Source organism: Phoenix dactylifera, chromosome 6 (genome assembly GCF_051530095.1).
Source record: "Phoenix dactylifera cultivar Ajwa chromosome 6, Ajwa_hap1_PhDact_Kaust_v1.1, whole genome shotgun sequence".
In the NCBI taxonomy this organism is placed as follows: Eukaryota; Viridiplantae; Streptophyta; class Magnoliopsida; order Arecales; family Arecaceae; genus Phoenix; species Phoenix dactylifera.
This window is the reverse complement of record NC_143195.1, coordinates 23,574,917-23,719,095: the sequence shown is the minus strand read 5'-3', so window position 1 is coordinate 23,719,095 and position 144,179 is coordinate 23,574,917. Positions and strand designations below refer to the sequence as shown.

Genomic DNA, 144,179 nt, shown 5'->3' with positions numbered 1-144,179 from the left:
TCCTCAATCAAGTCGAGAGTGAACCGACATGAGCAAGTCATATTAGATTAATTGATCTAATTGGTGTCTAGGAAAGCATGAAAGGTGGTTACTTAATTAGGACCTTACTCTCTGAGTAAGGGGAGCCTCCCACCTGCTTACCTGGCCAATTGTTCGATTACCTCTTATGAAGAGCTCAAGTTGCAAACACTAAGACCTGATTAACCAATATTAAGTTAATAGGTTTTCTACTGTAGTAGAGTTGCTAAGGTCTTTCTGATGTTGATTTGTCTCGGCTGGATACAGTGGGCAAGTTGCATCGGGGGGCTGGACCTCTCTATAGACATGAGATGTTGTAGGGTAAAGATGGGGTTGGGCACCAATAACTGTTAGGTGAGGACCCAATGACGACTTTATTTCTACAGTTATACGGTGGGTCTGACTTAACTAAGAAATGGGACCAATAACTGTTAGGTGAGGTCTTCATGGCTTAGAGACCAAGTAGCACTGCAACATGCTTGAGAAGCATTGTACAAGAGTTGTACATTCATCAATTTATATGTCACCAATAACTGTTAGGTGAGGTGGAATGTAAATCGGTGGGACCGCAGTACCCACTAGAAACCCTAGTCGTGTAGGATTTTCGTTTTCCTACCAGAAGAATGTGAGGAATTCGAGAAAATAGTGGGAGGTACATTTGTTCTAAAAGATCCTAGAACAAATTAGAATCAAGTACAAAATTCTAACTAGAATCTTTACTCTCTGAGGATTATAATGTCAGCTTCTAGACTTTTAACTCATATTCTATAGAACAACCATTTGACCAAACCCAATTATAAAGACTGGCTCAGCAAATTTCAAAATAGTTTTGAATTGTGAGAAATTAGGGTATGTGCTAGACCATGAAATCCTCGTGTTACCAATCCGTCCGATCACTGATCAGCGTAAGACGCATGCTAAGTGGACGAACAATGACAATAAAGTTAGGTGCTGCACAATGGCATCCATGTCCAATGAATTACAATGCCAGCATGAGAAACATGAAGACTGCCAGGGACATATTAAATTACTTGCAAGAGTTGTATGGTGATCAGAGTCGCGCAGCATGGTTTGAAGTGTCCAAAAGGCTCTTCAAGACCAAGATGCGTAATGGGCAGTCTGTCCACGATCATGGTTTGACCATGATAAAGGACTTGAAGAAACTTGAGAAGCTCGGCATGACCATGCACAAGGAATTGCAAACGGATTTGATCCCACAATCCCTTCTAGCTTCATATGAACAGTTTATAGTAAATTACCATATGAACAAGATTGTATGCACCAAATAAGAATTGTTAAATAAATTGGTAACTAACTTAGGGACCTTGAAGAGTTCAAAGGGGCATCGTTCTTGTTGTCGAGTTGGTTTCTACTTTCAAGAGAGAGTCTATTTGGAAGAAGAAGAAGCCTGCGAAGAAGCAGAAGACCAAAAAAATGCCAAGCAAGGAAGTTCCAAGAGAAAGGCCAAATGCAAGGAAAAGTGTTTCCATTGCATCATGGACGGCCATTGAAAGAGGAACTGTCCTACATACATTGGAAGCATAAAAAACATGAAGGGTGACAGACCTCCAGAAGGTATGTCAGATATGCTCAGGATACTTAGGGACTGTTATCTGTTGCTAGCAGAAATTTGATTTCTGTATCTTGTTTAGCACATAAAGATTTTTATAAGACTACTGTTCCATTTATTTGAGAAATAAATTGGTTCAACGTGGTTTTATGATTGACAGTCTCTATCACATACATATGGATGTATCTGTAAATGTATCTGAGCAAACAGTGAGTACCATAGGATCTAATAGATCCAGAGATGAGATAAATCTAAAGTATTTGTGGTACCTCAGGCTTGGCCATATAGGAGAAGACAGAATAAACAAATTAGAGAAACATAAGCTTTTGGGCTCATTGACTTTCGAGTCATATTCGATTTGTGAATTCTGCCTTCAAGAAAAGATGGCCAAAATTATCCTTTGTAGGACACAGGGAGGTCCACTAAAATACTTACCCTAGTATACACTGATGTATGTGGCCCATTCGATGTGCAGGCTGGGGGTTGTAATTTTTTACTTCATTTACCGATGATTACTCACGGTATGGATATGTGTATGATACACAAATCTGAAACTTTTTAAAGGTTCAAAGAGGTGAGATATGAAGTAGAAAAACAAACAGAAAAACTCATTAAGGTTATTCGATCATATCGAGGAAGTGAATACCTTAGTGGAGAGTTCCATGATTATCTCAAGAAGAATGGTATAGTTTCATAATGAACTCCTCCTGGTACACCTCAGCTCAACAGAGTGTCAGAGAGGAGGAATCGGACTCTATTGGATGTGGTCCGGTCCATGATGAGCTTCACTGATTTATCCTTGTTTCTTTAGATAGATGCCCTATTTTCAGCTATTTACTTATTGAATAGAGTTCCCTCTAAAGTCCATTCCTACCACACCATATGAGATATGACATGGTAAGAAACCAAGTCTTGGTCATCTCAAGATTTGGGGATGTCCGGCCCACGTCAAACGACTACAGGCAGACAAGCTAGAGGATAGGACAATTAATGCTCATTTTATAGGATATCCTAAAGAGTCATTAGGATACGACTTTTCGTCCCAAAGAATCACAAAGTGTTTGTGAACCTAGATGCTATCTTCATGGAAAATAGTTTATCCTTGACAGAGACAATGGGAGGAAAATTGAGCTTGAAGAGAAAGTCTCTAAACAGCAACGAGCCATTGTGCCTATAGAACCTATTTAAGCCAGTACACGTAGTACCTCCTCCACCTCGAAAATATAGTAGGATCTCCCATCCGCCTGCAAGGTACTTAGGTATGCTTACAGAGGATGTAAAGGAAGTGTTTCTCATGAGAGATAGGGATCAAGGTAAGGATCTTAATACCTACAACGAGGCGATGTTAGACATAAATTTCGAGAGATGGTTGGAAGTGATGAAGTCAGAGATGGACTCCATGCATTTCAACCAAGTCTGGACCTTAGTAGATCCACCAGAAGGTATAGTACCTATTGGGTGTAAATGGATATACAAAAGGAAAATAAATTTGGATGGCTAGGTAGAGACCTATAAGGCAAGGCTAGTGGCGAAAGGTTATAGTCAGTGCGAAAGTACTGATTATAAGGATACTTTTTATCCAGTAGCATTGCTGAAGTACATTCGAATATTGCTTGTTGTTGCAGCATATCATGATATTGTAATGGTGATCACAAAGTATGTAAGCTGCAAAGGTCCATCCATGGACAAAAGCAAGTATCTCGAAGTTGGAACACTCGTTTCAACGATATAATCAAATCGTTTGATTTCATCAAGAACGAAGAGGAACCATGTGTTTATAAGAAGGTTAGTGGGAGGACTATTGCATTCCTCATATTGTACGAGGATGATATCCTTCAAATTGGGAATGATATTCCCATACTGACTAAGGTCAAGGTTAGATTGTTTAAGGAATTCTCCATGATAGACCTTGGGAAAGCATCCTATATCTTGAATTAAGGTCTATAGAGATAGATCTAAAAGGATGCTTGTCCTGTCACAGAATATGTATATAGAGGGAGTGCTGAAGAGGTTCGGCATGGAAACCTCTAAAAGGGGATTATTATCCCTTAAGATGGGATAAATCTCTCCAACAAGATGTGCCCCAACACATCTGAAGAGATTCAGCAGATGAGCAAGATTCCTTATGCTTTGGCTATAAGGAGCCTCATGTATACCATGCAATGTACGTGACTTGATATAGTACATGCTGTGAGTGTCACGAGCATATATCAGTCAAATCCAGGCAAGAAGCGCAGGATAGCTGTGAAGAACAGTCATGAGTACTTAAGAAGACTAAGAACATGTTCTTGGTCTTTGGAAGAATATCAGAGTTGAAGGAAAAAGGATGCACACATATTGATGATAGAAAGCCTACATTAGAATATGTGCAATGATGGTTCAGTAAATTGGAAGAGTTCCAAATAACCGATCATTGTGGATTCTACCTTAGAAGCTGAATGCTAAGTCGTATCTAAGGGTGCAGAGAAAACCTTCTGGTTTAAGAAGTTCATTGCTGAGTTAGGTGTAATGTCATCAGATGCCATAACACTCAACTGCGATAATAAAGACACCATAGCACTAGCTAAAGAGTCAAGGTCTCACCAGAAGCCGAAGCACATAGAGCGGCGGTTTTAACCTAATATACGACTACCTCGAAAAGAAATAAGTAGAGGATCAGAGAATAGACTCCATAGAAAATGTGGTAGACCCATTGACTAAGCAGCTAAGTCGGCAGAAAACTAAAGCCCATCTTGAGAAGATGAGACATTAAGTTTTTTGGGTGATTGGCTTTAGTGCAAGTGGGAGATTGTTAGAAGAATGCCCTAGAAGCCAATTTGGCTGACGCATTTTTATTCTGGGACATAAATTTGTACTTGACCTTATTATTAATTTATTAACTTGGGCATTCTTTTTCATTCATATTGTTTATGTGTCTATGAATCGTCCAAGAAATTAATAAGATGATGATGCATATTCTTAAGAGTTAAGAATTTAAGCCATGCATCATTGGTGATTAATTTCTGAATGCTCCTGATCAATGGATCATCACGAGGACGGTGATTGATCCGATCAGTGCACACATATTGCTTTCCTTATGGATGGACGAGACTCGAGTCCACAGTGTGGCGACACTGAAGTAATAGTGCAGGTGCTTGTTAAGAACAAGGGTACTGAGCGTGACCAATACAAGAAGTCACTTGGATGTCTATCCACTCGTCAGTGACTTGCTTGATGTTGCAATAGTGTGACTGGTCCTTTGACCTGCGGTGCTTCGGCTACTCACAGTGAGGTTATTGTAGTTTGACTGCATACATACATGGTCTCTAGCCATATGGGTCCATGCAGTGTAGATTGGCTGCAGTAGCTTCACTGTAGGAGTAGGGTGTGCATCTATAAGGAATCTATTGACCTTGATAGATAAGGAGAGATCCTATGTGATTTATAAGACTGAGTTTGTAAGACCTCGGCCGGGGAAGATTGCATAGTGGAGAAAGAGTTTTCCGCTCTCGAACTTAAGTCTAATAAATCTTGATATATGACAGACGAAGGGGTTTGATGAGTTGTCCATGACCTCCGTACTGTAGGGATCCATGATAGTAGGACTGTATCACATGATAACTGCACCTAGAGGTTCATCATTCTATTCTACTAGGTAGCCACTACATGCTGCTAGGTGTCACTGGTGGATGGTGGGACTCACAGGGATTATCTCGATGATCGATAAACCCTAATGAGTAGAGTTGGAATCGTTCCAATCCATTGAAAGGAGTTTTCAATGATATTGTGATAGAGATCACAGTATATCTCACTACCAGTCAGAGTAGAACCTATGGGGTCACACACACTAGAGGCATTGACCGATCCGATGGTTGAATCGTGATTAGGAATCACAAGTAATCAATTCGATTGATAATAAGTTGAAGAAGGAACAAAGGGAATTAATTAATTGGACTTAAAACAAGAGTCCTACTTGGAGTAGGATTCTTAGAGCCCTAATTAGATTAGGACTAGGATTCCTACTTGGACTAGGATTCCTACTTGGACTGGGAATCCTATTTGGAGTAGGACTGGGATTCCTACTTGGAGTAGGATTCCTATAATCCTAATTAGATTAGGAGTTTTGAATTAAATTTGGATTCCTACTTAGAGTAGGATTTCTAGAGTCCTAATCGGATTAGGACTTCGAATTCAAATTAGAGTCCTAATTGGATTAGGACTAAAATTAAACAAGTCCTAATTGGATTTGAATTTCTTAAGTCCTAATTAATTATTAATCTAATGAATCAACATGACTTCTAACTAGATTAGGATTGAAGGGTTCAATTGAGTCATGGCTCATCAAGTTCTAATTGGATTAGGACTTACTTAGATTAAAACCCAAATTGGTTCACCCTTGGTCCAAACCTAATTAGATTAGGACCTAACCAAGAGTGACCTTCCTAATCCTCCTTAGAGGAGGATTAGGTTAACTATGAAGGAGGGGCACACGCCCCTCCTCCTTTTTCTTGCTTGGTGCGGCAAAGAAGAGGGGCCGGCGCCCCTCCTACTTTGTAGGAGCTCCACATGCTATTTAAGAGGAGGCGTGGGGGCTGACCTAGGGTATCATTGAAGCCCTCTCCCTCTCCAATTCGTGGCCCCCCTCTCCTCCTCTTTCCTTGGTTCAGCCGCAAGCAAAGGAAGAAAAAGAAAGGTGGCCTCTTCATCCTCCCTTGCTCCTTCCAACGCAAGGAAAAGAAAGAAGGCTGCAGGGTTTTTGTTCCTTTACTATTCTTCATCCTTCTTCTTCCTCCTCTCAAGCATATTCAAGAGTTGAAAGAAAGAGAGGAGATCAGCCATTAAAATTTATCTCTGCAAGGGAGCTAGCACCCCGGGGAGATAGAAAGTTTGGATCGATTCCTGCTTTGTGTGAATACCCGTAGAGGCCGGGCACTTGAACGGCTTCAAGCGAACCTTCATCCAAAAAACCACGATCATCAGTTTGCGGTGATCATCTACCCGCACAAGGTGAAGATCTGATCTTCCTAAAGTTTTTAAAAGTTTTTAATCCTTATCTATCTACGAACGGTTTTAAACAACGTTCATGCGATGAACGGTTGATCCCGCATATGCCCCTTCCGCTGCATTTTTGTTAAAATTTATTAGACTTAAGTTCGAGAGTGGAAAACTCTTTCTCCACTATGCAATCTGCCCCGGCCGAGGTCTTACGAACTCAGTCTTATAAATCACATAGGATCTCTCCTTATCTATCAAGGTCGATAGATTCCTTATAGGTGCACACCCTACTCCTACAGTGAACCTACTGCAGCCAATCTACACTGCATGGACCCATATGACTAGAGACCATGTATGTATGCAGTCAAACTACAATAACCTCACTGTGAGTAGCCGAAGCACTGTCAAAGGACCAGTCACACTACTGCAACATCAAGCAAGTCACTGACGAGTGGATAGACATCCAAGTGACTTCTTGTATTGGTCACGCTCAGTACCCTTGTTCTTAACAAGCACCTGCACTATTACTTCAGTGTCGCCACACTGTAGACTCGAGTCTCTCCATCCATAAGGAAAGCAATATGTGTGCACTGATCGGATCAATCACCGTCCTCGTGATGATCCATTGATCAGGAGCATTCAGAAATTAATCACCAATGATGCATGGCTCAAATTCTTAACTCTTAAGAATATGCATCATCATCTTATTAATTTCTTGGACGATTCATAGACACATAAACAATATGAATGAAAAAGAATGCCCAAGTTAATAAATTAATAATAAGGTCAAGTACAAATTTATGTCCCAGAATAAAAATGCGTCAGCCAAATTGGCTTCTAGGGCATACTTCTAACAATAGGTTCGAACCTAAGCCGGTAGTATAGGAACATCTTCCTATACTAATCGATGTGACCATCTAGCAATAGTACCCGACGTCCGAATAGGCCGAATATATGCGAAGCAAATATTCTGGAACCCTGGACTATGGTTACTGTATAATTCAATCCCTTTGACTCCTAATGCCAGGATGACTTAGAGCTCACTGTCAACCCTATAATTAGTACATCCATTATGTGATTAACTTTAGATATCCCGTGACTCCTCACTGGGATTACCCTGGCCAAGGTTTTGTTAAATTAATCACAAGACATTATCTCCTGTTTTCAGGAGGGGTCAATTCCATCTCGACTCACAACTGACTACGCAAGTACTTGACTGCACCCAGTGACCTTCCATTACTGAATTAGAAATTTAGGTAGTCCGGTACCAAAGTACAGTGAGTTGCTTGCTAGTCACAGGTTGCGATCTTAGGTCAGAGGGCCAAACTTATACCCATATCCACTCGGAACATTTCTTGACAGTAGAGCATTTCGGAATTGGTCACGTTCAGTGAAATGTACTCCTACACTTCACCTGTATGGCATACCAGTGTCTCCACACTCCTTGGTTAAGAGGACAACCAACGTTTATGTCACGCAACGACCTAATCTCGATAATGTTGTCGTCCTAGTAACAACATATCATTTGGTCGCGAACAAGTTTAAGGACTCAAAGATAAATCCTCCTTTATCATACCATAAGTCCTAAGAACTTCATCATATAAGAGTTCATTTGAAGATGAAATGATGAATAATGCCAAATAATACTTTATTAATTTGTCAATTCATTTACAAAATTCAATCATCAATATGCTGACGATTGACATTTAGGATACAATTCCCAACAACTTCCACTTAGCCTAAAGCCAATCGGCACAGTATCTAATACCCATCTTCGACTTGTGTTCGTTGAACTCTTTGATGCCGAGGACTTTGGTAAATGGGTCAGCCAGATTTTCTTTTGTGTCAATCTTCTGAAGATCAATATCACCTCGTTCTATAATCTCTCGAACCAGGTGATAGCGTCGCAGAATATGCTTGGTCCGCTGATGTGCTTTAGGTTCCTTTGCCTGAGCTATGGCTCCAGTGTTACCACAAAATATAGAAACTGGACCATTAATGGAAGGTGCCACTCCCAGCTCGGTGATGAACTTGCGCAACCATACGGCTTCCTTGGTTGCATTAGATGCTGCGATGTATTCTGCTTCACATGTAGAATCTGCCACTGTATGCTGTTTGGAACTTTTCCAGCAGATGGCCCCATCCTTAAGAGTGAAGATATATCCTGACACGCTCTTGCTATCATCTTGATCTGACTGAAAACTTGAATCGGTATATCCCTCAAGTTTTAAGTCAGAATCACCATAGACAAGCCACTGATCTTTAGTATTTCTCAAATACTTAAGGATGGTTTTTACAACCTTCCAGTGGTTGCTACCTGGATCAGACTGGTATCTGCTCACTACTCCTAGTGAGTATGCCACGTCTGGTCTAGTACATGTCATGGCATACATTATAGATCCCATTGCCGAAGCATATGGAATTCTATCCATACTCTCTCTTTCTTAAGAGGTTGTCGGACAATCCCTTTTAGAGTGATTAATTCCATAGCCTATTGGAAGATAACCTTTCTTGGAATTAATCATACTGAACCTTTTCAGTATAGTATCAATGTATGTGGATTGGAATAATCCAAGCAATCTTTTAGATCTATCTCTATAGATCTTCATCCCTAGGATGTAAGATGCTTCTCCCAAATCCTTCATGGCAAATTGAGATGATAGCCAAACCTTTATTCCTTGTAATGCAGGAATGTCATTTCCGATTAAAAGAATGTCATCCACATATAAAACAAAAAATATGATAACTAAACCATTTGCCCATTTATAAATGCAAGGTTCCCCTTCATTCTTAATAAAGCCATACGATTTGATCAACTTATCAAATTGTATGTTCCAACTCCGTGAAGCTTGCTTTAATTCATAAATGGATTTTTGAAGCTTGCACACCTTAGACTCATCTGCAGATATAAAACCTTCAGGTTGCATCATATACACCTTCTCTTCTAAATCTCCATTTAGAAAAGCGGTCTTTACATCCATTTGCCAGATTTCATAATCTAAGTGTGCTGTTATCGCAAGTATAATCCGAATGGATTTGAGCATTGCCACAGGAGAAAACGTCTCGTCATAGTCAATACCATAACGTTGATGATATCCTTTGGCAACTAGACGGGCTTTATAGGTCTCTACCTTTCCGTCTGCGCCCCGTTTCTTTTTGAAAATCCACTTACACCCTATGGGTTTAATCCCTTCGGGTGGGTCAACTAATATCCATACATCATTGACCTTCATGGATTCCATTTCGGATTGCATGGCTCCAAGCCATGCATTAGAGTTATACCTCTGCATCGCATCCATGTAGGTGTTCGGATCCTCATCGTTTTCATCAAGTTCGACAGGATCCCCGTCCCGAACTAAGAAACCGTAGTATCTGTCCGGCTGACGTGGTACTCTACCTGATCGCCTTAATGGTGCATCTAAGATGGGTTCTAGATCTGATCTAATCAAATTTGACTCAATTGGTTCAATGGATGGTGTCGGGTTTTCTACATGTTGAACTTCCCTAAGCTCAACATTGGAGCTTTTAGTTCCTTCACTAAGGAATTCTTTCTCTAAGAAAACAGTTCTATTGCTTACGAACAACTTTTGTTCTTCAGCAAAGTAGAAGTAATATCCTTTAGTTTCTTTAGGATAACCAACAAAGAAACATCTGTCAGACTTGGGTTCAAGTTTGTCTGTTTTCAAACGTTTGACATATGCCGGACACCCCCAAACCCTAAGATGAGAGAGCATTGGCTTACGTCCAGTCCACATCTCATGTGGTGTTTTATTTACAGACTTACTTGAAACCTTATTTAGAATGTAGCAGGCTGACTCAAGTGCATATCCCCAAAAGGATATAGGCAGACTCGCAAACCCCATCATGGATCGAACCATGTCTAATAGAGTTCGATTTCTCCTTTCTGATACACCGTTATACTGTGGTGTACCAGGAGAAGTCCATTGGGAGAGAATCCCATTCTTTCCTAGATATGTCAAAAACTCACTGGAGAGATATTCACCTCCTCGATCTGATCAAAGAGTTTTAATACTCTTTCCAGTTTGTTTTTCTACTTCATTACGATATAATTTGAACATTTCAAATGATTCAGACTTATGTCTCATTAAATAGACATAACTATACCTAGAAAGGTCGCCTGTAAACGTAACGAAATATGAATACCCACCTCTAGCATCTATGCTCATTGGCCCACATACATCAGAATGTACAAGGGTCAATAAATCACTGGCTCGTTCATCTTTTCCGGTAAAAGATGATTTGGTCATTTTACCAAGAAGACATGATTCACAGGTTGTCAATGATTCACAATCATTAACATTGAGGATTCCCTCTTTACTTAACATGTTCATCCAGTTCTTGTTAATATGACCTAGCCTATGATGCCAAAGGTAGACATCCGTGACATTATCTATTCTAGGATGCTTACTTGACATGTACATTACATTAACAGGTTGTGATAACAAGTAGATGCCATTGCTCAATCGTCCATTCATTACAGTAACACCATTCATAATGATATCACAAGAACATTTCTTTATTGAAATTTCATAACCGTTCATGGCCAAAAGGCCTACGGAAATTACATTTAATAAGAACGTAGGACAATAGTGACAATAACTCAAGACAACTACATGAGAATTGAAAACAAGTTTGAGATTTTCTAAAGCTAGAACTGGAACAGATCTTTCATCTCCAACATTCAGAAATCTCTCGCTGTTTTCAAATCTCTCATTGACCTGAAGTCCTTGCAATGAATTGCATATATTAAACGGACTTCCAGTATCTCATACCCAGGTCGAATTATCACATATAGAGAAATTACAAGGTGTTATCATATAAATACCTTGATCAGCAACTGATTGCCATTTTCTCTTGCTTAGCCTATTCGGGTCAAGTGAGGTAAGGTACTGAGGACAATTCCTCTTCCAATGCCCCTGCTTCTTACAATAGAAGCATTCTGCCTGACTTTGGTCATCCTTAATCCTTTTGGTCTGACTATGCTGAGTTTTCAGCTTTCTATACCAATTATTGAAGTTGGGACCAGTCAACTTGTCATTATCTAATAATGAGCGAAGTGACAAACTTGTGGCCATTTTTATATAAAAAAAAATTGGCTATTAGTATATGAATTGACTAAACACAGTAGACTTGGACTTTAGTCTAAAGATACTCCCACTATTTTATACAAATTGGTAGCCTCTACCTCCAATTCAAAAAATTACTCCTAATTCTTTAGTGGGCACTAGAACCCAATAGATCGCATATAGGCCCGAGTGTGGCTCGGCTAACCCATATGCACCTATTGGTAGGTTCTTAACCAATTGCTTCACCAAGCAACTTCTAGTGATGATTTTGCCCTAGGTTCTTCGGCAGGCGTGTGGCGCCTCCACCGAATATCCTAGTCAGGTCCAACCATTAAATGATAGGGTTAAGTCTAATCAACTAATAGACGACTAAGCCCGAGTGTGGCTCGGCTCATCTGACCGCCTATTGAAGGTACACTTAACTCATCATATATTGATTGACAATTTCAATGCTTGATAAGTACCAGGCATGTCGCGCCTCCAATAATTATCAAAATATTGGACCCATTATCACCCAACTTAATGGGAGGCTATGACCTAGTTATCCCCATAACCATTTCATTTTAAGGACCTAATAATTTTAGAGGATTTCATAATTAGGATAGATGAGAAGATCCGGTTAGTCTAATTTCTCCCACTGACTTCACCAAATCAGATTAGACTCAAACCGGTTAAGGAGGCACCTAAATCAGTCAAACTGATTTTTCTTATAGGCATGGGCTAACTTGAATCATTAAGTGATCCAATCAAAATGTGATTGACCATGTCGGCCGGTAAGTGAGATCGGTGAAAGGGATATGCCATTAACTCGACAAAAATGAATCAGTGCGAGTAGCTCCCAATTAAAAATCACCGGTCAAAAATGCCAAACTTACCTTAGACACCGACTGGTTAATCAATTTCGATTTGATTACTCAAATGACTTGGGCTACACCTCTGAGCCTAAATCAAGTTCCATCTTGGTCTAATCAAAGACATGGACTTGATCCATCTACAACTATGGTAAATTGACCTAGAATTTTCTTGACCTAATCTAGTTACTACTTAATTAGATTTGATCAATTAATTCTATTTGTCCATGTATGATTCTAACCTTAGGTCTAACCCAATCCTAGGAACTTGATTCAAGCTAACCCATATGCCCAAAGAATTATGCAATGTCAATTAATTGAGTTACAATTCTATTTCATAACACTTAATTCTCATTTAAGTTTAGACTTATGAAAGTTTTGATCATTGCATATTTCTTTTTAATTACATATTAATTACAATCTTTCAGTTCTTAAAATATATTTTCAGATCTGAGTTTTTGTAATTAATCACATGTAATCAGATTTAATTCATGTTTAAGTCATTATATTTTATGTTCATGCATCACATATACATAACAACATGAATTAATACAAACAACATACATCTTATGTATTTGTTTTTTCACATTTATTTTCAGACCTGATTTGCTCATTAGAATCAGAGATCATATGAATCATAAATTTTATTTAGATCTAATCTAAACAATATTATGATTTCAAATGTATTTATGTTACAAATCTTAACACAAACATGCATCATATGCATCCAAAATTTTAGATCTAGTTAATCATGCATAATCAGCAATTAAATCAATCATAAAAATACATTAGATCTAATCTAAGCATGCTCATGATTTCAGATTTAATTACAAAAATTAAAACATAAAAGTTTAAACATGAACCTGGCTCTGATACCACTGAAAGTGGGGGAGTCTCCACTCCTACATGGGTTCAGTCCTATTAAAAATAGGGTGACACCCATGTATACCTATCAGAGCATGCATCTCTATACGCCCTCAGGCGGAGAGCCACGCTTCGTCACACGATCACGCGTGAGAGTTTCCGGAGATCAGTCACAACTCTTGGACTTTTGCTTTGATACCACTGAAAGTGATTCCTAGGTTCTTCGGTATTAAGCAAGCTGATTTTTTTTTTTTAAAACCATGGTTGAACCTGATCGGATTGCCTACGTACCCCTTCATAAGGGGGATCAAGCCATACGTAGTTCTTTTTAAGTTTTAAAACGCAGCGGAAAAATCAAATCAAATAATTTAATTCATGCATGCTTACAAGATCAAATCTAGAAATCAGCACCTTAAGAACACATAGGATTATGCCGGAATCGTTTAAACAATTATGCTAAAACTTTCATGCATGATTAACTATCAGATCTGAAAGGTAAACACTCTATTCTGATTAATCTCCGAATATCCATCGAATGGATTCTGGAGATAACTCCGTGATGAGCCCCAAAGGAGGGTAAAACCTCGGAGAATCAGACCTAGACCCTGACTCCAAAATAAAATATTGATGTGGGATTAATACCTTTTATGATAGAAGAAACTTGTGGATCTGATCCTTGAATTCGCAGCCACGCACACGAATGGCCTCTATGAGAAGTACACGCGAAGCCCTAGGTAGATCATTTTCCGCGGGAGTGCTAGCTCGCGCAGGAACGTTGCAATGGCTGAAGCTTTCTCCTTCTAAATACTCAACATTTGATTGTTCTTCAAGGAGATGGAGGATGGACATGAGGAAGAAGGAGAAGAAGGGATGGAGGCCCTCAGAGAATTTTTTCAGAATTTTTTGAAACCTCTAAATATGGTATATCTTGAACCCAAGGCATGGGGGTCTTTTATAGCCAAAAGACCACCCCACTTCTCTCACCTAATTTGACCAACTAATTTGGCTGATAAAATTCCCAAAAAATTCTAGTGGTTTGGCAGCTAAGAGCAGATAAACATATCCAAATTTTGTCCATTTTGGATCCATAAAAGATAAGAATTCATGCGTCCAAAGTTCAGCTGCAGACCACCCTATTTCATGCGCCATCCAATCCTTATAAATTAGGAAATTCATCTAAATCTTTCTAGAAAGATTTAAGGCACCATTTTTATAGAAAATATATCCTCACGCCTCCTCTCTTCTCACGCTAATTTTTGGCTAAAAATAAAGAGGATAGGCATAGAAAATATTGGGGATAAATTAAGGTGTCATTCTTCTCCAAGAAGATAAGGATGGGTTCCTAAAATTTAGGGATTCTTCTCCTTATCCAATTCTGATTATTTGGACTTATAATCCTCATCAAATAAGGTCTTCTAATTGATTTGGATCAAGCCCAATCTAATTGGGTCAAGTCTCATCAATTGGGTCAAGCTCAATCTACTTGGGTTGAACCCAATCCAATTAGGTCAAACCCTGATGCAGCCCAAATTGAGTCCTATTCAATTTGGCTCAACCTAAGCCCAATTACTCAATCAAATTGAGTTCATTAGCAATCTAATTGCTAATTAATCCTCCAATAATTCAATAATTATTTTAATGCAACTTTTGCTTAGGATAATTTATCAATCAAATTGACCAAATTAGCCCTTAATGATTCTTAATCATCAATCAGCCATTTGATCAACCTAGAAACTTCTATGCGTGTGACCTCATAGGTTCGAACCTAAGCCGGTAGTATAGGAACATCTTCCTATACTAATCGATGTGACCATCTAGCAATGGTACCCGACGTCCGGATAGGCCGAATATATGCGAAGCAAATATTCTGGAACCCTGGACTATGGTTACTGCATAATTCAATCCCTTTGACTCCTAATGCCAGGATGACTTAGAGCTCACTGTCAACCCTATAATTAGTATATCCATTATGTGATTAACTTTAGATATCCTGTGACTCTTCACTGGGATTACCCTGGCCAAGGTTTTGCTAAATTAATCACAAGACATTATCTCCTGTTTTCAGGAGGAGTCAATTCCATCTCGACTCATAACTGACTACGCAAGTACTTGACTGCACCCAGTGACCTTCCGTCACTGAATTAGAAATTCAGGTAGTCTGGTACCAAAGTACAGTGAGTTGCTTGCTAGTCACAGGTTGCGATCTCAGGTCAGAGGGCCAAACTTATACCCATATCCACTCGGAACATCTCTTGACAGTAGAGCGTTCCGGAATTGGTCACGTTCAGTGAAATGTACTCCTACACTTCACCTGTATGTCATACCAGTGTCTCCACACTCCTTGGTTAAGAGGACAACCAACATTTATGTCACACAACGACCTAATCTTGATAATGTTGTCATCCTAGTAACAATATATCATTTGGTCGCGAACAAGTTTAAGGACTCAAAGATAAATCCTCCTTTATCATAACATAAGTCCTAAGGACTTCATCGTATAAGAGTTCATTTGAAGATGAAATGATGAATAATGCCAAATAATACTTTATTAATTTGTCAATTCATTTACAAAATTCAATCATCAATATGCTGACGATTGACATTTAGGATACAATTCTCAACAACTAGATGCAACAAGTATAGCAAGTAATAATCACAAATATACAACTAAGTATGGAAAAGTAAAGAGTGAAGGAAAAAAAAAGTGTTACGTGACGATTTATAATAGTTCGATCTTCTTGTGAGCCTACATCCACTCTTTGAAACTTCTTTCTGAGATTTAATCCACATGCTTATTTAAAACTTTACAAAATGCTTGTCTTTCGGATGCAAACAACCTTTACACTTGGTGATATTCGAGCTAACTCTTGGTTGATCTATTCTCTCAAATACTTTCTTGTTTATCTAGAGTACGATCCTTCCAAGCAATTCTCTCTATCATTCAAGCTAACAAGAGGTCAATAACTCTCTTCCAATACTTAATCAAAATAATAAGAATAAAAGCACTACACTCAATTTCTCAACAAGGAAGGCTTTTTACTTGTAAGCACAATACTCTCTTGATTCTTTTCAATCCTTTCAAACTTAAACTTTCTTTCTGAAATATGAGGTATCAACCTCCTTTTATAGACTTGAGAAGCTATTTTCTCAGTTGAAACAATTTGAAGCTTTAGAAACCCTTTTTCAATATATTTAATGTAGGCAGATTCGAGTCAGATTTGATTTCCTAAATTGCAGCACCTTTCTGACAAACTAAAGGGCTGAATTTGACTTAGTGTCTAGAGACAAAATTGTAACCTTTACGTTATCTTTCCAACCTGATAAGAATCATTGCAAAAGGATATTTGGTTGAAATGCTATAGCTAAAAGAGTAAACATATATTAGCCTAAATTACAGCTATGGATAGATAAATTGCAGACCCTATTACTCATAACTAACGTTCGATTTTGAAAATATATAGAATATAAAAGTTTTAGATAAATAAGTCTTCTTTCCAGATCATCAAGAATTGTATTAATATTATATTCCAATAAAATGTTATGAAAAATAACATACATTCAAAATTCCATCATCTGCCTTCAAAAGATATCTCAAGTTTTAATTTTCATTCGTTTGCTATAATCATAATAATGAACTAAATTCATTTATTTGTTATCATCAAAATCAAATAGTAAACCATTGAAACTATGGGGTTAACATATGCACATCCTTCCTAACCCACTGGATTCTGAATTTTTGTCTCCAGAAGATCTCATGCTGGCATAATATCGAGTGATGATCGGCAAGTAGCCCCCGTAGGTGCATCATATTAGCCTTCGGAAGCTCACCCCTCTGATCTTCTCTGCTTTGAATGTCAACAATTGCAGCCTCCACCTCTTCCAACTTTCTAAAGATGTCTCCCACAACCTTGCGGTTCCATCGACAGAGCCGTCTCTTGGTTAGCTCCAACTTATGTGAAACTCTCTGCATAGCGTTGCCTCGCATCGGCAAGCTCCATGCCCCCAGGACAATGTCTCAGAATTGAGGGTAAGACAACCACATCTTCTCAAAGCGGAAGGGGCAGTGATGGTTGGAATCCGAGGCTGTTGATATCAACAGTTGGCAGTGGTCAGAAGCAATACGGGATAAGTAACTGATCTGATAGGTAAAAAATCGGATGATCCAATCAGGGGTCGCAATGGCCCTGTCTATTCGCTCCCAGACCCTAGCTCTGCTAGACTAGTTATTACACTAAGTAAATCGCGGCCCGGAGAAACCCAGATCCACTAAACCGTTTTGCGACAAGAAGTCACGGAACTCCCTCTTGTCTACTGTGTCAGTAAAGGCTCTTTCTCCTCTCTTTTCACTTGCGTTCTGGATACAGTTGAAATCACCCACCATAGCTGTCGAAAAATCCTGAGCAACTAGATTAGTGATCTTGTCCCAAAGGATTCTTCTGTTTCTATGATTTGTGCTCGCATACACCCTGCATAATACCCACGGAGCAACATTGGGTGCTGTGACAATCATAATAACCTGTTGGGAACAGTTGTGAAAGACATCAACTGTTGCTACCCCTCATTTCCACAACACCAAAATACCCCCAGATAGTCCTTGGGAGTCTAGACATAGGACTCCTAGTCAGCCTCTAGGCGTCATTGTACTCGGCGTAGCCCGTTATTTGACAAACGCATTTCACAGAGGAAGCAAATCTTGGGGCCGTTGACCTGCACCAACCTCCTGAAGGACGTCATGAAAGACGGCTTGGCCGCCTCTCTACAATTTCATGCTAGAATCTTCATAGAGAAAAATTCAAGAGATCGGCCACAGGCTCATGCACCCCTTGGGCCACAGGGTCCATCACTACCTTGTGGTACATACCGCCATGCTGTTCGTCACCCTTGTTCGCTCTAGAGACGACCCGCATAACTGCTGCTCGGACCCGTTGTACCACTGTCGGATGATCCACTGCCAGCCTACTAGTGGTCCCTGTGACTGCAACCTGGCCATCACCGCGCCCCTACAGTCCCCCGAAGACACCACCTCTCGGGGAGCTTGTGCCGGCTGATCCGCCCTCATGCCTACACTAGGTGTCAGCGGTTTATCCCTATCCGAACCCAACATCAAGCCATCCTCGGGGTGGCCAACCATTGCCTGGTCCCTGCCCCTCGAGCCCCTCCATCCAAATCAGTCCCACCTGGGAATGCCTGTCACCACTATGGGACCTGTCAGGGGCAGTTTTGGCATGGTGCCTGACAAGTGCTAAATAATGCATAAATTAATATCTTATTCATATTTTGTAAATTTAACTAAAAAAATGTGTTACCTTCACCATTGCATTTTAATTAATTATCAAAAATAATTCAAGTTTGATTTGATTATTTATTGATTGAGCCTTATGTATGCAGGTCAAGTCAAATCCAATTGAGTGATGCTTAAACCCACACTGCACTTCATCAAATTCTTTTCACCTTCACCCATCAAGTTCTTTTCTCAGCATACAGCCTTCCCATGTCCACGTCCTCACCTTGCAATAAGATAACCTGTTCTCCCATGTTCAAAGAACAAATCCAAACTCCCCTCATCCAAATAAGTTCCGGCTTCTTCCGTGTGGAGAAATAGCACCCCAGCTTCTTCCAAATCCCTTGCGTTCCAGGACATTCACCCAGCACAAAGTAGAGATCAACTTCTAAACAAAATCCTCTGTTCCACGTCCTCCCCTTCCATGTCCGAAGGATAGAAGCTTCCACCCGCAAAGACATCCGTTCCCAGCTGAGATACTCTCGACTTCACGACTCCATTCCGCGTTCCTTCCAACGTCTTCCCAATGTCTTCCCAGATTTCTTCTCAAACGCCATCCTCCCGAGCTTCACGGACAAGCATTTTGCATCTTCCCTTCATTTCGATCACACCCAGCCAGCTTCCGATCTTTTCTCCCTTCGGATCAGAGTATCAGCTTATCCACTACATCCGGATTCATCCCAGCATCAGCTCCACATTCATCCTTATCCTTCCCAGCCGAATCAAGCAACTCAGCCGGATTCCCATGCTTCCTCTTAGCCGTTCCAACTCCCCTGTTCCAGCTGCAACCTTAATCAAAGAACAGAGCTGTATGTCATCCTCCTCTTCATCCACAGGATAAACTCAAGTCCCAAGCTTCCTTCCGTTCGGATTGACTCGATCATCCACGTGAAGATTCCCCTGCATCCACAACGGTCCAGTTTTCCCGTGATGCATGCAAAAGGTCCCACGTTCATAAGCATCCTCCCGATGGCTTCCTTCCATTATTCACGGGATGAATACCAGCAGCCTTGCATCCGCTTCCTCCCATCGTGTCTTCACAATAGTCTCCACTCCCCAGCCTATCCACGGATAAGTTCCAACCTCAAATCATAGCTTCCGAGATCTCCCCTCAGCGAAACAAATCTTAGGAGCTCGTCTTCATCACCTACCGAACTCAGGATCATTCTCCCAACGTCCAAATGCATCCTCCCCTACTTCAAAACTATCATCCTTATCTTCTAGCTCCCGTATCCCATGCTCATTCCGAATCCAACCTTCCTCCTCTTCCAAATCCTTCCCAGCATTTGGATTAACTTCATCGTCCTTCTCTTCCGGCTTGATCCGCGATCATCTCCCAGCGTTTGTTCCCAGCAACCCGAGCTTCACATGCTCTTCCCCTGTTTCGGAACCAATCCCAGCCGAATCCAAACTCCTAGCTCTCATCTTGTTCCGAGTTCATCCTTATCCCAGCATCTTCTTCTCTCCTACTGCATCCACGTAAACAGGCATCCTTCACTTCATTCATTCCATCCCCCCCCCCCCCCCACCCCGCGACATAGCTTCCGATTCTTCTTCCTAGATTTCATGGAAACAGAACACACCAGCTCACGTTCATCAAGATTCACCCGTACGCCCGTCTTCATCTCAGCCAACGGCAGCATCTCCGAATCCCCTGCATCCTCATCCCACGACTGCAACAAATCCGCAGCTCCACCATTCGCATGCATCCCGTGTTCTCGCCAGCAGGAAAATCAAGCTTCAGCAGTCACGGATAGACTCAAATCCTCATCCACCGCGTCCAAGGATCAAGGGATAGAAGTCATCTACCTTATCCTGCTTTTGTTCTTCTTAATCCTTCATTCGGAACAGAGGAGAGAGGGGGAGATTGCATCCTATAAAAGGATGGAGCTTCACACGGAGGAAGGGCAAGTTTGGGGGTTCTCAAGCTGAGTTCCCACCAAAGTAAAAAGGGAGAGATAATAGTTTGGGTATTATGGGAATAACTCCCCACAGAAAGAAAGAAAAAATATATGAGGAAGGGAGTTTGATTCTTATTCAGTCCGTGTTGGGATTAGTTTGAGAGGAAAGACGAAGAAGGGAGGAACCCAGTCATGATGAAGGCCTTCTGTGTCATTGCTGCTACCCCCATACCATGGAAGGCTGATCTCTTCACTAGAGCTGGATGCAGCCCTAACAAAGGGCCAAGGGTTTTATATTTTTAATTTTATATTCTTGGAGTTGTATGAATTTATTGTTTTTAATGAATATCTTCTTTTATTTCATGTTTAATTTCTGTGATTTTAAATATAAAGTTTATACAACTGCTCTTCATGATCATTGAAGTAAAAATAAGATAGTTCATACTTAAGGAAGATGCGATGTGCTGCCACCTTAGATTAGGGTAGACATTTCATGCTAACTAAAGATAGATTATGCCTAAATTACTTTTGTGAAATTTTATTCGAATGCTTATTAGGCTTGTAGCCAATTTGCATAATAATCCAAGAATGAAATACATAACAAATAACCCTTGTTCCGATGTTAGTGGTGAATTCCTTGTCCTAGGTTCCCCCAAACTGATATCATTTTAATTGCATTTTTTTATTAAATTTCTTAGTTTAATTTTGTTCACAAACTTTTTCTTTTAAATATTTTTTTAAGAAAACAATTGTACCCCAATCTCTGTGGATCGATACCCGTAATTACTATCCTACCAGATACGTGCTATTGCGTGGTCTTTAAAGTTGACTATCAATTTTTGACGTCGTTGCCGGGGATTGCTATCATAGTTATTTTTCTTTTCATAAATTAAACTTTCAATATATATATATATATCTAAAATAAAATAAAAATATTTTCTATTTTTGTTACTTTACTTTTCTTCTTTTTCTCTCTTACTAATTTTTGGTTTTTCTTTTGGTATTATTTGATCAGGAATCGAAGAAGAAGTCTGGGACGATCAAAAAGGGAACTGCTGGAAAAGGAATGCTGTAGAGGTTTGCCTAAAAAAAAAAAAATTGCTGGAAAAATTTCCTTTGGTAACCTCTAAACCTTTCTTATTTAAATTGATTCTCAATTAGCTTGAAATTTTGTGGTGATTGTTTGATTTCAGCAAAAGTGTGAATGCATGCTTGATACACATACACCAATTAATCCGCACATAGTAAGGGCAATCACCCCAACAAGATAAGAACTGGATTTTATCACCAGATTCTTGCCCAAATTAGGTGAATCAATTCTCACTTAGCTATCACTTTAATTAAAATCAATTAGATGTTGGCCCTTAGGGACATTCGAACTCAATAGGAGAAGATCACCAAAAGTTGCACCAATTTCGCTCTGTAGCTCAGTTGATGTCTAGGAAAGCTTTGTCCCTATAGGGGGACAGTTCATCTATTCAAGGAAAGTGGTTTTTAAGTGGAACCTTTGCAACGCATCATGACCCCCCCACTTACCTGCGAGCTTACCTGGTCAACTCAGTTCATTAGACCGGATTGGAGGCTTAGGTGCCCTCTTCAAACCAGTTAGGAGCTGTCTATTGATTTTAGGGCAAATACAAGAATTTGATGTGTTTTTCTTTTATTGCATGTTTGACTAATCAAGTATTAGTTTATGCAAGGAAGTTGTTCTAGAGTGCGTGACCTATTACCTTTTGACCCTGAAATAGAACAAACCCTTAGGAATATTCGAGCTGAGATCAGAATATTAGAATCATCCCCACCTCCTGAGATGGCTGAAGAACAACCCAAACCCCTGAGGGAGTACTTTACTCCCACCATTTACACTTCTCCATCTTGCATTCGATTACCTGAGGTAGCAGCTGTACAATATGAAATAAAGTCTAGTATGATCCAAATGCTCCCATCTTTTTATGGGCTCACCAACGAAGACCCATATAAACACCTAGATGAATTTCTTGAGATTTGCACCACTATCAAGATTCAGAACTTCACTAATGATACTCTGAAACTTAGATTATTCCCCTTCTCCCTTAAGGATAAAGCCAAGCAATGGCTAAATTCTTTAGAAGCCAATTCAATTCATTCCTGGGATCAAATGGAATAAGAATTTCTTAAAAAATACTTTTCCATAGGAAGAACGAACCAGTTTAGACGAGCCATCACAAGCTTCTCCCAATCTGAGGGAGAAGAATTTCATGAAACTTGGGAGAGATTTTGGGATCTAATCCGTAAATGCCTACATCATCAAATACCTAAATGGCAGCTAGTGCAATGTTTCTATAACGGATTGACTGAACGAAACCGTCAGATGATCGATGCTGCATGCGGGGGAACTTTCATGCTTAAAAGTGACCATGAGGCATGGCAATTATTTGAAAACCTTAATGAAAATTTCCTCTACCATGCCTCCTCCGCTCGTCAAGCACCCCCGAGTTCTCAAAGAAAAGGGACCATAAATGAAGTTAATCAGTCCATAGGTCTATCTGACAAAGTAGATGCACTATCCTGCAAGTTGGACCAGCTAATGTCTAGAGAACAGCTTCCAAACTTTCCCCAAGCACAAGTTTGCGCTCTCTGTTCTAGCTCGTCTCACCCTATTTTTGAGTGCCCTTTGGCAGCTCAATTCCCTGAATTTGTGCAAGAACAAGTAAATGCTGCTCAAACATAATCCCGACCGGATAATGATCCATATTCTACCACTTATAACCTGGGATGGCGCAACTATCCGAATTTCTCTTGGAAATAGCGGACTCCCAATACTTCCCAACCTTATTTCCAAAACTTTCAACCATTCCAGAATGTTCATCCGAACCGCCCTCCTATTCACTATTCACAATTTTAACATGTCCCTCCTCCAGCATCCCAAAGAGATATGGCTTTTGAGCAAAAAGTTTTGACTGCCCTTCAAGGACTCGAAGCTAATACACAATTGTTGCACTTCCATACCCAGTCTATTGCCAAATTAGAAACCTAGCTAGGGCAGCTAGCGAATGCACTAAATAAAAGAGAGGAAGGCAAGCTTCCAAGCCAACCAGTGAGTAACCCGAGAGGGCAGTACATGGCTCAAGAGACTCACCCGAATGATGTTCACCATGAACAAGCTAATGCCATGACTACCTTAAGAAGCGGACGCGTAGTGGACAATAAGGTTGGAGAAAAAGAACATAAAGAAAATGAAGACAAGAGTATGACTGTGCCTAACGAGAATCCAAACATTTCTTTGTCACCATCTAGTCCAGTATCGACCACACCTTTTACACCGAAGGCTCTTTTCCCTCAGTGTCTGAATGCACCTTCTTCCTTTGGCAAGAAAGGAACTTCGTTGGAAGAAATAATGGAGATATTCAAACAAGTCAAAATCAACCTCCCTCTCCTTGATGCCATAAAACAAGTTCCATCTTATGCCAAATTTCTCAAAGACCTTTGTACCCAGAAATGAAAATCTAGGACACATGTGCCTAAAAAGGTCTTCCTAACTGAACAAGTGAGCTCCATCCTCCAGCACAAAACCCCTCCCAAGTTCAAAGATCTTGGTGCCCCTACCATCTCTTGTGTGGTAGGAGACAATTCTATTGATCGAGCACTATTAGATTTAGGAGCAAGTGTTAATCTTCTGCCTTATTTAGTCTATGAGAAATTCGGATTAGGTGAATTGAAGCCTACTTCGGTGTCCCTGCAATTGGCTGATCGATCTGTTAAAATACCGCGAGGAACAATAGAAGATGTCCTAGTCAAGGTAGATAAATTTTATTTTTCAGTTGATTTCATCGTCCTTGATATGGAACCTGTGCCTAATCTCAAGAAACAGATCCCTATGATTCTTGGTCGTCCCTTCTTAGCTACAGCCAATGCATGTATCAACTGTAGAACTGGGGTGATGGATGTATCCTTTGGGAACATGAAAGTCAAACTGAATGTATTCCATGCCTCTGATCAACCTGCAAGGAAAGATAAGTGCTTCCTAGTAGACAAAATGGACGATCTTGTAGAAGAAGCCCTTCCCTATATTCTGGCAGATGACCCTTTGGAAGCATATTTAGCCCATTTTGACATTGATAATTTTGATTTAAACAAGGCCATAGAAGAAGTCAATGTCCTACTTGACAATCCGTCTCTCACAAATTCTCATCCTTGGCGTATCTGATATGAACCTCTTCCTACCCTTTCTAGTATACCACAGTGCCCCTCCATCGAGTCCCCTCCCAAACTTGAGTTAAAGCCACTTCCGGTAACCCTTAAGTATGTTTTTCTAGGATCCGAAGATATCCTACCTGTAATCATCGCGGCTAACCTGTCTGACAAACAGGAGAGTCAACTTTTGAGTGTACTCGGAGAGCACAAACATGCAATTGGATGGTCCGTAACTGATCTAAAGGGGATTGACCCATCTATTTGCATGCATCGCATTCACCTAGAAGGAGATGCAAAACCGACCTATGAAATGCAAACGAGACTCAACCCTAATATGAAAGAGGTGGTCAAAAAAGAAGTAGAAAAGTTGCTAGATGCCGGAATCATTTATCCTATCTTTGATAGCAACTGGGTGAGTCCGACTCAAGTAGTACCAAAGAAGTCGGGCATTACTGTGGTTGAAAATGCAGAAGGAGAGTTGATGCCCACACGCACGACCACTAGCTGGCGTGTTTGCATTGACTATAGAAAGCTTAACTCCATGACTAGGAAGGACCATTTTTCATTGCCTTTTATTGACCAAATATTGGAAAGGCTAGCAGGTCAGAGTTTCTACTATTTCTTAGATGGTTATTCTGGGTATAACCAAATGGTCGTGTATCCTGATGATCAAGAGAAAACCACTTTCACATGTCCATTTGGGACATTTGCGTATAGGAGAATGCCATTTGGACTATGCAATGCACCCGCGACATTTCAACAATGCATGATGGCAATTTTTTTGACATGGTAGAAAAATTTCTGGAGGTATTCATGGACGATTTTTCAGTTTTTGGCCCCTCATTTGATGATTGTCTCAGTAATTTAGCCCTGGTTCTGAAAAGATGTAAGGAGACCAATCTAGTGCTAAGTTGGAAAAAGAGCGATTTCATGGTTCAAGGGGGTATAGTCTTGGGACACATTGTGTCCAAAAGAGGTATTGAGGTAGATAAAGCAAAAGTTGATCTTATTTCTAATCTTCCTCCACCCAAATCTGTGAAACAAATCCGTTCTTTTCTTGGCCATGCTGGTTTTTACCGTCGCTTCATTAAAGATTTCAGCAAAATCTCTAGGCCCTTATGCAATCTTCTTGCCAAGGATACACCCTTTGTCTTTGATGAAGCTGTAAAGAAACCTTTGAAAAATTTCGATCTAAGTTGTCTACAACACCTGTCATACAACCTCCCAATTGGACCCTTCCATTCGAACTTATGTGTGATGCTTCTGACTATGCCATTGGGGCAGTTTTAGGGCAACGACTAGAAAAGTTACCTCACGTCATCTACTACACTAGTAAAACACTCTCAGATGCACAGTTGAATTACACCACTACTGAGAAAGAATTACTAGCTATAGTATTTGCTCTGGACAAGTTTCGGTCCTATCTCTTAGGGTCTAAGGTTATTGTGTTCATTGATCATTCTGCTCTCCGGTACCTCCTTTCAAAGAAGGACACCAAGCCTCGCCTAATTCGATGGATCCTGTTGTTACAGGAATTTAATCTAAAAATTCGTGATAAGAAAGGCACCACAAATGTTGTAGCGGACCATTTGTCTAAAATCCTTCTCGAACCTCCTCATAACATTTCACCACTTCATAACTCCTTTCCAGATGAACAATTGTTTGAGGTGCAACAAGTAAAAACACCATGGTTTGCCAACATAGTGAACTATCTTGCCATAGGACAAATTTCCAATCATTGGTCCAAGCAGGACAAGGATCGATTCTTTTCGCAAGTTAAGTTCTACTTTTGGGATGACCCCGATCTGTTTAAGTACTATCTTGACCAAGTAATCCGTCGATGTGTGCTGAAATGTGAATTTCAGAGTATTCTTGATTTTTGTCATACCCAAGCCTGCGGAGGACATTTTGGGGGTAGAAAAACTGCAGCTAAAGTCTTACAAAGTGGATTTTATTGGCCCTCCTTGTTCAAAGATACTCACAATTTTTGCCAGACTTGTGAGCGATGCCAACGAATAGATACAATCACCCGTAGAGATATGATGCCACTTAACCCCATTTTAATTGTAGAAATTTTTGATGTCTGGAGTATTGACTTCATGGGCCCTTTCCCGCGTTCTTTTGGTTTTGAGTACATCCTTGTTGGGTAGATTATGTCTCGAAGTGGGTAGAAGCTGTTGCCACTAGGACTAATGATCACAAGGTTGTAGTTAAGTTCTTACAAACAAATATATTTAGTCGCTTTGGCACACCCCGAGCTATCATTAGTGATGGGGGATCATATTTCTGTAACCGATCTTTTAAAGCTTTGGTTCGCAAATATTCAATCACCCACAAAGTTGCCATCCCGTACCATCCCTAAACAAGCGGGCAAGTTGAAGTTTCCAATAGGGAGATAAAACATATCTTAGAGAAAACAATACGCCCCGATAGGAAAGATTGGTCTCAAAGGTTAAACGATTCTCTCTGGGCCTACCGTACTGCCTATAAGACTTCTGTTGGCATGTCTCCCTACCGACTGATTTTTGGTAAAGCTTGCCACTTACCGGTAGAACTTGAGCATAGAGTTTTTTTGGGCCATTAAAAAGTTTAACTTTGATATGGCAGCAGCTGGTTCTAACCGGAAACTTCAACTGAACGAGCTTGAAGACTTACGCAATGAGGCGTATGAAAATGCCAAAATATACAAGGCAAGGACTAAGGCTTTTCATGACAAATACATTAACCGTAAGTCTTTCGAGTCTAATCAAAAGGTTTGGCTATTCAATTCTAAATTGCGTCTCTTTTCTAGTAAACTTCGCTCTAGGTGGGATGGTCCCTTTTTAGTTAGGAAGGTTTTTCCTCATGGTGCGGTAGAAATTCAAAACATCAGTGATGGTTGTATCCTGAACGTCAATGGTCAAAGATTGAAACCTTACATAGAGTGTGTTGCAGATGGACAGTTGATTGAATCCCTTGATTTGATGGATCCTATTTATCGAGATAATTAAGGATGTACTGCGTTTGGCTGAAGACGTTAAACTTAGCGCTTGTTGGGAGGTAACCCAATTTTCGTAGGTCATTTTTGCATTTGCATTTTTCAATGTCTTAACAGGATCCCTCATATTACTGATGCAACTACGGTAAAATGCTTCTATCCTCCATATGCATCATATTTTCATCCAAAATAAAATAACGTAAAATAAAAAATTATAATAATATAATATTAAAAAAAAAACATTGAGGACAATGTCTGATCTAGGTTGGGGGTATAGGATTCGAATTTTTGATTTGTGAATAAGTTTTTCGAATTTTTGATCTTAAAAAAAAAAAATTTCTATGCATTAGTGCTGAAATGATAAATGCACAAAGTATATAAAATCTAACAAGCCCAATGATTAGTCAGAAGTAAGACAATTTGAGTTCTTTTTATTAAAAGTTCTTTTAGCGAGTTGTAAGATAATTTTTACTTTGGAATTTCACAAAACACATGGCCTACACTTCTAAGGGTTAGGTTCAACATTATGTTGTTAAGTCTGGTAGCAACCTTGAATCCTAATGAATCATACCTATCTAATTCACTATTATCCTATATTTATTTATAAAGAAAAGAGTGAATTTAGTCAGGTACATCGAAAAGGGCTACCTATTGTCAACGGTCAGCGGGCTTGTATGAGAAACTCGAGCATAGATACGTAGAGAAGTTTTGATGCCCAACACCTTATGCCATCTGGCGTGGGAGTTGTTGACTAAATGCTCGCTACACAGAGGAATCATTACAAGAGTAAAAGTGCATAATTTATTAATCTCAAATAATAATAATAATAATAATAATAATAATATTGACCTTGAAAAAGACGATAGTGTGAAAGCCGTCGTTGTAAAAATTCGAGTAAACTGGAATATTACAGATAAAGCCCATGAGGTATTAAAGTAAACATCTACAACTCTCGAAATCCTGCAAGATAGGATGATTTTGAATCAGTGAATAGGTCTTATCTGACCAATTCTTGGAAACTACTAGCTTTAGCAGTATTTTGAAGAATCTAAAGCCTTAGCTTGTGTATGGTCCAGATATTACCGAGCACCCAAGTATAAATTAGCCTTACAACTCTTTAACAGAAACTTAATGACTTCAACTTAAATTGAATACTGACCTAAGATTTGGGCTGACTTAGTAATTAAAACTTTGTGTGCTTTTGAAATTCTTGGCACTTATGCATTTGAAATTAGATTTTATGAAACGATAAAATAAATTCTTTTGGGTAGATACAGCAGTTTGTGGGTATCTGAGCCGGAAACCCTCACGAGACAAAACTAGTCCACTAGGGCCACCTAGGGATTTAAAGCCTTATTGCATACGGTAAATGCAATCGCGATTCCTTCGAAAGTGAGTTATTTTTTTTTATTTTGCTCGAGGACTAGCAAAATGTAGGTTGGGGGGTGTGACAAGTGCTAAATAATGCATAAATTAATATCTTATTCACAGCACTTATCATTATTTTAATTCACATATTTTGTAAATTTAACTAAAAAAATACGTTACCTTCACCAGTGCATTTTAATAAATTATCAAAGATAATTCAAATTTGATTTGATTATTTATTGATTGAGCCTTATGTATGCAAGAAGTCAAATCCAATTGAGTGATGCTTAAACCCACACTGCACTTCATCAAATTCTTTTCACGTTCACCCATCAAGTTCTTTTCTCAGCATACGGCCTTTCCATGTCCACATCCTCACCTTGCAACAAGATAACCTGTTCTCCCATGTTCAAAGAACAAATCCAAACTCCCCTCATCCAAATAAGTTCCAGCTTCTTCCGTGTGGAGAAATAGCACCCCAGCTTCTTCCAAATCCCTTGCGTTCCACGACATTCACCCAGCACAAAGTCGAGATCAACTTCTAAACAAAATCCTCTGTTCCACGTCCTCCCCTTCCATGTCCGAAGGATAGAAGCTTCCACCCGCAAAGACATCCGTTCCCAGCCGAGATACTCTCGACTTCACGACTCCATTCCGCATTCCTTCCAATGTCTTCTCAACCTCTTCCCAGATTTCTTCTCAAACGCCATCCTCCCGAGCTTCACGGACCAACATTTCGCATCTTCCCTTCATTTCGATCACACCCAGCCAGCTTCCGATCTTTTCTCCCTTCGGAACAGAGTATCAGCTTATCCACTACATCCGGATTCATCCCAGCATCAGCTCCACATTCATCCTTATCCTTCCCAGCCGAATCAAGCAACTCAGCCGGATTCCCACGCTTCCTCCCAGCCGTACCAACTCCCCTGTTCCAGCTGCAACCTTATCCCAAAGAACAGAGCCGTATGTCATCCTCCTCTTCATCCACGGGATAAACTCAAGTCCCAAGCTTCCTTTCGTTCAGATTGACTCGATCATCCACGTGAAGAAGCATCGGTAATTCCCCTACATCCACAACGGTCCAGTCTTCCCGTGATGCATGCAAAAGGTCCCACGTTTATAAGCATCCTCCCGATGGCTTCCTTCCATTATTCATGGGATGAATACCAGCAGCCTTGCATCCGCTTCCTCCCATCGTGTCTTCACAATAGTCTCCACTCCCCAGCCTATCCACGGATAAGTTCCAACCTCAAATCATAGCTTCCGAGATCTCCCCTCAACGAAACAAATCATAGGAGCTCGTCTTCATCACCTACCAAACTCAGGATCATTCTCCCAACGTCCAAATGCATCCTCCCCTGCTTCGAAACTATCATCCTTATCTTCTAGCTCCCGTATCCCATGCTCATTCCGAATCCAACCTTCCTCCTCTTCCGAATCCTTCCCAGCATTTGGATTAACTTCATCGTCCTTCTCTTCTGGCTTGATCCGCGATCATCTCCCAGCGTTTGTTCCTAGCAACCCGAGCTTCACGTGCTCTTCCCCTATTTTGGAACCAATCCCAGCCGAATCCAAACTCCTAGCTCTCATCTTGTTCCGAGTTCATCCTTATCCCAGCATCTTCTTCTCTCCCACTGCATCCACGTCAACAGGCATCCTTCACTTCATTCATTCCATTCCCTGCCCCCCGTGACATAGCTTCCGATTCTTCTTCCCAGATTTCATGGAAACAAAACACACCAGCTCACGTTCATCAAGATTCTCCCGTACGCCCGTCTTCATCTCAGCCAACGACAGCATCTCTGAATCCCCTGCATCCTCTGAAAGTGAATCCTAGGTTCTTCGGTGTTAAGCATGCTGATTTTTTTTTTTTTAAAAAAAATCATGGCTGAACCTGATCGGGTTGCCTACGTACCCTTTCATAAGGAGGATCAAGCCATACGTAGTTCTTTTTAAGTTTTAAAATGCAGCGGAAAAACCGAATCAAACAATTTAATTCATGCATGCTTACAAGATCAAATCTAGAAATCAGCACCTTAAGAACACATAGGATTATGCCGGAATCGTTTAAACAATTATGCTAAAACTTTCATGCATAATTAACTATCAGATCTGAAACTTAAGAACTCTATTCCGATTAATCTCCGAATATCCATCGAATGGATTCTGGAGATAACTCCGTGAGGAGCCCCAAAGGAGGGTAAAACCTCGGGAAATCAGACCTAGACCTTGACACCATAATAAAAGATTAATGTAGGATTAATAACTTTTATGATGGATGAAACTTGTGGATCTGATCCTCGACTTCGCAGCCACGCACACGAATGGCCTCTACGAGAAGTCCACGCGAAGAGATCCAATCCTGCGGAAGTGCTAGCTTGCGGAGAATTTCTTGAGGCTGAAATTTGATCTTCCCAACGCTATCAACTTTTGATCCGCCTTCTTGAAAGAACTTGGAGGAAAGGTTTAAAGGGATTGAAGAGGACTTAGATCTGATCTAAAGACTCTTATCAGGGACTCCTAAAACTAATGGCGCGATGGACTTAGAGGAGGAAGAAGTCAGCTAGATTGAATGCAGAATTTTTCATGCATAAACTAGGGTTCCTCTCTTTTCTTTTTCCTTTTTTCTTCTTCTTTTTCTCTCTTTTTTCCTTGAATTCGACCACCAGCTGATGGAGGTCCTTTTAATTTTGCTCTCCTACCTAACTTCATGCCAACCATCCCATATTTGTGGAGGATTTTGTGGGATTTTGAATTTTGAATTCAAAATTCAAGTTCATGTGCCATTACATGATGAAGCTTGATCTAATCTAAACCATTCGTCATGTTGCCACTTTCCCCTTTCAATTTCGAAATTCCCATGCCCCCAATCAGATTAGAGGGTCACGTGGTGATTTTGTGGTGATTAAATTCGAAATTCAACCTTAATTAGAAGTGAGATAAAGATAAGGATGACATATGTCATGAAGAGAGAGAATTTGATCTTATCCAATTCTTTTCATGAATTTATCTCTCCATTTCGACCCATCTAATGATGAAAGAGGTCCCTCATGTTGCCAAGTGTCCCATGGCACCATTAAATAAATTAAATTAATTTTTAATCATATTAAAAATTAATTTATGGCGCCATGCATGGATATGTGACAAGTGGATTTCAAGATCCGAACAGTTTCAGATCAAACCCATTTAATTTAATTAAATCCTAACAATTAGAATGATCCAATTACCATGGGTTGAACCTAATCCAATTAGGTCAATCCCTAATTAAGCACAAATTTAATCTAATTTAATTTGGTCAACCTAAGTCCTCTTGATTCAGACCTAATCCAATCAGGTTAAAAATCCTGATTGAGCCCAGAATTGAATCTAATTCAATTTGGCTCATCCTTAGTCTAATTACTCAATCCAATTGAGTTCATTAGCAATCTAATTACAAATTAATCCTTCGATAATTATTTTAATTATTTTATAAGATAATTTGCCAATCGAATTGACCAAATTATTTCTGAATGATTCTTAATCATTCATCAACCTTCTTGATCAATCAGGAATCTTCTATGCGTGTGACCTCATAGGTTCGAACCTAAGCCAGTAGTATAGGAACGACTTCCTACACTAATCGATGTGACCATCTAGCAATGGTACCCGACGTTCAGATAGGCCGAATATATGCGAAGCAAATATTCTGGAATCCTGAACTATGGTTACTGTATAATTCAATCCCTTTGACTCCTAATGCTAGGATGACTTAGAGCTCACTGTCAACCCTATAATTAGTACATCCATTATGTGATTAACTTTAGATATCCCGTGACTCCTCACTGGGATTATCCTGGCCAAGGTTTTGCTAAATTAATCACAAGACATTATCTCCTATTTTTAGGAGGGGTCAATTCCATCTCGACTCACAACTGACTACGCAAGTACTTGACTGCACCCAGTGACCTTCCGTCACTGAATTAGAAATCCAGGTAGTCCGGTACCAAAGTACAATGAGTTTCTTGCTAGTCACAGGTTGCGGTCTCAGGTCAGAGGGCCAAACTTATACCCATATCCACTCGGAATATCTCTTGACAGTAGAGCGTTCCTGAATTGGTCACGTTCAGTGAAATGTACTCCTACACTTCACGTGTGTGGCATACCAGTGTCTCCACACTCCTTGGTTAAGAGGACAACCAACGTATATGTCACACAATGACCTAATCTTGATAATGCTGTCGTCCTTGTAACAACATATCATTTGGTTGCGAACTAGTTTAAGGACTCGAAGATAAATCCTCCTTTATCATTAATAAGTCCTAAAGACTTCATCATATAAGAGTCCATTTGAAGATGTAAAATGATGAATAATGGCAAAAAATACTTTATTGATTTGTCAATTCATTTACAAAATTCAATCATCAACATGCTGACGATTGACATTTAGGATACAATTCCCAACAACTCCCACTTAGCCTAAAGCCAATCGGCATAGTATCTAATACCCATCTTCGACTTGTGTTCGTTGAACTCTTTGATACCGAGGACTTTGGTAAATGGGTCAGCCAGATTTTTTTTTGTGTCGATCTTCTGAAGATCAATATCACGTCGTTCGACGATTTCTCGAACCAAGTGGTAGCGACGTAGAATATGCTTGGTCCGCTGATGTGCTTTGGGTTCTCTTGCTTGAGCTATGGTTCCAGTATTGTTACAAAATATAGGTACTGGACCATCAATGGAGGGTGTCACTCCAAGCTCGGTGATGAACTTTTGCAACCATACAGCTTCCTTGGCGGCATCAGATGCTGCGATGTATTCTGCTTCACATGTAGAATCTGCCACTGTATGCTGCTTGGGACTCTTTTAGCAGATGGCCCCACCCTTAAGAGTAAAGATATATCCCGACACACTCTTGCTATCATCTTGATCTGACTAAAAAATTGAATCGGTATATCCCTCAAGTTTTAAGTCAGAATCACCATAGACAAGCCACTGGTTTTTAGTATTTCTCAAATACTTAAGAATGGTTTTTACAACCTTCCAGTGGTTGCTACCTGGATCAGACTGGTATCTGCTCACTACTCCTAGTGAGTATGCCACGTCTGGTCTAGTACATGTCATGGCATACATTATAGATCCCACTGCCGAAGCATACGGAATTCTATCCATACTCTCTCTTTCTTGAGGGGTTGTCGGACAATCCCTTTTAGAGAGATTAATTCCATGGCCCATCGAAAGATAGCCTTTCTTAGAATTAATCATACTGAACCTCTTCAGTATAGTATCAATGTATGTGGATTGGGATAATCCAAGCAATCTTCTAGATCTATATCTATAGATCTTCATCCCTAGGATGTAAGATGCTTCTTCCAAATCCTTCATGGCAAATTGAGATGATAGCCAAACCTTTATTCCTTGTAATGCAGGAATCTCATTTCCGATTAAAAGAATGTCATCCACATACAAAACAAGAAATATGATAACAGAACCATTTGCCCATTTATAAATGCAAGGTTCCTCTTCATTCTTAATGAAGCCATATGATTTGATCACCTTATCAAATCGTATGTTCCAACTCCGTGAAGCTTGCTTTAATCCATAAATGGATTTTTGAAGCTTGCACACCTTAGACTCATCTGCAGATATAAAACCTTCAGGTTGCATCATATACACCTCCTCTTCTAAATCTCCATTTAGAAAAGCGGTTTTAACATCTATCTGCCAGATCTCATAATCTAAGTGTGCTGCTATCGCAAGCATAATCCGAATGGATTTGAGCATTGCCATAGGAGAAAACATCTCGTCATAGTCAATACCATAACGTTGACGATATCCCTTGGCAACTAGATGGGCTTTATAGGTCTCTACCTTTCCGTCTGCGCCCCGTTTCCTTTTGAAAATCCACTTACACCCTATGGGTTTAATCCCTTCGGGTAGGTCAACTAATGTCCATACATCATTGACCTTCATGGATTCCATTTCGGATTGCATGGCTCCAAGCCATGCATCAGAGTCATGCCTCTACATAGCATCCATATAGGTGATCGGATCCTCATCATTTTCATCAAGTTCGATAGGATCCCCGTTCCGGACCAAGAAACCGTAGTATCTGTCCGGCTGACGTGGTACTCTACCTGATCGCCTTAATGGTGCATCTAAGATGGGTTCTGGATCTGATCTAATCAAATCCGACTTAATTGGTTTAGTGGATGGTGTCCGGTCTTCTACATGTTGAACTTCCCTAAGCTCAACATTAGAGCTTTTAGTTCCTTCACTAAGGAATTCTTTCTCTAAGAAAACAACTCTATTGCTTACGAACAACTTTTGTTCTTCAGCAAAGTAGAAGTAATATCCTTTAGTTTCTTTAGGATAACCAATAAAGAAACATCTGTCAGACTTGGGTTCAAGTTTGTCTGTTTTCAAACGTTTGACATATGCCGGACACCCCCAAACCCTAAGGTGAGAGAGCATTGGCTTACGTCCAGTCCACATCTCATGTGGTGTTTTATTTACAGACTTACTTGGAACCTTATTTAGAATGTAGCAGGCTGACTCAAGTGTATATCCCCAAAAGGATATGGGCAGACTCGCAAACCCCATCATGGATCGAACCATGTCTAACAGAGTTCGATTTCTCCTTTCTGATACACCGTTATACTGTGGTGTACCAGGAGGAGTCCATTGGGAGAGAATCCCATTCTCTCCTAGATATGTCAAAAACTCACTGGAGATGTATTCACCTCCTCGATCTGATCGAAGAGTTTTAATACTCTTTGCAGTTTGTTTTTTACTTTATTACGATATAATTTGAACATTTCAAATGATTCAGATTTATGTCACATTAAATAGACATAACCATACCTAGAAAGGTCGTCTGTAAACGTAATGAAATATAAATACCCACCTCTAGCATCTGTGCTCATTAGCCCACAAACATCAGAATGTACAAGGGTCAATAAATCACTGGCTCGTTCACCTTTTCCGGTAAAAGGTGATTTGGTCATCTTACCAAGAAAACATGACTCACAGGTTGTCAATGATTCACAATCATTAACATTGAGGATTCCCTCTTTACTTAACCTGTTCATTCTGTTTTTGTTAATATGACCTAGCCTATGTGCCAAAGATAGACATCCGTGACATTATCTATTCTAGGACGCTTACTTGACGTGTACATTACATTAACAGGTTGTGATAACAAGTAGATGCCATTGCTTAATTATCCATTCATTACAGTAACACCATTCATAATGATATCACAAGAACATTTCTTTATTGAAATTTCATAACAGTTCATGGCCAAAAGGCCTACGGAAATTACATTCAATAAGAATGTAGGACAATAGTGACAATCACTCAAGACAACTACATGAGAATTGAAAACAAGTTTGAGATTTCCTAAAGCTAGAACTGGAACAGATCTTCCATCTCCAACGTTCAGGAATCTCTCGCTGTTTTCAAAACTCTCATTGACCTGAAATCCTTGCAACGAATTGCATATATTAAACGGACTTCCAGTATCTAATACCCAGGTCGAATTATCAAATATAGAGAAATTACAAGGTGTTATCATATAAATTTTTTGATCAGCAACTGATTGCCCTTATCTCTTGCTTAGCCTGTTCGGGTCAAGTGAGGTAAGGTACTGAGGACAATTCCTCTTCCAATGCCCCTGCTTCTTAAAATAGAAGCATTCTGCCTGACTTTGGTCATCCTTAATCCTTTTGGTCTGACTATGCTGAGTTTTCAGCTTTCTATACCAATTATTGAAGTTGGGACCAGTCAACTTGTCATTATCCAATAATGAGCGAAGTGACAAACTTGTGGCCATTTCTACATAAAAGAAAATTTGGCTATTAGTATATTAATTGACTAAATACAGTAGACTTGGACTTTAGTCTAAAGATACTCCCACTATTTTATACAAATTGGTAGCCTCTACCTCCAATTCGAAAAATTACTCCTAATTCTTTAGTGGGCACTAGAACCCAATAGATCGCATATAGGCCCGAGTGTGGCTCGGCTAACCCATATGCACCTATTGGTAGGTTCTAAACCAGTTGCTTCACCAAGCAACATCTAGTGATAATTTTGTCCTAGGTTCTTCGGCAGGCGTGTGGCGCCTCCACCGAATATCCTAATCAGGTCCAACCATTAAATGATAGGGTTAAGTCTAATCAACTAATAGACGACCAAGCCCGAGTGTGGCTCGGCTCACCTGACCGCCTATTGAAGGTACACTTAACTCATCATACATTGAATGACAATTGCAATGCTTGATAAGTACTAGGCGTGTCGCGCCTCCAATAATTATCAAAATATTGGACCCATTATCATCCAACTTAATGGGAGGCTATGACCTAGTTATCCCCATAACCATTTCATTTTAAGGACCTAATAATTTTAGAGGATTTCTTAATTAGGATAGATAAGAAGATCTGGTTAGTCTAATTTCTCCCACTGACTTCACCAAATCAGATTAGACTCAAACCGGTTAAGGAGGCATCTAAATCAGTCAAACTGATTTTTCTTATAGTCATGGGCTAACTCGAATCATTAAGTGATCCAATCAAAATGTGATTGACCATGCCGGCCAGGTAAGTGAGATCGGTGGAAGGGATATGCCATTAACTCGACAAAGACGAATCAGTGCGAGTAGCTCCCAATTAAAAACCACCGGTCAAAACTGCCAAACTTACCTTAGACACCGACTGGTTAATCAATTTCGATTTGATTATTCAAATGACTCGGGCTACACCTCTGAGCCTAAATCAAGTTCCATCTTGGTCTAATCAAAGACATGGACTTGATCCATCTACAACTATTGTAAATTGACCTAGAATTTTCTTGACCTAATCTAATTACTACTTAATTAGATTTGATCAATTAATTCTATTTGTCCATGTATGATTCTAACCTTAGCTCTAACCCAATCCTAGAAACTTGATTCAAGCTAACCCATATGCCCAAATAATTATGCAATGTCAATTAATTGAGTTACAATTCTATTTCATAACACTTAATTCTCAATTAAGTTTAGACTTATGAAAGTTTTGATCATTGCATATTTCTTTTTAATTACATATTAATTACAATCTTTCAGTTCTTAAAATATATTTTCAGATCTGAGTTTTTGTAATTAATCACATGTAATCAGATTTAATTTATGTTTAAGTCATTATATTTAATGTTCATGCATCACATATACATAACAACATGAATTAATACAAACAACATACATCTTATGTATTTATTTTTTTCACTTTTATTTTCAGATCTGATTTGTTCATTAAAATCAGAGATCATATGAATCATAAATTTTATTTAGATCTAATCTAAACAATATTATGATTTCAGATTTATTTATGTTACAAATCTTAATACAAACATGCATCATATGCATTCAAAATTTCAGATCTAGTTAATCATGCATAATCAGCAATTAAATCAATCATAAAAAAAATACTTTAGATCTAATCTAAGCATGCTCATGATTTCAGATTTAATTGCAAAAATTAAAACATAAAAGTTTAAACTTGAACCTGGCTCTGATACCACTGAAAGTGAATCCTAGGTTCTTCGATGTTAAGCATGCTGATTTTTTTTTTAAAAAAAAAACCATGGCTGAACCTGATCGGGTTGCCTACATACCCCTTCATAAGGGGGATCAAGCCATACGCAGTTCTTTTTAAGTTTTAAAACGCAGCGAAAAAACCGAATCAAATAATTTAATTCATGCATGCTTACAAGATCAAATCTAGAAATCAGCACCTTAAGAACACATAGGATTATGCCGGAATCGTTTAAACAATTATGCTAAAACTTTCATGCATGATTAACTATCAGATCTGAAACTTAAGAACTCTATTCCGATTAATCTCCGAATATCCATCGAATGGATTCTGGAGATAACTCCGTGAGGAGCCCCAAAGGAGGGTAAAACCCCGGAGAATCAGACCTAGACCTTGACACCATAATAAAAGATTAATGTAGGATTAATACCTTTTATGATGGATGAAACTTGTGGATCTGATCCTCGACTTCGCAGCCACGCACACGAATGGCCTCTACGAGAAGTCCACACGAAGTTCCTGAAGAGATCCAATCCTGCGGAAGTGCTAGCTTGCGCAGAATTTCTTGATGCTGAAATTTGATCTTCCCAACACTATCAACTTTTGATCCGCCTTCTTGGAAGAACTTGGAGGAAAGGTTTAAAGGGATTGAAGAGGACTTAGATCTGATCTAAAGACTTTTATCAGGGACTCCTAAAACTAATGGTGCGATGGACTTAGAGGAGGAAGAAGTCAGCTAGATTGAATGCAGAATTTTTCATGCATGAACTAGGGTTCCTCTCTTTTCTTTTTCCTTTTTTCTTCTTCTTTTTCTCTCCTTTTTCCTTGAATTCGACCACCAGCTGATGGAGGTCCTTTTAATGTTGCTCTCCTACCTAACTTCATGCCAACCATCCCATATTTGTGGAGGATTTTGTGGGATTTTGAATTTTGAATTCAAAATTCAAGTTCATGTGCCATTACATGATGAAGCTTGATCTAATCTAAACCATTCATCATGTTGCCACTTTCCTCTTTCAATTTCGAAATTCCCATGCCCCCAATCAGATTAGAGGGTCACGTGGTGATTTTGTGGTGATTAAATTCGAAATTCAACCTTAATTAGAAGTGAGATAAAGATAAGAATGACATATATCATGAAGAGAGAGAATTTGATCTTATCCAATTCTTTTCATGAATTTATCTCTCCATTTCGACCCATCTAATGATGAAAGAGGTCCCTGATGTTGCCAAGTGTCCCATGGCACCATTAAATAAATTAAATTAATTTTTAATCATATTAAAAATCAATTTATGGTGCCATGCATGGATATGTGACAAGTGGATTTCAAGATCCGAACAGTTTTAGATCAAACCCATTTAATTTAATTAAATCCTAATAATTAGAATGATCCAATTACCATGGGTTGAAGCTAATCCAATTAGGTCAATCCCTAATTAAGCACAAATTTAATCTAATTTAATTTGGTCAACCTAAGTCCTCTTGATTCAGACCTAATCCCATCACGTTAAAAACCCTGATTGAGCCCAGAATTGAATCTAATTCAATTTGGCTCATCCTTAGTCTAATTACTCAATCCAATTGAGTTCATTAGCAATCTAATTACTAATTAATCCTCCGATAATTACTTTAATTATTTTATAAGATAATTTGCTAATCGAATTGACCAAATTATCCCTAAATTATTCTTAATCATTCATCAGCCTTCTTGATCAATCAGGAATCTTCTATGCGTGTGACCTCATAGGTTCGAACCTAAGCCGGTAGTATAGGAACGACTTCCTACACTAATCGATGTGACCATCTAGCAATGGTACCCGACGTCCAGATAGGCCGAATATATGCGAAGCAAATATTCTGGAACCCTGAACTATGGTTACTGTATAATTCAATCCCTTTGACTCCTAATGCCAGGATGACTTAGAGCTCACTGTCAACCCTATAATTAGTACATCCATTATGTGATTAACTTTAGATATCCCGTGACTCCTCACTGGGATTATCCTGGCCAAGGTTTTGCTAAATTAATCACAAGATATTATCTCCTGTTTCCAAGAGGGGTCAATTCCATCTCGACTCACAACTGACTACGCAAGTACTTGACTGCACCCAGTGACCTTCCGTCACTGAATTAGAAATCCAGGTAGTCCGGTACCAAAGTACAATGAGTTGCTTGCTAGTCACAGGTTGCGGTCTCAGGTCAAAGGGCCAAACTTATACCCGTATCTACTCGGAACATCTCTTGACAGTAGAGCGTTCCTGAATTGGTCACGTTCAGTGAAATGTACTCCTACACTTCACGTGTGTGGCATACCAGTGTATCCACACTCCTTAGTTAAGAGGACAACCAACGTATATGTCACACAACGACCTAATCTCGATAATGCTGTCGTCCTTGTAACAACATATCATTTGGTCGCGAACTAGTTTAAGGACTCGAAGATAAATCCTCATTTATCATTAATAAGTCCTAAGGACTTCATCATATAAGAGTCCATTTGAAGATGTAAAATGATGAATAATGCCAAAAAATACTTTATTGATTTGTCAATTCATTTACAAAATTCAATCATCAACATGCTGACGATTGACATTTAGGATACAATTCCCAACATCCTCATCCCACGACTGCAACAAATCCACAGCTCCACCGTTCGCATGCATCCCGTGTTGTCGCCAGCAGGAAAATCAAGCTTCAGCAGTCACGGATAGACTCAAATCCTCATCCACCGCATCCAAGGATCAAGGGATAGAAGTCATCTGCCTTATCCCGCTTTTGTTCATCTTAATCCTTCATTCGGAGCAGAGGAGAGAGGGGGAGATTGCAGCCTATAAAAGGATGGAGCTTCACACGGAGGAAGGGCAAGTTTGGGGGTTCTCAGGCTGAGTTCCCACCAAAATAAAAAGGGAGAGATAATAGTTTGGGTATTGTAGGAATAACTCCCCACGGAAAGAAAAAAAATATGTGGAAGGGAGTTTGATTCTTATTCAGTCCGTGTTGGGATTAGTCTGAGAGGGAAGACGAAGAAGGGAGGAACCCAGTCATGATGAAGGCCTTCTGCGTCATTGCTGCTACCCCCCATACCATGGAAGGCTGATCTCTTCACTAGGGCTGGATGCAGCCCTAACAAAAGGCCAATGATTTTATATTTTTAATTTTTTATTCTTGGAGTTTTATGAACTTATTGTTTTTAATGAATATCTTCTTTTATTTCATGTTTAATTTCTGTGATTTTAAATATGAAGTTCATACAACTGCTCTTCATGATCATTGAAGTAAAAATAAGATAGTTCATGCTTAAGGAAGATGCGATGTGCCACCTTAGATTAGGGTAGACATTTCATGCTAACTAAAGATGGATTATGCCTAAATTACTTTTATGAAATTTTATTCGAATGCTTATTAGGCTTGTAGCCAATTTGCATAATAATCCAAGAATGAAATACATAACAAATAACCCTTGTTCCGATGTTAGTGGTGAATTCCTTGCCCTAGGTTCCCTCAAACTGATATCATTTTAATTGCATTTTTTTATTAAATTTTTTAGTTTAATTTTCTTCACAAACTTTTTCTTTTAAATATTTTTTTTAAGAAAACAACTGTACCCCAATCCTTATGGATCGATACCCGTAATCACTATGCTACCAGATACGTGCTATTGCGTGGTCTTTAAAGTTGACTATCAGTGCCCTCCCTCACCTAGGTTGAAGAGCCAAACCAAAACACTATAGATGATCCCCGTGCTGGGCCCTCGATAGGGTCCGTTAGATCAGGCGTGCTCAACACGCCAGGTGGCCCGAACAAGTCCAGTCCTAGGGTTACTGGGGCCCTCGCATCATGCCTGCTCCTCGAGCCTAACCCTCCACTAGTGGGCCCAAACCCGAAGGGCCCACTCCCCAAGGCCTCAGGCCAGGGATCCACCAGCCCACAAGCATGCCCTACCGGGCCCGACTGATATACCCGCTGCCCCGAGTCCATCCCACAAGATCCGAGCGCATGCGGCCTGTTGAAGGTGTGGGCCTGTCGATCCGCAGGCCCATTGTGGGCCTGCTGGCCTGCCTCGCGCGTCGCAAGGCGCACGTGCTGCGCACGTCACGCGGGGCAGGCCCACTTCTACCAGGCCACGGCCCACTTCGCCGACCCAGCCCGGGCCCACGGGGTCCGTGCTTAGATCCACTCGCCTGTTGGACTAGCCCAAGAGCCTGCCCACCTTGATGGCAGCTGGGCCGGGCTGCACTGCCGGTTGAGCCCGCAACTCCGCCGGCCCAGCCACCCACTCGGCCAGCACTCGGTGGCCGAGGCTGCAAGCCACCACCGAGAGCCCTTCCCACTCCCGGCGAGCGGCCTCAATGGGCTCCTCTGACAGCTTCAAGATATTGTCGGGAAGCGGTGGCTCAACCGAGCTACATCCGCTTTTGAGGGCCAGTGAGTCACCCAAGGCCCCAACCTCGTCGGAGCCCTGGAGGTCTCCCCCCATCCCGTAGGAAGCTTACCCTTATCTTTGACTGCCACTGCTACTACCTCCATCGATCTCCCCATCGGCTTCGTCCCCGATGGTCGCACTTGCCGATCCATTGGCCCGTCAATGCTGCACACGGAAAGGTTAGAAGAAGCAAACAAAGGCAAAGTGCATATCTATGAGAAGCTGGGCTGCTCCCAAGCTTCCGCCACACACCGCCGGCGAGGCCGGCCTCTAGGCTCTCCCCTGCTCCCTGAAGGGTTCGCGTGACTGACGACCGAAACACCGGAGCCAATCTTCCCCTCCTCGGATCGCAGTAGAACCTCCTTACCACCACGGAGCCCTCCGTCGTGGACAGAGATGAATCTCGCCAAGAACCGCCGGCGGGGAGCTAGCTGTTGAGGGCCCAATCCAAACTTTCTCTCTCCTTAGAGCTTCTCCCTCTAAAGAGCCGTTGGTTAATCAAAGCATGTTTTAACTGTTTCCTTAAGTTTTAGCTATGAGGATTTTGTTCTTGAAAGCTAGGCAGTTAAATATTTTGACCTTCTCGGGACTTGCTGAAGAGCAAGGATAAGCCATCATAGCTAAGGAAATTGTAGCAGTTTTTGATCGAGAAAGTTTTGGAATCCTCTTCCGTTGTGAGTGTCACTGTGTTCAGAAGGTTTCATAGCCGGTTGAGAACCATGATCGCGCTATCGGCGCTTTCATTATGCTCCTCCATGATGGTGATGCATTCCTTATTATGCTATTCGCCGGCTGGCTTGGTGGTTTGTTGATGAAGTGAATGTTGTGCAAGAGCTTTCTCCACGGTCTATTGTGCTCGTGATATATCTCCACCACCACTGGATGAGTAGGCTGTGGTTAAAAAGGTATTTGTTTATTATTCCTAGCCCATCCGGGAATTTAGGCCGGTAAGCTTGGTCCCATCTAACCAGACAATGACCCTTATAGCATGGACTGGTACATCTCCACAAGAAGTTTGGCCTTCTGTTATCTATCCGCTTGACAACGCCAAAAGGGCAACTACATGGATGCCATCTAGTAGATTGGTATCGCCCTTAAGATGGCATTCGCTAATGCTAGCCTGCCTACTAGGGTTAGTACCATTCCTTTCCATGATGCTAATTTCCTCTTGATTTTTACTTCTAGGAAGAGCCAGTCTGATGCCCAAGGCTTCTTGTGATGGAAGGGTAGTCCCCGATGCTTGATTGGTAACTTCGAATTGGCACAATCAAGGAGTTTTGCAAAGTTGAAGCTCGTACTAGTGGAGTATTAATAACTCAAAGGTTTTGTCATGGATGTCAATCTAAATTGATGTGGCGAAGGATGCATATATAGGAACATCTTGGGAATAGCAATCTAATGCAGCAAAGAAGTATTGGCTTCTGGAAGGAAAAAATTTCACTACAGTAAAAATAAGTTTCTCTGACCCTTAGCTGCCGACGCAAGAAAGAAGCGTCGGTCATTTGGTCATGGGGCCAAAATTTATCGACGCCTTTTGGTAGCATCGGGAGAAATCCATATTAGATGATGCTTATGAGCGTCGTCGGAATTCTATAGAAAACGAGACTTATAAGCATCATCATAGACCAAGCTTTGGCCTCTCACGACTCTTGTAAGCATTATCCGAGGCTAAAGCTAGCCTAACCAATATGATGCTTTCTAAAAATATCGTCAGAAGCCCTCCCAGCATCCCTAAGCTAAGATGACTTTTTAGAAAGTATCGTCGAAAGCCTTAGTGCGCTAACGCGATGCTTTAGAAAGTGTCGTCGGAGGCCTAATCATCTCCGGCCTAATCTCCCCCCAAGATGATGCTTTACAAAGCATCATCGGAGGCCTAATAGCAAACTAAGACGACACTTTAGAAAACATCGTCGATCCCAACGTCTTCTCTCTCTGTCTCTCTCTATCTCTATCTCTCTTGTGGAGAAGAATCCCTAACCCCTTCACCTAGCCGCCATCATCCCAATCCTTCCTTTCCTCCCCGATCCCAACCAGCTTTCTATCATGCCAACCCCTTCTTCTCTCTGTCTCCCTATCTTTCTCTCTCTCGTGCAGAGAAGAAGATGATCTCTGGTCGCTAATGGCAGAGATTTGAAAGACAATAAGAAGAAGACGGGAAAGGTGGGAAGAAAGATCAAGGATAAGATCAAGAAGTCGGAAAGAAGAAGCTCAAGGTTGAAATCTGCGCTGCTGAAAAGGTATGCAACCAAATTCTTAAATCATTCTTCGCTCTCAGCTTTTGAAAACGAGCTGAGTTTTTCTTCTCACCTTTTTACAACTCTATATCTTCTCATTCTCAAGTTGTCCTCTTTTTGAGTTTTAATTTGCTTTTGATCTCGCTAGCAGTTGGGTTTTCAAGGAGCTAGCATTTGATGGATTCGAAAAGGAAGAAGATGAAGACCAAGAAGAGGACTGCGACATCGAAGATTGCAAAGAAGCTACTGCGGCCGAGAGATGCTTCCTATGTTATTTCTACTATAATTTTTAATTTATAACTTATAAATATGCTTTCTGTGTTATTTCTATTGTAATACATTTTCTATTATAATTTATAAAAAAATCAATAAATTGGACATTTATTGTTGTTCTTGTGTTATTTCTTTTCTAATTATACTCTTCTTTTTATATCTATCTTGTTCTATTAGAAGAAGCAGGAACTAGTAACGAAGAACGAAAATTAGGCTCTTTTTTCTTTAAATTAAATTTGTTAATCTCTCTCTACAACTGAAAAAAAGATTTTTTCGCCCCAAAAAAATTAATTAGGCTTTTTTATTTTTTTTAAAAAATAGCTCTAACGACGCTTTAAAGCATTGCTAAAATAAATATTGTCAACACTTTAATGCATCGGCAAAGCTTTCCTTTATAGTAAGGCATTTAATTTAGTAAGGCATTTAATTGGATGACATAAAAAGTTTTTGAGGCTAATATAGTAGAGGCATTCCTTTATCTTTCTTATGTGATTGTTTTTTGAAAATCAAGTCAGATAGTAATCACTCCTTGAGTGAAGAAATAGACACTACAAAAAAACTTGTCTTTTTTACCGCTTTTCAAAATCTATACAAATGCTTATAAGCGTTAGTAATTTTTCCACCGATGCTTTCTAAAGTGTTGCAAAAGCATCGGCTTTAGATTCATTGAAGGGGAGCTCCAAGTCAAATAGATCAACAGTTCTGCATAGAAATTAAGAGAAAATATAAGAAAATCTTAAGTTAGAAATTACATATCTTAAGTTGTGTGGGGGCTCCCGAGTCATTGAAGCAACCACCTCATCCTCCCAAGATCAGCACCAGAGAGGTTTACAAATCATATCAAGATCTAAAATTTCTAATACAACTTAAATAATAGAAACAAATAATAGAAATATTCTTCAAATTTCATAACAGCAAAAAAGAGATGTTCACGAAAGATACTAGAAGCATATATCAAAATGATTTAGATATTAAAAGAACGGTATGAGGGGCATTAGAAAAACCACAAGAAAGGCCTAGAAATAGAAAAATCAAAACCTTTTTAGAAAAAATGGAAGGAAAAAAATCATCTTTATAATCATAGAAACAAGGTATACAAACGAAGATTTGGGGACATTTGGCTCACCATCGCTGGTCGGCGTCGGGGTCTAAGCCTGAGCCTGGGCTTGGATGGCCAGCAAGATGATGCCGAAGATAAGGGCCGTGAAGGCCATCAAACCAAAGGGAACTCTAGGGATCGCCTCCATACCACGCCATCGGATCAAGAAATCAAGGTTCAAACCCTAGAAACCCTCGATCCCTCTCCCTCTCTATAACCTTAGATAGAGAGAGGAGAAGATACGTGCTTCTTCTTTTGCTCTCCGCCCTACTCCATTTTTACTATTTGTTTCTTTGTAGCACTTTCTAGGGTTCCAAGGCATTCTTATATTTATAGAAAGATGGCGGGGCGAAGCGACAAAACCGCTATAAACCTCCAGGCTCGACAACCTCACCATCAGCGCCCTCCTCCATCGCTTGGCAGTCCTTCCACAACCCCCAAAGACGAAGGAGGAAGAGGAGGAGGGAGGGGGGCATTAGGATTTATGTTGGGGGTAACGCCTCATTGGGCCAATCGGCCTCCGACGACGCTTTCTAAAGCGTTGTTGGGGAATTGGTCTCCGACGACGCTTTTTAAAGCATTGTCATAGGAGCAATTAGGCCTCTGACGACACTTTTTAGATCGTTGTCTTAGGGGCGAGATTTGGCCTTCGACAATGCTTTCTAAAGCATTGTCCTATGGGGATGATTAGGCCTCTGACGACACTTTATAAAGCGTCACCATAGTGCACTAAGGCTTTCGACGACACTTTTAAAAAGCGTCGTATTAACTTAGGCTTCCGACAATAGTTATAAGTGTTGTCGTAACTCTTTTCCTACTTTCGACACTTTGGATGAATTACTTATGACAAAATAGAAATGTGAAATTTTCGGAATATATCGACGCTACCTCCTCGCGTCGCCAAAATTTGGTGCGGTGACTAAATTAGCGATGCTTCTTTATAGCGTCGGCGTATTACTGTCAGAAAAGCCACTTTTCCTTGTAGTGTGTGAGAGAGAGAGTTTCCACTAACCAAAATTATTGCATCAAAAAAGAGAAGGGTTTTCTCCTTCCACTTCTATAACTTTTTTGGAATTAGATAATTCATTAATGGCTAGGAACCAAATATTTTAAAAAGGGAGTTGGGATCCGACATTTATCCTCTCATACCTACTAATTGGTGTATCTGAGATGCATTTTCTCTGGCTCCCAAAAGGTACATCAGATGGATTGGATTAGAAGGATCAGTCATCCAAAAAATAGGATTTATTTCTTGTTTTAAATGTTCACTTATTGCATATCATGTCTCAATGGAAGGATGTAATTTTTTTACCGCATATATATTTTCATAGTGATGGTGTTTTTCAAAAATAAAACCTTTTTGTTTATCCACAGGTTATTTTTGTAATGCCACCACCTTTCTAAAATTGATCCATTCCATATTTTGTGAATCATAAATTACATTCCTTTTTAGGAGTACGTTACAAAAATCTCCGTGCGCCACTATATATATTTACCTATTAGAAGCAAGCATCGACACAAAAAATCCAAAGTTTTGGAGGACCAATAGAAGTATCTACAAACCACACTATGTCTCGTGCTAGAATGGCGGTCTTTCTCATATTGTGCTTGCTTTCGGTTGCAGCAGGTATGATGCTTGCCTTCTTCGAATCATAATCTTCACAACCTAAAATCATTCTTGTTCTATTTGTTTTGAGTACACCAAGTAAGATGCTTATGTTCTCTTTTTTAACTTTTTTTTTTCTTCTCCATATTATCTTTTCATGCCTACTTGCATATTGACATTCTCCATTTCTTTCTTGAATGGACGAGCAGTGGCTGGGCACGAGTTTAAATGCTGCACAGATAATCATAAGCCCCGTTGCCACGATAACGCATGCAATAGCAAGTGTTTAAAGGGATGCTCAAACCAAAAGGGAGGCTTTTGCAAGGTCATCAACCACTTAACTTATTGTCATTGTTATTGTTGATGTGGCGGCTTAAGCCAACTGTCAATAATGAATGGTTCTGAATAAAATGGGATAATAAATGAATCTACCGAGACCTTCATTTAAACACCCAGGGATTTACTGGTGGATCGGGAATATTTTCAGTGTGGAAGACATTTACAGCATGGAGTGTTCACAAGTTGTCAGAATGTTTGTGGCCATCAAAGGAAGGAAACGTTTTAACAAAAAACAAGGGGAATCTAGTCAGGGAACCAAATATTTTAAAATATTTTATTGAAGGAAAGAACGGAGGCATAACGGAATGCTTTTTTTTTGTTATTTTTTTTTTCCGTAAAACGGTAGTCCACGTTAAACACCAGCATGAATACAACCAGCTGTATCAAGAGAAATAAAATAACCCAAAGATGTAGGGACAGGGTTAGACTCTATTCACAAGACCTCTCTTAAATAATGAGCTGCAAAGGAGGCAATCCAGTTAGCCACCCTGCTCGCCTCCCGATATACATGACAACTTGGATAAAAATGCAACCAGATAACAATCTCCGGATGTCCTGGAGGCATGAAGGAATGTTTGCGGGAAAGAAAGGAGGCTATTATTATTTGCTTACCATTCGCTTTTAGGAATACACTAGATTAATTTGGGATACTATAAAGAATTATATGGAGGGTATTTTAGTCAATTGCATAGGTGTGAGAAAATTTGGGTACGGCCAAACCCTTCTACTATTTCTTTTTAGCAGTATTTTATGCGCATATATATATATATATATATATATATATATATATATATATATATATATATATATATATATATATAAGTGGAAATGAGCCGAACATGAATCGAGCCAAACATAGCGTTAGCTCAATTCACTTCATGGTCAAGCCGAGCTCGACTTAATTTCAATCTGGGCTTGGGTTGCTTAAGAGCATCTTATGTAGGAGATCCCAAGAAATGTTCAAGATTATCCAAGACTTTCATTTACATAATTTGGAACAATCATTTCTATTATATTATAATTTATATCTTTAAAATATTTTATACTATATAATCTATATTAAATTATAATAAATAATTATAAAAATAATTGTTGACACAGATAGTAACAATTCAAACTAATTTATATTTATAATATATAAATTATTTATATATTAGTATTTATAGTAAATTCGAGCTTGAGTTATCTGAGCTAGCCAAATTCGAACCAAAAGTTCGAGCCAAACTTAAGCTAGCTCACGAACAGCTTGCTCATTTGCAAGCTTATGCTAAAACAAAAAAGTATCTTATTAAACAACTCTGATTTTGTGTTGGCGGATTGGTTAGAATCGGAGAAAACTATAAATGAGAATAAGGTTATATTTGCCCTTTTAACCCTGAAACAGGTCCGCATTCCTTATTGCCCCGCTTGATACCGCGCGTGGTTCTCCTCCATCCCGTCATAGGTAGATGCCCAAGCAAAGAAATTGGAACTCTCCCTGGCATCCGTATTCTTCCGTGTACTTTTGCTATTCCGTTTCCACTTCTATGTTCCTCTAACACAACCGAAAATAAATCATGGTCTATTGCTAGGATTCCCTGTATCAACTCTTGAAACTATTAGTGTTTGACATCTCTTGAAATCATCCTCGTTCCTCAACCATCGGGTCACCTTTTAATAGTGATAGATACATCACTTTGGAAGAATTAAACCATCGGGTCATGGGTCGCTAGTTCAACCATCGGGTGAATAAGAATTAAACCATGACGTAGTCTTCATATAAAAAATATAGTATAATTAGTTTAGTATATAGAAATATAAAAATATAGAACTTCACATTAAAAATAAAACTACCTGGTTATTTATTTGAATCTAGGATGGTCCAGATTGGTCACCAATTTTACCGGCAGTTCAAAGAATCTTAACAAAGTAAATCAGTTTTTCAGTGTGGTTAGTTTAAAAGATTAATACAAAGATCTCTAGCCCTAGCAATTAACAGTTTTGAGGAAGATGATATCCATGAGTCAAGATAGTTCATGTGAGGACTTGTACGAGTGTGTATTTAGTCCTCACACCAGTTATTCACTGAAGAGGTCTTGGGTACTTATGTACAGGACTAGGGAATCAAAAAAATATTTTCCGGCTAGTCTTTTTAGATTACGCCCTAGGTTGTTACAGTCCATGTATAAAAGGAGACCAACAATATAGCAACTTGGGTAACTTTATATGGAGCGAATCATGCTGTTCAGTGATTTAGGACTCATCGTTATCAGTGTTTTTTCTGTTGCACAGTATTGTATTTTTTGATACTAGTAGCTATATCTACGTAAAGGCACTGTAATTTTGCTGCATTACCAAAATAAAAGAAAAAGAGCATCAAGATGGAAGTGGCAAGAAAAAAGATGTTCGGATTAGGTCCGATGCTCACGCTCAAGGTCATGACCAACAACCAAAACATTCTAATGTATGATATTTTGTTAGCGTTCCCCAATCACAACTGACTTCATAGGGCCGTTATTCCGTCCAGTAGTTTGAAAACATTTTGTGGTGGCCGATAATAATGCTGAGTTTCTTAGTGTCTTCTTCTCTGCATTTTTTATTGGCTTCTTTATCATATACGATGAAACGGGTAGCACGCATAACAACTTCCTATTAAAACTCTAGAAAATGATTAGAAGAATAAAACCAGTCAGGGATCGCAAAAGGCTCGGCATTGTTACTTGTGATGGAAATGGTAGAAGGAATATAAAGAAAATAAAGAGAAATATTGAAGGGAAAGAAAGGTTTGTCCGGCTTAGGTTTGGGCGGACTTTTCTTTTCTATTCTTTTATTTATCGTTTATATGTTTTTCCTATTTTGCATACTTGCAATGGAAAAGATTTAGAATTACAAAATCATTTGAAATTTACTATGACAACTTTTCTTATTTTAGTTGTATTACCAAAAGTCCCAAGCAGCCAAAACAACTTTTTCATTTGCAATTTGTTATTGTAGAGTTAATTTTGACAACAAGAGAAAAAGATCCTAAACATTATTATCATTGCCCCCTCTTGTATAAATCTTGGCTCTGCCATTGCTTATTACCAAACCTAAATCGTGATAAGTTTGATTAGAGCTAGCTTTTAATAGATCATCCAAACAACTTGCAATTATCTTAATCTCATCTCAGAAACTCAAATAACTTGGCTCAAATATAATTGAATTGAGCTGGTAGTCAAACATAGATTTAAATTAATTCCAACCCAAGCATGAAAACTTCCACCTCAATCAAGCTCAACTTCAATCAGAAACAAATAATTTTTGGTTTTTAATTAATTTAGATGGGTATATCGTATCATCAATGTGGATTTTCATTCAAGGTGGCTATAACCGATTTTCATTAGGAAATATTGGTGGCAAATGCTCTTAAAACATTGAATCAAATCCAATGGTTCATCTTTCCATCAATTTGCATGGTATCAGTCGTTAATTCAAGTTTCAGCTATGCTAGCTAGACATGAGCTTGATTTAAGCTTGACCCAACCTTGAAGTCACCTTAGTTCAAGCTTGTTGATTATTTTGGACTTTGCTCCAAATAGTGGTTTTGAGAGAGACCTATTTGCAAAATGACATCCCATTATATATAAGGTACACATTACTTGTTCCTGTGGGATGAAGGGTTTTGTTTTGTTTTGTTTTAGGGTGAAAGGGGTTTCAGCCGCCGCACTCTTTCCTCTTCATCCTCCCGTGCGCTCTCGGTCTCCCGGCAACATCAGACTTGGGTTCCCTTTGTCTTTCACTCGCTGGAGGCTTTCTTCCTTCTTCCCTTCTTCAACCGTGGCTTCTTCCTGTGAATTTTCTGTTTTCGTGAGCCTCTTTCTTCTTTGCTGTTCACAGTACATGCAACAAGGGAAGGTATTTTTTTTATATTCATTTGATCTACCATTGGAGCCGTAGAAAGGTTGATTTGCATACTACACTTTTGATCTATCATTGTGGCTGCAGAAGGGTGATCCGATCAGGTTGTTTTGCTTTATATTTGGTTTATTTTGCCTCCTATTGTGATCATTTGGCAGTCCATATTTTGGGCTCTTATGTATCTATGTTTGTACCCTATTGGGAAGATTGACATAGTGGATTGCTCCTCCTCCCCGTGGATGTATGCACTTGCTGCCGAACCACGTAAATTTGGTGTCTTTGTGCTTATCTTTTCATGCCTGTGATGTGTTTGATGGAATGCCTGAATGAGATCAATTGTTAATTAGTAAGCCGGATACTGTGAGTTTTGTGCCCAGTAATCTTAACAATTGGTATCAGAGCTATAGCTACTATTGGGCAACAAAATTCATCTAGGGCTAACGATTCGGCTTCTGTTTCTCATTCCACTACCATAAGGCATGAAGTGGCTGTATTTGATGGCACAGGGGACTTCTCACTATGGAAGGTAAGAATGAAATACTTGTTGGTTAAGGAGGGTGTAGCAAAAGCCCTCAAGTGTATGGATGCAATCCCAGGAGATAATGAGGCTGTCAAAGAAGAGATTAATGAGAGAGCACTAGGAACTTTGTTTTCGGGTTTGAATGATAAAGTCCTGCGCAATGTTGTGGATCTTGATACAGCTAAGGGAGTATGGGAAAAATTGGAGAGTCTATATATGGCAAAATCCTTTACTAATAGATTGTATTTGAGGGGAAAGTTGCACACATTTCGTATGGCAGAAGGGACTTTACTCAAAGATCACTTGGATGAGTATAATAAGCTCCTACTTGATTTATCAAATATTGGTGTTGAAGTAGATGAAGAAGACAAGGCTTTGATCCTCATCTACTCATTGCCTAGGTCCTTTGAGCATATTACTACTACTATGCTCTATGGAAAAGAGATAATAAGTCTTGAAGAGGTAGAAGCTACTTTGTTATCCAATGAGCTTAGATTGAAAGTACAGCTACAACATCAAGTTCAGACTCCAGCTCAAGGACTTATAGTTAGAGGTAGAGATGAGCAGAAGAAAGGTGGACAAGGTAGAAGCAAATCCAAAACCAGATCAAAGTCTAGGTCTAGAAGACCAGGTGTTTGTCACTATTGTAAGAAGCCAGGCCACTGGAAATCAGAATGTAGACTACTACAATCTAAGAAAGAGAGGGAACAAAAGGATAAAGGAACCGTCTCAGACTCGGCAACGGTTGCAGTTTCATCAGCAGGTCACAACAGTAATGATAATGATGCAGTATTTACAGCTGCTTGCAGTGTCAGTCATCTTGATACTTGGATTGTGGACTCTGGAGCATCTTTCCACATGACACCCCATAAGGAATGGTTCTCTTCTTTTAGATCATGTGAGGGGGGCACCGTTCTTCTTGGAGATGATGGTATTTGCAAAGTGGAAGGTGTTGGTACAGTTCAAATTAAATCTAATGCAAACACTGTGGTGACTTTGGACGATGTCAGATATGTTCCTCAACTAAAGAGAAACCTTCTCTCAGTACATGCTTTCGCTAGTGCAGGTTTCGAGGGCAGATGGGGTAGAGGATCAATAACTATCAATAAAGGAGTATTGACTTTATTGAAAGGGAAATTGTGTGGGACCCTTTACTATTTGGATGGTAGTACAATAGTTGGACAGGCTTCAGCAGTACAGTCTTCTACTGAGCAGTTGACACACCTGTGGCATCAGAGATTGGGCCACATCTCAGACAAAGGTTTACAGGAGCTTAGCAGACGTGGTTTGCTAAGTGGTCAGAAGGTTGGTGCACTTGGATTCTGTGAGCATTGTGTGTTCGGAAAACAACACAGGGTCAGCTTTTCTACAGGCGTGCACAGGACAGCTGGTATATTAGATTATATTCATTCTGACCTATGGGGGCCTGCCCCAATTACATCCAAGGGTGGATCTAGGTATTTACTCACTTTTATTGATGACTACTCCGGCAAAGTCTGAATATACACTATCAGAAATAAGAGTGATGTGTTTGACACATTCAAGAAGTGGAAGGCTATGGTCGAGAGGCATACTGATAGAAAGTTGAAAACCTTTCGAACTGACAATGGATTAGAATTTTGTTTTACTAAGTTTAATGACTTTTGCAAGTTAGAGGGCATTGTCAGACACAGAACCACAGTGGGTACACCTCAACAGAATGGTGTGGCAGAACGCATGAATCGCACACTAATTGAGAGAGTCAGATCTATGCTATCTAGTTCTGGATTAACTAGAGATTTTTGGGCAGAGGCCGCTCACACAGCCTGCTACATTATAAACCGATCTCCAGCATCAGCATTGGGCATGAAAACTTCGGAAGAAATGTGGACAGGAAGACCTGCAGACTATTCAGTACTCAGAGTCTTTGGGTGTCCAGCTTATGCACATGTAAGAGATGGAAAGTTGGACCCTAGGGCTAAGAAGTGCGTATTTCTTGGATACGCATCTGGGGTAAAAGGCTACAGATTATGGTGCACAGAGCCTGGATCCCAAGGTTTTTAGTCAGTAGGGATATGACATTTCATGAGATAGCTACTCCTTTAAGGCAGCTACAGCCAAGTTCTTCTGAGAGAGATCAGGGTCAGGATCAGATGGATAGGACTGTTATGAATATTGATCAGACTATCAGATCACAGCAGCAGCAGGCAAATGAAGATACTTTTATTCTGAATGAGCAGCAACAGCAGACAGATGCAGAGATACAGACTCAGGAGGAGGTTACCATGCAAGATCAGGATCAGATTGATAGCATTGCCACTCGTAGACCCAGGCGTCAGATCAGAACACCACAAAGGTATGGCTTTGAGGATTCAGCTTGTGCTGGGTTAGTTTATTATGCTCTGAGCATTGCAGACACTATTGGTGATGAGCCGATCACATATCAGGAGGCTATTAGTAGTCCACAGGCTGAACAATGGACCATGGCTATGGTTGAAGAATTACAATCTTTAGAGAAGAATCAGACTTGGAAATTAGTCAGATTACCAGAGGGCAAGAAGGCAATAGGCTGCAAATGGATCTTCAAGAATAAAGAGGGAGCCAGTCATCAGGATTTTAGATATAAGGCCAGGTTAGTAGCTAAGGGCTATTGTCAACGGGAGGGAATTGACTACAAGGAAATATTTTCTCCTGTAGTTAAACACTCTTCTATTCGTGTGTTGCTTGCCTTAGTTGTTTCTCAGAATTTAGAGCTGGAACAGCTAGATGTTAAAACAGCTTTTCTTCACGGTGATTTAGAGGAACAGATTTATATGCAACAGCCACCTGGTTTTGAGGTTCCAGACAAGGAAGATCATGTATGTTTGCTCAAGAGATCATTATATGGTCTCAAGCAGTCTCCAAGACAGTGGTATCGCAAATTTGATAAGTTTATGGTCGACCATGGATACAACAGATCTTCATATGACAGTTGCGTATATCACCAGCGGTTTTCAGATGGATCCTTTTGTTACTTATTACTGTATGTGGATGATATGATGATAGCAGCCAAGGATATATCAATCATCCAAAATCTGAAAGCTGAGCTCAGTACTGCATTTGAGATGAAGGATCTTGGACCGGCAAAGAAGATACTTGGGATGGAGATCAGTCATGACAGGCAGTTGGGTAGACTTTTTCTTACTCAGCATAGATATATTAAGAAAGTCTTGGATAGATTTGGTATGTCTACGGTCAAGCCAGTCACTACTCCTTTTGCCAGTCATTTCAAATTATCTGCCACACTCTATCCCCAGACTGAGGATGAGAAGAGATATATGTCCAGAGTGCCATATGCAAGTGCAGTAGGTAGCATCATGTATGCAATGGTCTGCACTCGACCTGATATTTCACAGGCAGTAAGCGTAGTAAGCAGATACATGGATAAGCCTGGAAAGGCTCACTGGTCAGCTGTGAAATGGATACTTAGATATCTAAAAGGCACTTCCAATTTGGGATTGGTATTCTCCGCACAGGGTAATTGCACTGTTACAGGATTTTCTGATTCAGATTATGCTAGTGATTTGGACAGGAGGAGGTCATTAACCGGATATGTATTTACTCTCTCTGGTTGTGCAGTCAGTTTGAAGGCTACTTTGCAGCCTACAGTTGCTTTGTCTACTACAGAAGCAGAGTATATGGCGTTGACAGAGGCAACAAAGGAAGCTATTTGGTTAAGAGGATTAGTACAGGATTTGGGTCTCGAGCAGGACCGTTTGGATATTAATTGTGATAGTCAAAGTGCTTTGCATCTTGCCAGAGTTCAGATGTATCACGAACGCACTAAGCATGTAGATGTCAGGTATCACTTCATCAGAGATTTGGTGGAGAATGGTGATGTCCGGCTTCAGAAAATTTACACTGCTCATAATCCGGCTGATATGTTCACTAAACCAATCACAGCAGTCAAGTTCAGGACTTTCCTGAACTTGATTGGTGTGAGCACTTGTTAATGCCCTTCCGGGCTTGTGGTGAGGAGGAGGTTATTTTATCAATCCATATTTGATGATAGGTACATAATTTGTCGCAAGGAGGAGGATTGTTGATTATTTTGGACTTTGCTCCAAATAGTGGTTTTGAGAGGGACCTATTTGCAAAATGACATCCCATTATATATAAGGTACACATTACTTGTTCCTGTGGGATGAAGGGTTTTGTTTTGTTTTGTTTTAGGGTGAAAGGGGTTTCAGCCGCCGCACTCTTTCCTCTTCATCCTCCCGTGCGCTCTCGGTCTCCCGGCAACATCAGACTTGGGTTCCCTTTGTCTTCCACTCGCTGGAGGCTTTCTTCCTTCTTCCCTTCTTCAACCGTGGCTTCTTCCTATGACTTCTCTGTTTCCGTGAGCCTCTTTCTTCTTTGCTGTTCACAGTACATGCAACAAGGGAAGGTATTTTTTTGATATTCATTTGATCTACCATTGGAGCCGTAGAAAGGTTGATTTGCATACTACACTTTTGATCTATCATTGTGGCTGCAGAAGGGTGATCCGATCAGGTTGTTTTGCTTTATATTTGGTTTATTTTGCCTCCTATTGTGATCATTTGGCAGTCCATATTTTGGGCTCTTATGTATCTATGTTTGTACCCTATTGGGAAGATTGACATAGTAGATTGCTCCTCCTCCCCGTGGATGTAGGCACTTGCTGCCGAACCACGTAAATTTGGTGTCTTTGTGCTTATCTTTTCATGCCTGTGATGTGTTTGATGGAATGCCTGAATGAGATCAATTGTTAATTGGTAAGCCGGATACTGTGAGTTTTGTGCCCAGTAATCTTAACAAAGCTCAATACAAGCTTGATACAAGTTGAGCTGATGCCATCTCAATTAAGGTTATCAACCTGACCAAAATAAGCTCAACTTCACGTCGATTTGAAATTTCGCTTGACGAATAAGCAAGTCAAGCTCAAGTTCGATTTTTAATCCAAAAATTTTAAGACAAGATTGATCGCATCCAAGCTTGGTTGCATGACACCCCCCAGACTCAATCAACAATTTTAGCAAGTTAAAATTGGGGGTCCATTGGACTAGGTTTTAAGGCTAATGTCATTAGAGACTTCTGGCCCTTTGGGCTGTCTGGTTCCATTGCCATCCTAGTGGGCTTGCTCTGTCCATTGAGGTTATCCTTCTCTGCTCATGGAAGCCATAAAAAGGAATCACATTCTATGCGCGCATGAGAGGCAGGGAGGGAGAGAGAATAGAGAGGTCTCATGCGGACCGGTAGGTGGCATGCAGCTGATTGTTTGGTCCCCGTCAATCGTGACTTCGATTACGAAACCCAGGAAAGATTTGTGCAGCCGACTGAGGCCGTTGAGTCTGGCGACTCTGGCCTTAAACAAGGGTGGCAATTCAATCGGACATGAGTTGAATTAGATGCAAGTCATGGCAAAAAAATTATCAATTTAAATCTGATCTATTAATTAGATAGGTCAAAATTTCAAATCTAAATCTAATATAATTATTAAGTAGATAATCCGATCTGATCCATATAATTTATTTATTAAATTAGTTAATTAGGTTAGATAAATTTTTAACGGGTTAAATATATTTAATTGGGTCGGGTTAAATATATGAGAAATGATTTAAATGGATTTTAAATAGATTAAATAGATCGAATTATAATCTGATCTAATTATTAAATGAATCAAAATAAATCAAATAAGTTAAAAATTTCAATTCAAATTTAACTTATTCAATAAATAGATTTAAATTAATTGATATATTTATGACTCAACTATATCAAACTCAAATATGTTCGAAGTAGATCTGTTTATCTGTTTATGGATCAAATTAACAGATTAGAACGTAAACGGCGCCTAACTCAAACCTAATCAATGTACTTACAAATAAAGTAAAGGCCAAAGTCTCACGTGCTCGCTTTTATTTTTTTATTGTAGCCGACAGACATGGTGTCACCCATTCCGACGTTGTAAGCTTTCATTCTTTTACTCCATGAGAAAGAGAGAAAAAGACATTATGTTTTTCTCAAAAGGCAATGCCAGGGGCCTTCCAGTACAAAAATAATTTTTTTTATTGCGAAAGTTACACGTTGGGAGGTTGAGGGGTGACGGCACAAATCACTTCAGCTGATTGGATGACTGTCCATATGGTTCACTCAGAATACATTTTTTTGATCAGAGAGAGAAGCTACCCTTAGTACTTCACGAATTATTATATTTTATTATATATATATATATATATATATATGCACTGTATAAAGCACAAAAAAAAAACACGTTGAATGTAATGCACTACGGCGGTGGTTGGTATTGCAACGTTAGCATCAGATGAATGGGAGTAGTTTTTGGTTGGTATTGCGTGGCCGACCACATTTCCACAGCACTTGTCATCAACAGTGCAGCCATTGTGATCTTTACATCCAAGCACAGTTTTATGGGGCAAGGGAATGGGAATGTGGATTTGTCGTGAATACGTCGCAACTGAAAACCGGCCGACCTCCGTACCGAGCTAGGTGCATGGCTATGAGAGATCTGTTGATTACCCATTCGGCCTAAGCTTGCTGCTGATTCCTGAACTGAGGTAGCGAAGCATGCTTGCATTCGGACGGAGATTTTTTTTATCGAATCCGATCTCAAAAAAATTCATTCAATGCCTAAACTGGATACTGGCATCAGAAAACAGCGGAGATTTGGAAAGAATAGAGTGGCAGCATTGCAATGGAGATGGAGCTTACCTGAGGATCCCCGGGGTGGGCTTTATATAGGCAATGATCAGCCCCCATCACCAAGCAAATCTAGGCATGTGCATTGGGTGTTTGGTAATAGTCCATGTATCTCATCCAAGCATCATGCTCGCACATTTTGACCGTACAAATTGCTTGCACATTGCATATGTAAGGAAACCACACTCGATCGTGAGCCGAGCTATCGTCAGCCGGAAAAAAAGTTTGAAATTTGAATGGCTTTGTGTGCGCTTTTTTGGATAATTACATGATGAGATTGGTCGCCATATTGGTTGTGGTCGATTTCGAGACATATCAAACAATATTAAAAATAGCAAGCTAGATAATTTGATAATTTTTGATAGGAGAAATATTGGATACCTCGACCTCGGACCAGACCGATCTAGACAACCTTGATACAGACCGAGGTAGACCACTTCGGTCCTAGCTGAGGTGCCAATCAACCGAGATGGATAACTTAGCCTTTGACTAAGAAGCCTATCGACATGTGCCGATAGAGACTAACAGTCCTGACAATCAACCGTCGTGACAGCGACTGGCCGTTGCAATAACTTTGTATTGGTATATAGTTAGTGCCATACACCGCCCATGTCGAGGACGTACTATTGGCCTCCACCTAATCACTGGTGCACACCATGCCAACCCAGGTAATGACAAAATCAACTCTTCTATGTAAAGGGGCGATGCGGGGGACCTCAAGTACGTAATGCGATATCTTGTAATATTATTAACAGAAAATCATACTATGTTGAAATCTCTCTCTTTTATTCTGTTGCCTCTCTATTCTAAGTTAGACATTGAAAAGTTTTCCATCGAAAACTCTTTGGCAAGCAGACTTATATCACGCCCCGAACCCAACATCCGGGTCCGGTACGTGACCGGTCGCACGAGCCCTAGAGTAGTGCCCTAAAAATCATGCAAGGTCTAAGATGAACAAATATCCGATAATTCCATAATTAATTAATGAATTTAAATAGACAAATTCAACATGTCCAGATAATCAAATTGGTTCAATTACAATATTTTCAATGTTTACTAGTGTCAAAATAAACTAACTAACTAATGATTCTGATACTCGCACTCTGCGCCCATTCCATCCATGTCTATGCATCTTGCAACTCTGAAAAGAAAAAGGAGGGGGGTGAGCTTTACAGCCCAGCAGGAATCCCTACACATCCATACCAACACAATAATAATATAAATTTGAAAACCACAAGATATCAATGCACATATCATGATATCATATACCAGCTATTTAAAGCTTGAATAATCAGTATAAATATGCAAATCAAATATCAACAAAAATCCAGCCACTCAAGTGTGATATGTCATACAATATCTCCAATATCTTCATTAATATTTTTAATACTTTTAATTCCATTTCTTTTAAACTTGATCCGGATCAATTATCTTTCCGACTTTGGGCCCAATCTTGGTCACATTTCCAACCTGTGACGGGCAAACCAATAGCATCACACTTAGAGCCTGTGACAGACAAACCAATATTGTCATACTTAGAGCCTGTGATGGGCAAACCAATATTGTCATACTTAGAGTCTGCGATGGGCAAACCAATATTGTCACACTTAGAGTCTGCGATGGACAAACAAATAGTGTCACACTTAGAGACTGTGACGGGTAAACCAATAGTGTCGCACTTAGAGCCTGTGACGGGCAAACCAATATTGTCACACTTAGAGTCTGCGATGGGCAAACAAATAGTGTCACACTTAGAGCCTGTGACGGGTAAACCAATAGTGTCGCACTTAGAGCCTGTGACCGGCAAACCAATATTGTTACACTTAGAGCCTGTGACAGATAAACCAATATTGTCACACTTAGAGCTTGTGACAAATAAACTAATATTGTTACACTTAGAGCCTGTGATGGACAAACCAATAGTAAAAGGATGGCCCAAAGTCCATGTTTGTTTAATCAATTTCACATTCACACATCAATCCCTTTTTATTTACAGTTATAGACTAACCACAGTCATGTTTCCAGCCCATGATGGGGCAACTAATAATAACAAGGTTAGTTTACAACACCACATCCATAAATCCAATTATGCAAGTATAGGTTATGCGCATACATGCATCCATCATAATACAAATCACAAGCCAATACGATCAAAATACAATTTAATATAAAACTATTTTTGCTTTGTATAGATCATAGCATATCATACATATATGGTACAAAAGTATTTATATCATGCAGGTTGGCGTACAAGGATTCTTACACTTTATTGAAAACCTCAGATAGACTAATCACTCGGCCTTACGATGATCTATAAACTGGGATGCGCAGAACCCCGCTCAGCGTCCTCTCGTCTAACAGATTGTTCTCCTACAGAATCAAGTCATCATTAAATATTATCCAAAATATATGACAACCCAGAACCCTCAAAATAATGATTTCTTCGGATCCAAGTTTAGAGAGAGAACCCCAACTAGAGAGGGAAGAAAAATATAATAAGAGAAAGGAAAAGGGAAGACCCAAATAAAACACCCTTTCTCTTTCTCTCTTCTTCCTTCTTTCCGATGGAAAGGGGGAGGGTGCTCGGCAGCAGGCGTCCCACGGCCGGCGATAAACTAGTTCGCGACCAAACGATAAGCTATCACTAAGACAATAGCATTATCAAGAATAGGTCGATTGTGTGCCATATACGTGGGTTGTCCTCTTAACCAAGAAGTGTAGAGACACTGATATGTCACACAGGTGAAGTATAGGAGTATACTTTACTGAACGTGACCAGTTTCGGAATGCTCTGCTGTCAAGAGATGTTTCGAGTAGATATGTGTATAAGTATCCCTCAAACCTGAGATTACTACGGTGACTTGTAAGCAACTCACTGTACTTTGGTACCAGACTATCTGAGTTTCTAAGTCAGTGACGAAAAGTTACTGGGTGCAGTCAAGTACTTGCGAAATCGGTGTGTGAGTCAATATGGAATTGACCCCTCCTGATGACAAAAAATAATGCCCTTGTGTTCAATTTAGCAAAACCTTGGCCAGGGTAATCTTTGTGAGGAGTCACAAGATTTGTAAAGTTGAAACACATTTTGGATGCACTGATTAAAGAGTTGATAGAACTCTGAAGTCATTGTAGGTATTTGGAGTCATAGGGATGAATTATACGGTAACCATAGTCCAAGGGTTCCAGAATATTGCTTTGCAATCATTCGGCCTATCCGAACATCGGGTACCATTGCTAGATGGTCACTTCGATTAGTACAGAAAGTCGTTCTTATGCTACCGACTTAGGTTCGATCCTATGGGATCACATGCAAAGAAGTTTTTAGGTTGATCAAATAGCTGATCGACGATTAAAGATCGTCCAGGGATACATCGGTCAATTCGATTGACAAATTATCCTAAGCAAAAGTTGCAGTAAAATAATTATTAAATTATTGAAGGATTAATTAGCAATTAGATTACTAATGAACTCAATTGATTGAATGATTGAGCTTAGGTTAAGCCAAATTGAATAAGATTCAATTTAGGCTACATCGGGTTTTGACCAAATTAGATTGGGTTTGACTAGAGTAGATTGGGCTCGACCCAATTAATCGGACTTGATCCAATTGGATTGGGCTTGACCCGAGTCTTTTAAAAGTCCTTATTTGATAAGGATTATAAGTTCAAAAATTCAGAAATTGATAAGAAGAAGAATCCCTAAAATTTAGGACTTCAGCTTTCTTTCTTGGAGAAGAAAGACACCTCATCCTTATCCCTAAAATTGGAGGCACCTCTCCTCTTTATTTTTGGCATGAGGAAAGAGGAGGCGTGGGGCTATTTTTCAGATAAATATGGGGCCTCAAATCTTCCTAAAAAGATTGGAATCAAATTCCTAATTTGCAGGGAATTCATGGCGCATGAAGAAGGGTGGTGCAGCACTCAAATTGGTGGCACATGAATCCCTAAAATGTAGGTATTCATGGCGCACAATTCAGTGGGATTAATCTCCTCTTTGCTGCCATATTTTTCAAAATTTTTGGGGATTTTAATCAGTCAAATTCGTTGGCACAAAGTGGGGGTGGCGTGGGGGATCAAACTAGGCAAGGAGTTGGACTCCTTGGCCTATATAATGAACTCCACGCCTAGGGATTCAAATAGTTCTGAAAAATTCTGAGAAGCAGCTGCCTCCTCTCTTCTCCTTTCTCTCCTTCATCTCCATCCTTCATTCCTTCGAAGAAAAATCAAAGGTTGAGTGCTTCGAAGAAGAAAGGTTCAGCCATTGCAGCACCTTTGCACGAGCTAGCACTCCCATGGAGGAAGATCATTCTAGAGCTTCGCGTGGACTATCTGTAGAGGCCGGACGCGTGTGCGGCTACAGAAGATGATCAAGGCATCATCAAAGTCCTCAAAGCAAAAAGGTATGAGATTTGATCTCATTTAAAATTAAGATTAGAAATCAACTAGGTTGCTGAAATTCTGCATGACTACATGTTAGACATAGAATCATGCAAACTTGTTTAGGATAAATATTTAAAATTTTGGATTTATTTTTGTTATAGAGATATGATCTCTAGCATGCATAGAAATTAAATAGTTTAATTTATGCTTCCACTGTAAAAATTTTAAAAATATATGCATGGGACCACTAGGGTTCCCAATAGTGGTATTAGAGCCAGATTCAAAGTAGTTTAAATATTTATGCCTAAAATAAGTTTTCTAATTCTAGTAGCTAAGTAATCTGATTGGAACGATCACCAGACCATCCGATCATAGGAGAAAGAAGGGTTCATAACCCTCTTTTTTCATTCAATGGGATCTCTTATGGCGTATAGGGGTGCCACTATAATCCAATCCTTGAAGATGAACCATGAAAAGAAAATTAAAATAGTTTTAATCTTTGTAATTAAATCTGAAATCATAGATATGTTTAGATCATATCTAAAAGAGATTTATGATTGATTTAATTGTTGTTTTTATATATGAAATCAGATCTGAAAAATTGGATGCATATGATGTATGTTGTTTAGATTAAATTTCTGTTAGTTTGTATATATGGTATATAAACATAAACCAAATAAGATTTAAACATGAATTAAATCTGAAATCAGCATGTTTAATTAACAAACTCAGATCTGAAAATAAGTTTTAAGAACTAAAAGTTTATAATTAACATGTGATTCAAGACCTATGCAATGATCTAAAAATTTTCATAAACCTACACTTAATTGATAATTAAGTGATTTAGAATTGTGAATTGAAATCTAATTGATATTGCATAAATCATGGAGGTTTTTGGGTTAGCTCAAATCAAGTTTTAGTAAACTGGTTTAGATCTAGGGTTAAAATCAAAGATGGACTAATTGGAGTAATTGATCAAATCTAACTAAGTAGTAATTAGATTAGGTCAAGGATACTCAATCAAATACATTAGTTGTACTTGATCAAGTTCATGTCTTTGATTAGACCAAATAAACTTGATTGAGGCTTAGTGATTGAGCCCGAGTCATTAGGATGTTCAAAATCAAAATTGATTAACTAGTCGGTGTCTAAGGTAAGTTTGGCAGTTTCGACCGGTGGTTTTTAATTGAGAGCTACTTGCACTGATTCGTCTTTATCAAGTTAATAGCATATCCCTGCCACCGATCTCACTTACTTGGCCGACTTGGTCAATTATTTTTGATTAGATCACTTAATGATTCGAGTTGACCTATGCCTGTAAGAAAAATCAGTGTGACTGATCTAGGTGCCTAAGAACCGAGTTGAATCTAGTTTCTTTTTAATCTGTCTTGGTGAAGTCAGTGAAAGGATCAAGATTAACTAGTTCTTCTCTTCTCTTCTCTCTATTAAATCAAATTCTCTAAAATTATTAGATCCCTAAAAAAAATAGTTATAGAGATAACTAGCTCAAAGCCTTCCATTAAGATAATGATAATGGGTACAATGGTTCGATAATCATTGGAGGCGCCACACGCCTGGTGCTTATCTGCCATTAGAATTATCATCCATAATATGATGATCCACACCTAAACCCATATCAAGTTTTGAACTTTCAAGTCATTTAAACAATATATGAACATTGTACGGTATAACCGGTATACCAAGGTTAATCTTTCTACACCTATCTCAGGTCAAACCTCTCTTATTATGATGAGAGACAAATCATCTAGTCCTTTCGTACTCATCATATACCAAACCTAATATATATATTTTATCACAATGCATAGGGATCTTATCCTAAGCACTGAATTTATTTCTGCTACTTTTATCATGTCCAAAGTTATCATAACTTTAAGCTATGACACATTTCTGTTACAATCTCTAGTGATCTTAAATTTATGCTCTGATATCATTTCTGTCATGATCCTTAATGATCTTAAGCCTAAGCTCTGCTACCATATCTGACACGATCCCTAGCGAACCAAAATTTTATTGTCACTTATGCCACAATTCCTAAGGATCTTAAACCTTAAGCTTTGATACTATTCTGTCACGCTCTAAACCCAACACCCAGGCCTGAGACACGACATGGCTGCAAACTCCTTAGGGCAGAACTATGGAGAATATGCTAGGCTAGAAAATTTAATACAACCTCAATATCCGTAATCATTAATGTTCTCAATTCATAGCAAATAACAAAGTTGGTCAATTACAAAATTTGATCATCCAACCATTATCAATGATGCTAGAGATCTATTCATCTCCACCAGTTATGATCTAAACTATAGCCAAGTACTATGTAACTTACAACTCTAAAAAAAAGTAAAAGAGGATTTTGAGCTTTACAGCTCCCAAACTGCTATACCATAAGTAATAAAAAAATAATCAATTAGCAATACCAGATATAATGAATATTGTATCAATGCTCGACAAGCTCATACAAATAACATATACATTATCATTTTATCATTATATATATATATATATATATATATATATATATATCAATATATCCAATTGTTCAACAATAATTTTTTATGTTATTTCATTTGTTTCTCATTAAACTTGATTTTCAATTTTTCTTTTTAATTATCTTTTAGCTTTGGATTAACCAAGATCATGACTTAGTCTAAGACTGATACAGTCCCACATGTTAGTCCGTGGTAACTATCCCACGTATAAGCTTATGGAGGCCCCATGTATCAGCCCATGGTCCCTATAGCATGCTTAAGCCTGTAAAAGCTATCCCATGTATAAGCTCGTAGAGGCCCCATGTGTCTACCCATAGTTTTTATACAATGCTTAAGCCTGTGGATGCTGTCCCACGCATAAGCTCGTGGAGGCTGTCCCCATGCAATAGCCCATGGGCGCTATGACGTGGTTAGTCCACAACATATCTTATCTGTTTGATTTACAAGTTAGTCTTGTCAAATTAGTTACCACTTATATAACAAATTTTTCTCATATTCTAGGTATCTTTGTCCACATAATCTTGTTCTCAATATCTGATACATATAATAACCATACGAATATATTTATATTAAAAATTTTATAAAGGCATAATATCACATGCCAAACCGATACAAATCTCACGATGTAAATCCAGCGATACAAACCAATATAATATATATATATATATATTTATATCCGATGACTAAGTATAGGGATTTTTACATCTATCGAAGACTGATTAAACACAATGATCATTGACTCGCTTCACAATTTATGAGCTAGGGTGTAGAGTACCCCGATCAAAGTATTCTAGTGCCGATGACTCTTCCTCTATGGAATCAAATTCGATTATCAACAAAAAAATCAAATATTGGACTAATAACCTAGACTGCCTACCAGGGTCCACCATGGGTCCATCACTAAGCCCCTCGAGTTTCTTTTACCACCTACCCAGGTCAACTAGAGACAGACACCAAGAGAGAGAAAATCTAAAGAGAGGAGAGAGAAAAAAAGGGAAGAAGAAGAAGAGAGTTATGAGGCCCTCTCTCCTTCCCTCCCTCTCTTTTTAAAAATAGCAGAAGGTCCTCGATGGCGCTCACGGTCGGTGACCCTCAACGGTCGACGACCCATGGCGGTGTCGGTACCATGCTATGTCCGGTGATGACCAACAAAACAAAAAAAAAAAGAGTATCAAAATAGGGGAGACCTTGTTACAAGCGATTTGGCGACTTACCAACAGAATTCAAAGCTAAAATGGTGATGTGGTGGTGCTTGGGATCAAGGGGCTTATGGCTGGCCAAGGGGCAGCCGACGACCGACGGTGATTGGTGGCCGGCAGCACCAATCTCATCAAAGAAATGGGGGCCCCGACACCTTGACCCGAGAAAATCAAGCATCCCCATGGCCGGAGTTTTCAGCCTCTGTGATGGTTCGAAGGAAGACCCCGGTGAGCACTGGTGGCGAAAATAGCCGAAACATGGGTTCAGCCAGTAAAAATAGGAAAAATAGAGGTTTTTCCTTCTCAGCCAATATTCAGTGATCACCGACCAGTTATCAAGGCTCCAAAGAATCCGAAAAAGGGAGAGAGAGTAGCTTGATGGAGAAATTCGGGTCCTTACCTATTTTTCTAACAAGAACTGGCCGTAGCGGCGATGCGGACGACCATCAGCCTCGAGGGAGAAACCGAAGTAAACATTGGCTGCGTGCTCCAATTACAATCGAAACTCCACTGGGAGGAAGAGAGGATGGGGAGGAGCCTGTTTTTCCGACGAGGACTGGTCGCAGCGGTGGTGCGGAAGACCATCAACTTCTAGGGAGAAAACCGAAGAAAACGTTGGTTGTGAGCTCCAATTACGGCCGGAACTCCGGCGGGAGGGAGAGGAGCCTCTAAATATGCTCGGCCGCAACTGGAATTTGACTTCGAGGGTCAGATTCCATTCGGCAAGATGGCGGGAGTCTAGGGAGTCCTCTTCCTCTCCTGGCATGTGCGCGACACGTGCCGATTTATTTTTTTATTTTGTTTTTGGGCCAAACTAGCTAGGCGGTCAAGTGGACTAGGCCCAGTTTGCTTAAAGGGCTGGGTATCATATTAACAGCTTATCTCTAGTGCCTAAACCATATAATCATATATCAAATAAATATTTTCAAACTTAGATTTTAATATATTTAAACTATTAGTATTGTTATCATTGTCGTGATAAAAAAATTATGTCATGACAATTCTTATTATATGGATTCCATGAATTGGTTACACCAGCAAGTATTAGGGACACACAAATTTAATAATAAACAAAAGAAGGAATTTAGAACAGAGGGAAAAAAAGAACTTGAAGATATGGGGATCCCAATCCTGAGAAAGCAACATGGAATTTTAGTTTGACTTGATCCCATCCAACTATGTACAGTATGACCAGACCCAAGTAGACTAAACCCATGAAACCCTAACTACATTTGATACCAACAAAATTCTTAAAGCTTTAAAAATATAAACATTTTCAGCTGCTGATGTTGTTTAATTCGAACAATTTTCTATTGAAACAAATGCCACCTAGTGAACCCCAAACCCAAAGCTACAGTTCCACCATTTTTGATGACTATATATATGCATCAAATGGTGGCAGGTCTGAACTTTGGATACTCCCATCGATACCTCACTTTTAATTGCAGCGAGATTAGATTAGTAATGAACAACTGACACGCAGCACATGCTAAACTTATCCAAACTACAGAAAGATACTACGTTTTGACGTGACCCAAACTATTATTGTACCTCTCTTGACCAGAACAGCTGCGTAAAACCCGACTCTACTCGCCTGCAGAACTAGAGATGCAGACGATATATAGTTTCTGCCAAACCAAACATATTGAGGATGGAATAATTTGATGGAAGAAATGAAGGCAAAAGCCGCAAAACGCAGCCACATACATATCAAATCCGACAAGAAAATATTTCAAGATCCCTCACAGTTCTCAAATGATGGAGAGTTTCCCTGTTTCAATGCAATGCAAGAGCTCACGTCACCTTAGCCTTCAGTCCATGGTTTGGCCATTAGCTTTTCAGACTTCTCCACCAAACGCTGAAAGAGAGGGACGTTTTTTTTCCAACACTGAAGATTGAACTCCGCGTAACGGCTCTTTAGAGTGAGAAACTCTGAGGAGAGAGAAAGGTCTGGTACTCCCTCTCTTCGCCGGTGTTCGGTGAGCTGCTGCTGGCCGGGGTTCTGCGGCGAGGAGGGTTTTCTGGCGCTGGTTTGCTTTGTGGTTCTTGTGTTGCAGGTCACCTATGGCCAGGAGGAAGGGGAAGGAGCCGATGGATGGGTCGTCGGGTCCGGCAGGGGAGCAGGCATCGGGGCCGGCAGGGGAGCAGGCATCGGGGCCGTCGACTGCAGATGGTAAGGACCCGACGAAGTTGGCCGCGGCGTCGACGACGAGGACGTGGGCGGAGGTTGTAGCGCAAGGCAAAGGTATGAATCTGGGGCGGAAAGGGGAGAGACCCGCTGGCCGGGCGCGGCCGGCTCCATGGGTTACTCACCGGCTGACGGAGACGGAGGTGGCTCGCTTGAGCCATCACTTTTCGTCGGTCTTTGAGCTCCCGGTGGAGCCCATTGAGGCGGCCCATCGGGAGTGGGAAGGATTAGCGCTTGTCGGCCAGAGCCTCGGTCGGCGGGTGCCGGTCGAGTGGGTGGCCAAGGATGTGGCCGCCCGACTGAAGAAACCAGGGGAGGTGGTGGCGGTGTCTTTAGCCGATGACCACTTTGCGCTGCGTTTCCGGTCGCCGGAGGTCCGGGACCGCGCCCTGTCGGAAGGGCCCTGGGTGGTGGCGGGGCAGCTCTTAGCCCTGGAGCCGTGGACGCCGGATTTTCTACCTAGGGAAAATCCGCTGAAGACGGTGGTGGTCTGGCTTCGGCTGCCTGGGCTCCCTCCAGATTATTGGTCGACGGCGACCATTCTGGAGATCGCGGGCAAGGCAGGGCGACCACTGGCGGTGGATGGAGTCACAGAGGGGCGCCGAGCTATGGGATTTGCGCGGGTCAAGGTGTCGATCGACGCTTCTGAGCCCCTACTCCCTGGCATCCGGATACTCGAGAAGACGAAGGCCCTCTGGCAGCCGTTCGTCTTCGAGAGTATTCCGGACTTATGCGTGCGGTGCGGTCGGATCGGACACCTTGAGCCAGGGTGCCGATTCGGGGCTCCGGCGCCGACGGAAGGGTGCCCTCCGGGGGAGGAGATCCCCGGGCCGATCTACGGCCCGTTGTTGGTGACGACCCGTGCTCGGCAGATGCGGGAGAAAGGTCCGCCGCAGTCGCAGCCGGGGAAGACGACGGAGCCTTCAGTCGTAGCGTCTCCATCTCGGCCGCCCTCGCCGGTTGCCTCGCCCAGTCCCCCGGTGTCCCCGCCGGACCTAGAGGGCTGGCAAAAGCCTCCTAAAGCGGCCCGTCGCCATTCCCCGCCGGCGGTGGGGGTTCCGGTTCCCATTAGGCACGAAGAGGGCTTCCGAGTTGATACGTCCGGCGACTCATTCGCGGGACGTGTGGACTCGGAAACCGGGCCGAGGCAGGTCTTTGGACCCAAGAAACGGCCCAGGAACGCTGGGCCGCTACTGGATGCGGGCCGCTCGCAGGGCGTGGGACGGGCGGGCCGCGGGGGAGGTCGCGGGGCACGCGAGCCCCGCCGGGTGCACGGTCGCTATCGCGCGACGGGTTCCCAGGCCCGTCGCGCGACGGTTAGCGCGTGGCCCAGCTTGGCTGGGTCACGCGCGGAGGACCCTGGGAAGGCCCCCGTGGGCGGGGGCCTGCCGCTGTTCACGGCCCAAACGAGCCTTATTGGGCCTGACATAGGGTCTGCGGCCCTGGCTGCGGGGCCCAGGGATGGTGGGTTCCACTTTGGGGCCCAGGCCTCCGGGGTGGATCCGTCGTCTGTAAGCCCCACTACTCTAGGCTCTCTAGAGGTGGATATGGGGCAGGGAGATGGTGCCTCTGGTGGGCCAGATCCGGGTGATATGACTAGGACGAGTGTGGTTCCCGTCTGCGTTGACTGCCCTATGAGTGACCCTTTGATGGGGCGGGATACGATTGCACTGGTGGAGCCGGTGGTAGGTGATTTGAGTGGTCATGAGGGGGCTACTCGCACGACCGTGGATCACTCGACTGTCGTTCAACGGGTGAAGGCGGCTGTGCTGCGAGTCGTGTCCGGGACTAGTATGGATGAGGGTCAGCAGGCTGACCCTGATCACGAGGTGGTGATGGACCCTATGGCCCAGAGGGTTGATGTGCCTGTGGCCAACCTCTCGGACTTTTCCCCATGAGGATTCTTGCGTGGAACTGTAGGGGGGCGGCAAAGCCGGCCTTCATGTCATCCTTTAGGCGGTTGGTCCAGATCCATAGTCCGGAGATCTGCCTACTCTATGAAACACGACTATCCGGTAGAGGACTCAGTCGTATTTTACGGCGGTTAGAGGTTGACTGGGAGTCGTATGCTGTAGATTCCCAGGGGTTGTCCGGGGGCATTGTGGCTCTGTGGAAGCGGGGTGTGGCTACGGTTGACATATTCAACAACTGCTCCCAACAGGTCATCATGATCATCTCGGAACCTAATGCTGCACCGTGGGTCTTGTGCGGAGTGTATGCTAGTACAAACCATCGGACTAGGAGGGTTCTGTGGGACGAGCTCACCCACTTAATCGCACAGGGACTTCCATCTGCGATGGTGGGTGACTTCAACTGCATCTTGGAGGAGTGTGAGAAACGAGGAGGCAGGGCCTTCACTGACTCTGTGGATAGGAGGGAGTTCCGCGACTTCCTCTCGCGGAATGGCCTAGTAGATCTGGGTTTCTCCGGTCCGCGTTTCACTTGGTGTAACAACCAATCCGGACGAGCTAGGGTGTGGGAGCGGCTGGATAGGGTTGTTGCTTCCACTGATTGGCTCATCAGATTCCCATCCTATAGGGTTAGTCATCTTTCTCAGATTGCTTCGGACCATTGTCCTTTGCTATTTTCGACGGTTTCTGGTTCGTGGCACCAGAGCCCATTCCGTTTCGAGAAAGTCTGGCTATCCTTCCCTCAATCCTGGGACATTGTCCGGGGAGCTTGGGGCCTGCCGGTTCGCGGCGACGCCATGCAGAGGGCTTCACGAAAACTGGAGTTGACCAAGCGACGGCTACGTCGATGGAACCGGGAGGTCGTAGGTGATATTTTTAGGAAGCTGGAAGATGTGGAGGCTGCGATTGCTGACCTCCAAAGTAGGGAAGATCAGGTGGGCGTGCTCCCCGAGGCTGATATGGCAAGCCTCCGGGGACTTCTCGCCACCCATCACTCGATCCTACGTCAACATGAGATCTTCTGGAGACAAAAATCCAGAATTCAGTGGGTCAGAGAGGGTGACCGGAACACTAGTTTCTTTCACCGATCGACGGTTATTAGGAGACAGAGGAACACTATTTGTTCCTTGCGGGATGAGCGGGGTCGCTGGGTGGAGGATGACTCGGCGATCAGCCACATCCTACTCGAGTTCTTTCGCTCCCGTTGGACGGAGGATACTGGGTCGGATGTCGCCGGCCTGCTCCCGAGAGCTGAATCCCAAATCGGGGTGGCTGAGAATGCACTGTTGGTTCGACCAGTGATGGAGGGGGAGGTGCGAGAGGCTGTCTGGGCTCTGGGTGAGGACAAGGCCCCGGGCCCAGATGGCTTCCCCACTTTCTTTTTCCGTAGGTACTGGAGCATCGTCCGGATCGTAGTGGTAGAAGCGGTCTTGTGTTTCTTTAGTCGGTCGGGTATGCCTGATGACTGGAAGGCCACATTTGTCACGCTAATACCTAAGCGAGCGGACGCGTCCGAGCCGAGCCATTTTAGACCGATCAGTTTGTGCACTACTTTATACAAAGTTGTGGCAAGAATACTGATGGATCGTATGAAGCCCTTTCTCTCCGGCATTATCTGTCAAGAGCAAGGTGCTTTTGTTGTCCGGAGTCCGTGGTTTTCCATCTTGATCAACGGCTCTCAGTCCCCACTCTTTAGTTCTACGATGGGGCTTCGGCAGGGATGCCCTTTATCCCCGTACATGTTCATCATCTGTTCTGATGTCTTGTCTCGATCATTGCGGGCTGCGTGTGCTGCCGGAGAGTTGGAGGCTTACGTCCCAGCTCTAGGGGCCCAGCCGATATCACATTTACTTTTTGCTGATGACTGCCTCCTCCTGACGCGTGCTCGCGTAGAAGACGCCCAGGCTATTAGGCGGGCTTTGGCCGCCTATTGCTATGCATCCGGTCAGAGAGTGAATGCCCAGAAATCCTCCATCTCCTTCAGCCCGAGTTCGCCACCCGGGGTTCGACGTGAGATTCGGAGGATTCTGGAGATGCCTGAGCAGGATGGGACCTGAACATACCTGGGTGTTCCAATTACAGGTAGGAGACTGCGTGCATCTGAGTGCTCCGGGATGGTGCAACGGGTCCAGAGTAGGCTAGAGGGCTGGCGAGCAGCGTCTCTATCTATGATGGGTAGAGTTCTGCTGATTAGATCTGTTTTGGGCTCTATGCCTATCTATCTCATGACCAACACGGTGGTACCAAGATCAGCCCTTCTGAAGATCGAGCGACTGATTCGGGGCTTCTTATGGGGCTCGCTTGGTGGGGGCCGCGGGGTGCACCTGGTGGCATGGGAGAGTATTTGCCTCCCTCTCAGGGAGGGTGGCCTTGGGGTGTTGTCTCTCCTGGAGAGACGAGAGCTGCTCCTCGCCCGTCATGCTTCCCGCCTCATCCTGGAAACGCAGGGCTTCTGGAGCCGGATCATGACTGCCCGCTATGAGGGGGGTAGGCCGGGAGGGCGGGGTTCGAGGAGGGCGGAGATGCTCCTTTTTATGGCGTGAGATAGCGAGATATGTGCCCATGGTGTCGGATCATACCCGATGGCTGATAGGCGATGGCCGCAGCATCGATGTGACCAGGGACCCATGGGTTGATGGCCTCCCCTTGTGCCGTTGGCCGACTACTGTCAGTGTCGAGGCTGGGGAGGGTTTACAGGTCTGTGATCTTATGACCCCCGAGGAGGCCGGTTGGGACGAGATTCGATTAGCCCGTTTCTTCGGGGAGCATCTGGCGGAGCGGGTTCGCTCCCTCCCTCTGCCACAGAGTGGTGGACCAGATGTACGAGTGTGGAGTTCCTCGACCAGTCCTAGAGTCAGGATGGGCGTCCTTTCCCGCATCCTTAGGCGGGAGTACGAGCCTGGTCCTGATTGTGTCTGGATCTGGCGATTGGGCCTCCTCCCAAGGGTTGCGTTGTTCCTTTGGAAGGTGGTCTGGGACCGTCTTCCTACGAGAGCAGTACTTGGCGGACGAGGATTAAGGATCCCCCTGGAGTGTGGGGTTTGCGGTGTGGCCGAGACGGTCGACCATGCCTTGTTTCGGTGCTCATGGGCGAGGGACACTTGGCGTCTGGCAGGGGTTCCGCAGCCGGTGTGGAGCTGTAGGGACCAGTTCTTACAGGCCATGCGCCAGGGCTCGGAGTCCCCGGCGCTTCGTCAGGAGGTGACTCGAGTGAGCTGTACTGCCTACCAGATCTGGTTGGCTAGGAACGCCCGTATATTCGGTGAACGATGTATGTCGCCGAGATTTGTGGTCGAGAGTGCATGTAGTCAGGTGGCAGAGATGTGTCACACCTCTACCACCGAAGGGACCTTGACAGCTCAGGACATCTGGGGCTCCCACCCTGCTTCGGCAGTATCCCACACGGTGTTTTTCACCTGGGAGCCCCCACCCCCGAGTTTCCTCAAGGTCAACTTTGATGGGTCAGTCCTGGATGGTGGTACGAGGGGAGGTGCGAGTTTCGTCATTCGGGACCCTTTCGCTAGGGTTGTGGCCGTTGGTGGCAGTCATTTATTTGACACCTCGGTTCCGAGCGCGGAGCTGAGAGTTGCCTGGGCGGGCCTTCGACATGCCCGGTGCGTGTTACAGGCTAGGTCTATCATCCTAGAGGGTGATTCAGCCACCGTTATCAGTTGGATCCGAGAGGGTCCTAGGGGTGACGTCAGTGACCACCCATTGCTTCGTGACATATGGACTATGGCGAGGGATGGATGGGCCTTTCAGGCTAAGCATATCTACCGTGAAGCCAATGGTGCTGCAGATTGGGTGGCTGCGTATGTAGCTCGCCATTCCGGAGATACCTTGTGGACTGGAGATGGGGAGCTGCTTTTGGCACTCCGAGGTATCCTATTTTTTGACTTTATTGGGTGTATTCGTACCCGTCAGGTATGATCCACCCATATTAGCAACAAAAAAAAAGAAAAAAGAAAAAGAGAGGGACATGTGGTGATGACGACTTCCATGCTGCGCTACGCGTTGTTCCCATCAGGCGGCGGCCAGCTCGACCCGACCCTCTACTTTTTTTATCTTTTTATAGCTTCTTTTCCTTTTTAGAGTTTGTTTAGTTGGCCCAATTTATTTATTGAAATATTAAAAAAACAATATTTTAATATACAATTATAAAAAATATATATTTCAGAGTAGTTTGTATTTAGTTGAATCGTCTATTTTTTAAAAAAATATATAAAATACCTATTATATCATTAATACAGAAAAAAAATTATTTTGTTCTGTCAAAAAATTTAATGGTACTTTTGGAAAGAAAAACTACCTTAATATTTAGTCGGTAGAAATTAAACTTTTCCATATCTTACATAAATTTTTTTTCATAAATTTTTTATAAAATATAAAAATTTTATTTTTATACAAAACCAACTTTTTTATTTTTTTTTTGAAAACTTCAATTAAATATGAGGTAGTTTTTTTTATTTTTTGTTAATAATTTTTTTCTACAAATCAAATGAATCCTTAATGCCAAGCTTTCTCACCTTGTATACCGCACTCATCTTCAATTCTTCTCTCTCGTCCAAATTCTTATCTTCTATTCATATTGGAGTAGAAAGTATGATATTTTTATTTTATTTTTTTTTTTCAAAAGGCTAGAGTATGATATTAGCATGATACAGAGCCCACACTCTCTCTATAGACGTAGCTGTTTAAAAAAATGAGGATTATACAAATTATTTATGAATAGTTGTGCCACCTGTTGCTTTACTTTTTATTTGATATAAAATTTTCAAATATATTTTAAATAACCTTTTGTTTTAAAAAAATAAAAAATAAAATATAGTGCTTACTAGAAATAGCTTTTGGCAAATCCTTAAAATATAATTATGCCTAGTCATTGACTGGTGTAAATTTCTATTTATGCCCGTTTTCTGAAAATTGTTTGATAGGACTTCTTCTGGGACCTGTGCTTCGTACTGTTGCTAGATATATATAGTTTCTTTTGTCCTTGTAAAACAAGGCTACTTTCTTTTTTTTCAAAAAAGGCAAGATTACATAATGCTCGCTTTATTCCAGGCTCTTTGCCGTTGATAAAATGGACGAAAGTCAAAGATGGCGGACACCAGAAAAAGAAAGATGATATAGACTTTATATTTTACCATATTTCAGGAAAACCTATCTTAAAAGAAGAAATCTGAAAATTAATTTCTTTTTTTTACTAATAGAATCATCAATCTCATTATTACAAAAAGAACACCTTTTTTTTTTAATTTTATTTTCAGACCATACTTTTCACCGGTATATATTACATAATCAAGTAATACGTACTAAGCAAATTAATCATCTAACAAGTTAATACATACATCTAAATAAATTACTATATAGTTTTTGGAACATTATATTCACCAGTACGTACTATATGGCCAAGTGATACATACTCATCGACTTTCTAATACATACTGCAAGTCTCTTTGATATATATCTAGCATTCATCAAATACACACATTTGGATAAATTGATCCATAATTTCTAAAACATATTTTTTATTAGTTATATAGTTAGGTGAAATATATCAAGCAAATTAATCATATAGAAGGTGAATACAAACCTATAAAAAAAATCAATACACAATTTTCAGAATATAGTATTCATCAGTATCAGTACATAGTATAAATTTTCTAGTTTTGTCTCATTTGATAAGTTTGTATCATCTAACTATGTACTGCGAACACCATTTTTTAAAAATATATATCAATTTACTTAAAGATCTATATTGAATTGCTAAATGATTAATTTATTTAGTGTGTATCGCTTACTCATATAGTATATATTGGTAAAAAGCACATTCTGAAAATGAGAAAGAAAAAGAATGCCATACTTTTTTTTCGAATCTTGAGACTAATGACTCTATTGGTAAGAGAAGTCTTTAACTTTTAGATTTCTTCTTTAAAATGAGTACTAAATTAAACATGACAAAATAAGAAGTCTGTCCTATATACCTTTTGTCACGCCCCGAACCGAACACCCGGGTCCGAGCATATAACACGGCCACACATTCTCTATGACAGAGCTCTAGAGAATATGCAAGGCCTGAAAATTTATCACGACCTCAATATCCATAATCTCAATTATAATAAATAATAAAACTAATCCAATTACAGAATTTAATTATCCAACCAGTATCAGTGATACTCTATCTAATCATTTCCTCCACTTGTGATCTCAACTATAGCCATATACTATGCAACCTACAACTCTAAAAAAAGAGAAAGAGGAAGAGGGTTGTAAGCTTTACAACCTAGTAAGAATCCCAAACTATTATACTATAAGTAATAAAAAAAGAATCAATTAATAATGCTAGATAAATGAATATTGTATCAACAGTCAAAAAACTCATAAACAACATGCACATAAATTTTCATTATTATTATTTCAAAAAAGCATATATATACATACATATATATATATAGATATCTTATATATAACCAATTGTTCAACAATAATTTCTTATGTCTTATTATCCGTTTCTTATTAACTTGATTTTTATTTTTTTATCTTTTTTCGGCTTTGGACTAATCAAGATCATGACTCAGTTAAAGACTAATACTGTACCATGTTATAGCCCATGATGGTTATTCGACCCACATTATAGCCCGTGGTGGCTATCTGACCCACATTATAGCCCATGGTGGCTATTCGACCAATGTTATAGCCTGTGGTGGCTATCTGACCCATGTTATAGCCCGTGATGGCTATCCGAACCATGTTATAGCCCATGGTGGCTCTCTGACCTACGTTATAGCCCATGGTCACTTTTTATGTATAAGCTCGTAGAGGCTTCCTATATGTTAGCTCATAGATGCTACGATGAAATTAGTCCAATCTATATCTTATTCGTCTGATTTATCATTACTCTTGTCAAATTAATTATCATATATATAGTGAATTTTTCTCACATTCAAGGTATCTTTTTTTTTATAATCTAGTTTTCAATAAATTATATGTACAATAACCACATATTTTTTTTTGTACTAGAAATCATATAAAAGCATATCGTCACATGCCAAATCGATTCAAATCTCATGATGCAAATTTAGCTACAAACCAATAAACATATATATATATATGGTGATTCAAATATAATGATTCTTATCTTTATCGCATTCCAATGCAGCTACAATGCTACCAATCTACAGCTAACATGTCTAGTCAATTTAATATCAATATAGCACCGACTTATTTCGTATCAATCACTCGCTATATTAATGAATCATTATTGTGTACTTACCTAATTTTAGAGTTCTAATATTTGAATTACCTATATTTTTTATTCTTCTTTAATTAAAAATTAAAATATAGATAAAAGGCTAGGGCCTTATCTCGATTTAGAAACTAGAGTATAAAATTTCGTTGGACTTCTTCTTGCTCGGATGATTATAGCCCCATATAAATCCGGGCTGATTATAGATTCATATAGGAAGATATACGATGCAAGCAAAATGGCATGGCAATGCTCAAATAATCGAATCAATCAATATATTGTAACTCAAGCCATCTAATTAAGAAATATATATCAAATCAGAAAAAGACAATAGATTAGGGGTTATCAATTATGGGTCTAATGGTAGCTGATAATATTCGGGTGCAGAATGGATAGGGTCGACTAGGTAGCAGCGTTCGACGATCTGGATCGATCCGCTCTGAAAAAATCAAACCAATCAACTGATAAAACAAGAATCAGACTATGGTACATATAACAAAATAGAAATTTATGATAATAGAGTCTACCAGTGCTTAACAATAGTTGGGGTAAGGCTAGCGTGATGGATGGTCGTAACGACACTGGTCTAGGACCCTCTACTGGGTCAGCCTAGGTTTACCAAAGGAATATTTAGGACCCTCCTGTTGGGCCCATCAAACCATATGCAGAGAGAGAAATAGAGAAAAAGAAAACTAAGAGAGAGAGAGGAGAGAGAAAGAGAGAGGAGAGAGGAGAGAGAAAGAGAGAGAAGACTCTCTTCTTTTCTGTAATAGGAAAGAGTCGTTCTCTACCTCTCTTCATCGCTGATCGGGGTGGCGATGGCTAAGGCGGACTGCTCCGGTGGCGGCGGTTCAGGGTGGTCCTTCATCTATAGCCTCACTGGCGATGGTGTTTGACCGACACAAGAAAGAAGGGAGGAAGAACTAAAAAATTTATGGGAGAACTCAGCCTATATCACGACCGAACTCCCTAACTGAAAGCTACACAACCACAGATGTCCTGCAAGGCAGTAAAGTCCTGCCCAAACTAGCGGTTGGTGGCGACGAAACCCAGAAGAAAAAAGATGCCGTAATAGGGCAAAATAGGAGATCTTTTCTCTGGTCAATTTTTGGCTGATATCTCGACCGACGGCCATGATTTCAGGTTATGGGAAGAAGGGCAAGGAAAGGGAAAGAAGGATAGGGCATTACCTTGGCTCCAACGACGCTTTCCGGTAGAGAATCAAAAGGAGATTCAGAGAAGGAAACCCGAGATCCACAGTGATGCCTCAAGCATTCAACATGGAGTATGTAGGAGGTGATGGAGGACTTTAAATAGAAGATGTTTCCGAGTTCTAGATGAACTCAGATTTGCCCTTGAACTCTTTAATTTCTGCCGGAATCGAAGAAGGAGAAAGACTCCTACTTCTTCTTCTCTTGCATGCAACATGGCGCTCTCAATGCTAATTGGGCCTGGTCGCTCCGGGCTGGTCCACGAGCCGAAACAAATCTAGGTCATTAAACCTTTTTTTGTGGGGCAAAGAACCAAAGAACTTGAAACTAATCCTTGTCCTTGGAATTGGGAGAGAGATTGGTGTGGTGTGGAGCCTGGCAAAGCATACGGTGTCATTTAGAGAGTTAATGCTTTGGACCACTGGTTTTGGTTTGTGGCTTACATCATATAGCATTAACAGAAATGGAAAGGACCGTTCAGAGGCTGATCCTATTATGGTTGTTGATACTTGATAGCTCTTTCCAACCTAATGGAAATATCTCTGGACTGTGTGCATATTTCTAGAAGTATATTAAATGCATCAGTTTTCTTCCAAGTATGACATAACTATGAAAAGATCCTAGTGGGCGGCAATCTTCCAAACCCTGGAGGAATTTGCCTTCAAGGGTCACAAAGTTGAACCATGTCGTAACGCGTTTTGATTGGACCATGTCGTAAAGATTACGAAATTTACCTTCCAAGGGTCACAAAGTTGAAAATGATGGTAGTCGCATGAATCACAAGATATTTCTTTGAAGATAGAAATTTTTAAGCACGGTGATATCCTAACGTACATAACAAGTTGGCAGACTAAGTACATCGTCGCTTGACTACTGACGTTGAGTTCATGAACATTTATTTTGACGAAACATCATTAGCTAAGGAATATTAAGGTAAACCCCAAGGAATTTCGCACAGATTCAGGACCTTCTAAAGGATTCTATGCTTTCGGATTTTGAACAACAGATCTGAGCCAAAAAAGATGATAGTTTATCTGCAAACTATTGAAAAGGGATCATCTAGGGTACCCTGGTACTAGTTGTCCCTTGTAAAGTTGAACTTTCTGTGCATGAGCATTTGAAATTTATTTGATTTAAACACCAGTGGTGTTTTCTTCTTTAAATATATTTTTTATTATTGAGCTACTCGGTTGAATGCATGCATATTGCTGGGCTGGTAAAAAGGTCAGCAAGCAACAATAAAATTAGACAGGAAATTGATGCAATCCTTGGCTCTCATGCTATCTCAGACTAAACTTTCTCTGAATATATCTTTCTCGTGCATGTTCTCACATTGTGCTCTTCCTAAGCCTTGAACTAGCTAGCTGCAGCAACCGTCTCCAAAGAGAAGGTACCAACCACTCAGCAATGTGGGTAACAAAGCCTCTCTATTTGCTTACTTTTTTATGGAGGTGGACAAATCCAGAACATGGTGGTCTCCAAGATGCCCGTATGGGTTAACATGGCTGACGTCCATTCCTAAGTACGCAAATGTCCCCATATGATGAGTGTAGGTTTCATTGGCGAAACCCAGCAAAATATGAACTAAAATAAAATTTCAAGAGAAAATGCAACACTTTAACTAAGTAAATAGTTTGCTCTTGTTATTCTTTATTGGTCTTCAGAATATATGAGTACGTGTCTCCTATGCAAAAGCTCCTTTTTTTTAAATATTGTGGACCGAAAAGCTATATCAAAGGATGCTTATCTAAAAAGGGAAAAGGAAAGCCATATAAAAAGATAAATCATAAATATTGTTCATACGCTTTTTCAGAGAATTAGGATGAGGGAAGCCTCCTTAAAATTGAGTAAGGGCTGGAATCAACATTAAGTGACCTTACCAATTGAACCTGTTGGTACCCTTGATGTTATTCGATATTGATCATAAGTTCATGCACATCTAAGATGAGAAAGAATTCTTAACAGTGATAATTTAAATGGATTGCAGATTTTAACAATAAGATCCCAAGTCCTTGTAGAAGGGGGTTCTAGCTATTAATTCTAGCATCAAATCAACGGTTATGTGGTAGTAGAACTCCGCGCATCCATTGAATTTTGTGAAACATTTTGCAACTTGTTGGTATTTTAAAAATGATATTTGCAAATGAATCTAGTTAAAAGAAAAAAAAATTGTATATGAGACTCTCCTAACCTAATCTTTACAAAAAATTAACTGACTGTGTAATTCATCAAGTGCGCAAATTTGTAATGCAATGTGTTTATCCTTCCTTGAAGAATCCTATTTGTGTAAGAGCGAGGTCAAGGCTAGAGAGAAAATTTTGTGACCATGCTTAATTTTCAAAATTACATCCACAGGCTTGCTCTCATTTTTTATTATCAAGGGATGATATACTCAGGATCCAAGGTGATCCTAGTGGAGGTAATAAGATCATTATATTTGGTTACATCCTAATAATCCTACATGGCAGTCATTCCAAATCATCCTCATTTTTTAAATCACCATCTACTTTGGTGACGGAAAATCCTTTTTTGAGGATGAATATCTAAGATCACCCTAGCATGGTGATCTTGGGGTCAAAATATCTTCCATACTTGCCACGGTCTTTCGCAAGAGACTCTACACAATGGAGTCTCTCTATACAAACGTAGGACGGGGGCTGTTTTGACTCCCTACTAACTCTGCCGAAACTCATAAGCAAGGAGGCTATTTGAGTTGTAAAATAATAATGGGGTAAAATAATGTGCAAGAATGGGGGGGGGGGGGGGGAGAGAGAGAGAGAGAGAGAGAGAGAGAGAGAGAGAGAGAGAAGGGACAAGCTTCTACTCTTCACTGTTGCCTCTCACTTTCCGCTGCTTTTAATAATTTCATCCTTCTTTTCTTCACTTGATATAAATAGCCTCCCAATTTTGTCAAAGGGATCAATGGAAATTCATAAAAGCGGACGTCATTATTGATTAGATCGCCGGAATGTTGCACTCATGGGAGATGTCCTTAATCTAAACTAAAAGATGCTAAAAAAATACATTCTAAAATGCTTTGATGGTACACCATAGCTCAAAGGTGGAGTAACTGGCTGTGAGACGAGGAGCAAGCGATTTTTTTTCTTAACCTTTTACCAATGGAAAGCTATGATTGCTTGATAGCATGGTCGGAAAGCATGTAGTAAGATAAATTTTTTATCTCGGCAAAGTACCAATTCGTACTAACGGTATCAAGCACGAATACAATATTTTAAAACAACCGCATCTTTGTTATCTCAGCTAATATAAATTGATAATTCAAAATATTGGCTAAAATGAGATATTTATATTTAGTACTCGAAATGGATTGGTTTGATCCATTTCTGAACTAAAACTAATTTAAAAACAACCTGATCGTATGAAAATGGAGATACTTGGATTGAACTTGGATTTAAAAATATGACCTATTTTGTATATAAGCAGAATTTGGATCACTAAGTATTCCGAAATAAACTGGAACCAACCCAGACTAATCCAAAACTAATAAAATATATTTTCTAATCTTTCTTGAATCTAGTAATTTTATTCACTTGTTGTAATAATTTTTATATAGTTAATTATCATTTTATATTGTTGACTAAGATTTATATATGGCTGCCAATCAAATCATATGTTTCTTATAATCTCTTTGTATTATTCTTAAACCGATTTGACTGAAAATATCTCATGGATTGATAATATAAATCCTTAAACTGAATCAATCCAACGCAAATGTAAATGTATATTAGGCCTTGGTTCAATTTCTTAACCCAAGTCAAATATATATTGCATTTGGATTGAGTAAGTAACAATTTATTTATCCTTCCTGGCATATCAAGAGTATTTACATTCTTAATTCATGAGAATTGAGAAGGCATATAAAAAATTCTCCTGGCATATATCTGGGGTATTTTTAGTATCATATGGCTAGTGGTCTTGGATTTCCATGCCATACCAAACAGGTTACTCATAGATACTTGAAAATCTTTAAACATTGAACCATGATATAGCAAGTGTGGTGATCTTAGATCACTAGGGATCAAATATCTATAAGATGAGGATCACCGGTGATCTTAGATTACTGTCTTGATCCTGTTTGGGCCACCAAATGCTTCCATATCTTGTGAATAGCCAAAACATTAGAATGACTTAAAGCATACAACAAAATTTGAAGCTTGTATGATAAGGAAGATGATTTCTCTAACAATATTAAGGGTGAGATTTGTTGTGGTTCAAATCTGGCCCGAGGGTGACCACGCCGGAGGAGTTGGAGAAGCTGCTGGATTGCGGAAGAAGACGGAGAGAGTCACCTCCTGCGACCGACGGTGTACCTGCACAAAACCTCACTGGTGTCTCCGGTGAGGGCCCTCCGACGCTCAAGCTAGAGTGGAGCTTTTTAGGTCCAGCTAAGAGTCCTTTAGGCGTTACCTGTTGGGGTCCTTTATAGTCCCGATAGGAGTGCTTAGGTGGCGGACGTATGGCCCATTCCCATCATGAGTGGGAGTGGCGCGCAGCCTGAGCCTGACTGTAGCGCGCGGTGGAGTCCGTTCTTGGGAACGGTAAGGCGTTGACAGCCGTGGTAGGATATAGCGTATTTCCATCATGAGAGGGATTGGCGCGCAACTAGAGCTTGATAGTGGCTCTCGGCGGAGTCCGTTCTTGGAAACGGGAAGGCGTTAGCAGGGTATACCCGGAGTAGTACGTCGTGGTGGCGTCGCAATGTACGACCATGCAGGAAGGCATGGGCACACACATGAGTGCGGCCGTCGGTAAGGCCGGACTCGTTGAGGGGCTGTATCGTGTTTTTGGCTAGGTCGGCTTGACGGGTGCCGAGGTGTGCCCGGCGAAGTGCCCCGAGCTTGGAGGTCGGGGCGTATAATCGGAGAAGGTGTCCCGAACTTGGCCGGGGCGCGTTGGCGAATAACGAAGGCGCCCCGAGCTTGACCGGGGCGGGTTGGCGAATGAGGAAGGCGCCCCGAGCTTGGCTGGGGCAGGTCGACGAATATCTGAGGTCGAAGGAATTTTCGGCGAAGTCCGAGATCAGGCTGATTCTGGGCCGGACCGAGGATACGTCCGATCGGTATTGGTGTCTGTTGGACCGAAATTGGGTGGCTCTTTTGTTGAGGGCTGGATGATTCATTGCCCCCCATCAAGATTCAACATTAATGAAGTGTAGAAAAATGAAACTGATGGCAAGGAGTTAGGTTGACACAAAAGTCCTAGTTAATTCACAAGTAAATTTTTTTGATAACTTTATTTGCAATCAAGGATGGGAAGCTTCAAGGATATTTGTCAACAGTAACCCCCCATATTGCAACCAAAATTGCCAATCAAAGAAAATAAGGAGATTTGTACCGAAAAAAAAAAAGAAAAGGAAAACAAGGAGATGGTTAGTATGATACATTTCTACTAAAGGAGGTATATGCAAGATATCCAAGTATTTTTTCTGGTGGGAAAACCCACTTTCCCATGCTTTTAACATTCTCTCTTGTTTCTTGATTAGGTTGCGAGAAAGAGATTTTTGTTTAAAAAAGTGGGGAGAGAACAGTTTTTCTTTTGTTTAAAATGTTTTCGCTTCAGGCACTATTTAACTTTTTTTTAATTATTTTTTATTTTTTATGGCCAAAAGCGAAAGAATACGGCGCCTTCGATATTGAATTTTCTCTGCTGTCTAAATTGAAAACGTGCGCCAAGAAATACCTCAATCTTATGGCTCTTCTGCGATCTGCTTTAAAAATTATTAGACTACCAGATGAAATTTGGGGACCACTGGACTGGGACAACCGACAAGTTTTGTATCTTGGCCGCTCTCCCATTACTGTCCCTTGGCCTTTTCCGCATTGCCAGGGAGGAAGGAAAAGAAAAAGGTAGTGGAAAAGCTTTCCTCTTGTAGTCATGCTTTAGGTCCCAAGGCCATCAAGCTATCAATGCCTGCTTCTGTAGCTTGCTTCAGCTCAACCATGGCGTTTGCAAAGGTTGATAATGTGAGGATCCGTGCGAGCGTGTGTTTAGTCCCACATCGGTTATTCGCTGGATAGATCTTGGGTATTTATACAGGATCAAGGAACCCAAACAATACCTTCCGGCTAGCCATTTTGGATGAGATCCTAGGTTGTTACAAATGGTATCAGAGCGGACCCGGCCCATAACTTATGTGGACTAGGGGACACTGCAGCACGGATCCATTGGGGTTGACTACGGACCGATCGTGGTGTTTGTGATTAGATTTGAATGGATTTGAACCCTTAGCCTGACGAGGACGTCAGGACTTGAACGGAGGGAGTATGTGAGGACCCGTGCGGGCGTGTATTTAGTCCCATATCGGTTATTCGTTGGGTAGATCTTGGGTACTTATACAGGATCAAGGAACCCAAACAATACCTTCCGGCTAGCCATTTTGGGTGAGATCCTGGGTTGTTACAGATAAATAAGAGACTCATTCCAAAATGGGAAAGAGGCCAGTGTGTGTGTGTGTGAGAGAGAGAGAGAGAGAGAGAGAGAGAGAGAGAGAGAGGGTACTAAGGCTTAGCTTTGTCTTGTACCAGACAACATCTTAGAATAGTATGACCTGAATTTCTTGTCTATGCGCCCCAACACTACTGAATTGTTCATTTCTTCTTCCCATGCCCTTCCTCTGTAATGAAAGCCGTGGTGTGAGCCTTGGTTTCTCTTTTTGTTCACACACACACACACACACACAGAGAGAGAGAGAGAGAGAGAGAGAGAGAGAGAGGTCTTCCAGTTTTACAAGCAAAAGTACCAAGCCAGTCCAACATTGGGTCTTGAACTGCTATTCAGAACCAACAAATTTATCATTCTCCTGCTAGTTTAGTGTTCCAAGCTCCTTCCCAAGTTCCGGAACCTGTTTTCTATAATTTCTTTTTCTTGAATCCTTGTGGTAGACTATTTTATGTTGTCACTCTACTTTGTTTGTGTCCAAGTTTTTTATTCAAATCTTTGAGCCAGACTATTTTACGAGGAAGAGAAGGGTGTCTTCTTAATATTCCTAGAAGAAAAAGTGGCTAGCAAATTCTCCACTTTCGTGGGACAGAGACTCCCCGTTTTGTCTGAAAAAGAAGCACCCAGCATTCTCTACGCTCTAGATTTTCTCAGCAATGGGATCTGTCCATTAAGCTACCAGCTTCTGCCCTCTCCATTGGACTTCGTAGTCCGACACTTGTTTATACTTCCTCACTCCAAAAGGTTTCTTAGATTGTAGATGAACAAGAAATAAACCCCAAAAGCACATATCCGAGACCGCCTTCTTATGTTATTGGGTGGAAGACGAGCAATAGGACACAAAACTCTTGCTTTCCTCCCCTTCTTCTGCTAGAGAAAACAGAATCGACATGTCATCTTTGGAGGGCTTAGCTTCCTCTCTCCTACCAGAATAGTAATAAATGTGATGAAAATTCTTAGGGCCTCTTATTTGGAAATATCAGAATGCTTCTACTGGTGCAATAAGGTGAGAGTGGGTGGGATTTCTTGTGAGTTCTGAGTAGTGATCTAGGTTATATGTCGAGCAATGGCGACGGGCGCCCAAATCCCGGAAGAGATGCCTGAGAAGCACCGGAGGAAGCAGCTTGCAACTACTGTTAGGAACATACGGTGGAGCTATGCAATCTTTTGGTCTATCTCAACAAGACAACAAGGGTATGGAAGGCCTTCAAAATTCAATTTTTCATTCTTCTCTTTGTTTCTTTCTTTCTTTTTGTGGGTAAGTATTCTGTTTTTCTAGTTTTCAAACTTATCCCTTTCTTTTACTGTCTGGTTGTGTTTTCAGTCTGTGTTTGCTCTCCTAGAAAACAAACACTAAGTTGAAATTAGCCACATCTCTGGCATTTATGCTGCAGTTTATCGATTGAAAATGGTATCAGTAGTTTTCATTTGTCTATTTATTTATTTATTTATTTATTGTGGTATGTAAAAAGTTGGTTTTAAGGAGATATTGCTGACAAAAAAATATCTTTGTTGAACAATGAGCCAATTTCATTTACTGTGCATATGAGGGTCCGCACGTGCGGACATGTGTTTAGTCCCACATCGACTATACACTAGATAGATCTTACATACTTATATCAAGTCAAGAAATCTAAGTAATATTTTTTGGCCAGCTCTTTTAGGGAGGTCCTAGGTTGTTCAAAGGAAAAAAGAAAGAGGAAGTCTCCTGATGTGAGTCTTCTTCTTCGTCCAACATCCGGCTGGAGTCGAACTCCCACTTTATGCCACATCTGGTTCTTGTGCAAGCCTTCACCGCTGCTCGCTGGAGACAATGAAAGCACCGCCACCTATGGATTCTCCCTCTCCTCTACACATCTATGTATAAGACCATGGTTGCCGCTTTATTTTGGTGAAAAACCACAGGATTTCCATCATGATTGTTGACCCCTATTTCCATCCATTTTTTCTCTTTTCTCTTTCTTCCGGTCATCTCCACGGCCAGCCACTGATACGCGGGTTGGGACCCGAAAACAACCGAGCCAAGAACCCCCTATTCGGCCTTATTTTTGGGTTGATTTTAGCCGGTCGGTGGCCGCTGCTGCTGCTCTCTGCTGCCCATCACCGCTGCCTGTTGCCACTGTGTCGGACCACTACCACCACTTCCTTTCTCCTCTTCCTCTTCCTCTTCCTCTTCCCATGTTTTATCAAAGAAGGGAAAAGTAGAAAAAAAATAGGAGAGAGAAGAAAGAGAAAACTCTCCCTTTCTTTCTCTCTCTTCTTCTCTTTCTCTATCATGCCCCAAATTCGGGACATAACATGACCATACGATCGAAGGATACCACCCACGATAATACGAGCCAATAATTATATTTATCTTCCAAATCCATCATAATCGAAATATAATTAAAGAGTCTAAGTTCATCATCCATTAAATAACAAAGCTAACACTGGTTCCAAACGTGGAAATCCAAATATAAGTACCAAAATCCATAATCCTCAAAATTTAGAAAATTACTAACTACAAATTTATAGTCAATTAAACTATTAAATTTTTTCTATAAAATTGCTAAGCTTGCAAACGTGAACTCCAAGCCTGAATCATCTTTCATTCTTAGTGATCCTATTCGTTTGGAAAGTGAAAAAAAAGAAATATGATCTACATAGCTCAGTAAGTAAAATTTATACTATGTTACCAAATCAAGCATAGGTTTTTTCATGATAATGCATTATTTTAAAAAATAATAGATATTGCAAAAATAAAGTATTTTATAGTGTAATATTTTATTGTGAACAATTCATCCATATTTCATAAACATAGTTCCAAGTTCATATTACAAATAAATTCATAAATCATTCTTCTACCATTTAGCACATTATAGTTCAAAATATTGCTCACAGATATTCGTGCTAAGATCATTTTATACTTGTGACAAGGCCTATATTTGTAATCGACAGAGTATCATGTTTCGTATGTCAACTTTATATATATTGGTGGGGCCTGTGTTCGTACAAATACTAGCTCTGGATATCGATCTTTCTCAATTCTAGGGATCATACATATATATTTAAAAGCCTTTGAAATATTTATATCTTTTTCTTAAAATATACACATAAGTAAATGGAAAAGATTATACAGCACTCTAAAATATGTGATTCGTAAACATACAATTTTCATAGAAAATATTTATGAAACTACTTTCCATAATAAAGCATGATTTTCATAACACATATGCTGATTCATTATTTTTTAAAAAAATATGATATCTTTACTAACAAAATTATAAGCATAAAAAATAATAATTTAAAAAATAACAAGGAGTGTAAGATCTACTTACCTCTTTCGTCTTAGATCCTTAAATTTCACTAGATAAATTTGGCAAACCTATTTAAAATATTCAAAAAAAATTAATTTCTATTCAATAACTTTAATATTATTAAAATAACAAGAAAAGGGGATGTTTGACTAGGCATGCGGTGGTTCCAGGTGGATCAGATTTAAGCAATCCGATTAATGAACCATGGGGCACGAACTCAGTCAGGGCCAAAATCGATAGACACGGATCATCATTAGTGAGTTTCTACTCTGCAAGGCCAGGGTGGTCGGTCCGCTAGGCTATCCGAGCACCACGGTATTTCAGGGCCTGGGAGTCACTTAGATCCATAATATAGGTTGATGGGATCCTTGCACCGGTGGTCAATAAGCCTACTAGAGTGAGAAAGAGAGAGAAGAGAGAAAGAAGAAAAGTAGAGAGAGAAATAGAAGAGAGAAACTAGAGAAAGAAACTTAAGAGAAAAATGATGAAAGAGAGGCTAGGATCATCGGAGGTCATGCTAGGGGATGTGACCGGTGGCCGGAGGTGGTGGACAACCGGCAGCGGAGGCCGACTGATGCGAAATCCAAAGAAAAGGCATGAAAAATAGGGGAACCAAAGCCTTTTCTTTGATTTTGATTATTGGCCACCCATTGGAGGCCATGGTTTTGCTAGAGGATAAGGTAGGGAGGTCATGGGACTCAACTAGAGGTTCAGTACCAAGAAGCGACGACATTAATGGCCGACAAAAGGGAGAAGAAGGCAAAATGGGGTAGAACAAAGGCCTCCCTTTTTCAGACGATTTTTGGCCAATTTCTCGACAACGACAATGGATTCAAGTCATGAGATGAAGAAAAAGAATAGGGGAAGAAGGCCGGGTGTTACTTTGGCTCCGGCAATCTCGGAAGCTCCAATTTTTGGTAGGAACAAGAACGGGCAATCATGAACTCCAACAAAAAAAAAAAGTGGAAGAAAGACAGAGGGGGAGGATTGCTCAAGATCGAGAGCTTTGGAGGGAGAAGGCTTTCTTTTTATAGATGAGCCCTAAGGTTGCCGGAGGGCTTCCTTTCTTTAGAGGAGCCCTAGGGTCCTGGCGACCCTAGGACTCCGATTTTCGGCACAACTCATCAGAGGGGAGGAAGACTCCATTTGAGTAGCGTAGCCAGCCCCTTTTAGGCCAACCTTGGGCCGATCAAGTTGACCGGGCCCAGGCCCTCAGATTCTTCACCCCTAAAAAGAGTTTTATCCTTGAAACTTATTGTAACTTAATGCTTAAACAAATAAGGATACTTAGTCTTCGTCTAACATTCCACCACGCTTCCGCCGTGCTACTTCCATCTAGAACGGTTTGTATTAACCCTTGTTTCCTCATCTGAGTGATGCAATTCTTAAATAAAACATATGTAAGAATAACTTTTTTAAGAGAAATGGCAGCAGTTAGTGGTTTACACAATTCTTTAGATATGTAGTTTGAAGAGGTAGGAAACTTGGGAGATGCAAAGAAATAAGAAGAATCACAATTAAATAGCACCTGAGCATCTATCAAGTTGTCTAGAATGGTACCTATCACTACTTAATCACTTGCACTAGCATCCTGCCGGATCAAAGCAAACACCTATGCATTCCAAATAAAAATACCAAAACCCATAATTCTCAAAATTCAAGAAATCACTAAGTACAAATTTATGTTAATTAAAATACTAATTTTTTTTATTACATAATCGCCATGCTTACTAGTGCAAACTCTAAACTTGGACCATCCTTCATTCCTATAGACTCTATTCATCTGAAAAGAGAAAATAAAAAGAGATATGAGCTATACAACCCAGCAAGTAAAACTTACACTATCTTATCGAATCAAGCATACATTTTTTTTATAATAATACATCATTTAAAGAAAATAACATATATTATAAACATAAATCATTTTTGTTGGCCCAGAGTGGCAAACCCAAGAGGGGAGAGGGGTGAATTGGGTTTTATAAAATTTTGCAAAAATAAAATCAAATCTCCTTACATTTTTAAATCTAATGAAATAAACTAGATGCACTAAGTATAGTAAGTAATAATCACAAATATGCAACTAAGTATGAAAAAATAAATAGTAAAGGAAAGAAAAATAATATGTGACGATTTATAGTGGTTCGGTCTTCTTGTGAGCCTACATCCACTCTTCGGAACTTCTTTCCGAGATTTAATCCACTATGCTTATCCAAAGCTTTACAAACTGCTTGACTTCCGGGTGTAAGCAACATTTACACTTGGTGATATCCGAGCTAACCCTTGGTTGATCTACTCTCTCAAATATTTTTTTGTTTATCTAGAGTACAATCCTTCCAAGCAATTCTTTCTATCACTCAAGCTAATAAGAGTTGAACAACTTTCTTATAATATTTAATCAAAATAACAAGAATGAAAGCACCACACTCAATTTCTCAACAAGGAAGGCTTTCTACTTGTAAGCACAATACTCTCTTGATTTCTCTTCAATCCTTTATAGAACTCTCTCCCTTGCTGCAATATGAGGTATGAACCTTCTTTTATAAGCTTGAGAAGCCATTTTCCCATTTGAGACAATTTGAAGCATTTGAAACCCTTTTTCAACACATTTAATGTAGGTAGATTCGGGTCAGATTTGGTTTTTTACTTTGTAGCACCTTTTTAACAAATAAAAATGCTGAATTTGACTTAGTGGCTGGAGACAAAGTTGTAGGTGTAGCCCTTTACATTATCTTTCTAACTTGATAATAATCATCTTAAAAGGATATTTAATTAAAAAGTTACAGCTAAAAGAGTAAACATATGTCAACCTGAATTACAGCTACAGATAGATAGATTGCAAACCTTATTACTCATAGCTAACGTTCAAATTTAAAAATATATTAAATATAAAAGTTTAGATAAATAAGTCTTCTTTCTATATAATTAAGAATTATATTAATTTTATATTTCAATAAAATGTTATGCTAAAAATACTGACACACGTTCAGAATTCCAACATTTACCTTCAAAAAAAATCTCAATTCCTAATTTTCATTTGTTTGCTATAATCATAATGTTACGGGGGAAATAAGCCGCCATGCCCCACGTGACCGGCACGCGCGCCCAGGAAGACTACGGCTGCCCTTTGATCCAGCAATCCGACCCCGAGTCGGACATCCTCGGCTCCGCAGCCCGACCCCGAGTCGGCTGCCCTTTGATCCAGCAATCCGACCCCGAGTCGGACATCCTCGGCTCCGCAGCCCGACCCCGAGTCGGCTGCCCTTTGATCCAGCAATCCGACCCCGAGTCGGACATCCTCGGCTCCGCAGCCCGACCCCGAGTCGGCTGCCCCTTGATCCAGCGCTCCGACCCCGAGTCGGAGATCTCCTGATAACGACAGGCTATTCCCCAGAGGCACGCCGCGGCCTCCTGCTCCACTACTCCCTGCAACGGCTGTATCCGATGCTGCTCCACGATCTCCTGCATCAGCCGTACAAAGCGGAGCCCCACTATGCCCTGACGTGGCCGTACCCGGTGCTGCTCCACGACGCCCTGTAACGGCCATGTCAGTGGCCACACCATCGTGCCCCACGATAACGAACCCCCCTGAGAGACCCCCCGGTCAGGTATATATGCGGCTGGGGGAAGAAAGGGGGGGAGGTGAGCAATATCTCCCAGAGCACTCTCTTACTTGCGATTATCACCTCTCCTCCTCCTCCAATCTCCTCTGACTTGACCGTCGGAGGGCCATCACCACCCTGATGGTGGTGCAAGGCTTGTTTGCAGGTTTCTTGGCGGAAGGTGGAGCGCAACCAACACCAACCAAGACAACTCAGACGGAACCCCGTTCACACCGCAGTGCCAATCGTTCTCGGTTTGGACCACCACCAACAGTTGGCGCTAGAAGGAGGGGCCCGAATCTTAGAACGATCGTAATGGCACGGCGAGGTGGTCGTGGAGCTTCCAATGCTTCCGGTCGCGGAGCCTCTCGCGCCTCCGGCCGAGAGGCTGCTGCGTCCCCAACGCACTCTCAGCAGCACTCCACCGCCCCTTCTCCCATTCAGACGGTCGAAGCTACCCAGTTCGACCAGCTAGCCCAGCAGGTTCGCACCCTCGCGGAGGCAGTGCAGAATCTGCAGGGCGTGATCTCTCGGGTGCCGCAACGGGCTCAGGAGCCGCTGCCCCCCGAGCACTCGCCTCTTCGTCACAACCCGCGCTCCTTCCTCTCCCATGGAGAGGAGCGCCGGCGCGAGGAGGATTCTCGAGTGCGGTCCATTCTGCCAGGACCTTCTCATCGGAGCTGTGCGGGGTACGAGAGGCGGACCCGGGCACGTTCTCAGACACCCCAGTCCTCGAGGGGCCCGCACTCCAGTCGGTCCCCCTCGCGCCGCTCCTTGTCCCCCACCCACCGGTCGCGCTCCCTGGACCGGCGGGTGGACGATCTCCACAGACAACTCCAGGTCCTGAAGGGCCACTCCAAAGATCCCTTCGCTGACTTGGAGATCTCCTCCCAGCCGGCGCTTGCCTCGAGGATCCTGCGGACCCCGAACCCGCCGGGGTTCAAAATGCCGGCGATCGAACCCTACGACGGGGCGGCGGACCCGCGGGACCACGTGGAGAGTTTCAGGACTCTTATGCTCCTCCATGGAGCATCGGATCCGCTCCTCTGCAAGGCCTTCCCGGCGACCCTCCGTGGCCCGGCAAGGGCATGGTTCGCCGGCCTGGAGGCTAACTCCATCCAGTCCTTCGACCAGTTCACCCACTTCTTCATCAGCCATTTCGCCGTCAGTAGCAGGCGGCGACTGGTCTCCGACTCCCTCTTTGATGTCCGGCAAAACGAGGGAGAAAGCCTGCGGGATTATCTCACCCGCTTCAACAAGGCTACACTGGAGGTCCGGAACCTGAGCCAGGAAGTGGCTCTCTCAGCCCTGAAGCGTGGCTTCCGGAAGGGCAGACTCACCTTCTCCCTGGACAAACGCCTGCCGCGGAGCTTCCCGGAGCTGTTATCTCGGGCAAACCAGTATGCAGACGCCGAGGAGGCAGCCTCCCACCGGAACAAGGAGGCCGCCGAGGCCCCTCTAAAGCCCGGAAAGAAAAGGCGAAAAGAGGCACCCCAGAGGAGGAGCCCGACGCCTCAACGCCGGCGCAGAAGCCCGTCACCAGCAAGGAACCACGGCGCCATACGCCCTCGTTCTCCGTACCGACGCTTCAACCGGTACACCCCACTCCTGGCCCCCCGGGCCCAGATCCTCATGGAGGTCAAGGGGCGGGAGGACCTCCCGGTCCCGAGGCAGATGAAGAAGATCCCTGGGAGGAGGCCTTCTCGGGCGTACTGTGAGTACCACCGAGACCACGGCCACGATACCGAAGACTGCTTCCAGCTTCGGGACGAGATCGAGGCTCTCATTCGCCGAGGGCGTCTCGGTCGATATGTAAACGACCGACGTCCCCCGGCAGACCCGCGTCCGGTCGACCCGGCCCCTCAGGAGCCTCGGGAGCAGAATCGACCCGTTGCGGGAGTGATCCACACCATCACTGGGGGCTGCTCTCGGCCCGTGAGGAACGCAGGGGGCTCGGCGGAAGCATCAGGAGTGGCCGTCGCGAAGAGGCAGCGGGTCGGAAATGTAATCACTTTTTGTGATGAAGATGTAAAGGGGGTTCAGACTCCCCACGATGACGCCATGGTGATCTCTCTCACTATGGCGAACTATGATGTAAGGCGTGTTCTTGTGGATAGTGGAAGCTCAGCTGATATTTTGTATTACGAGGCCTTCCAAAAAATGAGCTTGTCCCGACAATTGTTGCACAAAACATCCACCCCCCTCATAGGATTCACTGGAGACGCTATCTCGGCCGAAGGTGTCATTGAGCTGCCTGTGACTGCGGGCGTTGCACCCGCAGAAGCCACGGTGCGACTCGGGTTCTTGGTCGTCCGTGTCCCCTCGGCCTACAACGCTATCCTCGGACGACCCGGACTGAACGCCCTTCGCGCGGTGGTTTCTACCTACCATTTGCTCATGCGGTTCCCCACGGCGGCCGGGATTGGAGAGGTCCGAGGTGACCAACCAACCGCACGGCAGTGTTTCCTAGCAACTCTCAAAGGGAAGAAGCCCATAGAGGCCCTAAGCGTCGAGTCCCTTGACGCCAGAGACGAAGTGGCCTTGCGGCACGGGGAGCCGGCCGAGGGCGTAATCGAAGTTCCCCTCGAAGAAGGCCGCCCGGACCGCACGGTCCGGGTCGGTGCCAACCTCGACTTGGAAGCTCGGCTCCGATTAGTGGAATTCCTCCGAGCCAATGCTGATGTGTTTGCCTGGTCGGCGGCCGATGTACCTGGGATCGACCCGGAGGTCATTTCTCACGCCCTCAACGTCGACCCGACCCACCGACCAGTAAAGCAAAAGAAGAGACACTGTGCCCCGGATCGGATCCGGGTGGTCGACCAGGAGGTAGACAAACTCTTGGAGGCAGGTTTCATAAGGGAAGTGAGCTACCCCGAGTGGCTGGCAAACGTCGTACTTGTCCGGAAGGCGAGCGGGAAGTGGAGGATGTGCGTCGACTACACCGACCTGAACAAGGCGTGCCCCAAGGATAGCTTTCCGCTTCCGCGAATAGACCAACTGGTCGACGCGACTTCCGGATATCAGCTGCTGTCTTTCATGGACGCCTTCTCCGGCTACAACCAAATAATGATGGCTCCACAGGACGAGGAGAAAACGGCCTTCATAACAGACAGGGGGCTGTACTGTTACAAGGTAATGCCCTTCGGTCTGAAGAACGCTGGCGCTACTTACCAGCGCCTCGTCAATAAAATCTTCAAGGAGCAGATCGGCCGGAACATGGAGGTGTACGTGGACGATATGCTGGTAAAGAGCCGCCATGCGGATCAGCACATTGCGGATCTGGAGGAGACCTTCGCCACCTTGCGGAAGTTTCGTATGAAGCTAAACCCAGCGAAGTGCGCCTTTGGTGCTTCGGCCGGGAGGTTCCTCGGCTTCATTGTCAACCAGCGGGGGATCGAGGCCAACCCGGACAAAATCAAGGCCATCCAAGATATGTCCCCTCCGACCAAAGTGAAGGAGGTTCAGGAGCTCGCTGGGAGGGTCGCCGCGCTCGGACGATTTGTGGCAAAATCGGCCGAACGCTGCCAACCGTTCTTCAAGGTGTTGAAGCGCCCGAAAGACTTCCTCTGGACGGCTGAATGTCAAGTGGCGTTCGACCAGCTCAAGGAGTACATGGCGTCTCCTCCCCTGCTGTCCAAGCCGCAAGAGGGGGAGATGCTCTACCTTTACCTGGCGGTCTCCCCAACCGCAGTCAGCGCAGTACTGGTTCGGGAAGAGGCAAAACTTCAGAAGCCCGTGTACTACACCAGCCGAGTCCTCCGGGATGCCGAGACGCGGTACACGAAGGCTGAAAAGATCGCCTTCGCGCTGCTGACTGCGACCAGGAGGCTTCGCCCCTATTTCCAGGCTCATTCTGTCACCCTTTTGACCGATCAACCACTGCGGCAGATCCTCAGCAATCCTGAGAATGCGGGACGGCTGGTGAAGTGGGCAGTAGAACTTGGTGAGTTCGACATCCGCTACCAGCCCCGGCCCGCCATCAAGGCCCAGGTGCTCGCGGACTTTCTCGCTGAGTGCACTGTGCAGGAGGCGGAACCTAGGCCGCCGGAAACACCCAGCCTCGATCTCCCGATCTGGACGCTCCACATTGACGGGTCGTCGAACCCTGAAGGTGGAGGGGCTGGGCTGGTCCTTACCAATCCCGATAGAGTGATAGCCGAGTATGCCTTGAGGTTCGGATTTCCAGTGACCAACAATGAGGCGGAGTACGAGGCCCTAGTCACGGGACTCAAACTCGCCAAGGAGCTCGGCATCCGGCGTCTGAAGGTCTTCACCGACTCCCAGCTGGTGGTCGGGCAGGTTCGAGGGGAGTTCGAGGCACGGAGCCCGACCATGCAGAGCTACGTCCGGAAGGTGCAAGCACTCATTCCCGACCTCGGCAGTATTGACATTCAGCAGGTCCCAAGGAGCGAAAATGCTAGGGCCGACAGGTTGTCCCGCTTGGTGGGCGCTGAGGCACACAACTTGTCAAGGGCGATATACCTGGAGACCCTAGATGCCCCGAGCATCGGCGAAGCTGAAGCGGTAATGGCAATTGATCCGGAACCATCTTGGATGGACCCGCTTGTAGCTTACCTCGCCGAAGGGATCCTCCCCGAAGATGAAGATCAAGCTCGGCGACTTGTTATGAAGTCCGCCCACTACGTACTCTACGAAGGGAGGCTGTACCGGACCTCGTTCACCGCCCCCCTCTTAAGGTGCCTCCGCCCTTCGGAAGCGGCTTACGCCCTCGGCGAAGTCCACGAAGGCATCTGCGGATCGCACCTGGGGGCTAGGTCCCTGGCACATAAGATCATGAGGCAAGGCTACTATTGGCCGACCTTATTGGAAGACTCAAAGGATCACGTACGGAAATGCGACGCCTGCCAGCGCCACGCCAACATCCAGAGAGTCCCCTCTGTTCCCTTGGCGCCAATCACCGCCCCCTGGCCCTTTGCACAGTGGGGAATGGATATCCTCGGACCATTCCCCATCGCTTCGGCCCAGCGGAAATTTTTGATTGTCGCCATCGACTACTTCACCAAGTGGGTGGAGGCAGAGCCACTGGCCACCATCACGGAGGCGCAAGTCCGGAAGTTCGTAAAGAAGAACATCATTGTCCGATTTGGGGTACCTCGGGTCCTCATCTCGGATAACGGTCGACAGTTTGATAACAAGCATTTCCGAGACTTCTGCGAGGAGTTCGGGATCGAACATCGGTTCACGTCCGTGTCGCATCCCCAAACCAACGGCGAGGCCGAGGTCACAAATCGGACAATCCTCCAAGGTATCAAAGCGCGGATCGGACGGACGGGGCAAGCTTGGGTCGAGGAACTCGAGAATGTCCTTTGGGCGTATCGGACCACGCATCGGACTCCTACCGGGGAGACGCCTTTCAGCCTAACCTATGGCACGGAAGCCGTTGTCCCCGTAGAGCTCGGACTTCCCTCACCTCGGGTAGCCGCACACCGACCCGAGGCCAACTCGGAGCAACTCCGAGGGAACCTGGATCTCTTGGAAGAAGCAAGGAAAATGGCGCAGGTTCGGATGGCAATGTATCAGCGGAGGGTGGCCCGATATTACAACTCCAAAGTCCGACCGAAGCTTTTCAGAATTGGAGATCTGGTGCTGAGGCGAGCTAAGGCATCTCAACCTACGGAAGGTGGGAAGCTAGCGCCGAATTGGGAAGGCCCGTATAAAGTTCGTTGGGTAAACCGACCTGGCTCCTACCAGTTGGAAGCCCTAGATGGCCGAGAAATTCCAAGGGGCTGGAATTCCGCTAACCTGCGGATGTATTACCAGTAGAACAACAAGGCCAGAAAGACAATTTGAAAAGGTGCAACACTTTTCATTTCAATAATTTCTGGTTACAATGGCGTGCTCGTGTGATTACAAGGAATTCCCAGAGGAGAATTAGGGAGTAAAGAAAGCAAAGAAGAGGTGGAGAATCCGTAGAGCTGAGGACCGAGGATCCCAAACCCTCAACCCAAAGCAGCTGCAATCCCACCGGAAGTGGGTGCTTCTAACCGGAGGCGCCATCCAGCACCTCACCAAAAAGACGAGGAGCCGCCGCAGAAGAAGCTCCCGCTGCCCCCAGGGGAACGCCGCCTCCAAAGGATATTCCCATCCTCCCCAGTGGTAGGAAAGAGAAGGAATACGAGGGGGAAGAGCATATGGAGGCGCGGTCCCGGACTGAGCGTCTGGTGCAGAGCTCGATCGGGAGGCTGAACTTCAAGGAGGGGAGATGTGATCCCGGATGAAACGCCTAGAGCGGAGTTCCGCCGGGAAGACCCTCCTTGTTGATCCCAGATGAAACGGCTAGTTGGCTGAAGTCGCAAGGGGAGCGTCTCCCCTTTCCTTCAACAGGAGTCTCTCAGTCATATGCCAAGGAGGAGGTCCGCGATCCATGGCAACCTGAACAGCTCCGGCTTGGCAAACTCCATCGTACCTGCACCTGTATTTATAGCCAAACTGCGGCCCCCTGGTCGTTCCGATGCGGGTGGCTCCAATAAATGCAGGCGCATTGAAACCGGAGCCGTTCCGGCTCCCGAGGCGTATCTCCCCGCGATTTCCTAAGCGTCATTCTCCTTAAACCGCATTCTTTGCGCAGGACAATCCGGGTGTCGTGTACCCCTAGGTCCACATATCTCCGCTCGCGCCCAGGCCGTATCCTCCTCGATGAACCCGCGTATCGCGGCCGCTCAACTAACACTCCTCGCAAGCAGCAGCTGGCGATCCGATTTCCCAGGTAACGCATTAATTAGCGTTTAATGCCCTTCTCGTGTTCCCCCAGGCAACGCTTAGAGAAAAGGAGAAACATGATCGCGGCTGGCCATGGAGAAACCCCGTCGGGCAGCGAGCGACAAGAGCACGACCAGCGAGCGGAATTTCCCGAGGTTCGGCCCTCGGATGCCTGGCTAGCCCGATGATCATCCCGGGAGCAGACTAGCCGGAAGCCCCGACCGGTCGCCTCGGCTTGCGCCAGCCTTGGCCGACCAACGAGTGGAATGTCCCGAGGCTCGGCCCTCGGATGCCTGGCTAGCCCGATGATCATCCCGGGAGCAGACTAGCCGGAAGCCCCGACCGGTCGCCTCGGCTTGCGCCAGCCTTGGCCGACCAACGAGTGGAATGTCCCGAGGCTCGGCCCTCGGATGCCTGGCTAGCCCGATGATCATCCCGGGAGCAGACTAGCCGGAAGCCCCGACCGGTCGCCTCGGCTTGCGCCAGCCTTGGCCGACCAACGAGCGGAATGTCCCGAGGCTTGACAACCCTCGGATGCCAGGCTAACCCGACGATCATCCCGGGAGCAGACTAGCCTGAAGCCCCGACCGGTCGCCTCGGCTTGCGCCAGCCTTGGCCGACCAACGAGCGGAATGTCCCGAGGCTTGACAACCCTCGGATGCCAGGCTAACCCGACGATCATCCCGGGAGCAGACTAGTCTGAAGCCCCGACCGGTCGCCTCGGCTTGCGCCAGCCTTGGCCGACCAACGAGCGGAATTTCCTGAGGCTTGACGGCCCTCGGATGCCAGGCTAACCCGACGGTCATCCCGGGAGCAGACTAGCCTGAAGCCCCGACCGGTCGCCTCGGCTTGCGCCAGCCTTGGCCGACCAACGAGTGGAATGTCCCGAGGCTCGGCCCTCGGATGCCTGGCTAGCCCGATGATCATCCCGGGAGCAGACTAGCCGGAAGCCCCGACCGGTCGCCTCGGCTTGCGCCAGCCTTGGCCGACCAACGAGTGGAATGTCCCGAGGCTCGGCCCTCGGATGCCTGGCTAGCCCGATGATCATCCCGGGAGCAGACTAGCCGGAAGCCCCGACCGGTCGCCTCGGCTTGCGCCAGCCTTGGCCGACCAACGAGCGGAATGTCCCGAGGCTTGACAACCCTCGGATGCCAGGCTAACCCGACGATCATCCCGGGAGCAGACTAGCCTGAAGCCCCGACCGGTCGCCTCGGCTTGCGCCAGCCTTGGCCGACCAACGAGCGGAATGTCCCGAGGCTTGACAACCCTCGGATGCCAGGCTAACCCGACGATCATCCCGGGAGCAGACTAGCCTGAAGCCCCGACCGGTCGCCTCGGCTTGCGCCAGCCTTGGCCGACCAACGAGCGGAATTTTCTGAGGCTTGACGGCCCTCGGATGCCAGGCTAACCCGACGGTCATCCCGGGAGCAGACTAGCCTGAAGCCCCGACCGGTCGCCTCGGCTTGCGCCAGCCTTGGCCGACCAACGAGTGGAATGTCCCGAGGCTCGGCCCTCGGATGCCTGGCTAGCCCGATGATCATCCCGGGAGCAGACTAGCCGGAAGCCCCGACCGGTCGCCTCGGCTTGCGCCAGCCTTGGCCGACCAACGAGTGGAATGTCCCGAGGCTCGGCCCTCGGATGCCTGGCTAGCCCGATGATCATCCCGGGAGCAGACTAGCCGGAAGCCCCGACCGGTCGCCTCGGCTTGCGCCAGCCTTGGCCGACCAACGAGCGGAATGTCCCGAGGCTTGACAACCCTCGGATGCCAGGCTAACCCGACGATCATCCCGGGAGCAGACTAGCCTGAAGCCCCGACCGGTCGCCTCGGCTTGCGCCAGCCTTGGCCGACCAACGAGCGGAATTTCCTGAGGCTTGACGGCCCTCGGATGCCAGGCTAACCCGACGATCATCCCGGGAGCAGACTAGCCTGAAGCCCCGACCGGTCGCCTCGGCTCGCGCCAGCCTTGGCCGACCAACGAGTGGAAGGTCCCGAGGCTCGGCCCTCGGATGCCAGGCTAACCCGATGACCATCCCGGGAGCAGACTAGCCTGAAGCCCCGACCAGTTGCCTCGGCATGCGCCAGCCTTGGTCGACCAACGAGTGGAATTTCCTGAGGCCTAACCCTCGGATGCCCGGCATAGCGCCGGAAGAATTTCCTGAGGCCCAACCCTCGGATGCCTGGCTTAGCGCCAGAAGAGTTTCCTGAGGCCTAACCCTCGGATGCCCGGCTTAGCGCCGGAAGAATTTCCTGAGGCCTAACCCTCGGATGCCCGGCATAGCGCCGGAAGAATTTCCTGAGGCCCAACCCTCGGATGCCTGGCTTAGCGCCGGAAGAGTTTCCTGAGGCCTAACCCTCGGATGCCCGGCTTAGCGCCGGAAGAATTTCCTGAGGCCTAACCCTCGGATGCCTGGCTTAGCGCCGGAAGAATTTTCTGATGCCTAACCCTCGGATGCCTGGCTTAGCGCCGGAAGAGTTTCCTGAGGCCTAACCCTCGGATGCCTGGATTAGCGCCGGAAGAGTTTCCTGAGGCCTAACCCTCGGATGCCTGGCTTAGCGCCGGAAGAATTTCCTGAGGCCTAACCCTCGGATGCCTGGCTTAGCGCCGGAAGAATTTCCTGAGGCCCAACCCTCGGATGCCTGGCTTAGCGCCGGAAGAGTTTCCTGAGGCCTAACCCTCGGATGCCTGGCCTAGCGCCGGAAGAATTTCGGGAGCCAGGAGTCAGCAAGACGCTACCGAGAGTTAAAAGAAAAAGAAGGACGAAGGCGAGATGAAGAAACGTTCAACTTGCATTAATTTTCATTGTTTCAGGGCCGAGGCCCATACAATTTGGCAAAACGCCGGTATACAAAAAAAAGAAGACAACGAAAGGTACAAGAGGTCAGCTTGGAGGAACTCCCGGGTCGGGAACGTCGGGCTCGTCCGCTGGAGGTAGGGAAGCAGCAGGAGAACCAACAGGCAATGGCGCCGGAGAGGAGTCGAGAAGGGAGATCTCGCTCAGGTCAACTTCGGGGTACTTAGCCGACACCCTTGCCAGGCCCTCCTCGAAGCCTAAGACAAAGGCTTCGGCCCCCGCGTCCGACGCGTCACGGACAAACTCGTCGGACTGACGATAGGTCTGTACTGCCTCCGACATATCATGAGCGAACTCGGCGGACTGGCGATAAGCCTCTACCGCCTGACGCCCGATTTCCGCACTCCTCTCGGCCAGCGCCGCCTCTGCCCGCTCCATAATCTGGGCTTTCGCCTCCAAGACCTTCGCCACAATCCGGCCTTCCGCCTCGGTGGAGACCCTCAGCAGCTCAGCCCGAGCCTCCTTGTGCTTCGCTTCGGCAGCAATGCGAGCAGCCTCAGCCTCCGTCAGGCGCGAATGAAGCTTCTGATCGCTCGCACGGGACTTCTCCAAGGCCGACTCCAATTCGCCCAGCTTAGCTTCAAGAGACCGGGTTCGGTTGCGGGCGTTGTCGGCTGACCGCTGGGCCTTCTCCCACCTCTCCCGGTAGTCGGCAGCCTTCCGGGACTGCTTCTCGGCCCGCTCATCCGCCTTCTTGACCTCGCCCTCGAGACCCGAGACAACCTTGAGCTGCTCCTGAGCCTCCAACAGTTGCTTCTCGAGGGCAGCAAAGCCGAGTGCCCGCTCTTCGGCCTCCCGGAGCCTCGCCTCGAAGTCCCCGGTCGTCCTGCCTGCCACAGCCTGGCCTCCCTTTTCCACCGCTTTCAGCCGGTCCTCGGCCTTCGCCAGAAGCCCCGCCTGTTCCTTGTAGCACTCCTCCAGACGGATCATGTACTGGGCGAGCTAAGAAATAGGAAAAATAAGGGAGTCAGGCGGAGAACAACAGAGCCAATAAATGGTGAAAAGCGGCCAGAAGAACACTCACCGACATGAGACAGACACAGCTGGCAGCCCCAACGTCAGAGACCTCCAACTCCCGGACCCGCCGACGGTCCTTCTCCAGCAGCACTGTTTCGATGAGATTTCGGGCGCCATCGGTAGTGAAGGCAGACCCCGATTTCTCCCCAGAGCCGGACGGTGGTTCTGCAGCCTTACCCCTATCCATCGCCTGGGGAAGAGTCCGGCCGATCGCGCTCGGGGCGGGGGTCACCCCAGGAATTGATAGGGTCCCGCTCGGTCGGGGCCTCGGCGCGTCCCTCCTCGAGTCATCAGGAGCCGACCGAGTCGAAGGCCGGGTCGGGGACCGATCACGCCCGACCCGTCCGTCTCGGGCAGGCTCGGATGATACCTCCGGAGTAGCGGCAATCTTACCACCGGAGGGCTGATACAGCGTCAGCTGCCGGTCCGTGCCCACGACGTCTCCCTGATCGGTGGGCCCGGACTCGTCGGTCGGCGTCGGAGGCACCTCCTTACGGGACTTCTTCGCCGGTGGGGCCCCGCTCGGAAGAGCTCGTTTCCTCCTCTGGGCTGCTTCCAGCAGGGACGCCCTACCAACAGCCTTTGTCTTCACCGACCGCATGACGTCGTCGATCTCTGCAAAAAGGACGGGATAGTCGGAGACGGAGAAACCAAAGGAAAGAACGGGACGAAAGAAGGGAAAAAGTCAAGAAAGAATCGGTGGCGGACTCACGGTCGGTGGGGACCGAGCTCAGACCGACATTCACCAAAGTATCCTCGGAAATAAGGCGGGCCACCGGGGGGAGCTGGCCCTCGGCAACCAACCCCTTCAAGGCGGCCAAGCCATCGGACTCCTCCCTTGACAGTCTCGATAGGCCGATCGGAGACTTCATCGGGGTCTCCCAGGTCGCCCTGATTTCCCAAGAGGGATCTGCATCAACAAAAAAGAAGCGCTCCTTCCATTTGTGAATGGAGGTAGGAGCCTCCTTGACAAGGCCGCATCCTCGCCGCGCTGCGAAGCACCACCACCCTTTGTCCTGGGGGTGGCCGCTCAGGCTGTAGAACTCCCAAAAAACATTCAGGGTGGCGGGGATCTCGTGCATACGGCAGAGAACCTGGAAGACCGTCAGGGCCCGCCACGAGTTCGGCACCAGTTGCGTCGGTGCCACTCTTAAACCCCGTAGCACCTGCATGACCAAGTCCGAAGGGGGAAAGCGGAACCCGGCCTGGAGAATGCCCTCATTGATGGCGATCTTCCCTGGAGGAGGATGGGACATCCTCTCCTCAGGCCCCGGGAGCGTGGCGTTGCAGGCCTCGGGAAGGTGGTACCGAGCCACGAGTCTGTCTAAGTCTGTGGCGACCAGCTCCGACTTAATTTGGTCTGCTCTCACTTCGCCCATTCCTAATGGCCAATAAACCTACGGTCAGAACGGGGACAGGAAGGGGGGAAAGACCGGAGCGACTGGAGTACACTAGTATAAGAGGGGAAAGTATGGAGAGCCCTAAGTAGAAGAATGGGGAAAACTCACCGGAAAAGAGGTAAGAACGGCTCCGAGAGCGCCAAAGGAGAAACAAGTGAACAGTCCGACGGCAGCAACAGCTGCGCAAAGGGGAAACTTGAAAATATCTGTAAAGAAGAAGACGGACGGGGAAAGGCCCCCGATTAAATAGGCGGAAAGGCAAGTGACGCCTCGATGACGCCAGAGGACGCCTGGCTGCCGAAGGGTCGCTCGCGCCCCAAAGGCGAATCGACACCATTAAGGAAGGATGTCCGCCGAAATCCTCAGACTGCCAGGTCGGCAATAACCGCCATACGCCATAAAAAGGGCGGGGAGCTCGAAGCGCGCGCGCCTCTCCGAGGAACGGCGGCAATCCCGAAACATCACTCCCTTCACCTGTTCCCCTTCTGGTTCCAGGCTCGGAAGTGGGGGGCTACTGTTACGGGGGAAATAAGCCGCCATGCCCCACGTGACCGGCACGCGCGCCCAGGAAGACTACGGCTGCCCTTTGATCCAGCAATCCGACCCCGAGTCGGACATCCTCGGCTCCGCAGCCCGACCCCGAGTCGGCTGCCCTTTGATCTAGCAATCCGACCCCGAGTCGGACATCCTCGGCTCCGCAGCCCGACCCCGAGTCGGCTGCCCTTTGATCCAGCAATCCGACCCCGAGTCGGACATCCTCGGCTCCGCAGCCCGACCCCGAGTCGGCTGCCCCTTGATCCAGCGCTCCGACCCCGAGTCGGAGATCTCCTGATAACGACAGGCTATTCCCCAGAGGCACGCCGCGGCCTCCTGCTCCACTACTCCCTGCAACGGCTGTATCCGATGCTGCTCCACGATCTCCTGCATCAGCCGTACAAAGCGGAGCCCCACTATGCCCTGACGTGGCCGTACCCGGTGCTGCTCCACGACGCCCTGTAACGGCCATGTCAGTGGCCACACCATCGTGCCCCACGATAACGAACCCCCCTGAGAGACCCCCCGGTCAGGTATATATGCGGCTGGGGGGAGAAAGGGGGGGAGGTGAGCAATATCTCCCAGAGCACTCTCTTACTTACGATTATCACCTCTCCTCCTCCTCCAATCTCCTCTGACTTGACCGTCGGAGGGCCATCACCACCCTGATGGTGGTGCAAGGCTTGTTTGCAGGTTTCTTGGCGGAAGGTGGAGCGCAACCAACACCAACCAAGACAACTCAGACGGAACCCCGTTCACACCGCAGTGCCAATCGTTCTCGGTTTGGACCACCACCAACACATAATAATGAAGAAAATTCATTTTTTTGTTATCATTAAAATCAAATAGTAAACTGTTGAAACTATGGAGTTAACAATCTTCTCCTTTTTGATGATGACAAACAATAGATGTAAACTTATATATATATATATATATATTTTATTAAAATAGCATCTCTTTGTATTAATCATATATCTTCTCCCCTTTTTGACATAAATAAAAAGAAATATCAAATATAAGAAAATATAGATGTGATATCAATGTAAATCAAATAATTGTTCATGAATCAATCTTATTTGATAACATTTATTTTCACCCTAAGTAATTGCATTTTAGCACATGAGAAGAGAACAACATGAATTCTAATTCATCAAGTTATAGAGAGATTGATAAGATTCAAAGCTATGCAAAATATCTCCCCCTATCTATATGCATAGCATTAAAAAAATATCATTTTTCAAAAGGATTGGACATACCAAGTTCTTTTCTAATATAACAAAAATTTTCTTCGCTAAGAGGTTTTGTAAAAATATCTACCAATTGATAATCGGTACTAATAAATTCAAGTTCAATATCCCCTTTTTGAACATGATCTCTTATAAATTTTAGTATATTTGGTTCTAGAATATTGAATAGAATTTTTAGTTAAATTAATTGCACTAGTATTATAACATTTAATAGAAATATGAAAGAAATGAAATCCAAAATCTTTTAATTGTTGTTTCATCCATAAAATTTGAGCACAATAACTACCGATGGTAATATCTTTGGCTTTGACCGTAGATAAAACTACTGAATTTTGCTTTTTACTAAACCAAGATACTAGAGAATGTCCAAAAAATTGACAAGAACCACTAGTACTTTTTCAATCAATTTTACAACCCGCAAAGTCCGAATCGGAGAAACCAATAAGATCAAAAAAAATATTTTTAGGATACCATAATCCTAAGTTTTGAGTGTCCAATAAATATCGAAAAATATGTTTCACGGCATTCATGTTAGATTCTTTTGGACATGATTGAAATGTAGTACACATACAAATACTAAATATAATATCCAGTCTACTAGCGGTTAAATAGAGTAAAGAACCAATTATACCTCGATATTTTCTGTCATCTATCGGCTGACCATTTTCATCTTTGTCTAGCTTAGTTGATGGACTCATTGGTGTTCCAATTGGTTTTGGATTTTTCATTCCAAACTTTTTAAGCAAATTCTTTATGTACTTGGATTGGTTAATGAAAATGCCTTCCGTTAGTTGCTTGATTCGGAGTCCAAGAAAGTAGTTTAGCCCTTCCATCATGCTCATCTCAAATTCACCTTGCATACACTCAGCAAAATCTTTGTACAAGCTTTCATTAGTAGCACCAAATATAATGCCATCAACATAAACTTGAACAATGAGCATGTCATGATCTTTTAATTTTATAAAAAAAGTAGTATCTAGTTTTCCTCTTGTAAAATTGTTATTAATAAAAAATTTACTTAATCTTTCATACCATACTCTAGGTGCTTGTTTTAAACCATACAAAGCTTTTGAAAGTTTTAAAAACATGATTTGAAAATTCATAATCTTGAAAACTGGAAGGTTATTCTACATAAACTTCCTCCGAAATATAAACATTTAGAAAAGCACTTTTAATATTCATTTGATATAACTAGAAATCTTTAAAATATGCAAATGCAAGTAACATTCTAATTGCTTCAAGTCTAGCAACTAGTGCAAAAATTTCATCAAAATCAATATCTTCTTCTTGGTTGAAACCTTGGGCTACTAATCTAGGTTTATTTTTAATTACTATACCAGATTCATCTCCGGTCATATGCCTTGAGCAAGCACTATATAAGAACCATCTATCCTCCTTACTTTAAGATTTCAAACATATCTACAAAAATTAAAAGTACTCATTGAAATTTGGTACCCAAACTCTCTTGGGTCTAAAAGAGTTAGCTCTAAAAATTATACAAGTTTCTTTGGAACCCAAACATTTTTGATTCCAACATTTATAAGGTTCTTAGGAACTCAAACCTTTTTAGTTCCAATATAAGTATTACTTCTAATAGGATATGAATAAGATATATGATCATTCTTTATACAATAATAACTTGAAGAAGTTGCCTTAACAAATAAGTTTTTATAAAACTTTTTCTTTGAGAATAATCATGCCCAATTCCAATCTTATTAAAAGTACATCTTTGTTATTCAAGTAAAATATTCAAGTTTTCTTTTCCTTGCACAAACTTAGAAAGTGTAGAGGTTAAATCTTAAACATTTATTTTCAAAGATTCATTTTCATGCTTTAGATTATTTGAAGATGAAGTTTCTAACTTTGAAGATAGTTCTTTGACTTTCTTTTTCAAAACCTAATTCTCATTTTTCAAAACTTCATTTTCATTAGAAAGAGAAGAAACGATCTTTTTAAGAGAAACATTTTTCATGCCAAGTTTTCTAAATTCGTCAACTAATTCTTCAAAAGCATTTTGCAATTCATCATATGAGAAATTACCATCAATAGAATTATATACCTCATTATCTTCTTTTGCCATGAAGCAAAGATTAGCAAGCTCATTATCATTTTCTTCATCGGAGCTACTTGAATCACTTTCAGCCTGATGCCGCTACCAAAGCTTTCTTCTTGTCCTTCTTACTTGACTTCTTTAATTAGGACAATCATATTTGATATGGCCCGATTTTTTACATTGGTAACATATGTTCATCTTTGGCCGCATCTCTCTTTTGAAATCTTTTTGCCCCTTGATTTTTTTTTTACTTAGAAATCTTTTAAATTTCTTTGTAAGCAAAGTAAGATCCTCATCTTCTTCACTTGATTCATTGGTGATGGATGATTGAAGAGGTAAGCCTATTTTCTTTTGCTATCATCTTCGTCTGGCTTCATGGATAGCTCATGGGTCATGAGAGAATCCAAAAGTTCATCCAAGCTAAGCTTTGTAAGATCTTTTGCCTTTTGTATTGCGATGACTTTTAGCTCCCAACTTTTTGGCAAAGACCTAAGAATCTTTCTCACTGATGGTGTGCGTGTAGAGGGCTAAGCATGAATTTCAAAAAAATTTTATGCGGAAAGAATGGGTTAAACATTTTAACCCATAACATGCTTGATATTTTAGATATTTTAACTCTGGTACCAGTCGAAGATATTCTTCAACTGCACATCACATGTGGCGCGGGCTCAGTCCCAATACATAGGGTGACATCCGTGCATGCCTATCAAAGCACTCATCATATGAGCCCCCGGGTGGAGAGCCACGCTTCGTCACACGATCACGCGTGAGAGATCCCGAAAATTGGATAGTCTCCACTAATCCTTTGCTTTGACACCAAATATCACAAAGCCCTCAGATCCCGAGGATTGTGTGATTCAAATAAATATGCATAAATCATAACTTCTTGTGATTTGAAGATTGAGATCATATCTCAACCATAAAAGATATCAGATCTCTTACCTTTAGAAGGAGATTCCTTCAAGGATGCTTCGCAGCCGTACAAGCGTCCGGCCTCGATGACTCGTCCACGCGAAGCTCCGGAATGATCAGCTTCCCGGGGAGTGCTAGCTCGCAGGGAGGCAGAAGGTTGGCTGAAAGGAAGAAGAAGGAAGAAGATGGACCTTCACAGCTCAAGGACTCCTTCTTGGGCTTTCACCTTCAGAACTACTCTCTCCTCTCACTCTCTTTCTCTGGTGCTCTTGATGTTCAGAAGAAGGAAGAGGGGTGGCCTATTTATAGGCCAAGAAGAGGGTGAGGTATCCCTATGAGGTGTCCGATGAGGTGACTTGCCAGGACACATGTCACACATGCAAGAAAAAGAGGTGTCCTGCTCCGCCACGTGTCACGCATGCAAAGGGGTGAGGTGGCCTGGAAGGCGATGTCATGGATGACCTCATGAGGCAGATGAGATCATGGATGACATCAGGAGGAGTGCGAGGTGTCCAGGCCCGCCACATGTCACACATGCAAGCAAAAGAGGTGTCCTGCTCCGCCACGTGTCACGCATGCAAGCAAAAGAGGTGTCCTGCTCTGCCACGTGTCACGCATGCAAGCAAAAGAGGTGTCCTGGAGGGCATCGGGATGTGGGTCCCACATAGGCAGGACGTGGGTCCCACATACACTATGTGGGTCCCACATAGTGTCCCACATAGGCAGGACGTGGGTCCCACATACACTATGTGGGTCCCACATACACTATGTGGGTCCCACATAGGGAAGGAAATCCTAGTCATACTAGGATCATAATTGATTTTAATCCAATTGACTCAAGCCAAATCTAATTTGCTTGGGGGCAAATTAGATATTTTCACCAAACCAATTTTGGTGTCAATTACGGTTTTACCAATTTCAAATCATATTTGAATTTGGTCAAGCCCAATCTCTATTACTCAATCAAATTGAGTCTAATCAGTGATCCAATCACCAATTAACTTCTCCAAGCAACAATTGCTTAGGGCAATCAGTCAATCATATTGACTATTTTACCTCTAGACGATTCTCAATCGTCAATCAGCCATTTGATCAATCCAGAAACTTCTAAGCGTGTGACCTCACAGGTTCAAACCTAAGCCGGTAGTACAAGAACACTTCTTGCACTCATTGAAGTAACCATCTAGCAATGGGATCCAACGACCGGATAGGCCGAATAGATGCAAAGCAACATTCTAGGGTTACCGCATAATTCATCCTCTTGACCAGAAAATGCCTAGGGTGGGTTCATTGTCTGTCTACCCTGAAACGATCCATCCAAAAATATGTTTCAATTCAATAAGTCAAGTGATAGTGATTTGACTTTCCCTGGCCAGGGTACTACTTAATTGAAAATACAAGGCATTCACCCTTATTTCTAAGGGAGGTCAATCCCATCTTGATCTGCAACTAACTACCACAAGTACTTGACTGGACCTAGAAACCTTCCATCGCTGGATTAGAAATCTAGGTGTCCGGCACCAAAGTACAGTGAGTTGCTTGCAAGCCACCGGTTGCAATCTCAGGTCTAAAGGATACATATACCCATATCCACTCGGAACAACTCTTGACAAGAGAGAGTCCGTCAATTGGTCACGTTCAGTGAACGTACACTACCATTCACCCGTATACCATACTAGTATCTCTATACTCTTTGGTTTGGAAGACAACCAACAAATATGATACACAATGACCTACGCCCGATAATACTATCGTCCTGTTAATAGTATATCATACGGTTATGAACATTTAAGGACCTGTGTGACAAAATCGTATTTCATTACACAAAGCAGTCCTAAGAACTTCATCACATCGGAGTTTGTGAAGATGTTCTGGTGATGAATAAATACCACGCTATTTTTAATTGATTCAAATACATTTACAATCAACAATTGATTGGATTTAGGACACAATTCCCAACACTCACCATTTCAACATTAGTATAAGATTTACCAACAAATTTCAAAGCATTAGTAATATTCGTAAACCTAGTAAACATGTCGGAAATAGATTCTTCGGCATTCATCTTAAAGAGTTCATAATTATGTACAAGCATGCTAATTTTTGACTCTTTAACTTGATTAGTACCTTCATGAGTTACTTCTAATCTATCTATATTTCTTTAGCCATTTCATATGTAGAAATTCTATTGAACTCATTAGGATCTAATGCACAATACAACAAGTTCATGGCTTTAGCATTCTTTTGAATATATTTCACATCAATTTCATCCCATTCATTTTCGGACTTGATAATCAATTTTTCCTCTACAACCTTGGTATTTTAGGGCTATTGACAATGACCTTCTATAATTTATAATCTAGAGCTTGGACATATATTCTCATTCTAGCCTTCCAATAGTTATAGTTTAAACCACTAAACAAAGGTGGCCTATTGGTCGATTGACCTTCGGCAAGAGAGGTTCCCACTATGGTTGCCATGATCTACTCTAAGACGATTAAGCCTATAAATAGAGCTCTAGCTCTGATACCAATTGTTGGCCCGGAGTGGCAAACCTAAGAGGAAGGTGAATTGGGTTTTATAAAATTTTGCGAAAATAAAATCAAATCTCCTCAAGTTTTTAAATATAATAAAATAAACTGGATGCAATAAGTATAGCAAGTAATAATCACAAATATACAACTGAGTATGAAAAAATAAAGAGTGAAGAAAAGAAAAATAATATGCGATGATTTATAGTGGTTCAGTCTCCTTGTGAGCCTACATCCACTCTCCGGAACTTCTTTTTGAGATTTAATCCACTATGCTTATCCAAATCTTTACAAACCGCTTGACTTCTGGGTGCAAGTAACCTTTACACTTAGTGATATCTGAGCTAATCCTTGGTTGATCTACTCCCTCAAATATTCTTTTATTTATCTAGAGTACGATCCTCCCAAGTAATCCTCTCTATCACTCAAGTTAATAAGAGCTCAACAACTCTCTTACAATATTTAATCAAAATAACAAGAATGAAAGTGCTACACTTAATTTTTCAACAAGAAAGACTTTTTACTTGTAAGCACAATACTCTCTTGATTTCTCTTCAATCCTCTATGAATCTCTCTCTCTTACTGCAATATGAGGTATGAACCTCCTTTTATAGGCTTGAGAATCTATTTTTCCGTCTGAAACAATTTGAAGCTTTTAAAACCCTTTTTCAACACATTTAATGTAGGTAGATTCGGCTCAGATTTGGTTGAAAATCATCTCAAAAATCATCTCAAAAGGATATTTGGTTGAAACAATTTTTATCTTTCCAACCTGATAAAAATCATCTCAAAAGGATATTTGGTTGAAAAGTTATAGCTAAAAAAATAAATATATGTTAGCCTGAATTACAGCTACGGATAGATAGATTGCAGACCCTATTACTCATAGGTAACATTCAAATTTAAAATATATTTAAATAAAAGTTGTATCCATTTATGTTATCTTTCCAACTTGGTAAGAATCATTTTAAAAGAACATTTGTTTGAAAAGTTAAAACTAAAAAAGTAAATATATGTCAGCCTAAATTACAGCTACAAATAGATAGATTGCAGACCTTATTACTCATAGCTAACGTTTAAATTTAAAAATATATTGAATATAAAAGTTTTAGATAAATAAGTCTTCTTTCCAGATAATCAAGAATTGTATTAATATTTTAGTTCAATAAAATGTTATGCCAAAAATACTAACATATGTTTAGAATTTCAGCATTTGCCTTTAAAAGAAATCTCAATTCATAATTTTCATTTGTTTGCTATAATCATAATAATGAACTCAATTTTTATTTATTTGTTATCATCAAAATCAAATAGTAAACTGTTGAAACCATGGGGTTAACAATTTTATGGCATAATATGTTAAAATAAGTCATAAAACATGCTTGCATAAATCATCAATATTTCACAAACATGGTTTCAAGTATACTGTGCAAGTAAAATCATAAGTCATTCTTTGCCATTTAGTCTATCATAGTTTGAAACAAGATTCATGTACCGGTACCAAACTCCATTCCGGTGCCACACTACCATAGTGTCGGTACGGTACGATATAAATTTTTTTAGCATACCAATTGTCGGTACGCCATCCGTACCGATACCGATACCAAACTGATACATTATGATACGCCCCATACCGTCTGGTTCGGGCCGGTACGAAATACCATTGTTTGAAATATTGCTCAAGTTATTTGTGCTAAGGTCACTTTATATTCGTGATATGGCTCGTGTTTGTTATCTGTTGCTGGTGGTCCAAACCGAGAACGATTGGCACTGCGGTGTGAACGGGGTTCCGTCTGAGTTGTCTTGGTTGGTGTTGGCTGCGCTCCACCTTCCGCCAAGAAACCTGCAAACAAGCCTTGCACCACCACCAGGGTGGTGATGGCCCTCCGACGGTCAAGTCAGAGGAGATTGGAGGAGGAGGAGAGGTGATAATCGCAAGTAAGAGAGTGCTCTGGGAAATATTGCTCACCTCCCCCCCTTTCTCCCCCCAGCCGCATATATACCTGACCGGGGGGTCTCTCAGGGGGGTTCGTTATCGTGGGGCACGATGGTGTGGCCACTGACATGGCCGTTACAGGGCGTCGTGGAGCAGCACCGGGTACGGCCACGTCAGGGCATAGTGGGGCTCCGCTTTGTACGGCTGATGCAGGAGATCGTGGAGCAGCATCGGATACAGCCGTTGCAGGGAGTAGTGGAGCAGGAGGCCGCGGCGTGCCTCTGGGGAATAGCCTGTCGTTATCAGGAGATCTCCGACTCGGGGTCGGAGCGCTGGATCAAGGGGCAGCCGACTCGGGGTCGGGCTGCGGAGCCGAGGATGTCCGACTCGGGGTCGGATTGCTGGATCAAAGGGCAGCCGACTCGGGGTCGGGCTGCGGAGCCGAGGATGTCCGACTCGGGGTCGGATTGCTGGATCAAAGGGCAGCCGTAGTCTTCCTGGGCGCGCGTGCCGGTCACGTGGGGCATGGCGGCTTATTTCCCCCGTAACATTATCGATATAGTATCATCTTTTGTATGCCAACTGTATATCCACCGGTAGGGACTGTGTTCATATGGTTTCTGTTGGGAATTGTGTCCCAAAGCTAATTTTTAATTATAAAAAATTGGATTATGTATATGTTTTATTAAAATGAATAAAAATTTATTCTGGCAATTTTCTATTCATCACAAGTGTTACATCTTCAAATTGAACTCTTGTGTATTGTGATGAGTCCTTAGGACTAATTTAGTGGATAAAGGAGGTTTTATCATTTAGTCCTTAAACCAGTTTGCGACCAAATGATGAGCTGTCAATTGAACGATAGCTATGTTAAGTATAGGTCGTTGTGTGCCATTTAGTTGGTTGTCCTCTTAAACCAAGAAGTGTGGAGATACTGTATGGCATACAGGTGAGATGTAGGAGTACATCGTCACTGAACAGTGACTCACCTGCGTAGCACTCCACTGTCGGAAGTTAGCTCGCAAAGCGTATGGGCATAAGTACCCCTTAGACCTATGATTGTTATGGTGACTTGCAAGCAACTCACTGTACTTAGGCACTGGATGATCTGAATTTCTAATTCAGGGATCGGAAGGATGCTGGGTGTAGTCAAGTACTCGCGAAGTCTGTGTATGAGTCAAGATGGGATTGACCGCTCCAGATTTTAGGAGTTGATGTCTCACTGTATTTCAATTCAGTAAAACCTTGGCCAGGGTAAACCAAGTGATAGATCATATGTTCAAAAATCTAGATCCGATCTACTTCGACCATCTTCTGCTGCGGGATCGAGGTATAGTTTACATATTAGTATGTTTAAGATTTATAATTGTTATAAAAAAAAATTTAAAACTAATTTTCATGCCTGGCGTTCGATTTTATCGGACAACTCGGGAAATTTTTCCTTCAACTGGTATCAGAGCCAAGTTGGCCGATGGAATTGGTCTATAACATCTAGAATTATGCATGATTTAATTTTTAAATTTAGATTAGATCTAGATTTAATGATAAAATATCAATCTTATGCTGAATTATAAGGTTATCCTGCTATAAGATTAACCCCTTATAGTGAAAAGGTTGTCCTAGCACAAAATTGAGATTAATTTGTATCATAAAATAAATAGTTTATTTTTGTGAAATTTATTATGAAATTTCAGTTTTAAATTTATTATGACTACAAAATTTAAATATAAATTGTTTATATTTGGAATAAATTGACACCTTGAATCCATGATCATAATACATTTAATTAAGAATTAAATGTTGAATTTAAAATTTAAAATTTGAATTTCAAATAAAGATTTAAAATTCAAAATTTGAAATTCGAATTAAAATTTAAATTTGAACATGGGATTTGGGGCATGGGTTAGCACAATCAGATTAGTTGACTAGGTTAGACCTAATCATGAAATCAAATTGAAATGGACTAGCTTAAGAAACATGATTTAATCTAATCAATAGTTGAACTAGACTAAATCAAGGTTTATAAAATGATCAAACTCAATAGTTGTAGTTTATCATATCCAAACATTTCAATTGGATCTGATTGTGGCTCAGTGGTCGAGCCCGAGTTCCTAAGGATAACCTAAATCAACTTGATAAACCAATTGGTGTCTAAGGTAAGTCGGTATTTGATCATGGTTTTTAATTGGGGCTACCTCTTACCTGGCCAACATAGTTGGTGTCTAGGAAAGAGGCTAATGGCGTAACCCTCCCATGATCTCTCTTACCTGGCCAATTTGGTCGATCAAGTTTTGATTAAGGTACCTTGAGACTTGGCACTCACCCATGCCATTAAGAAAAATCAGTGTGACTGATTTAGGTATCTAATAGACCAATAAGAGCTAGTCCTCTGTATGATTTGGTGAAGTCAGTGGAAGGATTTAGAATTATCGGTCAGTGTCACATATCAATTAAAATTCTCTAAATTATTAGATCCTTAAAATGATAAAGTTATATAGATAACTAGATCATAGCCTCCCATTAAGGTGAATGATAATGGGTCCAATATTACAGTTGAACATGCAGGACGCTTCCGTCTGGTGTTCCTCTGAATACTAGAATTATCCTTCATTATATGATAGCTTTTTGAGCTATCTAATTGTGATTAGGTTGGCCGAGCCTTCCTCGGGCCTGATCATACATTAGGTAGTGTCATCAAGTTAGTTTATTAATGGTTGGACCTAACCAGGATTTTCAGTGGAGGCCTCCGCCTACTGATTACCACCTGGGGCAAAATTGATTACTAGAAATTGTTTAGAGAAACAATTGGTAATGTACCTGCTCTTAGATGCACATGGGTTGGCCGAGCCTTCCTCGAGCTCGTATGCAGTCTATGCGGATTCTAGTACCCACTAGGAAATTAAAGTAATTTCTCGAATTAAAGGTAGAGGCTATTAATTCGATTAAAATAGTGGGAGAAAACTTTAGACTAAAGTCCAAGTATTTAGGATTAAATAAATCATATACTGATTAGTCGGGTTTTTTCTTTATTTTTCAGATATGGCTAACTCATTGTCCCTCCGAACACTATTAGACAATGATAAGCTTAATGGACTGAACTTCGATAGCTGGTATCGAAAGTTGAAAATAGTATTAGAGCATGAGCAGATCCTATATGTGATATCGGATCCTGCACCTGAGGAACCTGCAGCCAATGCACCACGTGCAATCAGAGACGCTTATCAGAAGTGGCTCAACGATCGCACTACAGTGCGCTGCATCATGAGGGCCTCGATGAATGACGAGTTTAGTCGTAAATTCGAGGAAGCGCGGCCAGTGGAAATCCTTCAAATGTTGAAGGAGTCTTTCGGCACACCTGATGATGTTGAACGACATAAGACCTCCTGTGCTATATTCAATGCCCGCATGAGGGAAGGGGCATCGGTCACCGATCATGTATTGTACATGGTCGAACAAATCGATCGCCTAAGTAAACTTGGCTTTCCTTTGCACGAGCAATTGGGCAAGGACGCCATTTTGAACCCAAGTCCTACCTGACCTTCCTTAGTCATTATAGAATGACTAAACCTGAAGTATCCTATCATGGTTTGCTAGGTTTACTGCAGACCTATGAGAAGGATCACCAACTCAAAAAGGAGTCGATGAATGTGGTAGGTGGGACTTCTGCAGGACTTTCTTCCCTTAAGAAAGGAAAGAAGAAGAAAGTGCAGAAAGCTCGTGTTGGGTCTCTAAGCGCAGCCAGATTAAGAAGCATAAAGCCGATAAGAGCAAGGTAGAGTGCTTCTTCTGTAAGAAGATGGGTCATTGGAAGCGGAACTGTCCGGCTTACATAGCGTCCCTTGATCCAAACAGGCCTAAGAAGAAAAAGCAGCAAACAATTGCTGTACAAGGTAATTATATGATAACACCTTGTAATTTTTCTGTTTATGATTCTACTGCTTGGGTATTGGATACCGGAAGGCCAATTAATATTTACAATTCGTTGCAGGGATTTCAAGTTAGTAGAAGAATCAAGAATGGCGAAAGATTCCTGAACGTTGGAGATAGAAGATCAGTTCCAGTCCTAGCTTTAAGAGTCATTGAGCTTGTTTTTGAATCTAGAATAGTCATATTAGATGATTGTCATTATTGTCCAGCATTTTTGATGAATGTCATCTCTGTAGGCTTTTTGGCCAAAAATGGTTATTGTTTATCAATAAAAGAAAATTTTTGTGATATCATTCTGAATGGTATTAAAATTTTTCGTGGACAATTGAAACATGACATTTATACTCTATCACTGCCTGTGAATGTAATGTACACTTCAAATAAACGCCCTAAGTTAGATAATGTCAATGAAGCCCATTTGTGGCATTGCCGGCTAGGTCACATAAATAAAAACAGGACAAACAGGTTAGCCCAACAGGGCATTTTGGAAATCAATGATTGTGAATCATTGCCAACTTATGAATTCTGTCTTCTGGGTAAGATGACCAAGTCACCTTTTCTGGAAAGGGTGAACGAGCCAGCGATGTTCTTGGCCTCATACATACTGATGTATGTGGACCTATGAACGTAAGTGCCAAAGGTGGTTATGCCTACTTTATAACCTTCACAGATGACCTATCCAGGTATGAGTATGTCTATCTGATGAAGCATAAGTCGGAATCATTTGAAATGTTCAAACGATTTCATAATGAAGTAGAAAAACAGATTGGATAGAGTATTAAGATCCTTCGGTCAGACCGAGAAGGAGAATACCTTTTCGATGATTTCTGGACTTATCTAGAAAAAAATGGGATTCTCTCACAATGGACCCCTCCAGGAACACCTCAGCACAATGGTGTATCTGAAATGAGGAATCGAACTCTGTTAGACATGGTTCGATCCATGATGGGGTTTACTAGTCTGCTTGTATCTTTTTGGGGTTATGCTTTAGAGTCTGCGTGTATAATACTAAATAAGATTCCAAGTAGGTCTGTTGAGAAGACTCCATATGAGATATGGACTGGGCGTAAGCCGACACTTTCATACCTTAGGGTTTGGGGATGTCCGGCTTATGTTAAACGTTCTCAAACTGACAAACTTGGTCCTAGATCCGATAAGTGTTATTTTGTAGGGTACCCCAAGGAAACTAGGGGTTATTACTTCTACCTTCCTAATGAACAAAAGGTGTTCGTAGGACATAAGGCAACTTTTTTGGAAAAAGAATTCCTTAGTGAAGGAATTGTTGCCTCTAAGGTTGAACTTAGTGAAGCTCAGCAGATGGAAGATTTAACACAATCTACTGAACTCACAGAACCGGATTCGATTAGATCAAACCCGGAGCCTAATGTCGAAGCACCATTTAGGCGATCAGGTAGAGTACCGCATCAAGTGGACAGATACTACGGTTTCTTGGTCCAAGATGCAGATCCCATTGAGCTCGATGAGAACAATGAGGATCCGATCACCTATATGGATGCTATGCAGAGGTCCGACTCTGAGTTATGGCTTAATGCCATGGATCCGAAATGGAATCCATGGAAATCAATAGTGTATGGACACTAGTTGATCCACCTGAAGGGATAAAACCCATAGGGTGCAAATGGATCTTCAAAAGAAAGAGAGGCGCAGACGGAAAGGTGGAGACCTATAAAGCCCGTCTGGTTGCCAAGAGATATCGTCAACGTTATGGTATCGACTATGACAAGACTTTTTTCTCTGTGGCAATGCTAAAATCTATTCGGATCATGCTTGCTATAGCAGCATATATGGATTATGAAATCTGGCAAATGGATGTGAAAACAGCATTTCTAAATGGAGAGCTGGAAGAAGAGGTGTATATGATACAACTTGAGGGTTTTACATCCATAGACGAGTCCAAAGTATACAAGCTACAAAAGTCCATTTATGGACTTAAGCAAGCTTCTCGAAGTTGGAACATACGTTTCGATAAAACTATCAAAACATATGGCTTCATTAAGAACGAAGAAGAACCTTGTGTCTACAAGTGAGCTAATGGTTCAGTGATCACATTCCTTGTCTTGTATGTGGATGACATTCTCTTAATTGGGGATGACATTCCTGCATTACAGAATGTGAAACTCTAGCTGTCATCACAGTTCTCCACGAAGGATTTGGGAGAAGCATCCTACATCCTAGGGATGAAGATCTATAGAGATAGATCTAAGAGGTTGCTTGGATTGTCCCAATCCACGTACATCGACACTATGTTGAAGCGGTTCAACATGGAGAATTTCAAGAAGGGCTATCTTCCGATAGGACAAGGAATTTTTCTCTCTAAGAAAGATTGTCCGACAACTTTCGAGGAGAGAGAGCGTATGAGTAGAATCCCATATGCTTCTGTAGTAGGTTCTATCATGTATGCCATCACATGTACAAGACCGGATGTTGCTTACTCACTAGCAGTAGCGAGTAGGTATCAGTCTGATTCGGGTGAGAACCATTGGAAGGTGGTGAAAACCATCCTTAAGTATTTGAGAAATACTAAGGCCCAATGGTTAATCTATGGAGAATCTGACTTAAAACTTGTGGGGTTTACAGACTCTAGTTTTCAGTCAGACCATGATGACAGTAAGAGTATATCAGGATTTGTGTTTACCCTGAATGGAGGAGCAATCTGCTGGAAAAGTTCCAAGTAGCATTCAGTAGCCGATTCCGTATGCGAAACAGAGTATGTTGCTGCATCAGATGCGGCAAAGGAAGCTGTTTGGATCAAGAAGTTTGTAAATCAACTTGGTGTTGCTCCCTCAATCAACGATCCAGTTCTTTTGTATTGTGACAATACTGGAGCCATTGCACAAGCAAAGGAGCAAAGTCCCACCACAGGACCAAGCACATTCTGCGTCGCTACCATCTTGTACGAGAGATCGTGGAACGAGGTGACGTCAATCTTCAGAAGATCGATGGAAAGGAGAACCTAGCTGACCCATTCACTAAAGCCCTTTCTGTAAAGGAGTTCGATTATCACAAATCGAAGATGGGCTTTAGTCCAAGTGGGAGTTGTTGGGAATTATGTCCAAAAGCCAATTTTTAATTGTAAGAAATTGGATTATGTATATGTTTTATTAAAATGAATAAACATTTATTCTGGCAATTTTCTATTCATCACAAGTGTTACATCTTCAAATTGAACTCCTGTGTATTGTGATGAAGTCTTTAGGACTAATTTAGTGGATAAAGGAGGTTTTATCGTTTAGTCCTTAAACCAGTTCGCGACCAAATGATGAGCTGTCAATTGGACGATAGCTATGTCAAGTATAGGTCGTTGTGTGCCATTTAGTTAGTCGTCCTCTTAAACCAAGGAGTGTGGAGACACTGTGTGGCATACAGGTGAGATGTAGGAGTACATTGTCACTGAACAGTGACTCACCTGCGTAGCACTCCACTGTTGGAAGTTAGCTCGCAAAGCGTATGTGCATAAGTACCCTGTAGACCTAAGACTGTCACGGTGACTTGTAAGCAACTTACTGTACTTAGGCATTGGATGACCTGAATTTCTAATTCAGGGATCGGAAGGATGCTGGGTGCAGTCAAGTACTCGTGAAGTCTGTGTATGAGTCAAGATGTGACCGCTCCAGATTTTAGGAGTTGATGTCTCACTGTATTTCAATTCAATAAAACCTTGGCCAGGATAAACCAAGTGTAGGTCACTTGATTTGATTAATTGAAATACACTATGGATGACCGGACCCAGAGTTCGACAGTCCACTCTGAGGTCATCTTGAGCATCGATGGTCATAGGGATGAATTATGCAACAACCATACGTCTAGGTTCTTGAATGTTGCTTTGCATATTTGACCAATCCGGATGTCGGGTATCATTGCTAGATGGTCACCTCGATTAGTGCATGGAGTAGTCCATGTACTACCGGTTTAGTGTTTGAACCTATCAGAGTCACGCATATTAGTCAAGCTAAGTAGGAAGGTCTTGACCCAATTTAATTAAGAATTAAATTGTGGGTCATTTGGAATTTGGTTCTGTCTATGTGCAGCTAGCACTGAACATGAGGTACATGCTAAAATTCATGGATGAACAACTAATTAAGTCTGTATTTTGAGTCAATCAAGTTTCAATTAATGTAATTGAACTTGATCAGGACTCAATTGTTGAGATTGGATTTGATTGGGTCTCAATTAGTATAATTGGGCTCGATCATGATTTAATTAGAATTTAATTTCGTATTTGTTCTGATCTAAGTTGGACTTGGATCGAGCCGAAACTGGACCCAATTGAATCTCCCATGAGTCGGACTCATGTAGAATTTTTTCGGGTCAAAAATTATTCAAATGGGCTGTCAATTTGGTTTAGAACCAAATAGGCTTACTTTTTTATTACAAAATGGGCTAACCTATTTCCTATTTGGCTAATCCCCATTTCCCATTTAAATGGTTGACGGCTGACCTGTTTTAAACTCCTGTGGACCCATGGACCCTTAAGCTCATGGACCCTTAAGAGTTGCTTGTGAGCCGCGATGGAAAAGAAATGCCTGGGAGCAAAACAGAGTATTCTCCATCCTTGGTTCAAAGCCATGCCGCGCCACCGTCTGGCCTCTGGCCGCTCTGCCGTCTGGATCGGAATGTCCGGTTTTGAACCGGCTACATTCCGGTTAAATTTGATTTTTGAAATCCGACTGTTATCAAATTAATTGGACGATTTTCTCTACATTTGTTTTTGAAACGAAACGTTACGAATCTTACATTTAAATCGATAACGGCAGCTCATAACTCCTCTTAAATCCTCTCTATGTTGGCCTATAGATAGACCAATATTTTCCTCTTGAAATAGAGAACGAATTAGAGAGGAAAAATCAGAGTGAATCTGTCTGTGAAATCTTTGGAAGAAACTTCACAGACAGAGGCTTCGGTGGGAGTTTTCTAAAGGAGAAGAGGAAGAGAGAAGAAGTGGTGCTTCTCTCTCAATCTTCTCTCCAGTGGCAAGCATCTAGATCCGGTTTTCTGGTCTTCTCTCTTCTCCTCTGCGATCGGTCCAGAATCGAAGCTCTCGGGTTGGAAACGGAAAAGAAGGAAGAAGAAGAAGGAGAAGAAAAGAAAAGTGTTTTCTTCTAGGGTCCTTTTGCAAAATGTGTTTTTGCAAAATACAGAAATCATCCAACCTTCCTGCGAAGCTCGACGTGCGCGCGAAGTAGAGGGCCTGCAGATCCAGGCCTCGTGAAGCAACGTTCAAAGATCTAGATCCGGTCTACTTCGACCATCTTCCGCTGCGGGATCGAGGTATGGTTTACATATTAGTATGTTTAAGATTTATAATTGTTATAAAAAAAATTAAAACTAATTTTCATGCCTAGCATCCGATTTTATCGGACAACTCGGGAAATTTTCACTTCAGATCCTAGCTTCGGTATCGATCTTCCCCAATTCTAAGGGTCATACATAGATATCTGAGAGTCTTTGAAATAATCATACCTTTTTCTTACAATATACACATAGGTGGATGGAAAAATACTAAATGGCATGATAAAATTGGTGCTCAATAGACATGCTATTTTTATTAAAAATATTCATGAAATCATTTTTTTCATAATGAAGCATCATTTTTATAACATATATGCTGATCCATAATTTTTTTAAAAATATGATATCTTTACTAGCAAAATCATATGTATAGAAAATAGGATAATTTTAAAAATAATAAGAAGTGTAAGATCTACTTACCTCTTTTATCTTAGACTGTCCAAGTTCACTCAACAGATCTGCTAAACCTATTTAAAAATATTAAAAGCAAAATTAATTTTTATTCGATGATTTTAATAGAATTAAAAATAATAAGAGAAGGCTTGGCCGAGCGCATGTGTCAACCCTAAAGGATGAATTTTTATGATTACAAAATACTTGAGATCATGTTGTGTACTAATGACATTGGTCTAGTTGTGAAGATTTATAAGTCAAGAAAAATCAGAAGGAATGAAGCAATACAAAATCATAAGTTCTTCGCAAATATCTCATTGGACATGTTCTAAAAGAAAATGATCTTAATCTAGTCCATGGAGATCAGAGAAGAAGTCTAAAGTTTTTTGTTTGAAAGACTTGAGTCAACTTCTAAGCAAAAAGGACAAGTTCAAGTTGATTCTGATAAGTTTTATTCAAGGAACACAGTCAAAGAGTCGACCCCCGCAAAACATGAATCGATCCTTGTGTAGTTTAAAGTAAACAGAAAGTTTTTACCGCCTGAGAAAAGCTTGAAGAGTCGACCCTTGTTAAAAATGAGTTGACCCCCGAAATTGAAGAGTCGACCGTTGCGTTTGAAGAGTCGACCCCTGCTCAGTCTCAGCACCGGCCGAAAAACTAAAGATGAGCCAACTCTTGTGTTTAAAGAAGCGACTCCTAATGAAGATGAGTCGACCCTTGTATTTGAAGAGGCGACTCCTGATTAAGATGAGCCGACCCTTAAGAATTAAGAGTCGACCCTTTGAGGATGACACAGCAAAAGCCTTCTCAACTATTTGAAGTGCCGATCCATAATGAACATGAGTCAACCCCGAGCTACATGAGTGGACCCTTGTACTGCTGGGACCACAACGGGAAGCTGTGAACGACTTTTGTCTTCTTCTGTAACAGCAAAAGATTCTCATCAGAACGGGAAGAAAGGAATTCAAATTCCGTCGAAGAATTTGTCTATAAATATGAGGGAACCTCAGAATGGAAACAAGGAGGAAATAGAAAAGATTCTATAAGAAAACAAAAAGGTTTCCACTGAGAAAAAGAGAGAAGAAAAGCTTAACAGTTCATCATCCTCACCGGCACTGAATCTAAAACTTTCTTCTGTGAGAAAATCAGTCGAAGCTTCTCACTGCATTGTGAAGAGCTGCTGTTCGGACATTGGAACATCCTTCCACAGCCAACTTCTTCATCGGCTTCAGCTTTTATTTTCATTGATTTACTCATTATATTCTGAAGCTTTGAGTTTTCTAGTTACAACATTCTTTTAGTTGGATTAATTGTTGCTGTAACAGTTTTATTGATTTGAAACTTGTAAAGGCTCTTCCAAGCCTCGATTAAAAGTTGTTGAATAGGAAATATTCAGCAAGAAAAATGTTTCTAGTTGGTTTATCTGAAAACCAACTGGGTTGTTTGTGAGCCCGGAAAAACAAACGGTGTAAAGTTTTTGGTTGGTTTGTCTGAAAACCAACTGGGTTGTTTGTGATTCCGAAAAACAAAAAATTTTCGGTTGGTTGCTTGGGAAAACCAACTGAGTTTTGATTGTGAGCCCAAAAAACAATCAGGCTGTAATCTGCTGGGTTATAGTGAAATCTCAAGCTAGGCTTGAGGAGTGGACGTAGGTGTTGGGAGTGCACCGAACCACTATAAATATTGGTGTTTGTGATTGTGCTTCTTCTCTTCCTTTCCTCTGCATATTCCTGACAGTTTTCATAACTTTATTCACTATCATATTTGTGCATTCTTATTTCCGCTGCTAAATTTTTAAGATAAAAGTAACTCATACTCTCTTCACGTTTTAACTTTAACTATTTTTTAAAGAGACCCAATTCACCCCCTCTCTTGGGCTGCACCTCTGGGCAACAGCATGGTGGTTCCAAGTAGGTCTATTCTAATCGATTAGCTTAATGAATCATAGGGTACACAGTTGATTAAGGACAAGGTTATTTAACAAGATTCATCAATTGTAGTTTCGTAGACATCAGCAGGGCCGGGGTGATCAGTCTGGCAGGCTGTTCGGGCACTTGGACAATTCAAGGCTTCATTACAGGTGTTAGTTCATGGATCTACTTAGTGAGAGATGAAGAGAGCAAAGAAAGGGATGGGTCTTCTCTTTCTTTTTCTTTTCCTTTTCTTCTTTTTCATCTTTTCTTTCTTTTTCTCTCCTTTCTTGGCAAAATAGGGGATTAAAGGGGTGGACCGGTGGCTGTGATCGTGGTGGTCCGGCGAGGTGGCAACAGGCAGAAGTGATAGGCAGTGGAGGGCAGTCGACCGGTGAAAATCAACTTGAAAATAGGGTTGAATAGGGGGTCCCATTGCTCGATCATACTCGATTCCTAGTCCACTTGTTAGCGGCTGGGGGACCAACTCTAGCAAGAAGCCAATGCAGGAGGGGGCCGAGGCCTTTGGTGATGAACACCAGCGGTAGAGATGGCTAGAAGAAAGCAAAAAAGCAAGAGAAGAGGAAAACAAAGATGAAACAAAAGGGAGATGTCATGGCGATTTTTGGTTGATTTCTTGGCAAAATTTGACGTGAAACGAATCAATAGAGAAAGAAAGTTTGGAGGAGGATTCAGGGCTCTTATTGGCTCCAGCGAGTGCTGTGGACCCAATTTTCAGCAGGTACAGATGGGAGGTGTCGAACACCAAAGGGAGAAGAGAGGGAAAGAGGGGTTTCTGGTGATGGAGATCCATGGAGGGGATAAGGGGCCTTTTTAGAGAGGAGCGTTAGGGTCCTGGTGACATTAGGACACCGAGGAGATGTGGCAGAAGCCTCCTTCCAAGAGTCTTCTGTTGCTCCCATTCATGTGATGCACACAGTCCAGCTAGGTCGGGCCGCAGCTGGGTCTCGCCGGTCAAGTGGATCGGGCTAGACTGGCCATCACATTCTCCCCTTTTAAAAGAGTTTCAATCTTGAAACTTAGCATACCTTAATTCTTAAACAAATGAGGATACTTATTCTTAATCTAACATTCTACCATTCTTTCGCTACGCAACTTTGATCTATACCCACTTTTCTAAGGCTTAAAATTTGAGACTGGCTTGTATTAACCTTATCTTCCTTATCTAAGTGATGCAATTCTTAAATGAAACATCTATAAGAATAACTTTCTTAAGAGAAATGACAACACATAGTGGCTCATTCAATTCTTCAGATATGTAGTTTGAAGAGGTAGGAAACTTGGGAGATGCAAAGGAGTAATAAGAATCACAATCAAATAGCATAGAGCATCTATGGTTTTGTCTAGAATGGTACCTATCACTACTTGATCACTTATACTGGCATCTTGCTGGGTCAAAGACAAAACCCATGCATTCCCTTTTTATTTCTGGTCAGCTGGTTTGACAAACTCTGAGTTATCCTTTTTCTTGATAGGGAATCTCGTGCCATATGTCCCACCTCGCCACATGAAAAGCACGCTCCTAGCTTATTGAGACAAAGTCCATGATGATATTTGCATAGTATCAGTAGGTCGCAGCTTCCTTATCCTTATCTGAATTATTTATTGATTTTTTCTACCGGTCATTTGGAGTTTCTCCTGGTCTAGGACTTTTTTTACCTCCTTTCTCTTTTTTTGATCTTTTCATATCATATTCTACTTTTAAGGCCCTTTCTAGCATGTCTTTGTTGTTGTTAAAATGGTGAGAAGATAAATGAGACCGAATCCCATATCGTAGACCCTATTCAAATCTATTACCTTTGCTTCTTTAGGACTCTATGAACTGGGGGTAGAAACGACCTAACTTGTTGAATTTATTTGCATACTCTAGTACTATCATATCACACTTTTGCCTCAAAGCCAAGAACTCATCCTTTTCTGGTGGTATCACTAACTTGGGGAAGCACTGATCATAAAATATTTTCTTGAACTCCTCCCATGTTAGTTGTTTATCATTATTTCCATACGCAGGTTTCATAGTAGTCTACCAAAACTTTGCATTTCTCTTCAGCATCGGTATGGCTAGCCTGTCCTTCATGTCATCGGGATACTGTAGTGCATAAAACATCTTCTCTATTTCTCGAATCCAAATCTCTACGGTCAGATGATCAGCTCTATCCTCAAATGTCAGCGGGTTGGGCTTACAAAATCTTTCGTAGTATGATGATGCATTCGCAAAACTGCTCTTCCAAGTGCAGGAGAATCGCACAAGTAGTAAAACTCGGAAGTCCGAGGTCGAATCCTCAGGGAACAGTATATGTATTATTAGTGTAATTTCAGATGATTTTTGGAATTGAAAACAAAGAATAATATGTAAATAAACAAAGTTCAATGAAATAAAGAGATGGTTAGGGATCTGGAATCCCCCTTGATGATATTGCATCCAAGAAATAAACTCTTCGGTTCTTGATTAAAGATGTAAAAGTAGAATAGATCTAATCATGGAATATATTTTATGGACATATGAACTCAACTTCTAAGCATTCATCGTGCCTATTACATCAACGACAAATCAAATACTAAAGCAGTCCATGCATCAATAAACATAAATCATTAAAGAACTATCTAAAAAATAATTATGCAAGAATCCATAACACATCAAAAATATAAATCAATAAGAGCAAACGTTCAGAATTTATTTCAAAGAAAGCAATACATCAAAGGTTCCTCCATCATCCTTCACCTAAGAAATCAGCCTCTCATTAAAAACATTATCCTCCCTCTCATTTTTTTCTTTTCTTTTCGGAAACAGGCCCCCCCTGTTTCTTCCCCTTTTTTTTTTGAATGGCAGGGGCTGGCTCCTCTGTTTTTTTTTCGAATGAGAGATGGCCCCTTCCTTCCAACCGAGAGAGAGATAATCCCTGGCCTTCGACCCCCTTGATTGCACGTGGTGGAGACAGACGGATAGGATGAATCCCGGGAGATTGCGGACTCGGACGGAAGATCGCGATCGCTTGCATCACGGGAGGCTTGCACGCCTGGTTCATGTCTATCGAAGAGGGATCGCGGACAGCTGGGAACACGTGAGATTGGGGCACGGATGCTGGGAGGCTTGCAAGCGAAAATGGAAGATCGCAGCGCCTTGGATGCGGGAGAATCACACGTAGACGACTGGATCGCTTATTCAGAAGCTGATTCGGAAGGGGCGCACGGCTGGGAATGGAAGGATGCAGAGGATCTCGAATCCGAAAGAGGTGGACGCACGGATGGATCACGATCGCAAAAGCTGGGATGCGTGGGCTCGCAGGAGAAGCGGACTCGGACGGAAGCTGGTAGCAGGGCCTTGGACACACGGAAGAATCTACTGAGACGCAGGGACGCGGAAAGGAGCTAATCGCACGTGGAGAGGAAGCTCGGACACTGGAAGGCTGGAACGCGGAGATGCTCGGGAGATCTGATCGCGAATCCGGAAGTTAGAGCTCGTGAGATGCGTGGGAGGATCAGTCGGATGCGTGGGATGCTTGCGATGTTGTGAGGCATCGCGGGATGAAGTCAGGATGCGGGCCCTGGGAGATGCTGTAAACGCATGGATGGAGCGGGAGAATCACAAATGGGCGGCTGGGATTCGGATGACACACTGGTGACTGGTGGGGGAAGAAATCTGGAAACGGAGGATGCTTCGCGAAAGAATGAAGCTGCGACGAAGTGGACGGGTGTAGACATACGCTGCTCGAGTGCAAATGTGCTCGACTAGGTTTAATTATGCTCCAGCATGATCAGGCTTGGGGTCTTGCATCATCCCAATTTGTACCAAATGCCCATTTAAACTCTGATTTTTGATAATCAGTGCCAAATAAAAATATAAAATTAATGCAGCACTTTTATCATTATTTGTTAGCAATAATACTAATTTAAGTAATGTGTAGATCGCACTTTTGTGCTCTCATCAATGACTCCAAAGATGGTGCAGGTCGAGGAGCGATCTGTATTTATTACTGCTGTTGAAGAAGCTGGGACACCACCTAGCATACTCCAGCAATGTTTGCCGAGTGGCTAGCATATCTGGAGCCTGCTCAACTGGCTCGTTGACATCTCCTCTTGTTCACACTCTTGCTCCTCTTCTCCTAGCAACAAAATTTGCCAAGATTTCCTCCTCTTGTTGCTCATTGTCGCCAATCAAAATACTAACATTAATCAATTTCCATGGTCGAGTAACAGTATAGTTAAGAAAATCTGTCTTCTCTTATTCAACTAAATGGAACCTAACTAAATGAGACCTAACTACCTATTGCTATACTTTAAGTATTACCATGAAAACCTGTAGCTATGGTACCATAAAATTTCATGCCCTAAATTCGGAACATAATATAGCTATGCTACCAAGGAATATAACCCACGATAATATGAAGCCAACAATTACATCTTAGCTTCCAAATCTATCATAAACAAAATATAATAAAAGGATCTAATTTCATGATCTATTAAATAATAAAGCAAACACCGGTTCAGAGTATCTAAATCCAAATAAAAATACCCAAACTCATAATTCTTGAAATTCAAAAAATTACTAACTATAAATTCATAATCAATTAAAATACTAAAATTTTTCTATACAATCTGCAAGCTTGGCTGCACAAACTCCAAGCTTGGACCATCCGTCATTTCTAGTGATCCTATTCATCTAGAAAAAGAAAATAAAAAGAGATGTAAGCTACATAGTCGCAGTAAGTAAAACTTACAATACCTTTATCATGCCTCGAATCCATCATTCGAGTCGGCCACATGACATAGCTGCACACTCCGTTGGGCAAGGCTCTAGAGAATATGTGAGGCTTGAAAATTCATTACAACCTCAATATCTGTGAATAATATTTATCTCAATTCATAATAAGTAACAAAACTTATATAATTACATAATTCAATCATCCAACTGGCATCAATGATGCTTTATCTATTCATTCATTCACCCATGATCCCAACCATAGCCAAGTACTAAGTAACTTACAATTCTAAAAAAAAAGAGGGGTGTGGGCTTTACGGCCTAGTAAGAATCTCTACATATTCATACCAATATAATAATATACTTTGAAAATAGCAATAAGCAATATCAAAATAAAAATATAAATTAAGAAACCTCTTTTCAACATCCAGTATTTAATTAAACTGACAAATATTCGTAAAGACAAGCATCAAATATCCAACTATCAAAAGATATATATATATATATATATATATATATATATATATATATATATATATATATATATATATATATATCACAAATACCAACAAGTAAGACCTTTTATTCTGGTTTCATGTGTCTTATCAACCATTTCTCATTATCTTGATTTTAAGTTTTATAGCAATTATTTTTCTAACTTTGGACTAATCAAGATTATGATCCAGTCCAAAACTGCAAAACAAATTTCACGCATAAGCTTGTAGAGGCTCTCCCATTCATACGCTCGTGGATGCTGTCCCATGCATAAGTTTGTGGAGGCTATTTCTCGCATAATCTCTTGGACATTGTTCTGTGAAGGCTATCCAATGATGAGGTTAGTCCAAACCACTTCTAATCCATCTGATTTACATGCTATTCTTGTCAAATAAAATTCGAATTACACAATGTATTTCTCACAATTTCAAAGTAATTATAATCATAATTCATATAATCATATCTCCAATGACTAATATGCACATATAATAATCATATAAGTATGCTCATATCGAAAATAATATAATACATACCATCTCATACAAAACGAAATCCATCGATACAAATCTCACAATGCAAATCCAGTGGTATAAATCAACGAACAAATATATATATTGGTGATTAGGTGTAGGATTTCTTATCTCTACAGCAGTCCAACGCAGCTACAATGCTATTGGTCCACCCCTAACATATACAAAAATCAATATAAAACAACTTGTCCATGATCAATCCTTAGCAATAATAATTAAAAACATTGCTAAGTTCATAATTCAAAATTTTTGATGCCCAAGTTACCTTTATCCCCAATTTCTTGATCCTACCTAATACATAACTAATTAAATAAAGAAATTAAGGATTTACCTTGATTTAGGGATTAGAACATAAATTCCCTTGCTCAGCATCTTCTTGTCCGTATAGCATCGAATCAATAATCAGACTAATGATGGAATAATTTAAGAAATAGAGAAAAAAGACACAACAAACCAAATAAAAGCATCCAACAGCCTGAGTGGTTTAGATCTAGCTAATCGAAGTATCAAGAAACAAGTCAAATCAGATTAAGGAAGGCAAGACAGGGGCATTAAGAATAAGGCCCAAGAATGCTCATCACCAATGTACTTGGTAGAAGTCAACAAGTTGGAGAACCCTCTATTTGGGGTCAGCCTGGGGTCCACAAAGTAGGAGTCTTGGGCTCTCTACCCGATCCAATATACAAAATAACATGAGAGAGAGAGGGGAAGAGAGAGAAGAGAGAGAAAGGTAGAGAGAAGAGAGAGAAAGAGAGTGCAAAGAGAGAGAGAGAGAGAGAGAAGAGGCTCTCTTCTTCTCCACAAAATAGGAGGGAGCCCATGTCTCTTTTTATTCTCAGATCTGATGTTGCGACGGCCAAGGATGGACCCTTTGTTGTAGCATCACTGGCGAAGATGGTCGGCTAATGTATAAGAGGTGAGGAGAAACTAGAGAGAAGGCTTCGATCCTTCTCCTCTTTCCTATGAATTCATGGCCAGCACCCACTTATGGGAGACCAGTGCCTTGACGTGAAGCTTCGGAGATTTCGAAAAAATGGTAGAGACTGGTAGTGATCGGCCGAAACCGACGCCAGACAACAATATACAAGAAAAGGGGTCAAAACAGGCACTCCTGCTTTACATGAAATCACGACAATTCGCCAGTGCAAATTAAGGTGGTAGTGGCTAAGAAACCAGAAAAAAAAGAGAGACAAGCGAACAACATTTACCTCAGTCTAGCTGCTTTTTCGGCAAAGAATCAAGGAAGAGATTTGTTGGAAAAAGCTAGAGATCAACAGCATTGGCTCAAGCATTCGTCGATGGAGCTAGGAGGAGGAGGTAACCCTATGTAGATGGGAATCCTAGGGTTTAGCCGGTGTTTGGATCTACCTAGGACTATTGGAGTCTGGCGATATCGGAGACGAAGAAGACTCCCAACGGCCTGCCTTCTTTAGGTCAGCCCACTAGCCCATGGAAGCTGGGCTATTAATCATATTTTTTTCTTAGAACATACAATAGGTAGATGAAAAAATAATAAATGGCATGATAAAACATGCTTCATGTACATGCTATTTTTATTAAAAATATTCACGGAACCACTTTTTATAATAAAACATGATTTTCATAATACATATGCTGATCCATAATTTTAAGAAAAATATGATATCTTCACTAACAAAATCATATGCATGAAAAACATGATAATTTGAAAAATAAGAAGAAGCATAAAATAATTACCTCTTTCTTCTTAGACCGTTAAACTTCACCAAGCGAACTTGCTAAACCCATTTAGAAATATTGAAAGCAAAATTAATTTTTATTTGTTGACTTTAATATAATTATAAATAATAAGAGAAGGCTTAGCCAGCACATGGTGGTTCTGAGTAGGTCAGGTCTAAATGATTCACTCAATGAATCATAGGACACAGACTCAATCAGGGCCAAGGTCATTCAACAAGGTTTATCAATGGTGGTTTCAAAAACATTCAACAGGGTCGGGATGATTGGTCCGGCAGGCTGCTCGAGCACTTGAGCAGTTCAAGGCCTCTTTGTAGGGGTCAGTTCGGATACATAGGACATGGAGACAACATTCTTCACTGGAGTCCATGGGTCTACTTAGAAGGAGAAAGAGAGGAGAGATAAAGAAGAGAGAGAAGAAAGAGATGGGTCTCTCTTTCTTCTTTCTTTATTCTTTTTTTTTCTTTTTTTTTTCTCCTCTTCTTTCTTGGCAAAATAGGGGATTTAAGGTGTGGACCAGTGACTATGATCGTTGTGGTCCGATGAGGTGGCAGCAGGAGGTGGTGACGGGCAGCGGAGGGCGGCCAACCGGTTGAAATTAACTCAAAAAGAAGGCCGAGTAGGGGTTCTTTTTGCTCAATTGTTCATGCATCCTAGTCCACTTGTTGGCGTCTGGGGATCCAGTTCCAATCGATTTCTTTGCAAAATCCAAGCGGCAACAGATCAATAGAGAAAGGAAGGTTGGAGAAGGAGGATTCAGTGCTCTTACCGGCTTCAGCAAGCACTATGCCACCAATTTCTGGCAGGCATAGTGACGGGAGGCATCGAACACCAACGAGAGAAGAGAGGAAAGGAGAGGTTCTTGGTGATGGAAATCCATGGAGGGGGTAGGGGGCCTTATTATAGAGGAGCCCTAGGGTCCCAGCGACCCTAGGTTTAGCTCCGTTCAGGAGTTGTTGGAGAGGTGGAAGAAGACTACTTGTAGGAGGCTTCTGCTGCTCCCATTTCCACGATGCATGCGGTCTAGCTGGGCTGGGCCGTGGCCGGGTTTGGCTGGTCAAGTAGATCGGGCTAGACCGGCCATCACAATAGTCCTGCTGACATGCAAGGAATAAGGAAGTGTATGCTACATTTCTACTTGTAGGGTACTGCTTTTCATAATTAACATTCTAGTAAAATTGTCTACCTGTTTACTTTCAAATGCACTGCCTTATCTTCATGGAAATTTTCACCACTTAAAATGGACCTAATTCATCAGATGACTCTACGAGCATCAAAGGTATTTTTTACCATATGGTCCTGCTGATATGCAATGCTTAATATGTGTATGCTATATTTCTCCTTGTAGGATGCTGCTTTTGATAATTAGTATTCATATGATAGAATTTCTTTCTTGTGGTTTTGTTTCATGTAGAGATGTCTCTGTATCTTGATCATGTATTTTATTTATGTTTTTGGCCTATTCGCTGTGTCACGAAGGTGCAATTTTCACAGGACTATCATTCCTTTATTTTTACATGGATTTGAGTTCCACCTTTCATTTTTGGTATCTCCTCTCCTTTATCTTGTTGGTTTCTAGGGTCTTAGCATGGCGTGATGGGTACTATAATGGTGATATAAAGACGAGGAAGACTACTCAGCTAATGGAGTTTAAAGCTGATCAAATTGCTCTACAGAGAAGTGAGCAATTGAGAGAGCTATACGAGTCTCTTTCAGCAGGTGACAGCAAACAGCCGAGCACAAGACCTGCATCACTATCACCTGAAGATCTGACAGAGGCGGAGTGGTATTACTTGGTTTGCATGTCTTTCACATTCAGTCCAGGCCAAGGGTACCTTACATCTGAAACCCTTAAACTATGTTTTCTACATCATCATCTTTACGTTGTTTTTCTATTTTTTACTAAACTTAATCCAGTTATGGAGGTTTTTCAGTCTGATATAAGAAATATTGACTAATGCACAATATTTGCAGTTATAACTGAATTTGGCTCATAATTCATCTTCTTTGACAGTATTAATACTTTGGGCTGTGTATTTATTATATGTTCGCTTGAAACATAGATTGCTTTTCAAAATTAAAAAAAAAAAAAAAAAACATAGAAGATCCATAGTTTAGACCAAATTTATTCTAACTTCTCATAGTTGACCAAACTATTTGACGTGTTGATGCCAAAGCTAATATTAAAGGTAGAGTAAGCATCTCTCTGTAAGCAATGCATAAGACTCGTTTAAGAAAAAAAAAATGTCATATTAAATATATTGTGCAAAGCATGCCTGTTGATCTTTGGGACAGAACTGAAAGAAACTGTCGATAGTGTATTTTTATCCCATTATCAACCTGTGTGGAACCATCTAATTTAAATTTCTCTTATTCATAGTCATTGTGTGGAACCTAGTCTTCTCATCTTGCCTATGCTATCCTAAGGGCTGGAGCACCAATCTGGGGTATGCATGAAGCCATTTCCAAAGCTTCAAACTTAAGTGCTACCAAGCTAATTGAAAATGGAGCAATTGCTTTACCCTGATCAGGATACCGCGACATAAGAGATCCAATCCTTCAGGGATCATGGCAGTAGTTGAATGCTGTCATGAATAAGAACAACTCGTGGAACATGTCTCGTTCAAGCATGCACAGAGAAAAGCAAATAATTTAGCTGATCAGCAAATATTTATAAGAACATAAACTCAAATGGCTCAAATTCTAAACCCTTCTTAGTTAGTAATTTTTGTAAGTTGCCATGTGGATTGAAAGCTGGGCAATAAAAGCCGAACAGAAAGAAAGTTCTGGTACGCTACTCATTTTCTATTTCTATCACTGGTGATTGACTATCTTTTATAGATCCGTATGGATTTAAAAACCCCTTTAGACCTACAATCAATTGTTCTAGATGTTACTTATGCATTGAGCAGGCACACAATGGATACTAAATGTAGAATCAAGTGCAAAATGTGGAGTGGAGCATATAGATCATTCATTATCTTATATATGAATCAAAATTTAGTTGGTCTCGATGTCTTTAAACCTTCTACTAAAATTTAGATCACCTAATTTTTCTATTTCAAGCTTCCAAATGCAAAGTTCAGTAACCTATGAAACATTTGATTTTTCATTCCAATACATGTTTCATGTTCTTTGTCATATTATTGATTGATGCAAAATTAAATTTCTTATTATGTACTATTTCGCATTTTGCATCAATAGGATTTTGTCTCAGATCCTACTTGTGAGATCTTAGCTCTCTTTTATAATTTGATGCACAATATGATGCCTATTGTTGTTTCTAATCTTTCCCTCTCAGATGTTCTATTTGTGAAAATTTCTTTAACATTATATTTGACTCCACTCCTTTGAATTCTTTGAGCCCATTTTAATTAACTTGCTTGTTGCCATGCTTCCCTGGTGATCTGAGCAAAATGTTCTTTTCAAATTAGTATTTATACTGTTTCATTTGCTAACCAGGTTGCCAGGTAAAGCCTTAACAAGCAATCAGTATATCTGGTTGAGCAATGCTCAGTTTGCAGATAGTGGAATTTTCTCACGCTCTCTTTTAGCGAAGGTTAGATTCATTGGCATGTTTTTCTACAGATGTCTTTGTGCTATTATTATGTCAGCATAAATGTAGGAACTAATTCTTTTACTCTCTCATCCAACTTGTGAATTTCTCTTCATTGGATCGGTTTGCATCACACATCATCTCAGAGTGCATCTATCCAGGTACAATTATTTTCTGTTATTCAGAAGCCATGATATGTCCATAATATTTGAGCATAAATCCTGTTAACATAACAAATTCTACTACTAATTTTACTTTGAAATAGAAAGCCATAATACCATACTATCCCTATAAACATATTTGTTCCATGAATTTGCTTCTCTTTTTCTTTTGGGGAGGGGGCTTGAACCCACCTATAAATATTATTAAATAAAGAAATCTGCAAGTTTACCCTCACAAGGGAGGGGAATTAAGCAGGAACAGCAAGAAATTTAAGGGAACATAGATAGATACCATCATTTAGGTTGACACCAGTCAAAGCAACATAAAACAAGTCAGACAGGAGTAAGTAGACTAAAAGCATACTTCGTTCATGTTGGCTGATTTGTTCAGTAATACTCATCAATTTCTTTCCAACCAAAATCTAGAACTCACTGCTAAGGTTACCATATCCAAAACCTTCCTGTTGGAGCTCCAAATACATTTTTTTTGCTGGATGTGTCATAGTTAGTCTCAGTTTTGTTAATTACCTACATAAAGAACGGCACTTGCATTGGCCAAGTCAACCTGGTAATGCTCATGATGCAGAAATTTTGCTGAAGGCCTTGAAGATACCTTTGGTTGGAATGTTTTGGGGAGGTAGGGAAGAGAATGCCCATTTGGTCAAAATTCTTTTGAAAGAACATTTAACTCCAAGAAAATTGGTGAGTCATGTGTTCATATTCTAGCTTTTCCAAGTCGGAGTGCAATTGTCTGTCATTTTGGGAATTAAAACTTCCATTTTAAATGGCACCAATCTGCTCACTTTTCTTACAGTTGTTTGGGATTGAGTATGTCAATTTAAGGAATCATGTTCGTTCTGTTGAACAAAAACTAGGTTTTGTAGGCTAGGATCTGATACTTTGTGCTTCAAGTGTACGTGCACCTAATTGTTTTGTTTTTTTCTGTAGTCTTTTTTCCTTCTAACCTAGTGGTCTCACTTGACAAGGATCTTGTTTCTTTTATATTTAAGATCCTATGCAAGGTTTACTGAACTAGTATTAGGAGTTTTACTGGCCAGCGTGTAATGACCCGTGCGGGCATGTGTTTAGTTTCACATCGGTTATTAACCGGGTAGATCTTAGGTACTTATACAAAATTAAGGAATCCAAATAATACTTTCTTGCTAGCCATTTTGGGTGAGGTCCTGGGTTATTATAAATGGTTTCAAAGCGGACCCGGCCTATGACTCATGTGGACTAAGGGGTATTGTAGTACAAGCTCTTTGAGACTGATCATGGGCCGATCGGGATGTTTATGATTAGATTTGAATGGATTTGGACTCTTAGCCTGACGAGGAGGTCAAGCATTAAACGAGGGAAGTATGTAATGACCCATGCGGGCGTGTGTTTAGTCCCACATCGATTAATCGCTGGATAGATCTTGGATATTTATGTAGAATTAAGAAATCCAAATAATACTTTCCGGCTAACCATTTTGGGTGAGGTCCTTGGTTGTTACACAATGACTAATTTGGTATGGTATCAGTATGTACCATATCGAGCTGAGGCATATTGGAACTAGGGAGAGAGAGAGAGAGGAAGAGAGAGAGGGGGGGGGAGGGGGAGAGAGGCATATCGATGATCGTTGTCTTGAAATAGAAGATCGAGAGGAAGGTTATTGTCATGGTTATCGTTATCTTAGAGAGGAAGATCAAGAGGAGAACTGAGGGAGAGGGAAAGAGGGAGAGGAGATTCAAGATCAAAAGATTGGGAGAGAGGTAGAGAGGGGGAGAGGGAGAAGGAGAGGGAGGGAGGGAGAAGAAAGGGGGGAAGAGAGACATACCGGTTAATGGAACCCTAACCCTAGTTGGTGTCATCATTGTAGAGCCCATGTAATCATATCGTCACGCATCATCATCTTGGATAGGAAGATCGGAAGGAGAATCGAGAGAGCCATAAAGAGGAGAGGAGAATCGAGATCAAGAGATTGGAGATAGGAAAAGAGTAAGGGAAGAATCAAGAGAGAGGGAGAGGATTGGGAGGGGAGGAGGATTTATAAAAAAAGATTCCAATTGAACCGAATCAACCGACTGAATAATCCATGTAACCAATTGGTCTAGTTTGATACACCCAGAACTGCCTGTTTCAAGATGGTTCTCGGTCCTTGATCCAATGTATTTTTAATTTTGTTGTTTTCCTTTAGAGAAAAAATTTAAGGAAGATGTCGAACCCACTTATTTGATAATACCATGCATACTTGCCTGGAAAGGCGAGCTAGTATATTCTAAGTACAATACACAAGTTCTCAACTAAAATACTTGGTAATCTAAATTCATTCTATTGTTTAAAATTATAATAACAACTACAAATTTACCATCTGTTGTGGCCAAAACTCATCTTCTTTTGCAAGATTGCTGGCAAATGGTACGCACATTGTTCCCTTTTGAAGCTTCACATTTCTACAGGGAACTTAATTGTCCAGAAGATTAGATGGCGGCTTATGTGCCCAATCACATTGGAGTTATATTATGGGATTCCACAGTTGATCTTTCGGCTCATTTTTTGAATTTTTTATTTTCTAATTCCCATGGATGTATTTACACTAGAGTAGTTTAATTTTTTCAATTTACCCAAAAAAGCCATAGCAGCTCGAGGGTCTGGGTTTGCTTCTTGGATGATGCATCTCAAAAACATCTAGACTTGGATAATTATAGTGTAGGTGGGTCTCCCTTCCCTCCCTCTCTCTCAAAAAAAGAATAATTTGAAATTTGAAATTTGAAAGTAAGTGGAATCAATTGCATATGTATAATATCTTTAAGTGACTATTTAACTTAAAAAAAATTGATGTTAGAATAGTAAAGTTGGAGGTGATAGAAGGTATTTAGTACAAGAGCTATTATTTAGAATTTTAGTACAATCTCTAGGTTAAGTGTAAGAAAATGACTGCAAGAAAACAATAGGAGACAAGAAAGAAGGATCAGGCTTACAGAAAAAGGAGCTTTGTCATTTCTTGAGTTAGGTAACTCTTTCTTCTCCTTGTTATCATTACATTTTAATTAGAAGTCCCTAAATAAAATATATGAAACTCCGAGCTATTTAAGACTCCTTTTATCATATGAGGGTTTCTGTACATTCTTAATCTAGAAAAATTAATTCTTTAAGTACACATTTTGGACAAAAGTAACAAAAGGAAGTAGATATTGACAAAAAAAGGGAGCAATAAGACATCTCAAAATGGACCCAACCAATCCCTTTCTAGATTTGGCTGAATCTAGAAGAGTCATTCAATTTGTTTATTTTTTTATTTTATTATTTTTTTGGGGGATAGTAGAATATATAGTTCCTTTTCCCCACCTCCGAATAAACATAACACGTGTGCCTTAATTGGAGCACATGTTCACAGTTTAAAGAGTCATGAAGAGATTCTCAAGCCATTCATCAATTTTTCTCTGTTTGATCGTGACCGGTTATGGAAGAGTGCGCATTGTAGTTATCTTTGAAGATGTTCATTAAATTCAACATTAAACATATCTAATATTTATTATTTCTTTTCTTTTTTTGCTAAATTAGGAATTTTTTGACTTGGCCGAATTTATCTTGTATCTCAACATCCTCTTTGCATGTCAAGGTGAAATAGTAGCTTAAAAATTTGCAGCATTCATGCTTAGTACTAATCTCTGCATCTCAAATGCAGACTGTGGTGTGTATTCCCTTCATGTATGGTGTTCTTGAGCTGGGTACAGCTGAATTGGTAAGTTCGTTGTCATTCACATGTATGGATATAAATAAAATCATCTATACTTGGAAAAAGTTTTGAATCTTGTTTAAATCATTTCAAGGTTTTGGAGGATCCTGCGCTCATACATCAAATCAGGACTTCCTTCTGGGAGCTGCCAATCCCTGTTTGCTCTGGGCAATCTATATCCAGTTCTCCATTGGCTGAAAAGGATGAAGATACCTTGTTCCCTAATCTTGATCATGAAGTTGTTGACACGATGGTTTCGGAGGATCATCACTTAATGGCTGCTTGTCTGGCCCCTTTGGAGAGTGGGCCATCAGCTGTCCCTTTTGATATTCATTCTCATGTCCTTGACAAAGAGAATGAGCTAATCCAGGATAAGGTTGAGGAATTGTGTGCAAATATCAGCGAAGAACTTAAAGTAGGTTCTCCTGATGCTAGTGCAAGTCATGTGTTGTCGGAGAGAAGGAGAAGAGAAAAGCTAAATGAGAAGTTCCTTGTTCTCAGATCACTGGTTCCTTTCGTTAGCAAGGTAACTAGATTTGCGGTTTTAGCTGTCTGGGCTATTGCCATCTTCGTGGCAGAATGAGTAACAACACATCCTCATAAAATTATTTCCCTGGGGAATCTGGAAAGGCCCATTCTTTAAGTTGTCCATTGGAGACAGCAACTAGAATTGCGTAGTTTAATAAAATATAGCTTTCATGCTGTGTTAGTATAACAATTGAGTCGCTAGATGTGATATCTTGAATTATGCTTTCTTGAAATTAAAATGAAAATCATTTTCTCATCATTTAGATAAAGATTAAGTAGAATCTTGTTTGAAAAATTTATTTTTGACGATGATCTGTGGATTAATCTTTGGTAATTGTTAACAAAGCTTGTCATATTTGTGCACCTGAGTATAGGAAATGTGACACTCTCTTGCTGCTAGATATCAAAATTTCAGAAAGACTGTAAAGAGGCCATTAGTTCTGTTATGTTTTATTTTTTAGGGAATACCGGTCATCTATTTTCCTTCTATTTCAGAAAGACTCTTTCTTTTATTTACTTATTTATTTGAGAAAGTTGGAACTGTCCTGTGGTTGCTCTTTTTTCTCTCCCAGTTTTCTACCTTAATGCTAAATTATTTTTTTATGAAGAAAGAAATGTTTGTAATTCTCTCAGGTTGACAAGGCATCCATCCTTGGTGGCACAATAGAGTATCTGAAAGAGCTTGAGAGAAGGGTAGAGGAATTAGAATCTTGCAGAGAGTTAGGGAAGCCTGAGCCTAGAGGAAGAAGGATGCATCCTGATATAGCAGAGAGGACATCTGATAATTATGGCAACAAGAAGATTGCAAATGGCATGCAGTCTTGTGCAAACAAGAGGAAGGCTTGCGACATCGATGAAACAGCGGTCGAGCATTGTGGCGTCCTGTCAAAGGATGGTCCAGTTAATGTTATTGTTACTGTGATGGAGAAAGAGGTTCTCCTGGAGCTGCAATGTCAATGGAGGGAATGTTTGCTTCTTGAGGTAGTTGATGCGATACGCAACCTCCATTTAGATCCTCTTTCTGTCCAGTCATCCACTGGTGATAACAATCTCGCAGTGACCATAAAAGCTAAGGTTTGGATCACTTGACTGATGAATTGCTCTCTCTCTCTCTCTCTCTCGGGTTACTAATTTGCATCCTTGCTTTCAAAATTGGCTGCAGTTTAAGGGTTCAGTTGTAGCATCGCCAGGAATGATCAAGCGGACACTGCAGAGAGTTGTAGGTAAATGTTGAGGATAGTTTATTCTGGTAGGCCCTATACTAATTACCAATGTAAGAAAATCTTGAGGTTGTAGAATACATTTAAATTTCTGGTGAGCCATGAGAACATACTCTGGTTAACATGTATGTGACTTTGTGCAATCCCTTCCAGTTGTTTTATCTGTAACTAGGCTCTGCTCCTCTGTTGACGATTTTATTTATATCTGTCTGGACATCTATAACGTTTACCATGTATTCTTCGCCATGGTGTTCAGTTTGATCTGATCCTTATCTAACAGCTCGCAGAACTAGCCATAATCAGCTGCATGCAGTATAGTTTCAAACTCATCTGTGTCTTTGAAAGGGCCAGAATAACTAGTCCAGGCCCCAACCTATTAGAATGCCAAAGTAACCCACTGCCTAAACTTCCCAGGGTCTTGTCACTGTCAAATTTGATTCATGTCTCAATGCACATTTGTGATCGGGAGATGTATTATCTGTAAGAATATATTTATTACTAAGATTTCATGGCAGATTGCTAAGTCTCCTCAAATTGGCTAAGATTGGGGATCACCACCTCCTTTGGCATTGAAACCAAACTGCAAGTCTCAGTTTTATTAATGGAACATGCCAACATGCTCCCACTTTCTATGCACAATCAAACTCATTTATTTTTTATAATATACATGTACATACTAGAATTACAAGCTCATACAAGTAAGCACATATAGGAGGTTCTTACTTATACCGGCCCCTTAAAGTACATACAATTCTCTTTGCAAAACAAACTATTATTTTTTATATTGTAAAATAAATATTTAACCCTATTAGCATGACTTAAAGAAAGGAAAGGGATAATATGGTCGACGGTAAGTTGCTATCCCTCTTCGCATGAAATAGGTTGACAGTTTAAACTCTAGATTTCATATTCTAGTTCCAAAATTATGAGGTGTCAAAATCAATCGATCAAATCCATAATAAAATCATTTATCATCATAATATTCTAAAATAATATATTGCATAATAACATACTATGCATCAAAAATAATATCACTCAAATGTCATGAATATAATAATTTAATGATTCCTGATAAACTTAAAAAAAGTGATACATTACTCACCTTG

At 41.8% G+C, this 144,179-nt stretch overlaps 3 protein-coding genes across 5 annotated transcripts; all 3 read left to right on the top strand.

Moving 5' to 3' along the window:
- The first annotated feature begins 69,835 nt into the window (after positions 1 to 69,835).
- On the top strand, positions 69,836 to 72,239 carry LOC148703172 (uncharacterized). Its single transcript, XM_088723406.2, has one exon. The coding sequence runs from the start codon at positions 69,836 to 69,838 to the stop codon at positions 71,855 to 71,857; it is 2,022 nt and encodes a 673-aa protein (XP_088579532.2). The 3' UTR covers positions 71,858 to 72,239.
- Positions 72,240 to 74,431: 2,192 nt separating this feature from the next.
- LOC149753364 (uncharacterized) lies at positions 74,432 to 79,054 on the top strand. Its single transcript, XM_089923732.1, has 2 exons — positions 74,432 to 75,140; positions 79,029 to 79,054. Exons 1-2 carry the CDS (start codon positions 74,432 to 74,434, stop codon positions 79,052 to 79,054), a joined length of 735 nt encoding a protein of 244 aa, XP_089779858.1.
- A 7,728-nt stretch (positions 79,055 to 86,782) lies between these two features.
- LOC103710320 (transcription factor EGL1-like) lies at positions 86,783 to 143,305 on the top strand. Of its 3 annotated transcripts, none has more exons than XM_039126822.3 (8): positions 86,783 to 87,979; positions 135,464 to 135,715; positions 137,347 to 137,443; positions 137,587 to 137,601; positions 141,275 to 141,331; positions 141,420 to 141,851; positions 142,487 to 142,927; positions 143,016 to 143,305. In XM_039126822.3, exons 1-8 carry the CDS (start codon positions 87,852 to 87,854, stop codon positions 143,085 to 143,087), a joined length of 1,494 nt encoding a protein of 497 aa, XP_038982750.3. In that variant the 5' UTR covers positions 86,783 to 87,851; the 3' UTR covers positions 143,088 to 143,305. The 3 variants fall into 3 exon arrangements, with proteins under 3 accessions (XP_038982750.3, XP_008794213.4, XP_038982749.3); XM_008795991.6 differs by lacking the exon at positions 86,783 to 87,979 and adding an exon at positions 134,506 to 135,005; XM_039126821.3 differs by lacking the exon at positions 86,783 to 87,979 and having other exon boundaries at positions 135,231 to 135,715.
- Positions 143,306 to 144,179: the final 874 nt, after the last annotated feature.

Bases quoted from the DNA above. Each gene is read 5' to 3' on its own strand.
- LOC148703172 (XM_088723406.2), top strand. From the start codon at position 69,836: ATGGCCAGGAGGAAGGGGAAGGAGCCGATGGATGGGTCGTCGGGTCCG.
- LOC149753364 (XM_089923732.1), top strand. From the start codon at position 74,432: ATGGTGTCGGATCATACCCGATGGCTGATAGGCGATGGCCGCAGCATC. The intron at 75,141-79,028 runs GTATGTCGCCGA...ATTCCAATGCAG, and splicing joins CCGTATATTCGGTGAACGAT to CTACAATGCTACCAATCTAC.
- LOC103710320 (XM_039126821.3), top strand. From the start codon at position 135,333: ATGTTTTTGGCCTATTCGCTGTGTCACGAAGGTGCAATTTTCACAGGA. The intron at 141,332-141,419 runs GTAAGTTCGTTG...AATCATTTCAAG, and splicing joins AGCTGGGTACAGCTGAATTG to GTTTTGGAGGATCCTGCGCT. The intron at 141,852-142,486 runs GTAACTAGATTT...TAATTCTCTCAG, and splicing joins TGGTTCCTTTCGTTAGCAAG to GTTGACAAGGCATCCATCCT.